The 142,330-nt window shown below is 41.1% G+C and overlaps 4 protein-coding genes across 7 annotated transcripts in view; 1 reads left to right on the top strand and 3 right to left on the bottom strand.

Moving 5' to 3' along the window:
• Positions 1-37,806: 37,806 nt before the first annotated feature.
• MGP (matrix Gla protein) lies at positions 37,807-41,368 on the bottom strand. Its single transcript, XM_004006833.4, has 4 exons — positions 41,246-41,368; positions 39,715-39,747; positions 38,793-38,868; positions 37,807-38,189 (listed from the first exon to the last, which is right to left on the bottom strand). The coding sequence occupies exons 1-4, from the start codon at positions 41,304-41,306 to the stop codon at positions 38,048-38,050; spliced, it is 312 nt and encodes a 103-aa protein (XP_004006882.1). The 5' UTR covers positions 41,307-41,368; the 3' UTR covers positions 37,807-38,047.
• Positions 41,369-79,233: 37,865 nt separating this feature from the next.
• ERP27 (endoplasmic reticulum protein 27) lies at positions 79,234-101,401 on the bottom strand. Of its 3 annotated transcripts, none has more exons than XM_042247494.1 (7): positions 101,216-101,401; positions 100,545-100,642; positions 98,219-98,365; positions 86,070-86,186; positions 81,828-81,953; positions 80,239-80,436; positions 79,234-79,353 (listed from the first exon to the last, which is right to left on the bottom strand). In XM_042247494.1, exons 1-7 carry the CDS (start codon positions 101,307-101,309, stop codon positions 79,306-79,308), a joined length of 828 nt encoding a protein of 275 aa, XP_042103428.1. In that variant the 5' UTR covers positions 101,310-101,401; the 3' UTR covers positions 79,234-79,305. The 3 variants fall into 3 exon arrangements, with proteins under 3 accessions (XP_042103428.1, XP_004006880.1, XP_042103429.1); XM_004006831.4 differs by having other exon boundaries at positions 98,228-98,365; XM_042247495.1 differs by lacking the exon at positions 81,828-81,953.
• Positions 101,402-103,199: 1,798 nt separating this feature from the next.
• On the bottom strand, positions 103,200-122,944 carry ARHGDIB (Rho GDP dissociation inhibitor beta). Of its 2 annotated transcripts, none has more exons than XM_004006830.5 (6): positions 122,486-122,944; positions 111,633-111,816; positions 110,844-110,927; positions 108,152-108,228; positions 106,513-106,576; positions 103,200-103,874 (listed from the first exon to the last, which is right to left on the bottom strand). In XM_004006830.5, exons 1-6 carry the CDS (start codon positions 122,486-122,488, stop codon positions 103,675-103,677), a joined length of 612 nt encoding a protein of 203 aa, XP_004006879.1. In that variant the 5' UTR covers positions 122,489-122,944; the 3' UTR covers positions 103,200-103,674. The 2 variants fall into 2 exon arrangements, with proteins under 2 accessions (XP_004006879.1, XP_004006878.1); XM_004006829.5 differs by having other exon boundaries at positions 122,880-122,944.
• A 17,859-nt stretch (positions 122,945-140,803) lies between these two features.
• PDE6H (phosphodiesterase 6H) overlaps positions 140,804-142,330 on the top strand; it is a 4,474-nt gene continuing 2,947 nt past the window's right edge. The window contains exons 1-2 of the mRNA XM_015094086.4: positions 140,804-140,973; positions 141,983-142,023. Of these exons, the coding sequence (XP_014949572.1) occupies positions 140,840-140,973; positions 141,983-142,023 (175 nt within the window). The 5' untranslated portion in view covers positions 140,804-140,839. The remainder of the gene's footprint in view (positions 140,974-141,982; positions 142,024-142,330) is intronic.

Raw genomic sequence — 142,330 nt, 5'->3', positions numbered from 1 at the left:
AAGTATAAAGGAGGAAACAAAAGTACCCGTAAGCCATTATCTGAAAAAAGGTATTATTTAGATTTAGATTTTAGTTTTACACACACACACATTCTAGGACTGAAATAATGTGTGCAACTTTGCATGCTGATTTTTTCCCTTAATTTTTTTCTTCTACATCATAGGTTATTTTTTTTAATTGAAGTATAATTAATTTCCCTTAATGTTTTAATGTCAGCATGCCTTCATATAACTTAATACTTATTGAAAACATGATTTTTTTTCACGGCTATACAATATTCTACTATCTGTGCTACCATGCGATGAAATATGGAATGGATCCATGGACCATACTGTCACAAGAGCAGATTGGTGAATAGGACATGGACTCTTGAGAAAGACATGTCAGTTCAATTCCTGGCTCTCCTATTCAACCTTTGACATTGTGCGATGTACTTCTTTGTTCCTGAGAGACCTCACTTTCACTTTCACTTTCCTCAGTTGTTAAGTGGAGAAAGGCATAGAACTTACAGGGACTTCCTTGGGTGTCCGGTAGTTCTGATTCTCGCTTGCCTTGTAGGAGGTGTAGGTTCAATCCTTGGCCAGGGAAGTAAGATCCCTCATGTTATGCAGTGCAGCCAAAAAACAAACAAAAACAAGTAATAATAGTACTTACGTCTCTGAATGCTTTCATACATTTGTAACCCTTTAACAGCAGTTGACACTGGGAAATTGTTTAATAACATTATCATTTGTACCCAACACATCTTTATTTGTACCAAAATTTATTGGATAAATGTATTAAACTTAGCCTGTTTTCAACTTTGAATTATTATAAACAATGACTTGTGAAAATGTTTTGGACACAAATCTTTGTGCGCTTTTTGTCTTGCAATTTTTGAGACACAATTGAGAGATGCGCATAGTTTTGGACTTCATTGGAAACATGAGTAGTGCATGAAAATATCCCTTTAAGATTTTAATTTTAATTCTTAAGATTCTTATTATTAACTGTTAACTTGAGATACTGAAGTTTCATGAAGAGAACTAAAATTAGAGTCTTAAAACTTGGGTTATAGGTCTGGTTCTATAGCTTGGTAGCTGAGTTAACTTTAAAAAACCCTGTAAACTGTGCTGAGCTTCAGTTTCCTTAACCTTACAGTTGTTCAGTAGCTCAGTCATGTCTGACTCTTTAAGACCCCATGGACTGCTGCATGCCAGGCTTCCCTGTCCATCACCAACTCCCAGAGTTTGCTCAAACTCATGTCCACTGAGTCGATGATGCCATCCAACCATCTCATCCTCTGTCTCCCCCTTCTCCTCCTGCCTTCAATCTTTCCCAGCATCAGGGTCTTTTCCAATGAGTCAGCTCTTCTCTTCAGGTGGCCAAAGTATTGGAACTTCAGCATCAGTCCTTCCAATGAATAATCAAGGTTAATTTCCTTTAAGATTGACTGGTTTGATCTCTTTGCTGTCTAAGGGACTCTCAAGAGTCTTCCCCAGCACCACAGTTTGAAAGCATCAGTTATCTGGTATTCAGCCTTCTTTATGGTCCAGCTCTCACATCCGTACATGACTATTAAAAAACCATAACTTTGACTAGGTGGACCTTTGTTAGTAAAGTGACGTGTTTGCTTTTTAATATGTTGTCTAGGTTTGTCATACCTTTTCTTCTAAGGAGAAAGTGTGTCTTAATTTCAAGCTGCAGTCACCAAGCTTGATGATTACCAAGTGGACGAAACCAAATAATATGATAATAATTACCATTCTGGAGAGTGTACCGTGCTTCAGTAACTTTTACTTTGTAATCTAAACCCACAATAAGACTATTAGGGAGAGATATTTTAGCCTCCACTTTCTGGGTGCATTTGATGAAACTCAGGGTAAATAACTTGTCAGTGATCCCATGGCCCACTGCCTCCAAAAATTCTAACAGACTGTGTCATTTTTTTGGTCATGCCGTGCAGCTAGTAGGATTTTAGTTCCCTGACCAGGGATTGAACCCAGACCACCGCAGTCAAAGCGCGGCGTCCTAACCACAGGACGGCCTGGGAGCTCCCCTGTGTCAATTTATTATTATTGCCTATAAAGGTCTTGCCGATTTTCCTAATGGGACTGTCACTTCCCAAATAAGACCACTAGGCGGCAGCAGAAACCTTTGCAACCTATTCAGTTCAGTCGCTCAGTCATCTCTGACTGCAACCCCATGGACTACAGTCCGCCAGGCATTCCTGTCTGTCACCAACTCCCAGAGCTTGCTCAAACTTAATGTCCATCTAGTCGGTGGTGCCATCCCACCAACGCATCCTCTGTTGTCCCCTTCTCTTCCAGTCTTCAATCTTTCCCAGCATCAGGGTCTAAAGTGAGTCAGTTCCTCACATCAGGTGGCCAAAGTATTGGAGCTTCACCTTCAGTCCTTCCAACAAATATTCAGGACTGATTTCCTTTAGGACTGACTAGTTTTGATCTCCTTGCAGTCCAAGGATTAAAAGTGTAACCTTTTAATACAACTGAAATTTAAAGGTGGGGGAGAGGAAGAAGGGGACTGGGGAGGAAGGAGAAACAGGGAGACAGAAACAGAAAAGAGACTGAGACAGGCAAAAGAAAGAGAGAAGGAAGCAAGAGAACACCAACAACCATACCTGGGGTAAGACGGCAGATCTGGAGTGTGTGTGTGCGTGTGTGTGTGTGTGCGTGCGTGTGTGCGTTAAAAGGAACTATTTGTTTGCCTGCACAGAGTCATAGTTGTGGCCTACAGGATCTAGTTCCTTGACCAGGAATTGAACCCAGGCCCCCCTGCATTGGGAGTTTGGAGTCTTAACCACTAAACCGTAAGGGATGCATGTTCCGAGTGTGTGTACATTTTATTAAAATGAAAAGTTTTCTGCTGCTATTTAGAATCATTGACAAAAATAATCTTTTGCTCAAGGGTTATTTTATTAAATTTCCCATGAGATCATTTAATTTGAGTTAATTAGAGCTTGAGTTTCACTAGTTACCTTTCTTTCTTTTTTTAATAACACTCAATTCTTCAAAATACAGTCTGCTGTCTTGCTGGCTAAAGGGATATGGGTTTTGAAGTTGCACAGAACTATGTTGCTGTTTTGTCTTCATGATTTCCTACCTTTTGTGAATTGGGATAACTAATGTTAGTTCTCCATTTCAGTTTCTTTATATATCAAAGCAGAGATGATGGCTCCATTCCTACAGGGTCATGTTGGCAATGAAACTGATACACTCTTGTAAAATATCATGACATGAATCCATGAACTACACTGTCTCAGGAGCAGATTGACTGACAAGTAGAACACGGGCTCTTGAGAAAGACAGTGCTTGTGCTTAGTTGCTAAGCCGTAGTCGCGTCTGACTCTTTTGAGACCCCGTGGACTGTATCCCGCCAGGCTCCTCTGTCTATCGGATTTTTCAGGCAAAAATACTGGAGTGGGTGGCCGTGCTCTGCTCTAGGGAATTGTCCCGACCCAGGGATTGAACCCACATCTCCACATTGCAGGCAGATTCTTTACCACTGAGACACTGGGGGAAGCCCTCCAAATTTTTTATTTTTTAATAAATTAGTTATTTTTGGCTGCACTGGATTTTTGATGCTTACCTCGGGCTTTGTCTAGTTGCAGCAAGTGGGGGCTCCTCCTTGATGAGGTGTGAGGGCTTCTCATTACGGTGGCTTCTCTTGCTGTGGCTCCCGTGCCCTAGAGTGAAGGTTTCAGTAGTTGTGACGCACAGGCTTAGTTGCTCCTCAGCATGTGGAATCTTCCCAGACCAGGATTAAACCTGTGTCCCCTGCCTTGGCAGATGGATTCTTATCCGCTATACCACCAGGGAAGTCCTAGATACAATTTTAAACTTATAGAAACATTGTAAGTTTCTGCTGTTGTTTAGTTGCTAGGTCATATCCAACTCTTTTGAGACCCCATGGACCATGGCCCAGGAGGCTCCTCTGTCCGTGAGTTTCCCCAGGCAAGAATACTGAACTGGGTTGCCATGCTCACCTCCAGGGGATCTTCTCAACCCAGGGATCGAACCCTCGTCTTCTGCACTGGATTCTTTACCACTAAGGATTCTTTACCACTAAACCACCAGGGAAGCCCTAAGTTTCTGTATAAGGAACATATGCATGTTCAAGGAACTCGCAGGCCCTATTGTAACTGAGCAGGACACTGTGGGGGAGGGGACTTCCTGGGACAGACCCCTCCCTCATATTTTCTGCTATAGCTCCTCTCTGAAGTCCCCAGGTAACAGTAACTCACGCATGCTGCTGCTAAGTTGCTTCAGTCGTGTCCGACTCTGTGCGACCCCATAAATGGCAGTCCACCAGGCTCCCCTGCCCCTGGGATTCTCCAGGCAAGAACACTGGAGTGGGTTGCCATTTCCTTCTCCAATGCATGAAAGTGAAAAGTGAAAGGGAAGTCACTCAGTCATGTCTGACTCTTAGCAACCCCGTGGACTGCAGCCTACCAGGCTCCTCCGTCCATGGGATTTTCCAGGCAAGAGTACTGGAGTGGGGTTGCCATTGCCTTCTCCAACTCATGCATATTTTCTGAGTTTTTTTCAGATGTTAAAATGAAGTGAAAGTCACTCAGTCGTATCCATGGGACCCCATGGACTATGCATTTGTGATTCCATGGACTATACAGCCAGAATTCTCCAAGCCAGAATACTGGATTGGGTAGACTTTCCCTTCTCCAGGGATTCTTCCCAACCCAGGGATCAAACCCAGGTCTTCCACATTGCAGGCAGATTATTTACCAGCTGAGACACAAGGGAAGCCCAAGAATACTGAAGGGGGTAGCCTATCCCTTCTCCAGTGGATCTTCCTTACCTAGGAATCGAACTGGGGTCTCCAGCATTGCAGGCGGATTCTTTACCAACTGAGCTATCAGTGAAGCCCTCAGATGCTAAAAACCACCATCACATAGAAGAAATTAAGAACATGACCCCAAACCTACAGGCGGCTAAGGATTGATAATGTTAACTGCCCTGTTACCTCACCATCAACCAATCAGAAAACTGTACATGAACCCGTCACATACCCTGGGGTGCCTTCCTTATCTGGACTTCAAAAAGGCTTTGCTGGAGCCCTTTAGGGAGTTCGGAGTTTGTGGGGCATAAACCATTCTTTCTCCTCGCATGGCCCACAATAACCCTTTCTCTGCTCCAAACTCCAACGTTTTGGTTTGTCTGGTCTCACTGTGCGTCTGTCACTTGAACTGTGTTCACACAATCCGCATTCATCCACTGCTTATATTTTGCCTCATGTGCTCTCTCTCTCTTTTTCCTAAACCATTTGAGAGTAAATCGCAGACATCATGCCCTTTGAGGCATATTAAAATTTTTTAAGGGTTTGAGCAAAAATCAGTTCATATTGAGCAGTTGCCATACTGAAATGGTTAGGAATTCTCTACTAATAGGAGCTGGGGCGAGACTTACACAGAGCAAAGGAGGAAGAACAGCAAGGAAATTGATTGGCTGTAGTTTAAGCATTTGTCTTACTTGGAAAAGCTTCATTGGCTGTTTGTGATGGCTGTCCTTGGATTTCAAAGTCTCCACCTTGAGGCCAGAGCACACTTAGGTTTTGGTTTGCTTGTGTAGGCTGCAAAAGTATTACCATCACCTCAGTCTCATGGCCTCCTTGTTTAGTTAATCTAACACCTGTCGGGACAGAAATATTTTCCCTTCTACCCTTCTAGGGTCTTTGGCTGGTGTGAAAATTAGATTGATGTAAGAAAAAGTAACAGGAGAAAAACAAATATTGTATGTATGGGATTTCCATAAAAAATACGAACACTCCCCCCTGCCCCAATATGAAACCCAAAGGCAGTCAGGTAATTGAGACTTGTATGGCATTCCGATAAAGAAATGTATGGCCCTGAGGCTTCAAAGAGGAGGAGGGCAGATCGCAAGAAGATGAGAAGAGCAGATATGTGCCCTGCCATGCAAGTGAGTCTTTCAGCTAAAAAGTTATCTCTGCTGATAGCTCTCTTTCTAGCAGCCCCTGATTTAAATTCTTTCAGGCAGTGAAGAGAGGTAAAAAGTTTCCTTGAGTCTGTTGGGTCTTGATTGCCTTCAGTTCAAAATAATCCACATGGGTAAAACTGGTGAAACTGTGGGTAAGAATCTGCCTGTCTCTACAGGGGACACGGGTTTGATCCCTGGTCCAGGAAGATTCCACATGCCGCAGAACAACTAAGCCCAGGAGCTGCAACTACTGAGCCCACGTGCTTCAGCTACTGAAGCCCTCAAACCTAGAACCTGTGCTCTGCAACAAGAGAAGCCACCGCAATGAAAAGCCCGCATGTTGCAACAAAAATTGGCACCTGCTTATGACAACTAGAGAAAACCCATGCAAAGCAAGAAAGACCCACTGCAGCCAAAAAGAAAGAAATAAATTTATGAGAAAAAATCCCACATGACAAAGTGGGAGACCTATTTTGCTCCCCTTCACACCCTTTACCCTTAAATACCTCACAACGTACTTCCTAAAGATAAAGACAGTCTCATACACAACCATAGTATATTTACCAATATCAAGAAGTTTAGCATTTGTACAAGACTACTCTCTAATCCATATGCAAGTTTCATCAACTGTTGCTGTAATGTTCTTTGTAGGTATTTTTCAGGATCACAGTGTGCATTGGCTTGTCAAGTCTTTTTGGTTTCTATAAACTGGAATGCTTCCTCAGTATTTATTTTGCTTTTTGATGTTGACTTTTTTAAAATGGTCAGTTATTTTGTAGAACGTCTCTCAATTGAGGCTTGTCTGTTATTCCCTGATGATTAGATTCAGGTTCTGTGGTTTTGGCAGGGAAATCACAGAAGTGATGTACTGTTCTCAGGAGGCACTAGCATCCATTGTTTCAATAGATTTTATTATAACAATTGTTGTTAGATCCATTGTTTCGTTATGAAGGAAGTTATCTAACCTTTCTCATTTCCACTGCCCCTTTTTCATACTGAAACCATTTAGGTGTCATTTCTGGGACTCTGAAGAGCTCCATTACCACAGTCCTTTATATCTCAATGCAGAAAGGAGTTCAGTGAGATGCCGAGTGATAGATAAGAAGTGATTTATTAGAATAGGATGCTTATAAGGCTCACAAGTGGGCAAGCAGGCAAGCATCATGTTGCTCTGAGTACTAAAGAGGTCACAGTTTTATAATCAAAGGAAGAGAGGCTAGGGGGAGAAGATCCTCTTTGTCTTTCTTTTCTTTGTCTTTCTTGAGTAGACATCATACTTTCATCACCAGCTCCTCCCCCAGGTAGGGCAGGGAAGTTTTCTTGTCCCTATATAGTCAGGCCAGGACTGTCATAGCACTTTGGAAAAATTATTCCAGGTCTCAGTACAATGAAGGTCTTTTATTTTGAGAAGTCACATTTCCCCAAATGGCAGTGTGTGTGTGTGTGTGTGTGTGTGTGTGTGTGTGTGTGTGTGTGTGTGCGCGCGCGCGCATGCGCACAGAGCATACTCTGGGAATCATAAACTTGATGACATTGCTGGGCAGATTTTAGGCCTTATTTGCTACCATCATTTTATTGTTTTGGGGGCATTGTGCAAAGAACATGTCTTAAAGGCCAAAGAGCATGTTTTGGGGGTCATTAACTCACTGAGCTCATTGGGCAGAATATAGTTCTCAATCACCATTGTTTTATTGTTTGTGGGCATGTCTTGCTTCTGTTGCATAGTTTTGTTGTGAAGCAAGTTAGCTTGATTGTATTGTTAAACAAGCCAATCTAGCTTTCATGCTAAGTGACTTGCTCTGCTTTATGAGTCAAGCAAGCTCACACTGTTTCAGAATTTTCCCATTACTTTCTTGGGTGATCATTAACCTTACTGTGGTCTTCTGAAGCCCCCTAAAGTTCCCTCTCTATTTATAATTTCCTAATCAGGTTTCCTATTTGATTATCCTGCTGCTGCTGCTGCTGCTAAGTCACTTCAGTCGTGTCCGACTCAGTGTGACCCCATAGATGGCAGCCCACCAGGCTCCCCCATCCCTGGGATTCTCCAGGCAAGAACACTGGAGTGGGTTGCCATTTCCTTCTCCAATGCATGAAAGTGAAAAGTGAAAGGGAAGTGTCTCAGTCGTGTCCAAATCCTTGCAACCCCATGGACTGCAGGTCACCAGGCTCCTCCGTCCATGGGATTTTCCAGGCGAGAGTACTGGAGTGGGGTGCCATCGCCTTTTCTGATTTGATTATCCTACTTTGTCCCTATTAATAAGATCTTAGTGTTGGGAAAGAACGTTATAATCCTCTTCCATCCAGTGTGAATCTCCTTCTCAACATTTTGACAGAGGAACTTCTGCCATGCGTGTTACTGTGATGTTGTGATTTTCAGTATATATTCAGTCTTCTCCATGGTTCCTCGCACACTGCTCCTAAAACCTTTGTAATTTCCTAAGTGATAAAAGCTATGGAGCATCTTTTGCTTCAGGTTCTTGAAATACCTCCAGAGGCATAAAAGTGAAATCGATATCTTATTTTTTTCTAATTGAGGTATAGTTGATGTACAATATTTTATGCATTTCAGGTGTACAACATAGTGATTCATAATTTTGAAGGTTATAGTCCATTTGTATTATAAAATATTGGCTATATTCCCCATGTTTTACAATAGTCAATATATACTTGTAGTATATTTATTTTACCAAAGTAGTTTGTATCTCTTAATCCCTTACCTCTATCTCACCCCTTTCCTCTCCCCACTGGTAATCACTAGTTTGCTCTTTTCGTCTGTTTCTTTTTTGCTATGTTCACTAGTTTTTTTTTTTAAATTGATTAATTAATAATTAAACTTAAAGCAGGAGAAGAAGGCACAGGGACCTGAGGCTGGACAGTTGGAGCAGAATTCCCTGTGGCCCAGAAGAGGGTCTTAGGCAAGGCTTACAGGCAAGGCAGAGGTCCAAGGACTATAGCTGGGTCTGTCCACAACTCTGGGCACACAACAGGCAGCAGATGATCCAACATAACTCTAGGAGCATCTCAACACTTGGGTGGAACAGACTCATTGAAAATGCCAGGAATGGAGTAAACATCTACACAGGTAGTTGTTTGTGGCACATTTAACTGAGCTTTCTGTGAGGTTCTGGGGACTCAGTAGTGACCAACCAGATATGGTCCTGGCTCCCAAGGAACCTAGATTTATGCAGTTTTGAAGGTCGGCTCATAGGTAACAGGGGTTTAGCACTTAATGGGGGACCCATGAGGTTGCAAAGAGTCAGACTAACTGAATCATAATCATAATATTAATTTTTCTATAAAATTCATATCTCTGTCCTTCAACTAACAGAACTTTTGCTCTGCCTCAGCTCTGGGACATATTACAAACCTTACATTAACTAACAATGAAATGCACAAACATGCATCACATTTATTTAATTATTAGTTTTTTGTTTGATCAGAGGCGAAATGTTTGTCTACCTTACCCCAAGGATAATAACATATCAAATAATGCTTAAAAAGTTTTATTTACTCCCAATTTACTACTCCTAATATTGTTTTAAATAATATCTGATCTCTGGGGCCAAATCCTGCCGCCAATCCCCCAACTCCACCTCTTTTCTTTTTCAATATTTGAAGATGATGTTCTGTTCTTCCAGGTTTCTCTTTGCAGACTTAATATTCTGACTCAACTCTTCCTCAGACTATCATCCTGGCCATCTTCCTCTTTTTAAATTCCAGTAAGTCAGTGACTCTTGTGAAATATGGCAACAGGACACCGCACGTGTCTCATCAATGGGACTAAAGGCTTCTTTTGTTCTGGATGCTTTCTTTCACCAGTGTAACCTAAGGTGAAGCAGGTTTTCTGGGTATCTATGTCATTCTTTTGACTTGCTGAATTTTCGTCTATTAAAAGTCATGAAGTCATTTGGGCATAAGCTTCTATTATTAAGTCAGATATCACCAATCCTAAGCACCTGTAAATTTTCTAAAAAGATTTTTTGATGTAGATCATTTTTTAAAGTCTTTATTAAATCTGCTACAATATTGCTTCTGTGTTATGTTTTGGTTTTTTGACCCTGAGGCATGTGGGATCTTAGCTCCCCGACTAGGGATTGAACCTACACCCCCTGCATTGGAAGGCAAGGTCTTCACCATTGGACCATCAGGGAAATCCTAGTGAAGTGAGTGAAAGTCATTCAGCTGTGTCTGACTCTTTGTGACCCCACGGACTATACAGTCCATGGAATTATGTAGGCCAGAAAAATGGAGTGGGTAGCCTTTCCCTTCTCCAGGGGATCTCCCCAGTGCAGGGATTGAATCCAGGTTTCCCTCACTGCAGGTGGATTCTTTACCAGCTGAGCCACAAAGGAAGCCCAGGGAAGTCCTAATGCACCTGTAAATTTGAAGTAGATTTAGCAGGTTCACTTTTAGGACCTTACATATATACATCCTTAACTCCTTTATTTTAACCTTAGCTCCTTTATTTTAACCTGACTTCACAAATCCTGATTCTGATACAAAGTGTTACAGCAATAACTCCTGGTTAGTTTTATACAAAAATTAGAATACCATTCTTTTTATACCTTCACCAAAACAATAATTAAAATATGAAAAATAGCACAGAGTTAAGTAGACATTCCTGGGCATGACAATAGGAATTTCCTTTTAGGTTGAAAATGATACACGCTGAAGTTCTCTTTAATGATGCATCAACTAGTTTCTCAACCAGACATGAACGCACCTAATTCTGCCCTTGTCTTAACCAGGGACTGCAACTCGTCAGTTGAATTAAAAAGATATATTTCATTTAAATAATTTAAAAATATTTAAATACCCTTAGGTGGGTCATACATTCTTCATTTAGCCATAATTCATACCCATCGCTCTTAGACTAGTTTAATCATAGATGTTATCTATCTACCTAGATCTTCAGACATTTGCAGTCCTATCTGAGTTATTCTACTTGCGGTAAAGAAACCTTAGGCTTCCCGACTGGTGCTAGTGGTAAAGAACCCATCTGCCAGTGCAGGAGACATAAGAGATATGGGTTTGATCCCTGGGTTGGGAAGATCCCCTGGAGAAGGGAATGGCCACCCACCCCGGTATTCTTGCCTGGAAAATCCCATGGACAGAAGAACCTTTCAGGCTACATTTCATAGGGTCGCAAAGAGTTGGACACCACTGAGTGACCGAGCATGCTCTCAAAAAAACCTTAAGAGATATCAACACACGCTAAATATGAGAAAAACTCCGAAAATCTTCAAAATCCTAAATTTTCTGGAATCCATGAAATACCCAAGGTCACAAGACAGCCAGGTCAACTGAGTTTCAAACTGTGAGAGCTCCTCTGAGGAGACAGGGGGCCCACGAGTTGCTTCATCTTTGTTAAAGTAGAGCAGAAAGAAGCAGCTGCCATGAGAGTGTGTAAAAAATAAACAGCCAACATTTAAACAAATCTTTAAAGGTTAAGAGTGGGCTGGCAAGACAGTTGAAGAATTTTCTGGGGCTCCAGATTCAAGGGGAAGAGGCACTGACTCAAGCTCTTTTCTAAGCCTCTACTGGGTGTTCATGAAAAACACTGGGGACAGGACAAGAAAAATTGCCCCCTTTGGCAATGAAAACAGGTACAAAGTTTCCCTCTCTTTTTAAAAATTTTGCCTTGTTTTTAATTGGAGGATAATTTCTTTACAATATTGCGTTGATTTCTGCCAGCCATCAACATGAATGAGCCATAGGTATGCGTATGTCCCCTCCCTCTTGAACCTTTCCCACCTCCTTCTCCATCCCCCTCCTCTAAGTTGTCACCAGGCACCAGGTTCGGGCTCCATGTGTCATAGAGCTAACTCCCACTGGCTATGTATTTTACATACGATAATATATATGTTTCAGGCTTCCCTGGTGATGGCTCAGTGGTCAAGGATCCGCCTGCGATGCCGCAGCCACAAGAGATGCAGTTTCGATCCCTGGGTCAGGAAGAGCCCCTGGAGAAAGGCATAGCAACCCACTCCAGTAATCTTGCCTGGAGAATCCCATGGACAGAGGAGCCTGGTGGGCTACAGTCCATAGGGCTGCAGAATTGGACACAACTGAAACGACTTAGTACATACGCATAAGTTTATTTAAATGTATATGCTTTGGAGGAAAGGGACAGTGTTTTAAGGGTTTGCTGTCTTTGTCTTCTTTTCTCAATAATTGATTTTTATGCAGTATGTTGTTATTATTGCTCTTAAGGGCTTTTTTTTTCTACTTGGAAATGTGATTCTGCTGATTTGCCACCTACTGATAAGTTGTGTGCTTTGTGTTTTTAATACTTGGATGACTCTGTGCTGATTCTTCTTTGTTCTGAACAATTTTGTTTTCTCCTCTTTAGTGCTATTTTTAGTTTGGTCCACCCACTAGTTTTTATTAATACTAATCAGTCGTCTGTAGGTCTATCATTCTTAGAAAATCATATTACTACCCTGATTTACTATGCAGTTCAGATCAAATACTTCAGGAGCATTTTCAGAGTGTAAGCTTCATGAGGGCAGAAATCATATCTTTTTTTCACTGCTCTATCATTTATGCTTGTGATAGTGCCTGTCACTGGATAGGCCCTCAATGAATTATGATTATTTTTTTAAATTTTAAACATATTTTTAATTCTGAAAATGAATTTTTCACAGTAATGCAATTAGTTCCTCAAAATGAACTCATTTATCTGGCTTTTCTACAAAGGACAATTAAAACATTTAAGGCAAGATTCACTTATTCATCTCTATTTTAAGATGAAAAGAAAATAGCAGACCTCAGATACTGGTTAAAGTTAATAAAATACAAGAAAGCTCCTTTTTCTTTTCTTTCTTTTTTGGTGGTTTCCTGTATAAGAGCTTTGCATTACTATGGATATTTTATAGTAAGATACTTTTGTTTCTAACTTTATATATTGAATACAATGTTTTGTATGTGTAAATGAATCAACCTATTCTTGCCAAATAGGCTAAGCATTTTCTAATATATTTTCACTTAATCCTCCTGATGATTTGGTGAGTAGGTATTATAGTCCCTTTGTTTTTTTACAGATGAACACATGGAGACTCAGATAGGTAGTATAACTTGCCCAGCATAGCTTAGCTAGAGCAAAGCAAACAAGATTCAAACCAGGTCTTCTGACTCTCAGCCAATGAATGCACTAAACTACACTGTATAAGAAGGCTGAAGATGGCCTTTTAAAATGATAAAATCACCACCAATGTTTATTGAATACTTTCTATAAACCAAATATTATGCCAAGTACTCTAAATTCTTAATCTCATCCCCCCAGTTGCCTTTTTGGTAATAACATCATTAGTCCAAGTTGACTGAGGATCTGAGGTTTGAAATAACTAAAGGGACTTTCAGCCTTCTTCCTAATTTCTGTTATATCTTGTTCTCCAGATCCTTTGTTGGGGTGAAGGCAATGGAGAGATGTTTTGTCTTTACTCCCCTGACTTGTATTTATGATCTCTTGCACTCTAAATCTTATTTTCCTGAAGTGGTGATACAAGCCTGTTTTTTTCTCTAACTAGCAAATTTTTCTGTTTGATTCGTGTCCATATGAAAAATGGTGCCTGGTGGCACTTCTCTGAACTTCATAGGGTTTGTCAAGTTCCCAAACCCTGTTGGGCAGAATTTGGAATTCTCTAACCTAGTCTTGATGAATTCTGGACATGGTTTTAACACCTCTTGGCCAGCCCTGTAATTTTGATGTTTAAGTTCATTTTCTCCTTCAAGTCCTACATGATCAAAGGACACAGTATTTAAGAGACAGGCAGATGTGGGCTTCAACCCTGATTCTACTTTTATTTTTATGTGGGCAATTTTTTTTAAAGAATTTATTGAATTTATTACAAAACATAAGCAGTTTCTGTTTTGGGTTTTTGGCCACAGAGCATATGTGATATTAGCTCCCTGACCAGGGATTGAATCAGCAACCTTTGCATTGGAAGGCTAAGTCTTAACTACTGGACTGCCAGAGAAGTCCCCCTGATTCTACTTTTTCTGATCTGATGACACTGAGCAAATTACTTTCCCTCTCTGAGTCTTAGCTTACACTTTTGTAAAATTAAGTTAATACTCTCTACCTGAATGGTCACTCTTAGGACTAAATGAACAAAGTTTGTAAAGTGTTTAGGACAGTGTCTATTATATAGGGGGTGCACAGTGAATGGCAATTATTATTCTAGCTTATATTATTATGGTAACTATTGTTTAGAGGGAGGTTGTCTAAACCCAAACTGATATCTGTGTTGTTCTTAGCACTACAGGTTAATTGTTGGATCAAACTGAAATACAACTGAAAACATGGATATATGAAAAGCAAGGTCCATTCTTCAGAAAATCGTCTATCTACACAGTAATTCTCTGAAGAATGGACCTTGCTTTTCCTATATCCATGTGTTTGGTTGTATTTAATCAATTGACTGCTTAGCAAAGACCTGGGGAGATAGCCTGTGGGTTCTTTTAAATTAAAAAAAAATTATTTATTTGACTGCTCTAGGTCTTAGTTGTGGCATGTGGGATCTTTGATCTTTCTTGTGGTATATGGAATTAAACCCAGGCCCCCTGCACTGGGAGTATGGAATCTTACTTAGCCCCTGGACCACCAGGGAAGCCCCTTAAAATTTAAATTACATAATTTCTTTAAATTGCAACTGTTCATTATATTATTGTTCACCTTTCCTTTTTATTTTTTTAGCAGCCATGAATGTTTTCAGTATTATTATTGTTTTCTTACAGAGAAAAGTATATGTGCAATTTGCAAATAGATGCTTCATCATTTCAATAAATATTTACTATATTTAATTGTAAAACTGCCAATTGATAGACATCATATCATTGTCCCCACATAGGGAATAATAAGAACACTTTTTCTGAGATATAACATAGGTTTTCTGTACCTGGTGTACAGATTCATTGCCTAATTAATAGTTTTTTTCTTTCCCTTAATTTTAAAAATATGCTTTTAGATGTTGTTTTGGGAGGGAAGATCTTTGGGTAAAACCTTAATTGCTGTCAAGGAAAACATAATTTTCCGGCCAACTTAATATAACCACACAGTTCAACATTCATGTAAGGTGTATACAAAAGCAGAATTGTACTGTAATGTTGAGAAGGAGCGTTTTGGTTAAGCTGGTGCCTCTGGATTTTGACTGTAGTTACATAAACATTGACATTTTGTGACTAATGGCTGGGAAAACAGCTACTCACACCAAAAGTTCAGGGTTGGAGTATTCACTCACTGGCCTAGCAGGATAGCTTACTATAATTCTTCTCAGTGATTTGAATTGTGGGGCAGAAGATTTGGGCAACTAAGCACATGATCTCCATCAGCTCACTTGTACCTGATCCTCCCTAAATTAGAGCCAGGATTTCAGGTTATAACTAGGGATACATTTCAGAAAGCAACTGTGGATGGAACAAATGATACATGGACTTTCATGTGTCAAGGTACACAAGACCGCAGATTATTTCCCAATGGGAGATTTTTCCCTAGGGTGTGGTTAAAGGGGTTGACACAGGGTCACACTTTACCAAGATGTAAGGGGTGGTGGAGTAATGAAGTGCAAACAAAAGGGAAATGAGAGGCACTAAAGAAAGCAAAACTATTTTAGGATTTTACTTCTCTCTTTTTTAAAAAAATTCTTGGCTGTGTAACACGTGGGATCTTGGTTCCCGTACCAGGGATCAAACCCATGCCCTTTGCTTTGGAAGTGGAGTCTCAACCCCTGGACCACCAGGAAAGTCCCTAGGAGTTTACCTTGAGTGGCCCTTTGTGTGCTGAAGAGTCTTTTGCTCTCAGATTTAGAAGTATGGAAATTATTAGAATCAGTATATTTTTATAATTTTGGTATGGCATAAAGAAAACTCCCATTTTAAAGAGTGGAGCTAGAATTTTTTTTAAAAAGGAAGTAATTTAAATCTCCTAAAAAGTAGCTGACTAAAGTATATTTTTACAAGTTCTATATAGAGAAGTATGCAACAGTGTACATAAAAATATCTAACCTGGGTCAAGAATTCTTTTTATGCATGCTTTCCCACTCATATACTAAATTTTCAGTCAGCGGTTTAAAATTTTCATTATCCAATGTGATCCTAATAATAGGACATAAAGTAGGTAGAATAGAGATTGTTTTTTCTGGGTGTGGGTCAAATAAACTAAGCTACCTAGTTAAGTTACACATGACCAGTAGAGGTGAGGACTAGGCCTAAGCCCCACATCTACTATGTACAAGCCCAGATTCATTTCTACTAAATGGCATGAACCATAGCAAAATAAAATGTGCAATACATGCTTTTATTAGTTTAATTACCTTTAAGATTATGAGACATGAGATGCTTAGAGAATGATAGAAATTCTTTCCTTCCTTATCAAACTCTCAAACTGTCATCTGTATTTGATCACATTTAATTCACAGCTCAGGGTAAGGTTATAATGAGACTTAAAGAGTTAAATCAGTCATCTGAAAAATAAAATGCAAGCTCCTCACAGTTATGTTTATCTGTGCATATTAATAAAGTCAAGAGGTCAATGCTGAATTAAGATACAGTGCCAGTTACTTAATTTTATTTTGCTGATTATTTACCAATCTAACAGCTCAATTAGCTCAATAATCATCTCCTTATCTGCCTAATTTCACCTGCTCATTCTATCTGTCCTGGAGTTTCTTACTTAAAAATCATGAAATATTAAGTTTTGAAACATCCTCTGGCCTAGGTAACAATCCACCTCCCAAATCTCCTTTTGTTTGTCCCTGACAAGCAATGTTAATGAGGAATGAAGAGTCTATGTGCTCAGTTATGTCCAACTCTCTGCTGCCCCATGGGCTGTAGCCCACCAGGCTCCCCTGTCCATGAGATTTCTCAGGCAAGAATACTGGAGTGGGTTGCCATTTCCTCCTCCAGGGGATCGTCCCAGCCCAGGAATCGAACCTGTGCCTCTTGTATCTCCTGCACTGACAGGTGGATTCTTTACCACTGAGTCACCTGGGAAGCCCCCTGTTTAAATATCTCCCATGATGAGCTCTCACTTACAGCCCTTTCTAAATTTGAACTTGCTCCTTAGATTTGCATTTTTTGAAAAAAAATTTTCTCCAAACACTGGTCACATAGCTTAAAGTTTCTTTTCCTTCATGTTTATTCTGCTCTAGACATAGTGTTCCTAATTTCCAGAGCTCATGTCTGGGCTGCAAAATAGAACCATATAAAAGCCAGGATAAAGACAGTCATTGGGAATGTCTTTTTTTTGTTTTGTTTTGATAGCTCAACTTGGTCTCAGTTTTGTGACTATTCTTTTTTTTTTTTTAAATTTTTATTGGAGTATAGTTGCCTTACAATGTTGTATTAGTTTCTCCTGCACAGCAAAATGAATCAGCTATATGTATACGCATATCCCCTCGTTTTTGGATTTCCTTCCCATTTAGGTTACCACAGACCCTTGAGTAGAGTTCCCTGTACTTTACAGGAAGTTCTTATTAGTTATCTATTTTATACCAGTATCAATAGTGTATATATATCAATCCCAAGTTCCTAATTCATCCCACCCACCCCTCTTTCCTCTTAGTATTTATACGTTTATTCTCTCTGTGTCTCTATTTCTGCTTTGTAAATAAGATCATAAGATCGTCTGTACCAATTTAAGGGAAATATGTATCTGAGTTTTCTAAAGAGATGTGATGGGCTACTTGAGATTATGATGTGAGGAGAGGTCAAACAAAGGAGGGGATCTTCTAATTTAGGCAGTCTTTGGTTCTAGTGACTAGGATAGAAGAAGGCACAAAGAGGGATACTGAAAATAAATCCCAGCTAAGCTTAAAGAGGTACAGAGAGGTACAAAATTTCTTGGAAACCTAGAGGCTTATAAATATGGACACTGGAAAAACTGTAGTATATGTAAGGGCTAATCCTAGAGCTTGAGTATTTAAATACCTAGTTTTCCATTAAGTTCTTATTTAGCCTCAGCAAGTAATACCTGCTTGTCTGTAATATGAAAGTGATAAATCATGTGATTGTTTAAAATTCTAAGGTATGTGTACACCACTTGGGCACAAACCTGAATGGTGACTTTGAAGGTTTCTAATGGCAACATTTAGAACCCCATTTCAGCTTGTGGAAAACCATGGATATATTTTGGTTTGGCTCCAAGCCTTCTTTTCATCCTCTAGGTTACTGAGTGCAAAGGAAAAAAATAATGAACACTGTATATATTTTTGAGGCACAGGTTTATTTTCCCCTCTTGCAAAACTGACATTTAATTATTTGATTTTTGTCCAAGGGATTTAGCTTGTTCTATGACAGGAGACTGATTATCCTCAAAAATGCTTTTTACACTGACTTTAAACATGTGACTCTGTGATTCTCAAGGAAGTCTTATCAGAAACCGAGAGATGACTTCAAAGGAGATTTTTGTTCTCGACACTTTTTCTAGTGTTAGGGCTGGGCCTTCTCTCTCTTTTAAAAATTATATTAATTTATTTATTAGGCTGTGCTGGGTCTTAGTTGAGGCGTATAGGGTCTAGTTCCTAGATCTTAGACCAGGGATTGAACCTGGGCTTTGTACATTGAGAGCTTGGAGTCTTAGCCATTGGATCACCAGCTATTGGATCCCTGGGCCTTCTTTTCTCTATGCTGTTACAAGTTTGGTCAGTTTACACATATTGCCTAACCCTAGTTTTGCTTTTCCAAAGACCCCCAAAGCTTCTCACTGGTAGTAGATAAGGGGATATCTAGGTACTGAAAATTGAGGTTCAGTGCTGGTTTAGCTTTATGCTACAGGTGACTTTGTAAGTAAGTGTATGTGTTAGTTGCTCAGTCATGTCTGACTCTTTGCGACCCGATGGACTATAGCCCACTAGACTCTTCTGTCCGTGGAATTCTCCAGGCAAGAATACTGGAATGGGTAGCCATTCCCTTCTCCAAGGGATCTTTCTGACTCAAGGATTGAACCCGGGTCTCCTGCATTGCAGGCAGACTCTTTACTGTCTGAGCCATCAACTTTAACCTACCAGATTTTTAGTTTTCATATCTCTTGATTATGGATTATAATTCCTGCTTTGCCTGCAACTCATAGACACTGTTAGTAGCAGTGGAAATAATGTATGTATGTGAAAGCATTTAAAATAAATACATTCATAAAAATGGAAAATTAGTATCATACAGCCAGGACTCCTAGGGCAGAAGTAAAGGCAAAGCTTGTTTGGAGAAGATCTTGAATTGGGCTTGCACTGACATTGCTTCTCCTTTTTCTTTCATTACATGCACACTCACACTCACACTCACACACAGATGCACATGTGTGCAAATACAATCTTGATTCTAGGTCTGCATTCATAGCTGACATTCTAGATGTGAACCCTAGTATGCTTCTCCTTCAAATCAATCCTGACTTCTTTATAGATACTGGGGAAATGCAGGGGATCCAGAAACTAGTAGTTCCCAGGAGTCCAAAGAATTTTCAGCTTCCCCCTTATCTAGAGAATCCCTTAGAGACCCAGTTGGGCTGGGCCGCGTTTTCCTTTACTCTTAGTTTACAGCGTGAGAAATTGCCTCGCTGTTCAGCTGGCAAAGCAGAGCTTTTACTTGTCAATACACTAGGTTGTTACTCAATCATATGATTTAAGAGGTGCTCTGGGAGTCATACCCCAAAGCACCTTGTTCAGGAGCTTGTCTTTCTGCCTTTAAGAACACTGTTTGAGACTAATTTTTGTCTTTGTGTCAACAAAGTCCTCTCCAAATCCTATTTTTAAAATGCAGACATCTCTTTGGAGGGACAAAGGTTAACTTGTTTTGGCCAGTAGTGGGGAGGGAGTAGATAGAAAAAGAAAAGCTGGAAAGGAAAAGTGTGGATGCCTGAGACAATATTTTCCTTCTCTGTCACAATTCTGTCTCAGGTGACCTGATCTCAGGTCATCCTATGCAAAACACATGTTAGTAAACACTAAACACTGACTTAAAGCTCTGGGAGTGAGTGGGGCCTAGCCTGGAAAATCTAAATTACCCTTCATTTAGAAGACTTCATTGGCTCATTGTAAACTGTTAACAGACTTTGTTTTCTGTTCTCTTGGCCCAGGTAACTGGGTTTACACTGGATTGTATATCAGCTAATTAAGTAGCACCTGATGACTCAGATAAGCATTTTGAATGACAAGGGAACAAAACAGACAGGGTCAAATGACCGAACACAGAGAGCCTGTGTAATTAGCTTATTGGCTCCTTAAATCTTCGTTGGGCTCTCTAAACTCACAAGCTAGCTTAATGGGAATACATATGCTACAATGAGGGGTCCCCAGATAGCACAGTTGTAAGGAATCTGTCTGCCAATGCAGGAGACACGAGTTTGATCCCTGGGTCAGGAAGATCCCTTGGAGGAGGAAATGTCAACCCACTCCAGTATTCTCGCCTGGGAAATCCCATGGACAGAGGAACGCGATGGGCTACAAGTCCATGGGGGTCACAGAGTCACACACAACTGAGTGACTGAGCACACACCCACACACATGCCACAGTGAGGGATACAATTAACTTTGAAGCGAATCTTAATGCCCAGCACTGTTTCCTCATGTTACCTTCCCAGACCTTTCCTCACCCTACCTCCTTTGGTTCTTTCCTCCTAATGAATCTGTTGCTAATCCCCATTGATCAACACATTTTATTCAAAAGCAGGGAGGAAAACATACTCATCAAATGTTCAGATGTGTCAAATCTCCAAGAAAGAGCTAACAAAAAAATTAAGAGAAGTATCTCCATTATTAAGTGAACAAGATGACATTTTATTTTTATTTTTTAAATATTATTTCTATGTTTATTTGGCTGTGCTGGGTCTTAGTTGTAGCACTCAGGATCTTCTTTGAGATATGCAGGATCTTTAGTTGCAGTGTGTGGGGTCTGGTTCCCTAACCAAGCATTGAACCCAGGCTCTCTGCATTGAGAGCATGGAGTTTTAGCCACTGGACCACCGGGGAAGCCCCAAGATGACATTTTAAAAGGGATAAAATATACTTTGCATTTAGATTATAAAATGTGCTGGGAAAGACAGGATGAGAGAAGGTGTGACTTGCTAGGAATTTATGTTAAAAAAATCCAAAATACCTGAAGCGCTTCTCTAGTGACTCAGTGGTAAAGAATACACCTGCCAATGCAGGAGACACAGGTTTGATCCCTGATCCAGGAAGATCCCACATACTTTGAAGCAACTAAGCCTGTGTGCCACAACTATTGAGCCTGTGCTCTAGAGCCCATGTGCCGCAACAAGAGAAGCCACCGCAGTGAGAAGGCTGCACACCACGACTAGAGAGTTGCCCCTGCTGACAGCAACTAGAGAAAAGCCCAAGCTGCAGTGAAAAGCCAGCACAGCCTAAAATAAATAAATAAAGATGAAAAATAATACCTGAAGGTTTTAACAGGCCATGAGAAGCAGCCTTGAGAGAAGCAATGGCAGGCTTAGACACCCCAGAGACCAACAAGGTCTGGGTTATGAGCAGTCACAGTTAGTTGCACCCTGTAGACCATCAGACAACTTGTTGTGCTTCACATTGGGTCTTATAGAACTGATACCTGTAAACTAGAATCTATTCAGGAAAAGAGGCATTGATGGAGGAGGCGGTGACATAGCAAGATGGTGAAGTAGAAGGTCCTAGACCGTACTTCTTCCTACAAAAACACCAATTCAGCAACAATTTACAGACAGATTATCTTTTTGAGAAACTCAGAATTTCTGAATTCTTCTACTCAGTGGGCAAGCACAAAACCAGGCTCACTGAAATTTATATGAAGGCTTGGGACACTCTCATACCAGGGTCCCTGTCCCCAGCCCAGCCACAAAATTTAGAAGAAACCTTTGAGCTCCAAGCTCCTCCCAGGAGAGGGAAGTCATTGTCCTGTACATTCAGCATCCCAGCTTTTCTAAGAGCAGTTACCCAGAAGACTGGCTTCTTCTGCCTGGATAGACTTGGAACTCTGACAGGTCTCTCACAGTCTAGCCACATAAGGGAGATAAAAATGGCAGCCTGAGGTGGTAGAGCTGATGGAGCTGGTAAAGATGGTAGAGCACTAGAATCTCTTCTCTGCTCAACATGGAGTGAATAGGATGAAAAAAATCTGAGCTCTCAGCTATACCCTGAGGAGGGAAAAAGTTGATCCACGTGTCCAGTATTCCAACTTTTCCAGCACTTCCCAAGGAACTAGCTTGTATCAGTCTTGTCAGTCTTGGAGTACTGATGGGTTTGGCACAATCTAGTTGTCTGGGGGAGAATGGAGACGGTAGTTTGGGCACAGAGATGCCATAGATTCTCCTTGGCTTAGCACAGAATAAACAGATGAAAAATTTCTCAGCTCTCAGCTTCCCCGAGGGAAGGACAAGAATGCATGCTTGCACCCAGCAGCCCGACTTCTCTGAGACTCCCCAGGGAACTGGCATGTATCAGCTCTCCCACCCAAGGCGCATGCTGTCTGTACAGGAACACTTCCGCATAAGAAGCCCCCTTCAAGATCTCAATAGGTAACTGTTTCACCTAAATTCACAGAAGCGGAGAAAGTTCAGTACAATGCAAAGGCAGAATTTCTCTCAATTGAGAGCGCAAGAGAAAACACCTGAAATGGAAATAACCGATTTACCAGATAAAGCATTTAAAGCACTGGTAATAGGAATGTTAATTAAATTAAAAAAGAATTGATGAAAACAGTGAACATCTTAACAAGGAACTATAAAATATTAAAAAGATCCAATCAGAAACAAAGAGTTCAATAAGCGAAATAAAAAAACACTAGGAAAAAAATGAATAGCAGTGCTACAGAAGAATTCGTAAGTGATCTGGAAGACAGAATAATAGAAATCACCCAATCAAAACAGCAAAAAGAAAAATCAGTTTAAAAAGTGGAAACATTTTAAGATAACATTAAACATTCACAATGTAGGGACACCAGAAGGAAGAGAGCAAGAGAGAGGATCAAAAATCTATTTGAGGGCGTTGTGGCTGAAAACTTTCCAAACCTGAGAAAGGAAACAGAAATTCAAATATAGGAAGCACAAAGGGGCCCAAACATGATGAACCCAAACAGACCCACACTAACACATATCATAATTAAAATGTCAAAACTTAAGTATAAAGAGAGAATTATAAAGGCAAAGAGAGGAAAAGAAAGAGTTATATAAAAGAGAATCCTCATAAGGCTTTCAGCTGATTTTTCTGCAGAAACTTTGAGACCAAAAAAGAGCAGCATGATCTATTCAAAATGCTGAAGGGAAAAAACAACACCTAGGATAATCTATGCAGCAAGGGAATGCTTATGCTCTGTTGCATGTGTGCAGTCACTTCAGTTGTGTCTGAATCTTTGTGACACTATGGACAGTAGCCCACCAGCAGGCTCCTCTGTCCTTGGGATTCTCCAGGCAAGAATACTGGAGTGGGTTACCATTTCCTACTCCAGGGGATACTTCCCAGCCCAGGGATCAAACCCCAGTCTCTTACATCTCCTGTATTGATGGACAGGTTCTTTACCACTGCTGCTGCTAAGTCTCTTCAGTCGTGTCCGACTTTGTGCGACCCCATAGACGACAGCCCACCAGGCTCCCCCATCCCTGGGATTCTCCAGGCAAGAACACTGGAGTGGGTTGCCATTTCCTTCTCCAATGCATGAAAGTGAAAAATGAAAGTGAAATCGCTCAGTTGCGTCTGACTCTTAGCGACCCCATGGACTGCAGGCCACCAGGCTCCTCCGTCCATGGGATTTTCCAGGCAAGAGTACTAGAGTGGGGTGCCATTGCTTCTTTACCACTATTGCCACCTTGATGGAAATGTAAATTGGTGAAGCCACTATGGAAAATAGTAAGGAGATTCCTTAAAAAACTAATAATAGAAATACCATATGATCCAACAGTTCCACTCCTGGGTATATATCCAAAGAAAGCAAAAATATTAACTCAAAAAGGTACATGCACCCCAATGCTCATAGCAACATTATTTACAATAGCCAAGACACTGAAGCAAACCAAGTGTCCATCAACAGATGAGTGGAAAGAAGATACACACACACACACACACACACACACACACACGCGCGCGCGCGCACTGAAATACTAGTCAACCATAAAAAGAATGAAATTCTGCCATTTGCAAAAACATGGATGCATGTAGAGAAAACTATGGTTAGTGAAATAAGTCAGACAGAGAATTACAGTATATGATGTCACTTGTATGTGGAGTCTAAAACAAATGTATGTAGCCAAACAGAAACAGACTCGCAGGTATAGAAAACAAGATGGTGGTTACCAATGGGAAGAGGGAAAAGGGGGGCAAGACAGGGATATGGGATTAAGAGATATGAACTACTATGCATAAAATAGGTAGACAACAAAGATATATTGTATAACAGCTAGAAATATAGCCATTATTTTGTAATCATTTTAAAAGAGTACACTTTGCAAAAACATTGAATCACTATGTTATATACCTGGATGAGTGAGCACTTAGTCACTCAGTTGTGTCTGACTCTTTGCGACCCCTACTGTACTGCATGAGGCTCCTCTGTCCTTGAGATTTCCTGGCAAGAATACTGTAAGTGGATTGCCATTTCCTCCTCCAGGGGAACTTTCTGACCCAGGGATCGACCCCACATCTTCAGTGTCTACTACATTGCAGGAGATTTTTTACCACCGAGCCATGAGGTAAGCCCTTTTACACCTGAAACTAATATAATATTGTAAGTCAACTATGCTTCAAAAATCACATAATCATCTCAATAGATGTAGAAAAGTATTTTGCAAAATCCAACACCTTTCCATGATAAAAACTTTAAACAAATAAGGAATAGAAGGAATATACCTTAACATAATAAAGGCCATATATGACAATCCCAAAACTAATTTTAAGTTCAATGGTGAAAAGCTGAAATCTTTCCCTCTGACATCAGAAACAAGACAAGAAGGCCCACTCCCACCACTTCTATTCAATATATTACTGGACATCCTAAGCAGAGCAATTAGGTTGAACAAAGAAATAAAAGGAAGGTAATTCCACTTGTAATTGCACTAAAAAGAATGAAATATTTAAGAATAAATGTTAAGTAAAAGACTTGTACACTGAAAACTACAAAATACTGATGAAAGAAATTGAGAAGACACAAATGGAAAGTCATCCTATGTTCGTGGTGAAAAATTAGTATTATTCAAAAGTCCATATTAGCCAAAGCAATCTATAGGTTCAAAGCAATCCTTATCAAATCATAAGTGGCATTTTGTACAGAAACAGAAAAGACTACTCTAAAATTCATGAGGAACCACAAATGACCATGAATAGCTAAATTAACCCCATGAAGAAGAATAAAATTGGAATCATCACATGTTTTGATTTCAAAATATACTGCATAGTTATAGAAAACAAAATAGTATGGTAATGGTAAAAAGACAGATATGTAGATCAGTGGAACAGACTAGAGAGCCCAGAAATAAATCTGTAAATATGTGGTCAAGCAATATTTAATAAGGGTGCCAAAGATGCACAACAGAAAAAAGAATTGTCTCTGCAACAAATGGTGTTTGGGGAACTAGATATCCATATAGAGAAGAATGAAATTGGATCCATATGTTATACTGTACACAAAAATCAATTCAAATGGGTTAAAGACTTAAAATCATAAAACTCTCAGGAGAAAACTCTTTATGATATTGGTCTTGGCAATGATTTCATGGATAAGACATTGAAACATAGGTGTCTGAAACAAAAATAGACAATTATGAACACACCAAGCTAAAAAGTTTCTGTACAATAAAAGAAAAATCAACAGAGTGAAAGGTTACCCAGCAAATGGGAGAAAATATTCATAAATAATGTGTCTGATAAGAGATCAGTTTTCACAGTATACAAGGAATATGTAGAACTCAGTAGCAAATAAATAAATAACCTGATATTAAAAAAAAACATGGGCAAAGGTCTTAAATAGGTATTTCTTCAAAGAAGACATACATATGACCAACAGATAATCATCCAGTAAATGCAAATTAAAAGCACACAGAACTATCACCTCACATCTGCCAGGATGGTAATGATCAGAAAGGTAAGAGATAAGCATTGGTGAGGTTGAGGAGAAACTGAAATTCTTGCACACTGCTGGTAGAATGCAAAATAATGCAGCCTTTATAAAAAACCAGCATGCCAGCTCCTTAAAAAATTAAGTATAGAACTATCATCGGATCTAGCAATCCCACCTCTAGATCCAAAAGAATGAAATCAGAATATTGAAGAGATAACTGTATTCCCATGTTCATCGAGGTGCTATTCGCAATAGCCAAGATGAAGAAATAAGCAAGATGTCCACTGACAGGTGAATGGATAAAGAATATGTACACAATGGAATATTATTTAACCTTAAAAAAGGAAATTCTACAGTGCTCAGCAGCAGAGATGAATCTTTCAACATTATGCTTAGTGAAATAAGCCAGTCCCAGAAAGAAAAATACTGCATTATTCCACTTATAGGTGGTATCTGAGAGAATCAAATTTGTAGAGTTGAAGAGCTGTTGGTGATTGTCAGAGGCCTGGTGGTGAGATGAAGAGTTACAATCAAGGGGCATAAAGTTGCAGTTATATAAGATGAACAAGCTCTAGAGGTCTGCTGTACAACACTGTACATATAGTCAACAGTGCTATTGTACTGAACACTTAAAACAGTTAAGATGGTAGATACCATATTAAATTGCTTCCCATGATAAAATAACATAATATAGAAGAAATTCTATAGCTTTGCTGTCTTAGAATCATGGCAAATGGAACATGTAATATTGGGTCATTTTTTGCGTTGAAGTGAAAAGAAAACTTTGCTTGGTAAATGAGATAAACCCCTATTCCTAAGCTCCTGGTTGCGATGCCCTTCTCAGGCCATGGCTGACATACAAGGTTAGCATGCTTGTGAAAAAAAATGCATTTGTTTTACCCATAAGTGAAGCATTGTTTCTGTTTGCTAAAAGTTTTTAAAAAGAAGAAAGGAAAAAAAAAAAAGATTCAGGAGAGCGAAGGTGTCTGAGCAAGGTATCAAATGTAGAAGTTTCAGAAAAAGAGAGAAATGAAGCAGTGGACTATATTCCCTCTGTTTTATTCTAGAAAGAAGCATTAATGCCAAAATGTTTAAAGTGATTCAGATAAATTTCTATCCAAAAGTGAGCTAATGCGTCACATGACCTAGAGAATTTCATAACACTGGAGTTTTAAGTGCAAACTGTACTTACTGTTACTGTATGGCATATTGAATGGCATAGAGCAGGTACACAGTAACTATTTAAATGTTAAATTCATACTAGCCACACTATTGAAGGAAAGAGTGAGAGGTTGGGCCGAGCTAATTCTAAAATAGGTTGTGCAGGATGTTGATCAATGCCCTTTGAAAAGCACTGGTCTATTGTCAAATTATCTTGTGAACCCCTGTATTAAATGGACTCAGGTTCCTTTACTGATGGACCACAGAGAAGGCTTCATACATTAAATGCTCTCCGTCTCCATATATGTACACATATGTTTCAGAAATGGGATATATAAAAACAGTAGAACTTATTTGAACATAAAACAACTTTTGGCAGGATTTTGATGGCAACATTGTTCCTTAGAACAGATACTTGGGAAACTGGTCTAAATTTGCTCTGTTTTTAATTTGAATTCCCAATTCTATTTTTGTTTTCAAAGAGATGGGTCCTATTTGTTAATATGCTTCAACTAAACTTCTAGTTTTAGCCACCTTTTCCTGTGGCTATAAAATACGGTGGCTATTTATAGAATTGTGCTTGTCAGTTTAGTGAAAAATTTATGTCCCCTTTCTCAGTTCTAAATATCTTCTTTGGTGTTTTCTCAAGTTTGAGGACTAACTCACTGATATGATTGAGCACTTTTGATTTTCTTTGCGTACTTTTATAATACAGAATTATTATCCTTTAGAAACATTTTCAAGACTCTTTGTAAGAAGGAAAGTTCTCTCAGGATGTTTAAACACATGCATCCAAATGTATGCAGTTAATTTTCCTACTTTATTACAAGTTTGTTGTCAAAAGGAGTGGTCATTATCCTTAGACGAAATGGGTAGGGACAAATTTTGTATATTGCTTTATCCAAAGGAAAGGAATCAGAGTGTTTCTAGGCAAACACCATAAAAATCTCCTGTGTTAAACAGAGAAAAGGGCGCATTTCTTGAACAGTATTTTCAAAGCTTAACCTCATGTTTTAACAACCCCAGATGACTTATGTTTCTGGCTTTCATGTTTGCTGGTTAGCTTTCAATGCCTGAATTCACAGAAATGAGAGATGGAAAAAACCCCAACAGGTCACCCAGTTTATTTCTTTAAAGAAATTAACAGATGAATCTCAATGTAGTCTCACAATGTAGTCTGATGGGTGGTAGGGAGCTACATTTTAAATTCAGAAAAATTGGGGTCAATTTCAATCCTAGGATGAATTTAGATCCCACCAAAAGCTTTCCATATCTTACCTCTGCTTTATATATATGCGTGTGTGTGTACATATATTCATAAATTGACCAACTGAGCTGTGACACATTCTGACTCTTTAACACTGAAGCATCAGGAGAAGGGAAGATAAGAAAGAAGTGGGACTACCCTGGTGGTGCAATGGATAAGAATCCACCTGCCAATGCAGGACACACAGGTTCTTTTTTCTTTTTTATGGTGATGGTTATTTAGTTGCTAAGTCATGTCTGACTCTTTGAGACCCCCTGGACTATAGCCTACCAGGATCCTCTGTCCGTTGGATTTCCCAGGCAAGAATACTGAAGTGGGTTGCCATTTCCTTCTCCAAGGGATTTTCCTGACTTTATGTATTTTTTATTTTTGGCTGTGCTGGGCCTTTTTGCTGCACAGGCTTTTCTCTAGTTGCAGACAGTGGGGGCTACTATCAGGTTGTGATGCTCAGGCTTCTCATCGTGGTGGCTCCTCTTGCTGTGGAGCAGGGGCTCTCGTAGTTGTGACTCCCGGCTCTAGAGCACAGGCTGTGGCGCAGGTGCTTAATTGCTCCATGGCCTAGAGGCTCTTCCTGAATCATGGATGGAACCCATGTCTCCTGCATTGGCAGGTGGATTCTTTGCCACTGAGCCACCAGGGAAACCCCAGGGACACAAGTTTGATCCCTGCTCCGGGAAGATTCCACATGCTACAAAGCAACTAAGCCAGTGCATCACAACTACTGAGCCCACAGGCTGCAGCTACTGAAGCTCGCCCACTGTAAGGCCTGCTCTAGGAGTAGCTGGAGCTTAAGTAGGACTCTTTCAACGTCAGTGGTGAAATTGTTCCCTCTCTATGAACCAGGATTTCCAGGCTCACAGATATTAGAATTTCAAGGATAGAAAACAAATTCCTCATGTGGGCTAAAAAATATAATGGAGCCACTTTTGCTTTTATACCTTAGTTCTCAGATCCATGTATTCTTCCTATTGGAGACCCACCAGTATAAAATGCATGATGGTTTAAGAGAAGACTCTACACATGGACATCACCAGATAGTCAACACCAAAATCAGACTGATTATATTCTTTGCAGCCAAAGATGGAGAAGCTCAATACAGTCAGCAAAAACAAGACTGGGAGCAGACTGTGGCTTGGATCATGAACTCCTTATTGCCAAATTTAGACTGAAATTGAAGAAAGTGGGGGAAACCACTAGACCATTCAGGTATGACCTAAATCAAATCCCTTATGACTGTATAGTGGAAGTGAGAAATAGATTTAAGGGACTAGATTTGATAGAGTGCCTATTGAACTATGGATGGAGGTTCATGACACTGTATAGGAGACAGGAATCAAGACCATCTCCAAGAAAAAGAAATGCAAAAAAGCAAAATGGCTGTCTGGGGAGGCCTTACAAATATCTGTGAAAAGAAGGGGTATGAAAAGCAAAGGAGAAAAGGAAAGATATAAGCATCTGAATGCAGAGTTCCAAAGAATAGCAAGGAGAGATAAGAAAGCCTTCCTTGGTGATCAATGCAAAGAAATAGAAGAAAACAACAGAATGAGAAAGACTAGAGATCTCTCCAAGAAAATTCGAGACACCAAGGGAACATTTCATGCAAAGATGGGCTCGATAAAGGACAGAAATTGTGTGGGCTTAACAGAAGCAGAAGATATTAAGAAGACGTGGCAAGAATACACAGAAGAACTGTACAAAAAAGATCTTCATGACCCAGGTAATCACCATGGTGTGATCACTCACCTAGAGCCAGACATCCTGGAATGTGAAGTCAAGTGGGCTTTAGGAAGCATCACCACAAACAAAGCTAGTGGAGGTGATGGAATTCCAGTTGAGCTATTTCAAATCCTAAAAGATGATGCTGTGAAAGTGCTACACTCAATATGCCAGCAAATTTGGAAAACTCAGCAGTGGCCACAGGCCTGGAAAGGTCAATTTTCATTCCAATCCCAAAGAAAGGCAATGCCAAAGAATGCTCAAACTACCGCACAATTGCACTCATCTCACACACTAGTAAAGTAATGCTCAAAATTCTCCAAGCCAGGCTTCAGCAATACGTGAACCATGAACTTCCAGATGTGCAAGCTGGTTTTAGAAAAGGCAGAGGAACTAGAGGTCAAATTGGCAACATCCACTGGATCATGGAAAAAGCAAGAGAGTTCCAGAAAAACATCTATTTCTGCTTTATTGACTATGCCAAAGTCTTTGTGTGGATCACAACAAACTGTTGAAAGTTCTTAAAGAGATGGGAATACTAGACCACCTGACCTGCCTCTTGATAAACGTGTATGCAGGTCAGGAAGCAACAGTTAGAACTGGACATGGAACAACAGAGTGGCTCCAAATAGGAAAAGGAGTACATCAAAGCTGTATATTGTCACCCTGCTTATTTAACTTGTATGCAGAGTACATCATGAGAAATGCTAGGTTGCATGAAGCACAAGCTGGAATTAAGACTGCCGGGAGAAATATCAATAACCTCAGATATGCAGATGACACTACCCTTATGGCAGAAAGTGAAGAAGAACTAAAGAGCCTCTTGACGTAAGTGAAAGAGGAGAGTGTAAAAGTTTGCTTAAAGCTCAGCATTCAGAAAACAAAGATCATGGCATCCAGTCCCATCACTTCATGGCGAATAGATGTAGAAACAGTAGAAACAGTGGCTGACTTTATTTTTTGGGCTCCAAAATCACTGCAGATGATGACTGCTGCCATGAAATTAAAAGATGCTTGCTCCTTGGAAAAAAAGCTATGACCAATCTAGACAGCATATTAAAAAGCAGAGACATTACTTTGCCAACAAAGGTCCATCTAGTCAAGGCTATGGTTTTCCCAGTGATCATGTATGGATGTGAGAGTTGGACTGTGAAGAAAGCTAAGCACCGAAGAATTGATGCTTTTGAACTGTGGTGTTGGAGAAGACTCTTGAGAGTCTCTTGGAATGCAAGAAGATCCAACAAGTCCATCTTAAAGGAGATCAGTCCTGGGCGTTCATTGGAAGGACTGATGCTGAAGCTGAAACTCCAATACTTTGGCCACCTGAAGCAAAGAGTTGACTCATTGGAAAAGACCCTGATGCTGGAAGGGATTGGGGGCAGGAGGAGAAGGGGATGACAGAGGATGAGATGGCTGGATGGCATCACTGACTCGATGGACCTGAGTTTGGATAAACTCTGGGAGTGGATGATGGACAGGGAGGCCTGGCGTGCTGTGATTCATGGGGTCGCAAAGAGTTGGACGCAACTGAGTGACTGAATTGAACTGAATTGAGCTGAACTCCTTGGAAGGAAAGTTATGACCAACCTAGACAGCATATTAAAAAGCAGAGACATTACTTTGCCAACAAAGGCCCACCTCATCAATGCTGTGGTTTTTCCAGTGGTCACGTATGGATGTCAGATTAGGACTATAAAGAAAGCTGAGCACTGAAGAATAGATGCTTTTGAACTGTGATGTTGGGGAAGACTCTTGAGAGTTCCTTGGACTGCAAGGAGATCCAACCAGTCTATCCTAAAGGAGATCAGTCCTGGGTGTTCATTGGAAGGACTGATGTTGAAACTGAAACTCCAGTACTTTGGCCACCTGATGGGAAGAGCTGACTCATTGGAAAAGACCCTGATTCTGGGAAAGATTGAGGGCAGGAGGAGAAGAGGATGACAGAGGATGAGCTGGTTGGATGACATCATTGACTCGATGGACATGGGTTTGGGTGGACTCCGGGAGTTGGTGATGGACAGGGAGGCCTGGCGTGCTGCAGTTCATGGTGTCACAGAGTCGTACATGACTGAGTGAATGAATTGAATTGAACTGAACTTAGGGTGTATAACATATTCCAGATACAAGTGCCCCATTCTTTTAGGAAAAGCAGAGTAGATTAATATATTCATTCTGAATTAGCTTCAATTGCCAAGGTTTTTTACTGGGGGAGAAGAGGCATGGAAGGAGGTATATCTGGTGATAGAGAGATAACAATGTCTGGGTCCCAGAGAAGGGCCATATGGGATGAAATTGGACCCTAATTCACAAGTGTAAACTCAGAGAAAATCTAGGCAATGTTTTAGAATTTCAAATCCAAATGAGCTTGAGGTAGAATCTACTGTCATTCGATAAAGAATCCACCTGCCAATGCAGGGACATGATTTCACCCCTGGTCTAGGGAGATCCCACATGCTACAGAGTAACTAAATCTGTGGGCCACAACTACTGAGCCTGAGCAAGCCTGTGAACCACAGCAAAGATTAGCCCCCACTCTCCACAAGTAGAGAAAGACCATGTGGTGCAATCTAATGACAACCCAGCACTGCCAAAAATAAGTAATAAATAAATTAAAAACAAACAAACAAACAAAAAGGCATTTATTCTTGTTAGAGTTCTATAAGGGCTTCCCTGGTGGCTCAGACAGTAAAGAATCTGTAATATTGTTACAGAAATCACAAGCCCATGTGTCAGACACACAGTGAGGCCCACCAATACTAAACATTAGAGTCTGGAACAGAAAGGTTTATTTCAGATTCATGCAAGGAGATGGGTGGCTCATGCCCTGAGAACCCCAAAGTTACTGAAAGCTTTCATCAAGTCCCTTTAAAGGCAAAGGTCAGGGAGGGGCGTGGTTAGTTGCTGCAGACTTCTCGGTGTCAGGCCCTTTTTTCTTGAGGTCTGGTCACGGTCAAAAGATGATGTTCCTGTAAATCTCTACCAGAGGAATATTATTCTCTGTCCTGACCAGAAAGGGCAAAGCCCCAAGGCACAACTCTCATACTCTGAGGTCCCAGTCCTGGTTAAGAGGAGGCAGATCTTAGTTGGCAGCTCCTTCAGGGCCAGGTTCCCACATCCTGCCCAGCTGTCATCTTTGAGGGAGCCAGGCATCCAACCCAACTGTCCCTCAGTCTCATCAACCTGCCCAAATGGGGAGACCAGGTCTTACAAACTGCGACCCAGACAGACGGCCACTGCTAGAAGGTCACAGAGACAGGGATGGGGGAGAGGTTCACCACTCCTCAAGGCTAGTGCAGGGCCTTAGTCAGGGCTCTGGAGGGCCTTAGTCAGGGCTCTGGAGCCCCCAGGATGTCATCCCCAGTCTGATCCCCAGCCCCACTGGCTCACCCACTGGCCCAAGGCTGGGTGAGCTGGAGGGCCTCCAGGAGAAGACCCAAATCTGCCTCTTAACTTACTTTCCACCTGATGACCACCACGCCACTGACCCTTGACTGAGTCATTTCCCCAGTTGTTCCTCATTGACCGTTACCAGTGGGCAGGCCCCACTGCAATACTGACCAAAAGCTGAGCACGACAGCTAACGGCCACTCATTGACAGTTGGTTGCCTGTGGGAGGGTCCCACTGAGGCACCTGAACAATGGCTGAGCAAGACCTGTTGCCTAGTGACAGGGAGCAGAGTAATGAGACACAGCAATGGCTACCTCCTAAGGGCTGAGCTCATCCTGATTTGTTACAATGTGGCAAAGAACTAAGCCAGAAGTAGTAAGATGGAGAAGTTGAAGGAAAGTCTACTAATGATGGATAATCATGGTGCTCAAAAATTCAGAGTAGAACAACAGTATTACTTGCAGATTTCTGTTATTGAAAAGGTAGATGTATGAATGAAAATTAAAAGACGCTTACTCCTTGGAAGAAAAGTTATGACCAACCTAGACAGCATATTAAAAAGCAGAGACATTACTTTGCCAACAAAGTTCTGTCTATTCAAGGCTATGGTTTATCCAGTGGTCATGTCTGGATGTGGGAGTTGGACTCTAAAGAAAGCTGAGTGCCGAAGAATTGATGCTTTTGAACTGTGGTGTTGGAGAAGACTCTTGAGAGTCCCTTGGACTGCAAAGAGATCCAACCAGTCCATCCTAAAGGAAATCAGTCCTGAATATTCATTGGAAGGACTGATGTTGAAGCTGAAACTCCAACACTTTGGCTACCTGATGCGAAGAGCTGACTCATTTGATGCTGGGAAAGATTGAAGGCGGGAGGAGAAGGGGACGACAGAGGCATCACCAACTCAATGGACATGAGTTTAAGTAAACTTTGGGAGTTGGTGATGGACAGGGAGGCCTGGTGTGCTGCAGTCTGTGGGGTCACAAAGAGCTGGACACAGCTGAGTGACTGAACTGAACTGAACTGATGAATGAAAATAGTGCTTGAACATAGTACTACTATGCAAGTATTTATGTTTAATTCCATTCTATTATGGATATTTTATTATGATACAAAAGTGTGGCTATAAGAATCCCAAGCCTAGTTGAGCATGAAAGCTAAGATCATACGTTTTCCTAAAATGCTGTCTTGATCTTCTGAAACTGCATATTTTGTCAGCATAGGTAGAAGAGAGGAAGAGTGGTGTGGGTACAAGCTGGCGAGTGCTACCAATAGTCTTTTGTTATAAGACTGCCTTCAAGATATAAATGAGACTCTCCAAAGAGGAATTGTCTTGTCATTTCTTAAGATCCTGAGTATGGTGCTTTATAGTAATAGTAACAGTAATAGTAATAGTAATAGTACAATAAAAAATAACAGAAGAAATACTTCACACTTATTAGCACTTACTCTATAAGGCAGTATTTCAGGCATTTTACATATATTCATTTATCTAATATTTACAACTGTAAGGTGGGAACTAAAATAATCTTATTTGACATAAGGAAACTGAGGTACAGCAAGATGAATTAATGGAGAATTTCACAGTTCCAAGTGGTGGAACTGGGAGACCCAATTCTGTAGTTTTTTATAATTCTCAAATGCTATGCTAAAATGCTAAATTGCTTTTATGGGATGGGAGCAGAATATCTTGTCTGTGTTTAAACACTCTTTGGTTCCCAGGATTTACTACTCCCATGAAAGGACTTACCAAGATCATGAAAGGGAAATAGTAAGACCTGTGAGCTATTGCTTTATCTGTCTTAGCTCTGGAAAAACCAGAATATACCAAAAAAGAAATGGAACTGAGAACGTAGATAGATGGAATTCTGACTGAGGTGGAAATTACATAAAAAATAGCTTTATCAGATGGGGAAGTGTGACTATACCCAATTGAGATTGATACAAATATATGGACCATTTGTTTATAACACTTTAAAAATTGACTTAAGGGCTTATATTTTTATGAGGTCAATACAAGTGAATTTCTTGAGAGGATAGAATTACCTGTCCTTGGAATAGTCATTTAGTCTCTTAGCTCTCAAATTACTCAGTTAAAAGGAAGGAGTTGAATTAGGTTATTGCTGAGCTCCTTGGCAGCTCAAAAAGTATGAAGTTAGTGTTGTATAATATATTAAGAGGTCTGGCACTTAAGGCCCCCACTTTATTATCTAAATGATGGTCATAGATCTGGTTCCTGGAACTTTAAGACTTGCAAGTTAGAGTGTGCATGCTAAGTTGCTTCAGTTGTGTCTGCCTCTTTGTGACCCGATGGACTGTAGCCCACCAGGCTCCTCTGTCCATGGGATTCTCCAGGCAAGAACACTGGAGTGGGCTTCCATTTCCTTCTCCAGATCTTCCCAACCCAGGGATTGAACTCTCATCTCCTGCGTTGGCTGATGGATTCTTTACCACTGAGCCATCATGGAAGCAAATAGTCACCATAACTGTATCCAATTTGTTAAAAAAAGTTGAGACATGGAGAATATTAAAACACCTATACCAAACTTCTAGAGATGAAAACTATAATGACTGAGATGAAAAATACATTCAATAGGATTAACAGTAAATTATACATTGCTGGAGAAGGAAATGGCAACCCACTCCAGTGTTCTTGCCTGGAGAATCCCAGGGATGGGGGAGCCTGGTGGACTGCCATCTATGGGGTCACACAGAGTCGGACACGACTGAAGTGACCTAGCAGTAGCAGCAGCAGCATACATTGCTGAAGATAAAGTTGGTAAACTTAGAGATACATTAAGAGAAACCATAAAAATGAAACAATAAAGAAAAAACAACTTATAAAAATGAAAATAATTTGATGGAGCTATGGAAAAACTGCCAGTGATTAATGTGCATGTCACTGCAATCTCCAAAGGAGGAATGAAGGAGTAAAAATTTTTGAAGAAATAATGACTGAAAATTTTCTAAATCCAATGCACTTCAAAAATTCAATAAACCCCAGAATAAGAAAAACAGACAAGACCACACCAACATGCATTTTCTACACTATCTTCAGAAAGTTACCTCTTTGAGTTTCAATTTTACCATCTAAGAATACTTATTTTCTGCATTGTTCTAAGATCTAATGAATTAGAGCTTGCAAAAGAAGTTAGAAAATTGTAAAACACCCATCACTATATTAATATGATGATAGTTGAAATTATACAACACATTATTGTGATGAATCAGTTTCAGAATTGGCTGATTACTCCCCATGACTGTCAGTCTGTATTTTTCTGCTTTCATTGAATTACCCTTTACAGCCAGAACATAGCAACAAGGTTATAGAGAGAAAAGAAATTGTAGTTACAGTGCCTGCCGTCCAAGAATTTACCATAATGTTAGGCAAATATACATAAAGAAAAATTTAATCAAAACATGAATTGAACAATATCATTGTATTTGAATCTTTATATACATGCATTCTCAACATGAAATATAGTTGATTTACAATGTTATGCCAATCACTGCTCTACAGCAAAGTGAGTTTACATGAATCTTGAGGGGCTGGATGCTGGCTTGAATAGCATGATGGGAGCTGGGTGGATTTAACCATTATAGATTTCATAAAGTGCTTGAATCTTAAGCTGGGTTTTGAAGGCTTAGAAAGATACTGCACTAAAGCAATGAAGGCAGTGGGCCTATTGGAAGGAATGGATGTAGGGATGGACACGAACCGGTTCTCAGGGCAGAGAAGAACAAGGCCTGAATGGGGATTGATAAATCCTGGATTTTGTCCCTAATTACCAAGCAGGAGACTCTGCAGCCTCCTCATTGGGAAATCAGATTGAAAGGAGCTCTAGTATTTTGTATGGCTCCAAAATCCGGGTTCAAATCCTCTAAAAATGTTGAGTGGTTTTGGAAGCACACATATTTTCTTGGTTCCAGTAAGAGTCAAAACTGTAGCCTCTTAGGATATGATAATATTGAGATGAGGGTGATGAGACAGGGTACAGAATCTAGAATCCACACAGAAAGAATTTAGGAGCCATTTAAATTTTGGGAGCAGGAACATCATATGGTCAATCATCTATAATGTTCGAAAATCCTGGAAAACATATTAAGAAGCAGCCATTCACTGATCCCGAGGTAGAGAGAGTCTAGACAAACTACAGCTGGGCAGGTGTCTTCTAAGGTTAGTTTTCCCTGTGCACTGAATCAGCATTAGAACACGATTAACAGAATCTCCTGTTCTGGGCTAGGTGGGCCTTGATTGAAATATCTCAGTATTTTCCCAGGAGAAATCAGACTCAAAATGTAAGTATCCAATCAGAAGTTTATTATGGAAGAATCACACATCTTAACTCCCCCTTGACCTTCACTCCGCTTCATTTTCATTACTTTTCAACCTGTGGGCAGGAAAGAGGGATGCAGCCAGACAAGAACATTTAAGGAAGAATTAAGCGATTCGTATGTTTCTATATAGTTCAGTAACGCTACTGCAAGGGAATACAAAACCAGGCACCAGGCTCTGGAAAGAAAGAGACTTTTGTCCAGTCTCATTTGGCCCCTCGGCGCTGCCGGAAATAACGGTCGTAGGCAGCATTGTATCCATACACCATGGCATAGCGTTCGCAAAGTTTGAAGTCATCACAAGCTTCCCGGTTGAGCTCATATTGAGGCTTGTTGAGTTCTCGGATTCTAGAAAGTGAGAAACAAAAAAAAGAAGCCAAAATTGAGAGGCATAAAGGAAGTGGAGAAGTAAGAAAAAAAGAATGCGAAAATATCGTGGGGAGATCCCATAGTGTTAGTGTTAGTGGCTCAGGTGTGTCTCTGTGACCCCATGCACTGTAGCCAGCCAGGTTCCTCTGTCCATGGAATTTCCCAGCAAGAATACTGGAGTGGGTAGCCATTCCCTTCTCCAGGGGATCTTCCTGACCCAGGAATCAAACCAAGGTCTCCTTCACTGCAGGTGGATTCTTTACAATCTGAGCCACCAGGGATTTCCCCCAAGATGAAGAGATATTTACAGAACAAGAAGGAGAGGTGAAAGAGGGGGAATTTTCTTTTTCAATACAAATAGGAATTTTCTGTCTTTCCTCCTTTGCTTCCTCCCTCCCTCTCCTTTCTGGGCCTTTCACAAAATAGTCTTCTAGAAATTCAGTTGCTTTTGCACATTGTTTTTAAATTCTTTGATTTTAGAATATGCTTAGAAATAATATATATGATTGAAAAAAAAAATCCATTTCTCCCTCCATTCAGATCTGGGAATAATGATCTCCCCCATCACACGTCATCGCCTACCTCTCTTGGGCTTTCGCTCTCCATCTCTGTTGTGGTGATATAAAGGTGTTAGCGTTTCTCCTGTTAATGAAGGGATCTTAAAACAGAAAATAGGTGGAGTTTTAGGCCATCGGTCATTGATAATATTTCCATGAGTATTCTCTGACACAAATATATTTGAAAGCTTACTCATTCATTTATGCATTTCATGTAACTATGAAAATTAGTTTCATAGTTTCATAACTATGAAGAGTAAAGGGGGAGACAAAGCAAATTTCATAAACTGCCCGATCCAAAGAAATTAATAACCTACATGTGAGTTACTAGAGACTTGGCACACAGGCTACAATAGACCTTGCTTGTTTATTTTGCTTTGGGTCATCATTTTGCCTTTTTCGATTTTGGTATATCTGCTCGAGTGTATTTTTCATTCCTGTGAGGAGAAATCCTCTTTGTCCTGAGGTCTTAAAACATAATTTTAGATTTTCAGTAAATGAACAGTTTAAACATCATGAAATAATAAACAAATTAAAGATGAGCATGATATTTATTTCTCTACCCAGTCTTTATAAGTTGATATTTAATAGTGTCCAACAGAATGCTGGTGTCTGTGGTCTCCCAGCTGACTTGGCCTCCAAGCCTGTACTTTCTCATTTGTCACTACTCCTCATTTTCCATCTGTGTGGTTGTTGTGGTGCCAACTTAAGATTTCCAAATATTTATGGTTCCTAAGTATGTCGAAAGCATACTTGCCATCTTACAAATTTAAAAATTGCTCATCTGGTGATTTTTTTATAGTCATTGACTTTAAAATTTTACTTTCCTTTTCCAAAAGATACCTTCTTTTTCCTCTCTGTTATAGGTATTATCATTTTGTCTATTTAAGAATCAGGAGATTCTTCAATACCTGAGATTCCAATAGGGAATTCAAATATTTACTTACTGATTTCATAGGATTCCAGGCTTTCATGAGATTCTGGAATTAAAAAAAAAAGATTCATTTTATTGTTCCTTTTCACAGACCACAGGAGTTTAAATATAGAGAAGGAAGGGAAGGGAAGAGTCAAAAAGATGGGAGGAGTATATTTGGCAGTGTGGTTATTACAAATTTCAGGCATTTAGGATTTATGAGCTGTTTCTCTAGCTCTGTTCTTGATGGGATATATCTGCTCTTTAGTTTTCTGGTGTTAAAGGAGCCAGTGGCCCTGGTTTAAGCTAAAATTTTCTAAGAGCTATGAAGTCTTTAGGCTAGTAAAATAAGACAATTTAAGTGCTGCATGTAAGTCTCCAGGGAGCCTTCATTGATTTAATTTGGGACCTGAAATCAAGGAAGGGACATAGCATTGAGGAAACAGGCAAGACTTTCCAGGCAGGCTGGGCAGATGGCTTGGCCGGGCTTCTCCACAACAGGTTCCTAAGAGGTTCTGAAAGCCTCTTAAGAACCTGTGTTAAACTGACAGCCACAGAAACCACTGGCTTCAGCTGACATCTCACACTGGGCATGATGCCAGGTCAGAGAAAGAACTGAGACGATGCCGAAGGAAAAGATTTCTTCTTTCTCCCATTCTCCTAGGCAAAGCAGGTAAATTTGGCAATAAGAAACTCATAGTTGTAAGCATATGAGTGTGCTTAAAAAGTTAGAAAGAAGGTGAAAAACCAAATACTCTGATACAGAAAACTGGCGAATAATTTCAAGACTAAGGAGCAAACTACAGATAGCTGTTAATATAATTGAGGCTCAAGGAAACCTAGAATATTCTCATAATTGAACCATAAGACTGAATGACCTAAATCACGTTGCCTGAGATTTCTTTTCATTAGTTTCGAACAAACACACATATATTTAACAACAAAGAGAACTAGGCAAAATCGATCTTTTAACAATAGAAACTAAGAAAGCGATTTTTCTCTGAGATTCTTTAAATGTAAAACATTATTTTTAAATTCATTCACTAAAAAAAAATGTTAACTTCATGAGATTGTCCTGCTCCTAGAGAAAGCTATACGTATCACTTCGAGTGAAAACTGGTTTTCTTACAGGTGAGTGATTCAACCAATACCCTTAACCAATTGTAACCAAAGTCAAAATAAACATCCTTATTCTTTTAAATGAGAGCTTAGGGCCTGGAGAGTTGATATCTTCCCCCGCCCCAGCCCCCCCCCCCCACCACCACCCTGGAAATAGCTAAGTTTCCAGGTATAGAGCAACTTACCATAGAAAAAACTTGTTTGTTAAGTTACATACAAGAGTCTGGATATTGAAGAGGTAAAAAATAAGATATAAAAAAAAAAAGACTTGATGGAGCAGATCAGTGCTCAAAGGTCTTGGGAAATGTCAAATTCATGGTCCTCTAAGATTATAAGAGCAAAAGGGAAAGAAGAGAAGGAGGGAGAGGAAAAAATCCATGAAAACTTAAGTCAGAGGCAGAAAAGAAAAAAACAAAAACAGAGAGAGAGCTGGAGAAAGTTCTCACCATAACACAGAGCTGCCACGGCCAAGGCAGCCAGGATGGAGAGGAGGAGCAGGCTCTTCATGGTGTCTCTGGGTCACTTGCACCGTCTCCTGGAGGAGCAGTGGGGAGAGACAACTGCAGGCTGTTGGTGAAAGGCTGTGGGGTTTTTATAAGAATCAGAGCAGCTGAAAGGGGTGGAACCAGTGGGAGGGAGTGGGCCGGAGAAGGTGGAGACTGGTTGGCATTGAATGAGCACTGGGACTTTTCCCAAATACTCATTCCTTCCAGATATTATCTACTCTGGGTGGGCAGTTTTCCCTCACTCCTGGACCTAACTTGTATGGCAGGATACTGCCCTGGTACACAAGTTGTGGCTGCCCTATGTTTGGGTCAGACCTGGGCACAGGTCCACAGAGAAGGGAGTCGCCACAAACACGTGTTTGCCTTTCTAATTCCTTCTCTGGTCTGCCCTCTCTGGCCTTGACTTCGGGTCTTTCAGGTTTGGTCCATACACAGAGCCATAGTGTTCTCTTCACTCCCCTGATGGATAGATGAGAGGTTCTGGGGGAGAAAGGACTTCACTTTCTGTGCTGGTTCTAATTTAGAATTGTTTTCCTAGTAGGGCTGAACTGTTAATCCTAACCACTTGGGTGTTCGCCTGGTGATATATCGCTTTTGCAGTTTTTCCAAGTGCTCAACAGGATGGGGATGGCCAAGGACCCCCTGGCTTCTGTTTCCTCCATTGGCTCAGCAGCAACTTGCCCATCCAGTTTTGTGACTTGAGTCCAGACCTGCACACTGATGCCCTCTTAGGCTGGCTATCACTCATCTAAAGTGCAGCAAGGATATTCACCTCGCATTGTCTGAAGGCATTGTCTTGATAATGAACTAATTCAATACGCTTTTAGTGAGTGGCAGATGAGATGCAAGGTACCCTGCTAGGTGATGTAGGGACCTAGAGACAAACAAGACAGTACCTAAGGAGGTAAGAACCTCCTTATTATTCACTTTGCTCTTGAGCTGTCCTGTGTCCTCCAAGACAGATTTTCACAAACACACACCTTCACAAACACACACCTCCATCAGAATCAGAAGCTCTATTTCTTTATTTCTTATTGCAATCCTTCGATTGCAATTTGGTGTCTCTGGTTGTCTTGTAGACAAAGCTCTTTTATTTTTTTATCCTCTTGGACAATCAGAAAACGTTTTCTGTCAGATGTGTCCCTGTTGCCTGGGTACCCAAGAGTCTTTTCAACAGAAAAATAGACTTGTGTCACAGAACAGCAGATTGTGGAAGAGCAAGTTGCAGAACCTCTAACTTGGGCTGGAAGAGAAAAAGGGGCTACAATGGGGTGGATGGGTATACTTTTCAATGAAGATTAATTTCTAGGAGCAATGATGAACAGCTAGACAGAGCCTCTTGCCTCATTGTTTTTGTCTTATTGGGATGGACTTCCCTGGTAGCTCAGATGGTAAAGAATCTGCCTACAATGCAGGAATCCTGGGTTTGATCCCTGGGTCAGGAAGATCCCCTGGAGAAGGAATGGCTACCTACTTCAGTGCCTGGAGAATCCCAAGGAAAGAGGAGCCTGGTGGGCTACTGTTCATGGGGTCACAAAAAGTCAGACATGACTGAGGGACAAACACTTTCACTTTCACTTACAGATTCTCTCTTCTCCAGCTACAAACATGTGCTTTGTGATGTACACTAGCTCCATCTTTTTCTGGTCTATTCTAGCAATCCCCTCTACTCCCAAATGCAGAAGGCAGCCATACTCTATCAGTTTTCTGACCTCATAATTATTTATTTTTCCAATCTCTAAATCCAAAAATCTTACACTTCTCTTTCCAATTTAAAATGAAGTGAAGTCGCTCAGTCGTGTCTGACTCTTTGCAACCCTGTGGGCTATAGCCCACCAGGCTTCTCCATCCATGGGATTCTCCAGGCAAGAATACTGGAGTGGGTTGTTATTTCCTTCTCCAAGGGGATCTTCCTCACCCAGAGATCGAACCCAGGTCTCCTGCATTGCAGGCAGACGCTTTAACCTCTGAGCCACCAGGGAAGCCCAATTTAAGCTTTACCTTTTTTCACAAGTCATTTTAAACACAGCCTCCACTGGGTTTCCTAAACATTTACGCATTTCTCTTTATTGTCCTTTTTTTTTTTTAAATAAAAGATTTATTATTTTCTTCTCAGGAAAACAGGAAGTTAGGGAAACACATTACATTTTACAGCACATATTAGTTTGCTGTTGATCCTAACTCTTCCTGGCACAACTGTCAATAGCATTAGCTGTTTTAACCAGAACCAAGGTGTTCATTCTCAATAGAACGTACACAGATGATGCTGAAAGACTGCAGGCTTTCCTCTGAGAGTAGCATGAGACTTGTTATGGTTTTTGTAAGGCTAACACTTCCTTTTGGAAACTGTCTCTCACAAGTCTCTCATCTTTCCTTTCACTGTTTCCATCTATGCCTGAGTTCTCCTATGCTCAATTCCATTTATGTAGGATTCGTAAATGATTAGCATTCATGCATGTGTGAGAATTCAGAGCCCTTCTATTTCTTTCCTCCTGTATCTCTTGGTCTTCTCTAGTGCCAATTGGCTATCTAAATTGTCTCAAAGACAATTCTGTATATGTCAACTCCACTCATGTATCCTTATAAGGAGGATTTGGACTAACTCGATGGAGCTTTTGTATTGGAAAAGGCCAAGATTGACTTATGAGAGACAGAAAAAAATGGAGGTAGAAAAAAAGAGGAAGAGCTTTGTAGGCTTGGTTTGTTGCATGGAGGAGTTTAAGGAAGAGATTGAATTATAGAGAGAAAAGCTTTGAGACAGCTGTAGGATGTGAGACTTGTTGAAAATAAAACATGAAAACAGACAAATCAGAATGGCTTTGGTTATGAATAGTATAGTTTAAGATTGTAAAGGATTGAGAACTGGCAAAAAAATATTAAAATTGTCTTTAATGTTGGCTGCTAGTTGCATTTTTTTATACAAATATTTATTGCATATATGATTTGCAAACATTTTCTTACTGTCTCTTCATTTTCCTGTCTTTTTTTTTTAATTTTTATTTTTACTTTATTTTACCTCACAATACTGTATTGGTTTTGCCATACATTGACGTGAATCCACCACGGGTATACATGCGGTCCCAAACAGGAACCCCCCTCCCACCTCCCTCCCCACAACATCCCTCTAAACTTGGATGTCTTGTAAAGACTAGACCACGTGAAGTTTTAACTTACATTTGGAATCCAATGAAAAACATTTGTCTAGTTATTTCCCGCTAACTACTCAAGAGAAATATTTTTCAGGGAAGAGAATATTTGAGGACACTCCCAGAAGTAACAACTAAGCTCTGAGAGAGGCAGTGATAGGATTTCCAGTTTTTATTTAGATTATATGGGAATTTTCTCATGTGAGATTGGCAGTGTGGTATAATCCAGGCAACAGAAATATAAGATCTCCTATTCTACCTGTCTCAAGAGGAGAAGACAAGGATGGCCACACCTTTTAGAACCGGAAGTAGCCTCAAGATTTTAGTCACCCATCCATCAATCCATCTCACAAATTTATCGAGCATTTATTTACTATGTGCCAACTTTAAGCTGGAAATATAGGGACAAAAAATGCAGATATGAACTCTGCTATCATGAATAAAGTGTGTTTTTAGATCACAAATTTAATCAGTGGCTCTTCTCATATGGACATTTGTTTAGATAGCCAATTGGCACTAGAGAAGACCAAGTGATATGCTTTCTCATTGGACTGACTTTTTAATGGACACTCAGGAGTGCCTTTGTTTGCAGAGCCTCGTAAAAAACACTGAGGACAAGCTCAGAATTCAAGGAGAGAATTTGACTCGGGGGAAGGTTGGCAAAGCGGCCAGGAATTACTAGGGGAGAAGTTTCTCAGAAAAATTTATGCTGGGACATACGCCAAAAGAGTTATCGCTTTTCTGTAGTATTTCTGTTACTAAAATAATGGTACAGTGTTAAGGACTGATGCTAAAGCTTCAATACTTTGGTTACCTAGTGCAAAGAGCTGATTCATTGGAAAAGACCCTGATGTTGGGAAAGATTGAAGGCGAAAGGAGAAGGGGGTGGCAGAGAATGAGTTGGTTAGACAGCATCACATACTCAATGGACATGAATTTGAGCAAACTCTGGGAGACAGTGAAGGACAGGGAACAATACACAGGGTCACAGAGAGTCGGACATGACTTAGCAACTGAACAACAACAAATAAAGTGAATGTATTTCTCTACCAATTCTACATCTTCCTCTTTCTCTTCTTTCTTACCCTTTCTCTAGGGCAGAGACTGCTACCTTTATTTCAGACTGGTAGGCATTTTGTCTTTTTTAGGAATTTTCCTGGCTCCCATCAAGTCTTTTTTTTTTTTTTTTATTTTTCTGTCCCATGAAATTCAGCTTTATTTACACAATGTTGGTTTTATGAGTTCATATTATTATTTTACTGGCAGCACTAAAACCTCACTCTTGCCAGTAAAGGGGAAAAGGCAAAGAAGAGAAGAGGAGGAAGCAACAGCCCTGAAAATAAAAACAGGAATCACTTTCTAGGATGCCAAAAGGCAATGAATTGAAAAACATCTAACTAATTTTATGAGACAGTGCCGACCTCTTTGTTCTATTCCTTTAAGGGAAGCTCTTTGAATGGATTCTTCATTTCATATTTATGAATCCACATAGCTTTCTGTGAATCAGATTCCTCAGTATTTTTCTTAATTTGTCTTGTAGCTGAACTAAGTGAAAATCAATCTGTGTCAAACTCAAGTATGAGAGGAGCATCTTGGAAACTTGGGCACAAAATTCTGGGGAAAGGTGAAGAAAGCTGGATAAACTGAACTCCTGGCTAGGAATGGCTGTAATTTTTCTCTCCTTACTATATAGATGATTTCCTCTACCCTTTTCTTTTCTATTAAAAGCTTCATTTAAAAAAGTGTAATAGCAGATATAAAAAATACAACTATCAAAGTAATATATCATATATCAAGTCTGCGCTATATACTAAGCACTGTGATAATCACTTTTTAGTCATTGTGTTTTTCGCTTCTCATACTAATCCTACATACCAAACATAATTATTCACATATTAGATATGAGAAAATTAAACTCAGTTGCATAGTTAAACCAAGGCCATATAGCAATTAGGTGGCAAAGACGAGATTCAAACACAGGGTTGTTTGACTTAAAAGAATATGATTTTAACCACTGATACAATCACACATTATTCCCTAATGTTCTGATTCCTACTTAAATAATTCTATGATTGTGTCTGCAGGGAACATTGAATTCCCAGTTTCAGAGCTAAAGATAAAATTAAACAAAGATATACGTATTTAATATAATAATTTATTCAATGTCCTTTAAATTTTGACAATAGAAATCATGGATTTTCATAATGCCATTTCATCTCAAATAGTTTAATGACATAAAATCAGAGAAAAGGGTTGCATTTGGCACTGGAACCCAAGTCCCTCATTTCTCTGTCCAGCACTCTGCATGCTAAAATTGCCTGTCCAAACAAGCTCCAACTCAAAAAGTTGCTTCCCCAAACCTTTCAGCTTGCTTCAGGAATCACCAAGTCATCTGGTTTGGTATAAGAATATAGGCTCCACGGTGTCTACAAAGCCAATTTCTACACTTACTTATACCAAACCAGATGACAGTCAGCAAACATGAGTGTTCATAGGCTGGGATGAGACTTGGTGATTCCTGAAGCAAGCTGAAAGGTTTGGGGAAGCAACCTATTTAGTATAAGAATACAGGCTCCACAGTGTCTACAAAGCCAAGTTCTAAAGTTACTTGGACCCCAAGCAAAGTTGGAAATCTGGACTCAATTTACAAGATGCTCCTTCAACTCAAAGCAAAACAGAGAACAGGTTCTGTGTCTTGAATCTTGGCTAGAGATGAAACTAGGGAAGGCTGGCTGCTTCCTCATCAGACTCGGGCTGTTTCCTGTGGGAAAGGTATGAAGTTAAAGTCTGGAGAACTTTTCTCATGGCACCATGACCTTAGCTGGAAGGGAAGGGGCCCCATTAATCCATTCTCCTCCCATCCCACCCTTTGCCACATCCTGTGTTCTCCTTTCATTATTCCAACTCACCAACATAAAAATAGTTCTTCCTATATTCAGGAAACTTACAACGGCAAGAAATAGAGCCAAGTAACTTGCAGGAACTGAAGAAGGTATTGGTGACTGGCAGAAACAGGAGGTTTGGAGATGGGGCTGGTAAAATGTGATATGAGAAGGATGAAATGGTGTCTCTACAGGTCAGATGAAAGCAGTGCTCAGTTGTGTTCAACTCTTGGAGACACCATGGACTGCCGCCCACAAAGCTCCTCCACCCGTGGAGTATTCCAGGCAAGAATACTGGAGTGGGTTGCCATTTTCTTCTCCGGGCATCTTCCCGAACTAGGGATTGAACCTGCATCTCTGATGTTAGCAGGTGGATTTCTTTATCACTGTGCCACCTGGGAAGCCCAAGGTGAAAGCAGAGCAGGACTGTTTTAAACATTTGTAAAAATGTGAAGGGAAGGGAAAGGATGATACCTTTGTTCACCAAATCACAACACACAAGAACTTATGAGTACAGTTTTAAATTACAAAAAGTAATTTTAGGGAAGATAAAACAATAACTTTAAACAATAGTGAATGATTCAAGAGAAATTTAAGTAAGCATAATAATGGTATCATTATTAATAAGAGAGGTTAAAAATAGCCACTTTTAAAGTTGACCTGAAGAAATGAAAATATGTTCTTTGAACTCCCTCCATCAGAGGTAGATATCTGGGCGGACCTTGAGTATAATCCAAAAGTACTTCATTTAAGTGGAATTTAACTAATTCTTAAGGTGATTTTAGCTTTAGGTAGTAAATCGAGTAGGCTTCCCTGGTGGTTCAGTAGTAGAGAATCCATCTGCCAATGCAGGAGACTGCGAGTTCAATCCCTGGAAGGAATGAAGATCCCTTGGCTTTACTCCACCTTGGTATTCCTTCTGAATCTTTGCTACTTCCTCAGAGAAACAATCTTCATATAAGCTAAACTGGGTTCTGAAGAAAGGTCCTGTAATAGGTAAATAAACCTACTGGTTGAGGGATGTTATTTTTGGAAACGACCTAAGTGTCCATCAACAGATGACTGGATAAAGAGAAAGTGGTACTTAGACAATGGAAAGTTATTGTGTGACATCTGACAAGTCATTTAAGTTCCTGAGCCTCATATTTCTCAGTGACACAGTTAGGGGATATAAAACTTGACTAACGGGACTGTTGATTGGATTAAATAAGATAACACATGCAGAGTTTTCTCTACTAGTGATTGGATGTAATGCCGTCGAGTACACACAAACACACACACAATGTCATTTCAAAAAAGATTGGCTTAACTCCGTTGGTTTAGTGTTAAACAATATTTTTGGTTTGGTTTGGACATACATTTTGGTTTTCCCCCAATAGTCAAGGAATAGATCAAAACAGGAGAGAAGGTGAAAAGTGGGAGCAATTGAATCAGCAAGGTTTCATCCAGTGGGAACCAAATTGGAAGGTGGAAGGGCTCAGTTTAGTTCCAACACTGTTGCAAAATGCCTGTGTGACTTTTGAACAAAACATTTAATTCTCTTTCTAAACATAAGTTGGAATAGACTGCTATAATTGTGTGCCTCTAAATTATTTAATCCTTGGAATAGGTAAACAAGATAGAGAAATAATTATATAATCCAGGGTTTGAAGGGACGCTGTGTTCTTAGTGCTGTTTTGCAAGTGTTTCTTCCAGGGCTGATGGGTATTTGGGTGTCCACTCTGGGCCTGAAAACCACTAGCAAGATGCTTTGCAAAAACTTCATCCAAATCACTGCTTCTCAGTCAGCCCTCTCATTTCCCAGTGTTGTCAGATAATTTCATTCATTCAAGCTGCACTTTGATGTGCTTTGAAATCCTTGGGCCAAAAAAAAAAAAAAAAAAAAGAGGGAGGGCAATCTTTTTAGCCAGGGTTTGGTCAGTAGAGAAAAATCTCATGGCAGAGATCTAAAACTCTGCAATTCCTCTCCTTCGTCTCATCATCTAGTCACTGCAAACCCTGGAAATAGGATGAGATTCAGAAAAAGCTGAAAGTGGACAGGAAGGAAAAATTTCCAGGTTAATAGTAGAGAGAGCATAATGCAGAGCATGTATTTGCTAATCAAGCTAAAAAGTGAACAGGCTGTGAAATAAGAGACTGTTTTCACATCTGACTGCTCCCTGATAGTCCTGTGATGGAAAACACTGTTGTGAAGTGTGGGTTGGTATGACCTGTGGAAATTTAATTTGGCCTGCTTGTTGCTTTCCTCTTAAACAGTCCTATAGCCAGTGTTTGTCTGAATCTTGGAGTCATCATCCTCGACTGTGATTCTTCCAATTTATCATTCTCCCTGCTTCCTGTCTTTCTTGTAATCCTAGATTATTTCATTTCTTTCCACTCTGAAATTTTAAAAGACATTTTTATTCTGTTGAGGAGAATGAAAGGATTTTTGCTTTTGGTAGGAGTTAAATGAGTTGGAGTAAGGATGGGATCAAAAGGGAGAGGAGAACAAGATATAATGTAAATTTTGGTTTTATTTTGCTTTGAGAGAGCAACAGAAGGGCAGGTGAAATAGATATGGGCTGTGGTATAGGATGTGTAAGGAGGAGAGTACAGCATGAACTGTTGTTTGTCTTGCTCTCCCATCAGATTGTGAGGTTTTTGAGGTTGGCCACTGGAAATATATGTGTGTGTGTGTGTGTGTGTATATATATATATATATATTTCTTTGTTTTTATTTGGTTGTGCTTTGCAGCATGCGGGATCTTAGTTCCCATACCAGGGTTTGAACCTGTGCCCTCTGCAATGGAAGCATGCTGTCTTAACCACTGGACCACCAGGAAAGTTCCTAGCCAGTGGATATTATTCATCTTTCAAACCTCCAACAACTGTCTGGTGTTTGAATTGAGCCAATATCCTTTTTATCTAGGTCTGGTGACCTAGTAGATAGTGGAAAAGAGCATGTGTTTGGAGTTAGCAAGACTGAATTTGAATTCTGTTCTCTCACTGAGTGATCTGCTGTTTGTTTAATTCTCATTTTCTTTATCTAAAGAATGGGGATGCTGATGAAGAATAGCTTATAGAGTTGGGTGTGCAGGTGTGTCCTCAGTTGCTCAGTCATGTCTGATTCTTCTGTGATCCCATGGATTGTAGCCCACCAGGCTCCTCTGTCTATGGAATTCTCCAGGCAAAAATACTGGAGTGGGTTGCCATTTCCTTCTCCATGGGATCTTCCCAACCTGGGGCTCAAACTTGTATCTCCTGCCTCTCCTGCATTTGCAGGCAGATTTTTTTTTTTACCACTGAGCTACCTGGGAAGCCCCTTATAGAGTTGTAATGATGACTAAGGCACAGTGCTGGCATACAGTAAATGTTCCATGAAAGTAGTTCTTATTTTTACTCTTGCTGTGTGACCCTGGAAAAGTTATTTCCTCACTGTAGCATTTGAGGGATGATAATCGTTACATAAATTACAATGATTTAATCAGATAATCCTTGTAGAATACCCAATGTCTGCAATACAGTAGCTGCTCATTAAATACTAGTTTCCTCCCTTATATTCCCAGTTGTATGTTCTACTCTTTTCCTTCACTTTTTCACCTGTATGTGACCAATCCTTCAGCCAAACTGAGTAACTTGTTCGAAGATGGTCCACAGTGTTTGCTATCACATCTTTTGCCCATTGAATCATCTTTTTTTCTGCATTCCTGTCTCTGTCTATAGCAACCCTGGGCACATTTTAAGGCCTAATCTCAAATACCACTTGCTTCATGATGTATTACATAAGTAAGCTTCCCAACTGGGTTATTTCTCCTTCCTTCAAACACTCCCTTAGCATTCTGTTTTCTTTCTTTTTGGAAGAGAGAAAGGCCATGCAAGGAGACGTGTGGTTCTTGCCTTACAAAACCCTGAACTCTTGTTTTATTTCTTTTTTCTTTTTTATTTTATTTTTATTTTTTTGAACTCTTGTTTTATTTCTTTATCAGTGCATAACCTTCTTCCTTTTTCAAATTGTAGGTCTTCAGTTCTCTGTATGTGTCATAAACCCACTCCCCAAATATTGATAGTGTAGTCATCAATCTCCTACTCATCCACCAATCCACCAGACTCTAACTGATTATCTAGGAAACCTTCATCTCTAGAAAAACTGGATTCTTTCTTGCGAAAAGAAGAAAAAAAATTATTTTGTTGAATTTACATATTGAGTTAACTGCCTTTGGTGTGTCCTCATAGTAACCCTAGGACACCCTTTCATAAATCACACCCGATTTCATTGCAAAATATTGGAACTGTTTACATGAGTGAGTCCTACCCTGAATTTTAAGCTCCTCAAAGGGAAATCAGGACTTGTATTCTATTCGTCTTTGTAGCCCTAGTCCCATATTCATTGTCTTACCTGCTAACCATGTGCAGTGTTTGAAAATCATAAGAACTAGGTGAAGTTACCCTTAACAGTTCACTCCAGCAGTCTCATAACACACACAGAATATTCCTGTGCCTTGGTTGAAGCACAAATTTAATTCCTTGTGAAAACAGAAAACTGCTATACTTTGAAAAACTAAATATGCATGCTCAAAAAAGAGAAAAATACTATTTCTCCCATATTTTTTCTACATTTGGCTCATATGGCAACCCAACTATTAAATTAGCTAATTATCTTCTTTATGAAATAGAAATATTCCTGAAAAACTTCCAGATGATAACATTGTAAAATTAAGTCATGGTGTAAATACATGAAAAAAGTATCCTCTCTCTTCAAAGAAAATCACTTGAATAGCAAGAATGCTCTGGAAGAGCAAAACAAGAAATTCTCCCTTCATCATGTGTGGGATGTAAATTTTTCCCTTATGTACTTTTCTTTACATCTAAATTTTTACATATTGATTAAACCTGTACATATCAGTTGAGGTCATGTAAAGAAACTGAATCATACATAGCAGCCAACATTGCAGATAATAGATAAAAGAATTTCAATGGACCAAAAACAAGAACATGTGAAAGATGGCCATATCATGTTTTTCATTAAGTTGATTAATTTTTATTTATTAAATAATCTTTCACTTCTTTCTTTTCTCTTCATTTTTCTGGTTCACCCAAGCAAGCCTTTCATCTACACCAACTATCTTTAAAAAAGCAGTTTTTTTTTTCAAAAGGAAAAATATGAATATCTTATCTGTAATATAAACAAAGTTAATTCTTGAAAAAGAGCCTGCAAGTCTATTCAAAAGCTTCTTGCAGTTTGCTCTCTTCATGGCAATTTTTTTTTTTTTTTTTGCATTCACTGAACATTTGCTGAATAGCTGGAGGGAAGAAAATTTTGTTCTATTTTTGTTTTCCCAGAAGTTGTGCTGTATTTCTTGGAATGAACTTCAGTCCTTTCTTTCCATCTTCAGATAACGATGACATATGAACTTTCTCACAAGGTCATCGGCCAGAGCTAGAGGATTTGTGGGGATACACATTTTGAAGCCCAAAAGTCTTGGGAATGAGAAAGAACTTGAATACAGATATTGGCTGTTCTCAATACTGTGGACTCTCCAGAAAAGATGGGCTTAAATATTTAGTATTTTGGTGCTGGAAATTAATCAAATGAACAATGGTGCAAAAGTAAAAATGTGGAGGTCAATTTTGGCCTTGGCTAGTGTGGCAACTTGAACTTGGATTTCTCAGCTGAACATTTGGTCTTCATATTATGCTTAGTACCTAAACTCACCCCTTCAAGAGCCAGGCACAGTTCCTTGGTTGGCTGAGGTTTTTCCTGTGTGTGCTCAAAGATAAATAAAACAACCGACTCACTGCTCCTCCTGCCAATGTGTCTTTCTGTTGCACAAAAAGAAAACAACCATATGGGCTGCCATGAATAGATTTGGCAAGGCTGGCTTGTAGGGATAACTTCCATATGGTGTAAGATTAGAATTAATTATTCAAACAAAGACAGTTAAAGACCCCTCAGGTATTTTAAGTGTTTTGAAAGAAAAAAAAAGATCAAGAAAGGAAAAGATACTGAAACATTTCAGTGTCTATCTAAATAAATTTAGACAGGCCCTGGCATATAGCATATTATTTAAACTATCTAGGACTTAAATAATACTTTAAGGAAAAAATGTTCAGTACTGGCATACACCAAAATTGATTTAAAAAATAGAATATATACATACAAAAGAGGCAATTCTTAGTACTCTTCAAAGAGGATCAGTAAATAAAAGGTATGCAAACAACCAAGCAAATCTACAATAAAAATTCACACATGCATATAAATACAAGAGTCTAAAATATTATCTTGATAAAGAGAATATAGTTTATCTTTATAAAGTTTTACGACACTTGGAGTTGTCAATTGACTTGTTCAAAAAGATATCATAGGCTTAGATGCCTTGGATTTCACCTGACTTCAAACAGTTCTCTGTGTGCATGTTTATATGTGAGTGTATATATCATTTATATTGGATTGTATATCATTTTTATATTAGATTACAGGTATCTAATGAGTAAAGATTATGTATTCTAATATTCATAATATCTGTGTTCTAATGTAGTACATAAATCATTGCCTGGCAAATGATAAACAGTTAAAAATTATTTGCTGAATAAAATTTATAAAAACAAGTCAACATATTACTGACAAGGCAATTTCTAAGCACAATAATGATAATCCATTCATTTGCTAATTTTTCTACAATCACTTTTAAACTACTTACTTTATTCTAGATGCTGTATTAATTGGAATTTGTATCAGTCTCAAGAAAATTATAGTCTATAGATGGCTAGGATGATATATAAATAAATAATTGTAAGTACCATGATAAATCTTTCATCAGTTATATAAAAAGCATAGTACTGTAGTCTAGTCTTAATAAGTGGTAATTCTAATTAATGTAAATGGGCCAAACTCACCAGCTAACATACAGCCTATGGCTTCCCTGGTGGCTCAGATAGTAAAGAACCTGCCTGCAGGTGCAGGAGATGTGGGTTCAATTCCTGGGCTAGGAAGATCCCCTGGAGAAGGGAAGGGCAACCCACTCTGGTATTCTTGCCTGGAGAATCCCATGGACAGAGGAGCCTGGCGGGCTATGGTCCATAGGGTCACAAAGAGTTGGACTTGACTGAAGCAACTTAGCGTGCATGCATGAGTGAAATGTATAAAAGAGGTAATAAGAACAGGAAGAGAAAAAGTCTTACAGGCTCAAGGAATGATAACTATATAAGTTGTAAAGTGGTGCAAAAATCCTTAACAAAATTCTAGCAACCAGAATCCAACAACACATTAAAAAGATCATACATCATGACCAAGTGGGCTTTATCCCAGGGATGCAAGGATTCTTCAATATCCACAAATCAATCAATGTAATACACCACATTAACAAATTGAAAAATAAAAGCCATATGATTATCTCAATAGATGCAGAGAAAGCCTTTGACAAAATTCAACATCCATAGGAACATGCCTCAACATAATAAAAGTATATATGACAAACCCACAGCAAACATTATCCTCAATGGTGAAAAATTGAAAGCATTTCCCCTAAAGTCAGGAACAAGACAAGGGTGCCCACTTTCACCATTACTATTCAACATAGTTTTGGAAGTTTTGGCCACAGCAATCAGAGCAGAAAAAGAAATAAAAGGAATCCAAATTGCAAAAGAAGAAGTAAAACTCTCACTGTTTGCAGATGACATGATCCTCTACATAGAAAACCCTAAAGACTCCACCAGAAAATTACTAGAGCTAATCAATGAATATAGTAAAGTTGCAGGATATAAAATCAACACACAGAAATCCCTTGCATTCCTATACACTAATAATGAGAAAATAGAAAGAGAAATTAAGAAAACAATCCCATTCACCATTGAAGTGAAAAGAATAAAATACTTATGAATATATCTACCTAAAGAAACTGAGATGGCTGGATGGCATCACTTACTCGATGGATGTGAGTCTGAGTGAACTCCAGGAGTTGGTGATGGACAGGGAGGCCTGGTGTGCTGTGATTCATGGGGTCGCAAAGAGTCAGACACGACTGAATGACTGAACTGAACTGAAAGAAACTAAAGACCTATGTATAGAAAACTATAAAACACTGGTGAAAGAAATCAAAGAGGACACTAATAGATGAAGAAATATACCATGTTCATGAATCGGAAGAATCAATCTAGTGAAAAAGAGTATACTACCCAAAGCAATCTATAGATTCAATGCAATCCCTATCAAGCTACCAACGGTATTTTCACAGAGCTAGAACAAATAATTTCACAATTTGTATGGAAATACAAAAAACCTCAAATAGCCAAAGCAATCTTGAGAAAGAAGAATGGAACTGGAGGAATCAACTTGCCTGACTTCAGGCTCTACAACAAAGCCACAGTCATCAAGACAGTATGGTACTGGCACAAAGACAGAAATATAGATCAATGGAACAAAATAGAAAGCCCAGAGATAAATCCATGCACCTATGGACACATTATCATTGACAAAGGAGGCAAGAATATACAATGGAGAAAAGACAATCTCTTTAACAAGTGGTGCTGGGAAAACTGGTCAACCACTTGTAAAAGAATGAAACTAGAACATTTTCTAACACCATACATACACAAAAATAAACTCAAAATGGATTAAATATCTAAACGTAACCAGAAACTATACAGCTCCTAGAGAACATAGGCAAAACACTCTCCGACATAAATCACAGCAGGATCCTCTATGACCCACCTCCCAGAATATTGGAAATAAAAGCAAAAATAAACAAATGGGACCTAATTAAAATTAAGAGCTTCTGCACAACAAAGGAAACTATAAGCCTTCAGAATGGGAGAAAATAATAGCAAATGAAGCAACTGACAACTAATCTCAAAAATATACAAGCAATTCCTGCAGCTCAATTCCAGAAAAATAAATGACCCAATCAATAAATGGGCCAAAGAACTAAACAGACATTTCTCCAAAGAAGACATACAGATGGCTAACAAACACATGAAAAGATGTTCAACATCACTCATTATCAGAGAAATGCAAATCAAAACCACAATGAGGTACCATTTCATGCCAATCAGAATGGCTGCTATCCAAAAGTCTACAAGCAATAAATGCTGGAGAGGGTGTGGAGAAAAGGAAACCCTTTTACACTATTGGTGGGAATGCAAACTAATTCAGCCACTATGGAGAACAGTGTGGAGATTCCTTAAAAAACTGGAAATAGAACTGCCTTATGACCCAGGCTTCCCTGGTGGCTCAGATGGTAAAGTGTCTGCCTGTAGACAGGGAGAACTGGGTTCGATCCCTGGGTTGAGAAGATCCCCTGGAGAAGGAAATGGCAACCCACTCCAGTACTCTTGCCTGGAAAATTCCATGGACTGAGGAGCCTGGTAGACTACAGTCCATGGGGTCACAAAAAGTCAGACACAACTGAGCGACTTCACTTCACTTATGACCCAGCAATCCCACTTCTGGGCATACACACCAAGGAAACCAGAATTGAAAGAGACACGTGTACCCCAATGTTCATTGCAGCACTGTTTATAATAGCCAGGACATGGAAGCAACCTAGATGTCCATAAGCAGATGAATGGATAAGAAAGCTGTGGTACATATACACAATGGAGTATTACTCAGCCATTAAAAAGAATACATTTGAATCAGTTCTAATGAGGTGGATGAAACTGGAGCCTATTATACAGAGTGAATTATGCCAGAAAGTAAAACACCAATACAGTATTCAGTTCAGTTCAGTTCAGTTCAGTTCAGTCGCTCAGTTATGTCCAACTCTTTGCGACCCCATGAATCGCAGCACGCCAGGCCTCCCTGTCCATCACCAACTCCCAGAGTTCACTCAGACTCACGTCCATTGAGTCAGTGATGCCATCCAGCCATCTCATCCTCTGTCATCCCCTTCTCCTCCTGCCCCCAATCCCTCCCAGCATCAGAGTCTTTTCCAATGAGTCAACTCTTCGCATGAGGTGGCCAAAGTACTGGACTTTCAGCTTCAGCATCATTCCTTCCAAAGAACACCCAAGGCTGATCTCCTTCAGAATGGACTGGTTGGATGTCCTTGCAGTCCAAGGGACTCTCAAGAGTCTTCTCCAACACTACAGTTCAAAGCATCAATTCTTCAGTGCTCAGCTTTCTTTATAGTCCAACTCACACATCCATACATGACTACTGGAAAAACCATAGCCTTGACTAGATGGATATTTGTTGGTAAAGTAATGTCTCTGCTTTTGAATATGCTGTCTAGGTTTGTCATAAGTTTCCTTCCAAGGAGTAAGCATCTCTTAATTTCATGGCTGCAATCACCAACTGCAGTGATTTTGGAGCCCCAAAATATAAAGTCTGACACTGTTTCCACTGTTTCCCCATCTATTTGCCATTAAATGATGGGACCAGATGCCATGATCTTAGTTTTCTGAAAGTTGAGCTTTAAGCCGACTTTTTCACTCTCCTCTTTTCACTCTCATCAAGAGGCCTTTTATTTCCTCTTCACTTTCTGCCATAAGGGTGGTGTTATCTGCATATCTGAGGTTATTGATATTCCTTCTGGCGATCTTGATTCCAACTTGTGCTTCTTCCAGCCCAGCATTTCTCATGATGTACTCTGCATAGAAGTTAAATAAGCAGGGTGACAATATACAGCCTTGATGTACTCCTTTTCCTATTTGGAACTAGCCTGTTGTTCCATGTCCAGTTCTAACTGTTGCTTCCTGACCTGCATACAGGTTTCTGAAGAGGCAGGTCAGGTGGTCTGGTATTCCCATCTCTTTCAGAATTTTCTACAGTTTATTGTGATCCACACAGTCAAAGGCTTTGGCATAGTCAATAAAGCAGAAATAGATGTTTTTCTGGAACTCTCTTGCTTTTTCCATGATCCAGCAGATGTTGGCAATTTGACCTCTGGTTCCTCTGCCTTTTCTAAAACCAGCTTGAACATCTGGAAGTTCACGGTTCCTGTATTGCTGATGCATATATATGGAATTTAGAAAGATGGTAATGATAACCCTGTATGTGAGACAGCAAAAGAGACACAGATGTGTACAACAGACTTATGGACTCTGTGGGAGAGGGCGAGGGTGGGATGATTTGGGAGAATGGGATTGAAACATGTATAGTATCATATGTGAAATGAATTGCCAGTTCAGGTTCCATGCATGATACAGAATGCTTGGGGCTGGTGCACTGGGATGACCCAGAGGGATGATATGGGGAGGGAGGTGGGATGGGGGTTCAGGATGGGGAACACGTGTACACCCATGGTGGATTCATGTTGATGTATGGCAAAACCAATACAATATTGTAAAGTGATAAGCCTCCAATTAAAATAAATAAATTTATATTTAAAAAGTTATAAAGTGGAATTAGGCATTGTGTTTTTTACAAGCACAAGATCTTAAGTGTACTAACCATACACATACGCACATACTATACACACACACATGTACAAGGAAGCTATGTGAGGTGATAAATGAGTTAATTTACTTGACTATAGCAATAGTTTCACACACTGCTATACCTTAAACAATCACACTGTACAACCTAAATAGATATAATTTTTGTCAATTATACCTCAATAAAACCAAAACACACAAGACAAAGCTGGAGAATTAGGCAGGACCATGTGAAAATGCCAAAGGTCAAATTTTAAAAATCTTTTATTAAAAAACTTTAAAAAATTATTTATTTATTTGGCTGCACTGGGTCTTGGTTGCAACACGCATGTTTTTAGTTGTGGCATGTGGGATCTAGTTCTCTGACCAGGGATTGAACCCAGGTTCCCTTCATTGCGAGCATAGAGTCTTCACCACTGGACCACCAGGGAAGTTCCATAACTTCTTTGAAACTTAAAGGCATTTTAAAGCCATTGAAAAACTTTAAGAAAGAAAAGAGTGACATAATTAAATTGTGTTTTAAAAAATGAGTCTGGGTGAAGTGAAGAGAATAGATTAAAAAGAGGTAAGAGTTTATGCATGGAGCTCAGTTTACGGGGTCAATGTAGTAGCTCATGTACAGAGTGATGGGAGCTTAAACCAAGAAAATGTTGAAATGGAATAAAGGAAGAGGGATATGAAAGTTATTTAGAAGGTAACATTGAACCAAAGAATGTAGAGATAAAGGTGTGTTGTCAAAGATGGCGGCCCTTGTTTCTGGTTTGCACAAGTTGGTGCTAATTGAGATTAGTTCATAGCTTGTGGGAGAAATTAAAATGGATATATATAGTGAGTTGAAGTGCTTTCATGATATCTAGTTAGAAATATAGAGTAGGTGGTTGGGGTCTCATCTGAAGTGGAAATACAAATTTGATAGTCATCAGCTCATGCAAATAAAGTGGCTACATTTATTTTTTAAAATAAATGAAAATACACCTTTTCCTAGATGGTTTCTCACCTGTCTTCCTCCACAGAATAGATGGTTTTGTACTCAGAGATGAGGAAGGGGATGAATGAGTCCTCAGGAGTAAGTGACTATCATTTCCTTTTGCTTACTATTTTTCAACTCTTTCACCAGTAACTATAATAAACCAAATTATAATAGTAGTAATAATAAAATCAAACAATATATTGCACAATCTCAACAAAATTAAGTTATATATAGTGAATTTAAACCACTTAAGTCCACTGGAATGATTTGTTCAGAGTAGGCGATCAATACATATTTGCTGCTTGACCAAGTCATACAAAAAGTATTACTAAATCACTTTATAATGATGGCTTATAATTGAGTTTGTTATAAGAACCATAATTATGGCCATAAATACTTTTATGTATTTGAGAAGACAAGAGAAAGCCCTTCCAAATCTGAAGAGGCTGACATTGGCTACCATAGTTCAATGACCTAGCTTGACCTCAGACCCAAAGTTTCAGGCTGTCACTCAGCCCTTGGTGGGCTGTGGGCCTTCACACCTAATATAATTTGGCAAACACAAAGTGTTTTATAAGACAGGGGATGTGGAAAGAACTCGGTAATTTTGCCAGTGTTTTTAACCACTCACCGTCCCAAATACTGCCTCAGTCAAATTAATTTACAAAGGTCTTGCATTTTCCATGTCCTTTTCCATTCCCTCTCTAGGGACCGAGGACTTGGCATGAACCCTAGCTCTAGTAGCCCCAAGGGATCAGGCTGAATAGTTAGCTATCTGGAAGGACCAGAAAAAGACACTATTTAAGAAGCAAGTTCAAGTTCAAGGAAAGCAAGTCAAGGGTAAAGCCAGAGGAATAATATATTATACACTGGGGCCTAGGGTAGAGTCTGGGGCTACAGACAGGAAATGTGGCAAGAAATCAACAGATCAGTGATAGTTCTCCTACTCAAATGCTAGGATACAAGAATATGGAAAAAATCCAAATGCAGTTGTGAAGACCTTTGCAAATTAATAAATAATTAATAAAATAAAAAATAAAACAAGATTGTCAGGAGTTTCTTTTATTGGGGTTGGCAATGGGGCATTTAAAAGTTCAGGATCATCTCAGACACCTGAGTCCTTTTGCAGTACACTCCTCCTTTCTTTCGGAATGTTTCCCTTTCCCTTTGCTAACTTAAATCCTTTCTATTTTCTGCACACCAATTCAAGTCCTATATCTTGTTTAAATGTTGATATAATATTTAATGGGCCTGAGAACTAGTGTGGGAAAATCTGTTTCCTAATGAAAATGCCAAGTCACTGCAGCGTGTTTGTTTTGGGAAGTAAATTTTGCCATCTTTGGTGTGTCTTAAAGTATTGTGTCCTCTTTTCTCTAGAACTTTCAGCGAATTTTTTTCTTTTCTTTCTTTACCATTAAAATTTTATTTATTTATATATTTATTTCTCTATTTTTGGCTGTGCTGGGTCTTTGTTGCTGTGTGCAGGCTTTCTCTCATTGAGGTGAATGGGGGCTACTCTCTAGGTGTGGTATGTGGGCTTTTCCTTGCTGTGGCTTCTCTTGTTGCAAAGCAGAGAACTCAAGTGGTGTGGACTCAATAGTTGTGGCACACTGGCTTAGTTGCCCTGTGGCATGGGGGATCTTCCCTGGGAGAACAATCAAATTTGTGTTCCCTGCATTGGCAGGTGAATTCTTACCACTGGATCACCAGGGAAACCCCTCTCTTCTTTTGCTTTGGAAAAGTTTTCTAATTTCAGGGAATAATTACTGAGGATGTCTTAGCACTTTAAATTTAATGTGTCATATTATTCTTGAGGGTTTCCTAGGTGGCGCTCAGTTCAGTTCAGTCGCTCAGTCATGTCTCACTCTTTGCAACCCCATGAACCACAGCATGCCAGGCCTCCCTATCCATCACCCACTCTTGGAGTCTACCCAAACTCATGCCCATTGAGTCTGTGATGCCATCCAACCAGCTCATCCTCTGTTGTCCCCTTCTCCTCCTGCCTTCAATCTTTCCCAGCATCAGGGTCTTTTCCAATGAGTCAGCTCTTCGTATTAGGTGGCCAAAGTATTGGACTTTCAGCTTCAACTCAGTCCTTCCAATGAACATTCAAGACTGATCTCCTTTAGGATGGACTGGTTGGATCTCCTTGCAGTCCAAGGGACTCTCAAGAGTCTTCTCCAACAAAAGCATCAATTCTTTGGTGCTCAGCTTTCTTTATAGTCCAAATCTCACATCCATACATGACTACTGGAAAAACCATAGCCTTGACTAGACGGGCCTTTGTTGGCAAAGTAATGTTTCTGCTTTTTAATATGCTGTCTAGGGTGGTCGTAACTTTCCTTCTAAGGAGTAAATGTCTTTTAATTTCATAGCTGCAATCACCATCTGCAGTGATTTTGAAGCCCCCCAAAATAAAGTCAGCCACTGTTTCCACTGTTTCTACATCTATTTGCCATGAAGTGATGGGACAGGATGCCATGATCTTTGTTTTCTGAATGTTGAGCTTTAAGCCAACTTTTTCACTCTCCTCTTTCACTCTTATCAAGAGGCTTTTTAGCTCCTCTTCACTTTCTGCCATAAGGGTGGTGTTATCTGCATATCTGAGGTTATTGATATTTCTCCCAGCAATCTTGATTGCAGTCTGTGCTTCCTCCAGCCCAGTGTTCCATATGATGTACTCTGCATATAAGTTAAATTAGCAGGGTGACAATATACAGCCTTGATGTACTCCTTTTCCTATTTGGAACTAGTCTGTTGTTCCATGTCCAGTTCTAACTGTTGCTTCCTGACCTGCATACAGGTTTCTCAAGAGGCAGGTCAGGTGGTCTGGTATTCCCATCTCTTTCAGAATTATCCAGTTTATTGTGATCCACACAGTCAAAGGCTTTGGCATAGTCAATCAAGCAGAAATAGATGTTTTTCTGGAACTCTCTTGCTTTTTCCGTGATCCAGCAGATGTTGGCAATTTGACCTTTGGCTCCTTTGCCTTTTCTAAAACCAGCTTGAACATCAGGAAGTTCATGGTTCACGTATTGCTGAAGCCTGGCTTGGAGAATGTTGAGCATTACTTTACTAGCGTGTGACACTAGTGGTAAAGAAATTGCTGCCAATGTAGGAAAGATGGTTTTGCCGGGGTCCAGCCCCGGTGGATCCAGGGTGATTCGAAGGTGGGGGGACGGAGTCGGCGTCTTTGGAAAAATACATATTTAATCACAGATAGAGAGAGATTAGAAATGGATAGTGTAGTAGGAAGATTAGTGGAATAGCATCCATGCTCCAGATGGGAATTCAGCCAGAAAAACGGGAGCAAGAAAGAAGCGACATGGGGGAATCAGTCTTTCTGGAAACTGATCCGATCCTTTATTTTGGGGTTTGCTTATATACCTTTTGTTACACATAGGGATGAATACAGAGTCACGTGGGGGTCAGCAGTCCTGACCTTTATCAAAATCAGGTGCTTCACATAAATGTATAAAAAAAAAGGTCTTAGGAATATTACATCATCTTCTGGCCATGAGTGAGACCTGCTTACATTTTATGATCCTTTCTTTCTGATAACCAAAAAAAAACTTATTTCTTCCAAGGGTGTTTTTTCTTAAACCAGGCACCACCCTCCAAATAAAGTTACATTCCTATAGGGTGAGGGTGTAGTGAGTTACAATCAAGAAAGGAATTTATTCAACCCAAGGTTAACATGATTAGTCTTAAAGGTTAATTCTTATTTCTCCTATATGCTTAAAGGTTAATACTTATTTCTTCCCATATGCTAGTTATATTCATTATAAGGGTAGGGAACATGGAGATTTAGCAGCAAACATCAACCCAACAAATGAAAATCCTTTCACCAATGCTCCCCTTAAGATCTATTTAGTCTTAAGATATGATAAAGTTACATTCTTACACAGCAAGGACACAGTGATATATAACAAAGTACAGTGATCTATTCAAAAGAGAAAATCCATTAACTCAAAAAAGTCTAGTATTGCTAACATCAAAAACTACCATATTTCCTTTGCTATATTCCAAATACATTGATTAATATATTCCCAGGTACCTAAGGATATAGAGGCCTGGCGGCGATCATTGACTCAACAAGAAGAGAAAGTCCTACGCTAATTAAGACTCTCAAAATACTCCAAAACTCTCTGTGCTGTTTATGGTTGAGAGGTAGTAAACAGTCATGTGCCTAGTGGCGGCAGTAAGGATAATCCTGTCACACAAGCTAGTCTGTCAGCAGAGAGGTTTGACCTGAGACATCCTTGTCCCACCCAGAGCAGGGAATTAGCAGCAATTATTGACACAACAAATGAAGAGACCCTTCACCAATATAATTCCTAACCAACTATACTAATAATTTTAACTCCCCAAAATAATTTGCCTTTAGTAAGTCTAAAACATCTCGTGCCTCTCAGGTTGGGAGGCTGTAAACAATCACATGTGGCCGGACAAACCTATACAGGTGGGCTAGATAACCTTCAGAGGAGTCCGTAAGCTGAAACACTCTTGTCACGCCCAGGAATTTTTATTGCCTTGGAGCTGCACGTTTACTCCTTCTCAGAGAGAAACGGTTATGGGGGAGAGCCCCCTGTATAGTCAGAGGTGTAGGTGAGAGCATAAAACAGACTCTGGTTTTGGGGTTAGATGCTCGGGAACAGGGGGTTTCCTGAGGCTTGATCACGCCTTTGCGTATGCCAAGCCTCCTTCCTCATGACCTTTGCCATGGGCGGAATTCCTCACGCTGGCCCCCGGCAGTTTTGATTCCTGGGTTGGGAAGATCCCCTGGAGGAGGGTGTGGCAACCCACCTTAATATACTTGCCTGGAGAATTCCATGAACAGAGGAGCTGGTGAGCTACAGTTTATGGGGTCACATGGAATCGGACATGACTGAAGCAACTTAGCCCACAGCACATAATACTTCTTGCAGGTTAGGAATCATGTTTTACTTATATTGCTTTATATACTTTTGAATAATAATGATATCTATCATTCATGAAGTGCCAAATATATTCCAGATATTTCACATTTATTATTTTTAATTTTCATAAAAACTGTTCCAGATATGGATATTATTCCCATTTTTGGTTTAGAAAGGTTATGCTTAGTCACTCAGTCATGTCCAACTGTTTGCTACCCCATGGACTGTAGCCTGTCAGACTACTCTGTCCTTGGAATTCTCCAGGAAAGAATACTGGAGTGGGTTGCCATACCCTCCTACAGGAGATCGTCCCGACCCAGGGATCGAATCCAGGTCTCCTGCATTGCAGGCAGATTCTTTACCACCTGAGCCACCAGTGAAGCCCTTAGAAAGTTTAACTTGCTCAAAGATTGAACCAGTAGATGCTGGGGTTGAGATCAGAACTCAGGTTTGATCTTTCTTCTTTACGCTAGGCTGTCCTGGAACACTTGTTGACTTGATTGATTTGAATTGTTGATTACATAATTTATGTTCCCCATCTCCTAGAGTTTCTGCGACCATCTCCAGAGCCAGTCTAAACAGGAGCCAATGGGAGAGAGAGAAGGAGAGAAACAGATCCGCATTTTGCGCCTTCTCATTTCAAATGAGAAAAGCTTCCATTTCTTCTCTTTCGGTTTTTGTCTTTCTTCTTTTATGTCTTTGCTACTTTTTGTACTTTTGCAGCGGCTGCTGCGTCGCTTCAGTCGTGTCCGACTCTGTGCGACCCCATAGACGGCAGCCCACCAGGCTCCCTCGTCCCTGGGATTCTCCAGGCAAGAACACTGGAGTGGGTTGCCATTTCCTTCTCCAATGCATGAAAGTGAAAAGTGAAAGTGAAGTCGCTCAGTCATGTTCGACTCTTAACTGACCCTATGGACTGCAGCCTACCAGGCTCCTCTGTCCAAGGGATTTTCCAGGCAAGAGTACTGGAGTGGGTTGCCATTGCCTTCTCTTGCTCAAAACACACTCATTTATTTTAAGAAAATTAATTTTCTTGCATATCAATCCTTCTTACCACCTCCCTGATACAGTTTTCCATCAATAAATGGCTGGTCTAATCTAAAAATTTTGCAAAAGCTCTTTAGATAACAAGCTAAATTTTTAAAAGTTAATTTGTTTAGCAGGGGTTGCTAATTTCTATGGCCTTCCAAGGGGGAGGGAAATAAACATACAGTTTCTTAAAGGAGAAAACCAATAGATTCCAGCAAAGGTATTCTTGGAGGCAGTGAAGCTAATTTTCTAAACCAAATAGATAAACTGTGGAGTCTCTTGATTTGTTCAGATCTGGTCCTGAGGTTTATGGCTGTACTTACTGTGCCCCAGCCCTGTGTTCAAGAGCCTTCTATATGCCCAGATAGCTCTGAGTCTTTTGATGGTCATGGCCATGTGCTCATACATTATCAGAGCATCATAGATGTGATGGAAAGAAACTAGTGAAAACAGGTTTGGAGGTGTTTCCCAGAGATCAAAGCTATGTATTGTGCTCTCAGTGTGTGCTATATGCTTTGTGTGTGTGTATATATATATATATATATATATATATATATATATATAATTTAAACATAATAAATTAATAATAATAAGAGGAATAAGACCCAAGGAAAGCTCCAGAGAGACCCATTTGAGTGGGGCCTTTGATGGCTGATGAGGGGCTGCCAACAAGGAAAGTTGGGGGTGGGCATTTCTAGGTAAAATGAACAGTTAATACCTTAGTACAAACCAGGCAAAGGAAAAACAAAGAAAGCTTGTGAAGTGTGTGACATCTGCCCATTTTTTAATATTTCTCAAGTAGGATAGCAGATAAGTGCTCTGTGCTAAGTCATTTACTTGTGCTATTTCATTTAATCTTCACCTTGATGCATTTGGACTGTGGTGTTGGAGAAGCCTTTTGAGAGTCCCTTGGACTGCAAGGAGATCCAGCCAGTCCATTCTGAAGGAGATCAGCCATGGGATTTCTTTGGAAGGAATGATGCTAAAGTTGAAACTCCAGTACTTTGGCCATCTCATGTGAAGAGTTGACTCATTGGAAAAGACTCTGATGCTGGGAGGGATTGGGGGCAGGAGGAGAAGGGGACGACAGAGGATGAGATGGCTGGATGGAATCACTGACTCGGTGGACGTGAGTCTGAGTGAGCTCCGGGAGTTGGTGATGGACAGGGAGGCCTGGCGTGCTGCGATTCATGGGGTGGCAAAGAGTCAGACACGACTGAGTGACTGAACTGAACTGAACTGAGGAAGTTAACATTGAAGAACTGATGCTTTTGAACTGTGATGTTGGAGAAGACTCTTGAGAGTCCCTTGGACTGCAAGGAGATCCAACCAGTCCATCCTAAAGGAAGTCAGTCCTGAATATTAATTAAAAGGACTGATGCTGAAGCTGATGCTCCAATGCTTTGGCCACCTGATGCGAAGAACTAACTCATTAGAAAAGACCCTGATGCTGGGAATGATTGAAGATGGGAGGAAAAGGGGACGACAGAGGATGAGATGGTTGGATGGCATCACTGACTCAATGGACATGAGTTTGAGTAATCTCCAGGAGTTGGTGATTGACAGGGAAGCCTGACATGCTGCGGTTCATGGGGCTGCAGAGTCGGACATGACTGAACGACTGAACTTAATTGAGCCGAACTGAGGAAATTAGTTCTGTTATGATTCCCCTTTTACATGGTAGAAGCAGAAAGGTGAGGCACAGAGAAACCAGTAATGTTTTGAGAGTCATTACTTTTATTACACTATTGATAAGTAGTAGAATCAGACTGTCTGCCCCCAGAGTCTGTGTGCTAAATGCTATGTTATACTTCCTTCCACATGTTTTTTGAACTAGAAATAAATAGTAGTGTTAGTTCCTTCTGTGGGTCACTTGTGTCTTTCACTGATTGTAAACCCCTATGTATTTTTAATTAATTTTTATTGTAGTATAGTTGCTTCCATGGTGACTCAGTGGTTAAGAATCCTCCGGCAATGTGGGAAGATCTTCCCTAGGCTGGGAGGATCCCTTGGAGAAGGACATGGCAGCCCACTCCAATATTCTTGTCTGGAGAATCCCCATGGACAGAGGAACCTGGTGGGCTACAGTCCACAGGGTCACAAAGAGTTGGACATGACTGAGTGACTAGGTACATAGTTGTTTTATAATGTTGTATTAGTTTCTGCTGCACAGCAAAGCAAATCAGTTATATGCATATTTCCTCTTTTTTAGACTTCCTTCCCATTTAGGTCACCATACAGCACTGAGTAGAAGTCCCAGTGCTAAATAGTAGGTTCTCACTAGTTGTCTATTTTATACATAGTGTCAATAGTGTATATATATATCAATACCAATCTCCTAATTTATCTTACTCCTGCTTCCCTTGGTAACCTTAAATTTGTTTTCTACATCTGTGACTCTATTTCTGCTTTGCAAATAAGTTCATCTGTATCATTTTCCTAGATTTCAAATATAAGTGATATTATAAGATATTTGTCTTTCTCTTTCTGACTTACTTCATTCTGTATGACAATCTCTAGACTCACCTATGTCACTGTGAATGGCACTATTCTGTTCCTTTTTGTCACTGTGTAATATTCCATTATATAATGTACCATATCTTTTTTATCCATTCCTCTGCTGATGGACATCCATGTCCTGGCTGTTGTAAATAGAGCTGCAATATCCTATAAATCCTTAAATTTTAATAGCCCTTCATAAAATCTCCTTAGGAGAAAAAAAGAAAAGCAGACCTAAAAGGAAAAGAAAACCCTTGAAAGTGGAAGGAGAGGGCCAAAAATAAACTCAATCCTGGGTTTAGTTATAGGTCGGAATATCATGTTGGGACAGGAAGTGATAAAGGCCACCATCCCTGCTTAACACTAGAAGGGCAGTGAGAGCCCAAAAAACATGCAAGGCAAGATTCAGACAAAAATGTGTCTCATTCACTGGGATAATGTGCCAACTTTCATAAAAGGAAGATAGAGGTTCCTGCTAGGGTTTAAGTAATTCATGTTCCTGCCAGTTGCCTTCGGGAATTTCTTGTATTCTGGGCTCTATTTTCCACTGAGGTGCTCTACACAGATCTGAGGGAATAAGCACATGGTGAAGCCCTGGATTCTGAGGGCTTTGGGGGAGCAGATTTGTGAGAAAAGAGTGGAAAGGAAGCAAGGAGGAGGATGTTTATTTTTAATAAAGAGACCCTGCCCTCCCTTCCTGAACTCAAATCCGTCTAGACTTGTTTTTTCCATTTTGCACAATGTTCACAACAACAGAATAAATGTATTAAAGTCAAACAAACTGGGGGCTGAGTTTTGGCATGGAGAGTCAGACAGGAATAGAATCAACTGCTTTTGAGTTGAGTCAAATAATTGATTTACAAACCAGTGGTAGATTAAGGCTGTGCTGGCCTGAACTGAACCAAAGTTATTTTCATTCTGAGGAGACAATAAGGAAGCGATATGTCTGGCCTGGTGCCCAGGACAGGAACTATCAGTCCGTTGTGTGCTCTTTGTCCTTCAGTTTTCCAAAATTGACAATGTTAGTTCAAGGAATCTTTCCAGTCACATTTCCCATCACTTATATTGTGTGGTGGGAACTAGGTTTCAGAGAAGATGTCTTCCCTTGTTAGTGCTGGATCAAACCATGTCTCAAACAGTACCTACAAAGGGGCAGGGGGTGGGGGGATGGCTTCTCTGGTGGCTCAGACAGTAAAGAATCCACCTGCAATGCAAGAGACCTGGGTTTGGTCCCTGGGTTGGGATGATTCCCTGGAGGTGAGCATGGCAACCCACTCCAGTATTCTTTCTGGGAGAATCTCCATGGACAGAGGAGCCTTGTGGGGTCTCAAAAGAGTCGGACATGACTAAGCACAGCATAGCACCTACAAAGGAGGAGTTTCAGTTTTGGCTCTTCTGGGTTGAGAAATTAATGTAGAAACAATTTGGCTTGAACACAGCTGATCATATATTCTGAGTTAACGCTTTATGAATTGATAGACTCCATGTTTGAGGATTCTCCTGTTTTGTCCCTTCTCCTTCTTAGCCATTCAAGACTGCCTTTTATAGTACATCTGGACAGGGTGTGTGTGTGTGTGTGTGTGTGTGTGTGTGTGTGTGTGTGTGTGTGTGTACAGGGCTGGTTACAGGAGTTTCTGAGTCCAGGCCAAAGTCAATGTGTATTTTTACATCTCAGAATGTTTTACATTCCTCAACTCATTTAATCTTGACTATATAAATGTGAGGAGTTAGAAAGTTTATGACAACCCTATTTTATATGCTGGGAAAATGAGATCTACGGTATTCCCAAGATGACATGCTGAATTTAATGGGCAAATCCAGATTCAAACCCAAATGTGCCCTCTCTTCAAGATGAAGAGGGACTTCATCATGTCCCTCTTCTACTGTTCCTTCCTATTAATATGAATTAGAGAAGTTGTTTAATTAAGGAAGACTGGAAGGTATGTGTGCTTCTAGGTTTATTTTCACAAGAGATGCTTCTGTTTCTTCAATATGTTGGGTGAATTTTGAAAAGTGTTTGGATTCTTAAGAGTCACTTCTTTTTTGGACTCTATTATTTTAAATTTTAATTCTCCATGTCTAGTCTAAAGAGACAGATCCTTGCATATACCTCTTTGTGGACTATCCACAGCCAACACTTCTAGTGGACAATCATTATGAAAAATTATTAGAGGTAAGATGTCTTAATCAAACAAAATCTGTGACAGTCTCTTAAAAAATGTTTTGTTTGTTTATTTGTTCGTTTGGCTGCATTGGGTCTTAGTTGCAGCATGCGAAATCTTCATTGCGTTACGCAGGATCTTTCATTGTGTTTCACAGACTCTCTGGTTGTGGCACATGGGCTTAGTTGCCCCCCCCCCCCCCGGGCCTGTGCGTTCTTAGATCCCTGATGAAGGATTGAGCCCATGTACTCTGCATTGCAAGGTGGAGTTTTAACCACTGGGCCACTGGGGAAGTCCCCCATGACCATCTTTTAAGTGCTGAACAGAGGAGTAACTTGATGGAAGGGACAGTTGCCTGGAGAGGTGATTTTTTTCCTTTAGAGATTTCCTATTCCCTTGACTTTTCTTCCTTTTCATACAACTGTGAGCACTTTGCTCAGATTCTAAGGGGTCAATCCCTCATAGGAAAAAAATAAAATCTTTTATCTCGATGGATTATTGAATATCTGTTATTTTAAGGATAAACTGAAACATAGTCAAGAATTTGTAGAGGTGCATGAGAAATCACCGTTGGCTTCCCAAATGAAAAAGCCTTTGCTGTGGTTTGGATTTTATTCTGTTTTTGGTGACTAAGAGTTGTATCTATTATATGGTTTTTTCCAAATACATCCCTTTTAAGATCCTGCTTGATGGTTATCACAGCCTTCCTCATTCATTCCTTACTTATATAGCAACAAAGTCCTTTTAAAGTTTATTCTTAAAATTTCTATCTCTTCTCAGAAGTTGAGAACATTGTGGTTAAAACCAGATATTTTGAAAACTATGTGAAAATTGTGTTTTGTGACTTTTCAGACCTGGCTTGTGCTAATAAGATGCTAAAATGTAATTAAAATCATGCAATTAGAAAATGGTGACTTTCTCCCTGAAGAAGTCCTGATGAACTTGAATATGCTGTAATTTAGCAAATTGGAAAATGAGATGGTGGAAGGAGAAAGAGAGGGTCATAAGTTGACGGCAATTCTAAAACTGTCACCTTTGGTAAATTGCCATTTTAACACTTGGTCTAGCTTCCATAATTATATCCAGGCTTGACCTCACTGACTACCATTCTTTTCCAAACACTGGTTGGCCCCAGCCCTGCAATAGTTCTCTGACCCGTTAGCCTGTTGCCTTACAAATCAACATCCCATCATTGGCTGCTACCATTCTTGCATTGCACCATCGTGTAAATATCTTACCACAAAACCACCTGCCTGCCCACAAACACCTCACATTTCCACTTGTTGACTGACTTAGCCTCTTCCCCTCTCCAGCCCTGGCATATTATTAGTGGTGTGAAGGGAAACGAGCAGGTGGAGTGAGCAGAATGAGTCAATGCAAGTAATTATTTCCCATTTTCATTCAGTGGCACGTCTGCCCAAGTGCAGTGGAGTGCCCACTGAGACCAGTGAGAGTCCCATGGTCACAGAGATACAAGTGGATGGTGTGGGACAGGGCCAGGACTTGCAATATAATGTTCAACATGTACCTGCTTCCTTCCAGATACTTCTTTCCCTGGACCCTTTGTGCTCAGCGCTCATATTATAACCCAACCTGTCTCAGCCTCTCCCCCACGTAGTCACCTGGAGCAATATCCTAGGATAGGTAAAGATTGAGGAAGAAGTGGAGACAGAGACCATGCATTGGCAGGAAAGTAATAAAAGATGGAACTCAGGGTTGGCAATTATTAGCAAGAAAGGGAACGTACAAGAAGGAATGAGGAACAGGAAGTGGAGACAGGAAGGTAAGACACTGTTGATATTGTTAAATATCTTTTCCCAACAAGCAATGTGCATGCGTGCATGCTCAGTCATATCCAACTCTTTGAGACTCCATGGATTATAGCCCACCAGGCTCCCATGTTCACGGAATTTTCCAGGCAAGAATACTGGAGTGGGTTGCCATTTTCTCCTCCAGGGGATCTCCCTGACCCAGGGATCTCACTCTTGTCTCTAGGGGCTCCTGCTTTGGCAGACAGATTCTTTACCACTGAGCCACCTGGGAAACATGATTTGCATCAAATGATCAGCGTCAGGGTATAAAGGTGGCTTCTCCATTCTCCAATTTGGTATGACCCTGCAAAGACATTTCAGCACTTAATAGCCCCATGGGATAATTTGAGATGTTATGTGACAATATGACATACCAGCTTTTCCTTCTGCCCAATCCGATTTTCTTCATTTCCTCATAGGTCCTAAGAACACTGCCCACCACCCCCTGCTCCCCCTGCAATAAACTTCCTGAAGAAAATTCAGTCTCAGAGTCTCCTTTCTGGGAAATAGGACCTGAAACACTACACATTTGTTTAATTTTTAAATTCTTACTTCACTACAACTGGAATTACATCAAATCTCATCTATTTTTTTCTTCCTCGAGCCTAGGCTAAAACCATGTTACCATATTAAGAATAGTGGGTCTAATGTAGACATCAAATCCTGCTATTAAGACTGAGCGCAACTGTTTGGACAATGACACATTAAAGTCTGGATTCCACACAACTTTTCAAAACCCATACATGCAACTTTTAACCTCCTCATCCTTCACTCTCCCTAACCTTCTGCTCTAGTGTCACTCAGAGATTTTGCTGTGAAACTCACAGAAACAATGACCTCTGGTTGCAGAACAGAAAAACAAGAATGACACCTTGACCTACCTTAGATATGATCTGAATGCAGGTGAATCTCACGCCTGTTTACAGATGTATGATTTTAAAATTCATTTGTTTCTTTGATTTCTCAAGTATATTTTCTCCAAAGGTTCAGAATGTAAAAGAAGTTTTAAATGTTTCTTTTTCTATTCTTGTGTCTCTGGATGTAAAAGTGCTGTAATTAGGGGCATGCATCAGATACCATCCCACTTCCTGTTTATTTCCCTTGCTTAGGAAACCAGATCCTTTCAGGAAGGTGAAATACATGGCGAATGTTGTTAGTCGCTTAGTTGTGTCTAGTGTCTGACTCTTTGTGACCCCGTGGGCTGTAGCCCTCCATGCTCCTCTGTCCATGGGATTTTCCAGGCACGAATACTAGAATGGGTTGCCATTTCCTTCTTCAAGGGATCTTCCTGACCCAGGGATGGAACCCAGGTCTCTTGCATTGCAGGCAGATTCCTTACTGTCTGAATCACATAGGGCTGGTTCCAAACTCAATTGTGAAATAAAGTTGTCTGTGGTGAGCCTCTTCCCTTTTGTGGGATACTCCTGTCACTTTTTTCTTCCCTTGACTTCTCTTCCCCAGCCCACCACCAGCCTCTCATCCATCTCTTCACATAGCTCTCCATTCAATTTTATCCAGCTTTCCCTGCTCCACTTTTCTCTATCCATGACCCAGAATCAGTCTATGGATTCTGTGCTGCCCGTTGTCACTACAGTTGAAACTCCCCTGTTCTGTTCTTCATCAGTCAAGGCCAACTTTCTCTCTTAGAAGGCATTTCTGCCTGACTTCAGTTCAGTTCAGTTCAGTCGCTCAGTCGTGTCTGACTCTTTGCGACCCCATGAATCACAGCATGCCAGGCCTCCCTGTCCATCACCAATTCCCGGAGTTCACTCAGACTCACGTCCATCGAGTCCGTGATGCCATCCAGCCATCTCATCCTCAGTCGTCCCCTTCTCCTCCTGCCCCCAATCTCTCCCAGCATCAGAGTCTTTTCCAATGAGTCAACTCTTCGCATGAGGTGGCCAAAGTACTGGAGTTTCAGCTTCAGCATCATTCCTTCCAAAGAAATCCCAAGGCTGATCTCCTTCAGAATGGACTGGTTGGATCTCCTTGCAATCCAAGGGACTCTCAAGAGTCTTCTCTAACACCACAGTTCAAAAGCATCCATTCTTCGGCGCTCAGCCTTCTTCACAGTCCAACTTTCATATCTATACGTGACCACTGGAAAAACCATAGCCTTGACTAGATGGACATTAGTCGGCAAAGTAATGTCTCTGCTTTTGAATATGCTATCTAGGTTGGTCATACCTTTTCTTCCAAGGAGTAAGTGTCTTTTAATTTCATGGCTGCAGTCACCATCTGTAGTGATTTTGGAGCCCCCAAAAATAAAGTCTGACACTGTTTCCACTGTTTCCCCATCTATTTGGCATGAAGTGATGGGACCAGATGCCATGATCTTCGTTTACTGAATGTTGAGCTTTAAGCCAACTTTTTCACTCTCCTCTTTCAGTTTCATCAAGAGGCTCTTTAGCTCCTCTTCACTTTCTGCCATAAGGATGGTGTCATCTGCATATCTGAGGTTATTGATATTTCTCCCGGCAATCTTGATTCCAGCTTGTGTTTCTTCCAGTCCAGCATTTCTCATGATGTATTCTGCACAGAAGTTAAATAAGCAGGGTGACAATATACCGCCTTGATGTACTCCTTTTCCTATTTGGAACCAGTCTGTTGTTCCATGTCCAGTTCTAACTGTTGCTTCCTGACCTGCATACACGTTTATCAAGAGGCAGGTCATGTGGTCTGATATTCCCATCTCTTTCAGAATTTTCCACAGTTTATTGTGATCCACACAGTCAAAGGCTTTGGCATAGTCAATAAAGCAGAAAGAGATGTTTTTCTGGAACTCTCTTGCTTTTTCGATGATCCAGCGGATGTTGGCAATTTGATCTCTGGTTCCTCTGCCTTTTCTAAAACCAGCTTGAACATCAGGGAGTTCACAGTTCATGTATTGCTGAAGCCTGGCTTGGAGAATTTTGAGCATTACTTTACTAGCATGTGAGATGAGTGCAATTGTGCGGTAGTTTGAGCATTCTTTGGCATTGCCTTTCTTTGGGATTGGAATGAAAACTGACCTTTCCCAGTCCTGCCTGACTTACTTGTAGTTGATTAGTATTTAAATAAATGAGTGGACATATGAATAAGTCAAGTGCCCTCTCATAATGGGCCACTTAGCACCCATCTTATCCCCACACACCCAAGATATATGTGTATTCATAAGGGCCTGATAAAGACAGTATGCCTTCCTTTGTAGCATGACCAAACCAGGTGAGTTGACAGAGAAATCTCATAACAGGTGAGTGGTAGAAGATTGCAGATAAACAATGAATGTTTCTGATGACTTGACATCTGGGAATTTGCTGCCCCTGGAGAGACTGCTCCTCCCAGAGCTAGCCAATCCTAGTGATAATAAACAATTCACCTGATAGAGTTTCTTTCATATGCAAACCAACAAGTCCATACTTTATACCCCAACTACTTCTTTTACTGAGCTCTCACAAGACTCTCATCGCATTCTGGGACACAGTCCATTTGCTCTAATAACACCAGGGCCAGGTTAAGGCAACTAAGGACAGTTTCTATAGCCCAGAGTCTGCTGAAATTATTTATATCAGTCCATCCTGCTTACCCTGCCTTGACTGTTCCTTCCCACAAAAGCCACAATGAAGGCCCTTTGCCCATATTTCCCCCTTGGTCCTTCTGTCTCTTGACCAACCCTGGTGCTTCCCCAAGTGGTTCTTTGTGACAGAGCTGTTCCTTCCTCTTGGGAACTGTGAGAAACAAGCTCTCTTTTCAGTGGCGATCATCTCCTGATCTGTCAGCTTCACCATATCTGGGTGATAATAAAGCTTACATTTGACAAGTTACAGTTATTTCAAGGGAGGTCGGGGTGGAGCTCAGTGGTAGAGCAAATGCATAGTAGGAATGAGGCCCTGGATTCAACTCCCAGTACCTCCATATTTGATAAAACCAAAACTTTTAAAGTTTCAACTATTTCTCCAATCTCAGGTGTGAGGCCCCACCCCCCATCCTAATTCTTTTAAGACCCTGAAGGAAGCCTCTCCTTTGCTATAAGTTCAGACGATTAGATAAATGATTATTACCCAGAAAAGGGAGGGCAGCATTAAATTAAAAAAATAAAAGTAATGATTGAGATTTTCCTGGCAGTCCAGTGCCTAAGACTTCACCTTCTAGTGCAGGGAGTACAGGTTTGATCCCTGGTTGGGGGGATCCTACATGCACTGGGGCCAAAACACCAGAATAGAAAACAAAAACATTATTGTACCAAATTCAATAAAAACTTTACACAAATGGTTCATATCAGAAAAAGTCTTCAAAAAAAGTAATGACAAACCTTATTTAATATATATTGTCACTTCGAGATCTCAAAAAAAAAAATCCTATGAATTATTATTGTATTATCCTTGATGAGTGGAAGTTCTAAGATAGTGGTTTTTCCAGGGTCACAGTGCCACAGACACAGAGAGGTCTCAAATATAAAGTTTCCTGGCATTCCTCTGACTCATGCTGCTCCCACTCCTTCCTTCTGTCATAGTCTTCCAAACCATCTAATAGTTTTTACAAAGTATTGTATAACATCACCACTTCCTTCATAATTTAAGGGAAAAATATGGCCGTCTTGCCAACTAGGACTAATGAATGGTTGTTTCCACAGTGAAAAATAGCTGTGACATATTAATATTTAGATATTTCAACAATAATACAGCCTTGGGGAAAGGAATATAGAGTCTTAGGAAGATAATTAACCCACTCCAGTGTTCTTGCCTGGAGAATCCCAGGGACGGTGGAGCCTGGTGGGCTGCCGTCCATGGGGTCGCACAGAGTCGGACATGACTGAAGCGCCTTAGCAGCAGCAGCAGCAGGAAGATAATTACACAAAGAGAGGATCTAGACATGACAGAAGTTTCTAGTACTAAGTCTGATCTTTAGTGAATGAATGAGAAAGATTTCTTCTTTCTAGAGAAGTTCCATTCTTTGCTCATAAGTCCCTGGTGGCTCAGACGGTAAAGAATCCACCTGCAAAGCAGGAGACCCATATTCAGTCCCTGGGTTGGGAAGATTCCCTGGAGAAGGGAAAGGCTACTCATTCCAGTATTCTTGCCCAGAGAGTTCCATAAACAGAGGAGTCTGGCAGGCTACAGTCTATGTGGGTGCAAAGAGTCAGATGCAACTGAGCAACTAACACTTTCCCATAGAAAGAACAAGATTGGCTGTGAAGGAGACAGACAAGAATATCTTTCAGTTTTGGAGAAACATAAGCCTAAAAGGAATAATTAAATACCATAAGATAAAAAGAAACATACAAAGTACAAAGTGTAATGAAATTGCTATTGAAGGTCATCAAGAGAAAAATACCCTGTAAAGATGTTAAGATCTGTGTAGCCAATGCTGACCATAGTTATTGGCAGGAAGACTTCAGGTGAAATAATTGAAAAATGAACCCAATATTGAACAGAATATAGCTTATGGGGAATTTATGTGTTAGCATTTACCAAATACCTACAAGGGTTTGGAATCCCATTCTTTTAAGCAAAAAAGAGGGAATGTTGACAAAAGAGGAAAAGAGAAAATAATAAAGTCAATTAAATGACTTGGAAATTTTTTTAAAAGGTGAAAAATTTGGATTACGACAAATATAGAGGAAAGAAGACAGGTTAGGAAGGTTTTAGAGCAATCAGCAAGGAGTTAAAGGTACTATTTAAAGATGGTGATTGGCAGCCGTTAGGAATTTCCATGCAGTATAAGTTAGAAGAAACGAGCTTGTGTGGTTAGTAGACCTCAGCAGGATATCAGGAAGAATTTCCTGATGGTAAATGTCAAGAGTTCTGGTTTGCAGGATCAAAGGGCAGCTTCTGGGATGTGCCTATCCCAGGAATATTTTTCAGCCTCAAGCAGGAGACTGTTTGGGTGGTTTTCAGCAGCGCTGTGGATGGATGGGTCTGCCTCCTTGGAATCCGCTGGTCTCATGTTGCCGAGGGGCGTGCCCTCCACAGCTGCTTTCATGGACTCCCAGCCAGCAGCCAACTCCCAGCTCACAGGCAACGGAGTTTTCCCCCCAGAAAGGAACAACTAAGTCTTTCAGTGTCTGTTCCCCACTTGGACCAGCCCTTAGGTATACACTGTGGTTTTTCAGCTCTTCAGCACTTAGGCACTTTCCTTCGGAGCCAAAGGCCTCCTGGGAACAATGTAGCATTTGTGTGTTGACAGTAACAGCCTGTGGGCCAGAGACACTCAGCCAGACTCTCCCTCTGTCCCACATGGGCTGGATCGCACACCTCATCTGCAATAACCCACACTCGGTCAGCCCCAGCTCGGCCCCAGGGGCCAGGCGCCCTACTTCTCTTCCCCCCTCGCCCCCAACTTCTCATCTAGTTCAATCCCCAGCTCCACTACCATGTTTATCCCAATGGTCATGCAGGATGGTCTCCACCAGCTCCCACCCCACCACGGGGAACAAGGACACAGAGGTGGCTCATGGCCTGACTCTAAACAGTAGGCACTGAAGAGGGAGCTCCACTCTGCTGAGCTGGGCAGGGGGGTATTTACAAGCGGTTAGGTCTGTAAAGAGATGCCAGCCTTTTCCTATACGATAGGGCTTTTAATTTATTATGCGGTTGTTGATGCATATGGGGAGTTAGGAATGCGAAACAAGCATAGAGTTGTACACGGTCTGTTTCTGCCGAGTTCAGAGACTTGGAAATATTGTTAGACTTCTGGCATGAAGACAATTCCAGAAAGGTGTTTAAAACCATGTTTGTGTCCTTGGCTCTGAGTCAGAGAGGGACAAGGGCTTATGAAGAGTAGGGTTTCAACCCTTAGGCAACTCTACAAGAGGTTGTATGTAAGACTCGTGCAATATGAATTCAATATTAAATGATCCATCAGAACAGTCTCCCTCTAGGAATGCTCCCCACCCCCCAACCTCTCCCTGTCCCCGACTTTACAGCAAGAGCACAGTGTTTCTCTTAAAACCTCCATCCAGTGTATGGGTCCACTCAATATGAATGTAGAAGAGAAAAATCAGATGGGTAGTAGAGAGTATAGAAAATTTAAAAGAAAGGGCAAGTAGAGTAATTGAGATTTTAAGGAACAAACTGGAGTTTTGTGTGTGTGTGTGTGTGTGTGTGTGTGTGTGTGTGTATGTGTGTGTGTGTGTGTGAAGCTTGGTGAGTCTGTTATATAGTTTCTCTGAGATTTGAGTCTTTTTATTGACCCCTTTTTATTCGGCATAAAGTAGTTACTTGATTGTATGCAGAAGAAACAGGGAAGCAATCAGAGTTCCACCTTTGACGTCTTCTCCTCTGATTCATGATTTTCTCTCTGAAAAACATCATGACATGGATATTCAGCTCTGGAGCCCAATCTTGTTTTTGAACTCTGAGATTAACAAATTAAGCTATTTAATCCCTCCTGAAAGCTCTAAATTCATCTTCCACTGTTATCTCATGAATTCCTCATATGAATTTGGCTTGTTTCCCATCGATATTGTACACAGAATGGTAAAATCCAAAATTCAGCTCCTTTGAATATGCAAGACCTTCCCCAAAGTGCTTTTGGAGTTCTGTTTTGGTTTGGTTCCCATGACTATGGGCTTCCCTGATAGCTCAGTTGGTAAAGAATCCACCTGCAATGCAGGAGACCCCAGTTAAATTCCTGGGTCAGGAAGATCCCTGGGAGAAGGAATAGGCTACCCACTCCAGTACTCTTGGGCTTCCCTTGAGGCTCAGCTGGTAAAGAATCCACCTGCAATACGGGAGACCTGGGTTCGATCCCTGGGTTGGGAAGATCCCCTGGAGAAGGGATAGGCTACCCACTCCAATATTGTGGCCTGGAGAATCCCATGGACTGTAGTGCATAGGGTCACAAAGAGTCTGACACAACTGAGCGACGTTCACTCACTCCCATGATTACATCCTAAAAAGAGTCTCGACCCTGACCACCACATCTTCCTGCTCCTTTATGTTTAATCAAATCCAGTGGAGGTCAAAGAATTTTTATTCAACAGGAAATTAAAGGGACTGAGAGGTAACATGGATCTGATTCGATGGACATGAGTTTGAGCATGCTCCGGGAGTTGGTGATGGACAGGGAAGCCTGGCATTCTGCAGTCCATGGGGTTGCACAGAGTCGGACATGACTGAGCGACAGAACTGAACTAAGAGGGATAAAAACCTCAACTTGCTTTACCTGCAGTTTCATACTTACCAATCCCTTCCCTTTCAGGAATCCATCACAAAAATTTTGCACTTGCTCTATTAAGACTTCTGTTATAGGTAATGTATCCCACTTATCATCCAGAGTCTGGTAAATTGCTAAAGCAGGCAGTTCAGACATCTTTAGTTTGAAAAATGATATCGCCTTTTCATTTTGCTTCACTCCACTGTCCACCAGAATAAAAAGAATCTGCAGTTGGGGAAATTTGAAAGAGAAAGATCTGTCTGAGGTCCTTGGAAGAAAGAGACACTTGGTGATTGTTGCAGTTTACACTGATTGAACTTAGGGTCTGTGCCACACAGTTTAAATCTTCATTGAATTAAAATGAATTTCTTCTTTTACTTTGCATTGTTTTAGTTTTTTTCCTTTCGAGCAGGTCTATTTAATTTTAAGAACATAGAATTGGAAGACAGTTTAATGATTAGCTAAGGGAGAAAGTATGGTCTAAATGGCTAAACATGGAGAATTCTTTTTAAATGTTGCCTCTAGTACTTTCTAGCTGTCTGAATTTGGGTACATTACTCAGCCTCTCTGAGATTGAATGTTCTCATTGGATTTTGTTGGGGGGAGACCGAATGAGAGAATAGATAATATTTTTAAGTACAGTTTTTAACACATATAGTAAGTGCTTGATAGGGCTTCCCTGGTGGCTCAGACTGTAAATAATTGTTAACTATTTTATATTATTAAACCAAACCTTCTGCCCAATGAGGAAATCTCCTTGATAACAGTTTAGTTAGAGAGTTATCTATATTTAGCAGCACTGAAAACTTCCAATGTTAGGGAAACAACCACCAGAAAGATTTTTTTCTTTTTTTTTTTCACTAAATGGCTCTCATCACTGGGGTCTCTAGTTCAATGCAGTAGACTTGAAGTAGTTGAAGTTTTACTATTTCACTGACATAAGCAGAACTGCACAAAGTGGGGAAGGGAAAAAAAAATTTATTGCTTATCCAGTAGGCAGTAGGTACAAGATATGTGTTTTATGTGAGAAATAAGCCCCGAGGTCTAAAACTTCAGAGTTTATAGTAAGGAGTAAATAAATCACGGGGCTTCCCCGGTGGCTCAGTGGTAAAGAATCTGCCAGCAATTCAGGAGGCATGGGTTTGATCACTGGGTCAGGAAGATCCCTGGAGGAGGGCATGGCAACCCACTCCAGGATTCTTGGCTGGAAAATCCCACGGATGAGGAGCCTGGCAGGCTACCAGGCCATAGAGTCACCAGGAGTCAGACACAAATGAAGTTACTTGGCACAACACGGATACATGAAGCTCTCATGACTAACAGGTGATTTTTATGTTCAGTCTCTTTGGATCTCTATTTTTTGTCTACCCATCAATGAATAAAAAAGAAATAGACTTACTGCTAATGGAAGATATGATTAAATACACCTTTAACAGTTTAAAATACACCTTAAGTTTTAAGGCAGAGTAATGGGATTGATTATACTCCAGTTCTTACTTCGTTATCTCTTAACCATAATTATGTTCCTCATTTCTCTCGCTTCCCTAGCCCCACCTCTCTTTTTCTGGTGTCCTACAGTTGAGTATTCAAAAGGGAATCTCCCGGTCCAGACTTACCCTCCCCTGGAAGAGCTTAGCTGCCTCCTGAAATCTGTGCAAGTTTTCTTCAAACTCTGAGGAGGCCTTGTTCATAATCAGTAGAAGATGAATTGGAATCATACTATTGAATAGCCCAATTGCAGTCTGGCAAATTGAGATGTATTAAAGCAGAATGAAAGAGAAAAGGAGGGGAAAAAATATTAGTGGCAACTCAACGACTAGGTACACTGGACCATAAATGATAGCTGTCCACCCATCACACCAATGGCAATTCCTACAAGATGGCTTTGGATCAGTTTCACTCTCCTAGTTTTTTATGCAACTTAGTAGATCCCTCATCCCCACACTGAACAGGGTGGAGCTGAGTAACCAAAGGGATACTGCCGTAGTGATGGCGTGTGACCTCCAAGGGTTAGGTCATAGAAGACATAGTAGCATCTGCTTTGTTCTCTCCTGTATCACTTACTCTCTTATACTGTCCACTCAACCAGCCCTGGGAAGAGATTCACATAGTTCCTATGAAGGAACTAAGTTCTCCTGCTAACAACCAGCACTGACTTGCCAATCAGGTGACTGAATCATCTTGGAAGAAATCTTCCAGCCCCCATCAAACCTTCAGATGTTGCCTCCCTGACCAATGGCTGCAACCTCACATGAGCCTTTGGGATAGAGGCCCCCATCCCTAGCCACTCCCAAGCTTGACCCACAGAAACTGTATGAGAGAATCAATTATTTTTCTGTTCTAAGTTGTTACATTTTGGAATAAACTGTTGTGCATCATTAGACAACAAATACACCATGGAATATTTTAGTCACTTTTTTCAACCTCTTTTGAAATGTGGCAAGGGCAGTCAGATTTTGGGAATTCCCTGGTGGTCCAGTGGTTAGGACTCTAAGCTTTCACTGTCGGAAGTGTGGGTTCCTTCCCTGATTAGGGAACAAAGATCCTGCTGGCCACACAGCACAGCAAAAACAAAGCAAAACAAACATAAAACCAAGAGAAGCCAGATACACTTAAAATGGGATTTGGAATCCTTGTTAGTAGTGTACACTTTTGAGTGCTTATGATGTGCTGGGCAGTGTTTTCAGGTCTTTATGTATAATAACTAATTTAATCCGCAAAGTCCCAGTTTTATAAATAAAGACATTGAGGTGCAAGATCTCCTAAAGTCACAAAAGTGATGAGCTGGAATTCTCAGCAGCCAGAGTGACTTGAGAGTCTGTACTCTTTAAGTCCAGACTCTATACATGAGACTATCCATGAGACTCCTTTATAGCTGATGGCAAAACCTCAACAAAATCAACTCAGCCCTAAGCACGGTTGAGTTAGTCCATTTCAGGTCAGCCGTAAGATAACTGCTTCAGGAGACGGGAAGTTTGGCCCTTCTTTGCTGATTAGAGCTGCTGATTGCCCCTGGGGCTGCGGATGGTCGAGTGGAGGAGACAGCTGTGAGGCAGACGGAGGACAGAAGGGAGACTGTAAAACTATGACTCTAGCCCCCATCATTTCCCTTTTCAGAAACAGTGCTGCAACTGTCTCTATTTTAAACAAAAATCCCATTTCTTCTTACCTCTCCCTTCTGAATACAGAGAGTATTGCTATAAAACTAGCATGTGCACAGAGAGAGCTGTAGGTTAATGAACCTTTGGGCCAAGTCCCAGGATGATGGGAACGGGAGTCACTAAATAGGATTCTCCCAGAAGCTACATACTACCCTGTAGAGAATTTTCAGCTGTACTGGCCGACATGTAGGCAAGGAGGATCCCATAAGTTCTTTCCAAAAACTTTCTCCCTGGAGTTTAAAACCGGGCTTCAATTTTAAATTGGGAAGGTTAGAAATTTAAATAATTGTCTCTTGCTTTGTTACTTAAATTTATAGAGTGCAATCTACCCTCCTAGAACAGAGATAGAGGATAAATCTTGGGAAGAGTCAAAAAACCAAAGCTAAAGACTCAAATGATATAGTGAGAGGATAGAGGAAGAGATTGAACATTGCGGAAATGATGAGTTTAATCCTAATAGACACAGTCCGATTTTCATCTTGAAGCCAAATGTTGAGTGTATGCATTAACAGTGCACAGGAGGTCAACTACAGGACTGGGAATTTCTGCCCAGTTGCTACTGGTACAAACCTCTGCACCAGAAACAGATGAGAAATAACCATAGTAGTGTGGGCAGGTCTCAAAAAGAGAAAAACACTACTTTTGGGAAATGAAAAAGTCATGATAAAACTTACTTCTCTGGAGAAATTCTTTCCTAATTTCTTTTTGATATGAGTTGGTGTTGCCTCTAAAGTAGAACTCAACAAAATGTGTTATTGTTCTATAAGATGAGAGATGGCCCAATCAACAGAACTTAGGAAGGCTAGTCTTTGCCTCTGCCCTCATTTACCTGTGGAATTCCAGGACCCTAGGTCATAAACCAGGGACTGGAAGATCATCTTTTCTGGTCCCCAATGCACTCCTGGCAGCCTTATAGACAATGACCAGAATGATAATGGTCTAGGCACTTTTCAATGCTTTTAAATTATTGCTACCAGTGCCCCTGGGATGCATGTGTTTGCAATCCTAGTATAAGTGGAAATGGGATCACCATTCTATGGAGACAAACATGGTGTGAGAGGTGGACAAGAATTTAGTCAACAGGAAGAGAGGTGTTTTCTGTTGTAGGCTATGTGGGGGCATGGAAAAACCACAGGACTCAGTTAGACAGATCAGTCATGAAAAAAGCTGGGACAAGTGGACAGGGCTGTCACTGAACTTCAAATGACAAGTTGTTGGGCTTGAGGAAGTCACTTCACTTTTCTGAACTCCCATTTCCTCTCCTATAAAATGGAAATAGACAATATGACTTCATCCATCATCAAATTTTCTCCCTTCAGTGATGTCTTTTCTACTTACTGTGTAATATTGAATGTTGCTTGGAACTTGAGAGTCCTCCTCTATAAAATGGACATAATAATCTCCTCTCTTCTACCTCAAAAAAAATCTGTGAGTATTATATGAAAAAGTGACATAAAAGGGTTTTGTTAGTTCTGAAAAGCATGACATGCATATAAAGTACTGTTATGAGAGAATGTGCAGCATTTCGGAGCCGAGGTAGATCCCTGGAAATCAACACTCCATCACTTAATGATGTAAGTTCAGGAAAGTAAAAGCTAGGATATATAAGGTAATTCTATAAGCTGTAGATGTTAGAAGGCCAGAAGATTATCAGGACAGGTGGACCAACACCTTCACCCAGGTTGTAGACAGCATGCAACAACCAAGGAAGACACCCAGAAAGAAACCTGAGACTCCAGGAGGGTCTAGGCAAGTGCTGATTGTACCTGACAGAACTGCTGGTCATGAGTCTGCAAGGAGGTAGACACAGAAAATGGGAATAGGTGTGTAAAAACTTTTTAGAAATTTTACATTGTTGCAACATCCAAGTATGTGATCAGTGTTTTTAAACAGCTCATTTGTATTTTACAAAAGTATTGGTCTCTAATGCTTTAGGGAAAAAATTGACCTTCAGCATTTTTGCAATTGTGGCAAGCTTGCCATATTGTTTGAGAAGCATGGTCTAGAATGCTGGTCACATCAGAGTTGCTTCACTGAACTCTCTTGCAATCAAACTCAGAAGTTTTTGATTAGTCACCTTAACTTTGCATTCTGACTCTCTAACTAGTCATGTAACGTGTCATCTCACTTTTCCATTTCTTTCTTTGTTGGGTAAGAACAAGTGTATCAATCTTAAGGGTTGTAGTAGGGATGGCAATATAAACAATTTCGAGTTGATTTAATGATGGTTACTATTATTATGGGCTGCCCTGGTAGCTCTGTTGGTAAAGAATCCACCTGCAGTGCAGGAGACCCTGGTTCGATTCCTGGGTCAGGAAGATCCACTGGAGAAGGGATAGGCTACCCACTCCAGTACTCTTGGGCTTCCCTTGTGGTTCAGCTGGTAAAGAATCCACCTACAGTGCAGGAGACCTGGGTTTGATTCTTGGGTTGGGAAAATCCCCTGGAAAAGGAAATGGCAACCCAGTCCCATACCCTTGCTTGGGAAATCCCATGGACAGAGGTGCCTAGTGGGCTACAGTCCATGGGGTCCCAAAAGAGTCTGACATGACTTAGTGACTAAACAACAATAACAGCAATAACAACTGTTATTATTCATTAAAAGATCAGAATGCTTGGAGGAAAGGATTTCTCCTATGAAGGCAATTACCCTCCCTGACAAAGGGACTTGAGGGTCTAGAGAAAGGGGCTACTTACTATAGCGTTGTACTCTGTAACCAAGTGGAGGTTGTTACTCTCAATGAAACGGCTTAACTTGGTGGCATCCATGCTTTCAATGTCTTCACCCTTTAAATCCAGTTGTTTCTTATCCACCTGGGTCACACAGAAAAGATAAAATTGTCACTGTTTTGTCATCAATAAATGTTTCTGAACTATTAACTTCAAGTCAGGCACTAACTCAGTCTCCAAAGACAGAAAGGTAAATGTGCCTGGCCCCTGAGGAATGCACTGTCCTGTGGGTCACAGAAAAGTAAACAGGAATATCCCACAGAATGTGACAAGTATCATCACAGACCCGTATGTCACCTAAGGAAGAGGAGAAATGCTTCCAGGAAGAGACAGCTCCTAATGAATGGCTAAGACTTGGTCAGATGAATGAAGATGGGGTGGGAGTTTTAAATAAAGAACAGGGTTTGCAAAAGGCAAAAAGATGACAGACGTTCCGTTCTAGAAGCTGCAGTTAGGTTAGCTCGACTATAGCAGTGGATGTTAAGTGCAGTAGGAGAGAGACATGGACAGTGGGGTGGAAAGTGACTGCAGCTGGCCAGACTCCTCTATTCTTGTGATTTCCCAGGCAAGGATACTGGATTGGATTGTCATTTCCTTCTCCAGGGGATCTTCCTGACTCAGGGATCAAACCCAGGTCTTCTGCACTGCAGGCAGATTCTTTAGGATCTGAGCCATCAGGGCAATGGGGTAGGCAGGGCAAATTCCCAAAGAACCTTGAGGTCAAGATAAGTAAGTAAATTCTAACCTGAGGGCAAGGGGAGCCACTTACAGGACCAGATTTATGTTTTATTTAGGTACATTTCTAATGTGAAATAAAACACACATGCAGAGAAAAGCACAAAATGGAAAATATAAAGCTCAGAAAATTGTCGCAGAGAATTCAGGGAAAGACATAGAATATTGCCAGAATGTCTGAAGCCCTCTGTGATCTTTCTATTGTTGTTGTTTAGTAGCTAAGTTGTATATGACTCTTTGCGACCCCATGGACTGCAGCACACCAGGCTTCCCTGTCCTTCATGATCTCCCAGAGTTTGCTCAAGTTCATGTCCATTTTATAATCCATTATTTTTCTGCCAATGTTCACTATTATCCTGACTTTAACATGACAATTTTCATTCTTTATAGCTTTACTGCTTAAAAATGCATCTCATTGTCACAGTTTAGTTTAATCGTGTTAAAAATATTATGTAGGGACTTCCTGGTGGTCCAGTGGTTAAGATTCCATGCTTCTAATGCAGGTGGTGGGGGTTTGGTTCCTGGCTGGGGAACTAAGATCCCACATGCAGTAAGGATGCATAAAAAAAATGATGTACGTGGAAACAGACTATGGTTTTTTGTTTGTGTATCTCAATTATTTTGTTTGTAAGAGTCATCCATATTATTGCATATAGCTGTAATATGTTCATTTTCCTTGCTGTAATAGTATCCCATTGTATAAATATGCAAAATCTTATTTTACTACTGATTTTTCGGTTGTTTCTAGGATCTGGTTATTAAAATAATGCTGCAATGAACTTTCTTGTTCATTTCTCTTGGAACTCATGCCTCTATATCTATTGAGCATGTATTTAGGGTTGACATTTTTGATGATAAGATATGTATATTTTTGATGTGCATGTTGATTTTTTTGGGGAGATAAGGCCAAGCTATTTTCTAAAATGAATGATAATGTACACTTGCATCTGTACTGTTTGAAAGATCCCAATTTTTCACATCCTGGCCAGTACTTGGTATTATCTGCCTTTCTAATTTTATTCATTTTGATGAATATGTGGTAGTGTTTCATTGTGGTTTAATCTCCAATTCCCCAATTAACTAGTTATGTATCATCTTTTTTTGAAGTGTCTGTTCAAGTCACTTGCTTATTTTTCTATTGAGTTGATCCTTTCCTTGTTGATTTGAAGATGTTTTATATATTCGGGATATGAGCCCTTTATGGCTATATATTACATATCTTTTCTCACTGGGGACTTCTATTGTAATGGTAACTGCATATGAATAGAAGTTAATTTCAATGTAGTCATCAACCTTTTCGTTTATAACTAGTGTGTGTTTTTGTTTTGTTTTGTTTAAAATGCTTTGACTACACCAAAGTACTGAGATCCAGAAGTGCTGACATTCACTCAACTGGCGACTTAATCACCTTATGATTGTTTTTTTTTTTTTTTCACAACTCAAACTTATGAAATACATAAATGCCGAAGTACAGAAAATGTTTGCCTTTAAAAAAAGAATCTTGAAAAAAATTAATCAAAACCACAGGATATTTTAAAATGTGAGTTCCCTTTGCATATTTAAAATTGTTTTAAAATTCACACTATTTGAGAGAAATCCTGGGAGAGAACTATGAAAGCAGGAGAAAAAGTCATCCTAGGCGGGGCCTCGCCCACCCTTCTCCCATCCCTCTCCTCTAGGAGAAAGAAAATGAGCACAAAGGATTTTTAAAGCTGCATAATGCCCAGGTTGTGCTAGTGGTAAAGAATCTGCCTGCAAGTGCAGGATAGGCAGGAGATACGAGTTCAGTCCCCAGGTCGGGAAGATCCCATGGAGGAGGAAATGGCAACCCACTCCAGTATTCGTGCCTGGAGAACTCCATGGACAAAGGAGCCTGGCGGGCTACAGTCCATGGGGTTGCAGAGGAGACACGACTAAAGCGACCTAGCAATGCCTTGTACCTTTCCTTCCTAAGGTTTTGCTAATTGCACAACCATCAGAATCATTATTGTAATCACAACCAGGATCCTTTTTATGTTTAATATGTCTAAACACTTTCTGATTATTTTTCTAGAAACTTGGAGGCCTGGTGTCTACACCACAGTGGATAGAACTGTGCTCAGAGCCAGGAGCTCCTCCCTTGCTGCTCTCTTTTCCCGCAAACCCTCGCATTTCTCAGAACAGGATGAACAGGAAATGCCAGCTACTCCAGGTGGCTCTGGACTTGAGGAATGCAGTATAGGGGAGGCAGAGTATCTTTCATAAAAGCCATCCTCCCGAAGCCTCTCCTGTTGGTCATGGCTCTTTAAATGAAGCATACCTGAGTATTTCTCTATTTCTTAAACCAACAATCTCTGGAGTGCTCATGTGTAGGGTTCCTGGAAACATTTAAACAGGAAACCTCCCTTCTGTAAAGGGAATTTATTTGCATAATGCCCTGGAAAGAAAATCAGACCCTGGATCCCAGAGTGGGAGAAAATATTTTTTAATATATTTTGCCAGTTTTCGAAAAGAATTTTCCTTGAAAAATCACATTATTTTTCTCCTCAAGAAAAGAGACCAAAAGAAAAGCAGAAACAGTAAACCAGAAGGGTTATCACCCTACAATATAATTTTGAGGTTCCCCGAGAGTATCAGATGTAGATTATTGTATGATTCAGACACTGTATCATACCAATGGATTTTATCACTCTTTTTCTGTTTGTTAGTATTTTGGCAATACTCCTTTGAATTAATTCCGGTAGATTCCTGTAATTAACAACCCAGCTTTTTGTAAAACATTAAAGTTATTTTACTTTGCACCAGTTACAATATTAAATATCTTGGCTACCATGGAAAAATCATTTGTTCAGTACATGCCCTCTCGTCTCTGAGGTTTGTTTTTATAAGCTGCTTGGTTACCATATACTTGGTAAATATATACTTTAGGATTTCTCTGGTGGTCTAATGCTTGGGAATCTGCCTGCCAATGCAGGAGACATGGGTTCTAATCCTGGTCCAGGAAGATCCCACATGCTGCAGAGCAACAGAGCCCATGCACCACAACTACTGAGCCTGAACTCCAGGACCTGTGAGCTGAACCTGCTGAGCCCACGTGCCCTAGAGCCCACGCTCTGCAACAAGAGAAGCCACAACAATGACAAGCCCACACCCCACAACTAAAGAACAGTCCCTGCTCACCACAACTAGAGAAAGACCGTGCACAGCAGTGAAGACCCAGTGCAGCCAAAAATAAATAAATTTATATATATATATATACTTTAGAAAAATATTTTAAAATTTGGCATATCTTACTATTGCCTTTCTTAGTTTATTTTTATGCACTCTGCTCTGATTCTCTGCTTGGCTAGGGGCATTCTCCAGTATTCTGGCCTGGAGAATGCTGGGTATGAGTCAGATGTTTGTGACTCTATAGTTCTGAGAGTCTAGACATCAGAATCAAGCTCATTGAACTTTAGTTTCTTTATTGATAATGCAGGGTCGATAATGGGCTTCCCTGGTGGCTCAGACAGTAAAGAATTCCCCTGCAATGATGGAGACCTGGGTTCGATCCCTGGGTCAGGAAGATCCCCTGGGTGAGGGCATGGCAACCCACTCCAATATTCTTGCCTGAAAAATCCTGTGGATAGAAGAGCCTGGCGGGCTTCAGTCTATGGGGTCACAAAGAGTCAGACACAACTGAGTGACTAAGTGCACACAGGGATGATATAATAATTTCATCAGATTCTAGTGCCTATCCTAAATTAGGCACTAAAACAAACAGATGAAATTCTAGATCTTAAATAAAAGAAAGTATCAGAAGATCTGCAACTGGTTCACATTTCCCAGTGTCAAGAAGGAGTCTTAACTGCAGATGTAAAAGGGCCTCCTAATGGGTCTATAAGGAGAAGGCAATGGCAACCCACTCCAGTACTCTTGCCTGGAAAATCCCATGGATGGAGGAACCTGGGTGGCTGCAGTTCATGGGGTCGCACAGAGTCGGACACAACTGAAGTGACTTAGCAGCAGCAGCAATGGGTCTACATAGAGTCACAGAGACCAATGGGCAGGAATCAGTGAAGACCATGTCCGTTGTGTAAATATGTCTGTTCACTCCCAGAACACCCCTACAGGACACAGGAATTGATTATCATTTCTAAACATTGGGATCCTCTTCTGAAGGGCATGATCACATTTTTTGGTATTTTTTGAGTATATTAAAAGCCTCAGTTTGTTCAATGCCAAACTTTTAAATATACCTCAATTTAAGAAAACACTAAAAAAAGAGAACAGTCGTGGTTGATGTTCTTTTTCTTTTTTAAAAAAATTATCCCCAAAACCTGAATAATAATCCTAGTAAAATTTGGACTGAATTTTCCAAAGTGTAGGGCTCCAAAATCACTGCAGATGGTGACTGCAGCCATGAAATTAAAAGACGCTTACTCCTTGGAAGGAAAGTTATGACCAACCTAGACAGCATATTAAAAAGCAGAGACGTTACTTTGCCAACAAAGGTCCGTCTAGTCAAGGCCATGGTTTTTCCAGTAGTCATGTATGGATGTGAGAGTTGGACTATAAAGAAAGCTGAGTGCCGAAGAATTGATGCTTTTGAACTGTGGTGTTGGAGAAGACTCTTGAGAGTCCCTTGGACTGCAAGGAGATCCAGCCAGTCCATCCTAAAGGAGATCAGTCCTGGGTGTTCATTGGAAGGACTGAGTTGAAGCTGAAAGTCCAAGACTTTGGTGACCTGATGCGAAGAGCTGATTCATTGGAAAAGACCCTGATGCTGGGAAAGCTTGAGGGCAGGAGGAGAAGGGGATGACAGAGAATGAGATGGTTGGATGGCATCACCGACTCAATGGACATGGGTTTGGGTGGACTCCGGGAGTTGGTGAGGGAGGCCTGGTGTGCTGCATGCAGTTCATGGGGTCGCAGAGTCAGACACAACTGAGCGACTGAAGTGAACTGAACTGAAACTGAGAAAAAAATGTTTATCTAAAAGCTGTCACCACAGACCTGCCAATGGAGCAGGGTACTTGTTTTCAGTATGGCACATAAATAATCTTGTCTACAGAGGTTCCAAGAGTTTATTCGGTGTAGGTCTGTCACTGGTGGGAAACAACCAGCAGATTCTAAAGAACAGCAAGCAGCTCTGGGAAGTCATCAACAGGGCTTTGTAGAGAATAAATCGTAAACAAAGTTAAAGCGTTCGTTAGAGGTCGTAAAACCTGCAGAGACACTGGAAGCAACAAGCACTTGTTTTTCTTCCCAAATGTGTATCTTGGTGGAACTAGGACTTTTAAATCAGGCTTTCATAAGACTATAAACAACAAACTGGGAAAGAAGTACTTGTGGATCTGAGGCTAATGGGAATTTCTTGTATTGACAGGTTGCTACAAATAGTTCAGCGGTACCAGGAAATGCATTAGTGTAAACTTCTATACCGTTCTTAAAAAAACATCTTTTTTTTTTTTTAATTGAAGTATAGTTAACTTACAATGTTATGTTAGTCTCTGGTACACAGCAAAGTTATTCAATTATATATTTTTTATATATAATGTATGTATATTTTCATATTCTCTTCCATTATGGTTTATTATACTATATTGAATATAGCCCCCTGTGAAATACACTAAGACCTTATTATGATCTATTTTATACATAGTCCATATCTTTCTCACCAAAACTCTTCACAGGAGGATTTGATTTAATCCTATTTTACAGTGCAAACCAGCAGCTTCTGTCCAGGTGGGGGAAGAACTGCTGAAGGGACTCAGGCATCTTCAGACAGAATTTTGGGAGTGAGTAAATTCCTCAAACACTTTCCGAGTGTCTTCGAGGTACCAGAGACCTACTGTAGACCTTTGGGACACAGAGATGAATAAGTCATGGTTCCTGCCTTGAATAAGCTCATGGTCTAGTAGGGTAAAAGGTGAAACACACAGAAATACATGACATGCACTCTAAAGTGGTCAGTTACATGGGATTTTAGTGGAAACTCTGTCTGGGCTCAGTCGTGTCCGACTCTTTGAGACCCCATGGATTGTAGCCTGCCAGGCTCCTCTGTCCATGGGATTTTCCAGGCAAGACTACTGGACTGGGTTGCCACTTCCTACTCCAGGGGATCTTCCTAACCCAGGGATCAAACTTGGGTCTCCTGCATCTCCTGCATTGGCAGGCAGGTTCTTTACCACTGTGTGACCTAGGAAGCTTTAGAGGAGAAGTTACGACAATTTGGAGATTCCAGGGAGCCTTTCTGAAGGATAAGCTGCTGGAACTGATTCACTGGAATATGAGGAGGAGTTGGTTGGGTGAGCCTACAAGAAAGGGGCCCTGAGGGAGGCTGGCATTCTAGGCAGAGAAATAGCCCACATGACATGATAGAATCATGTCCTCATACTGCGTATAGTTGGGTATTGAAACGGTAGAGACCAAGAATGTGCTAGAAAAGGGAATGGAAAAGCAGGTAGTGGCCTGGTCATAAAAACTACACATTTAAATGTCTTGATTTTGTTCTTGTAATATGGGGGAGTATTGAAGAGGTTTTTAAGAAGGAGGTGTCATGGTCAAATGTCCATTTTAAATCCATCATTGTCATACCAATCTAGAAACTGAGTAAGAAATAGTGAAGGGAAACCTATTAAGAAGGTATTGAAAATGTTTATGCCAAAGATGCTAAGAGTCTAAGTGAGGAACAAAATAGCAAGAGCAGAGGAAAAGTCAATTTTGTGCATAACACCATCAGTACATTAATTGAATCAATAATGATAACACAGGAGCAACAAAAGATACGGGCAGCTATAGACACAGAAAATGCTTTAATCTGTTTAATAAAGATGGAAGTATTAACTGGATAATAAAACAACGTGTCATGGCCATGGCTGTGGGACTGGCTAAATCAGACTCTATCACGGAGCCTCACCAGTGGCAACCCTGAGTTTTCATTGCTGTTAAGGGACCTCCCTCATAGCTTTGATAGTAAAGAATCTGCCTGCAGTGAAGGAGACCTAGGTTCAATCCCTGGATCAGGAAGATCCCCTGGAGAAGAGAATGGCTATTCACTCCAGTATTTTTGCCTGGAGAATTCCACAGACAGAGGAGCCTGGTGGGCTACAGTTCATGTGATCCCAAAGAGTTGGACATAATTGAGCCACTAACCCTTTCCCTTACGTATATGAACACATTATTGTTGATTACGGTCTTCCTTCAGAAGTATCACTTGTGTTTTATGTGTCTCTACAAATATTTTGCTGGTGCCTGAATAAACTGATGTAATAGAATGTAAAAAGAAGAGTGAAGGAGAACATAGGCTCCAAATACAGGGTGGGAGGTATGATCGGCAAAGATTAGAGACTGAATGAACAAAGCTATTCAGTAAAATAGTGTTTTCATGGGAAGAACGTGACACAGCAAGGGAAGATGACAAGTTCAGTTTTGACTAAGTGAAGACTGCAGTCAGTCAGTTCAGCCCAGTTGCTCAGTCATCGCTCACTCTTTGCAGCCCCATGGACTGCAGCACGCCAGGCTTCCCTGTCTATCACCAACTCCTGGAGCTTGCTCAAACTCCAGAACTGCAGTATTTATGAGGCAATTCAAATAGTTATATCCAGCAGGCATCTGAAACATGGAGAGGTCCAGGCTAGAGATAAAACACGCCGAATCCTCAACAAGCACATAACCGTCAAACATAAGAAAAGATCCTACTACTGAAGACTTACTCATTCTTCCATTAGTTGATTCATTCACAGGCAGAGCACAGAGGAATTTAAGGGCAGTGAAAATCCTGGAATACCATAACAATAGATTTATGCCATTACTCATTGTCCAAAACCATACATTGTAGAACACCAGGAGTGAACTATGATGTAAATATAGAGTTTGAGTGGTTATGACATTTCAATGTAGCTTAATCGGCTGTGATAAATCTACCACTCCGGTGGAGATGTTGCTGATGGGGGAGGCTATTGATGTGTGCAGCAGGAGACATAAGGGGAATCTTTGCATTTTACTCTCAATATTCTGCTCTGAATTTGAAACTGCTCTAAGTAAATAAAGCCTTTTCCAAAAATTTAAAAAAAATGATTCATTCACATATTCATTTATTCAACAAATACTTATGAGTACCTGCTACATGGCAGGCACTTTTATTTTTTATTTATTATTTTTTTTTAAGGTGCTTACTTAAATTTATTTTTAGTTTATTTTTGGCCACAGATCACCCCATGCAGAACCTTAGTTCTCTGATCAGGGATCGAACCCATGCCCCTGCAGTGGAATTGCAGATTATTAACCACTGGACCACCGAGGAAGTCCTGACAGATGCTGTTAAATGCTCAGTGGCTGAAGTAGTGAATAAGACAGTCTCTGCCTCCATGGATTCTGTAACTTAGATTGGGAAGAGCACTGGGTCAGGCAGTAGTGTGGATAGAGAAAGAGAAGAACTCAAGGAGGCTAAAGGCAGAGGTGGACCGAGAGAAGCAGGTTTCTAGATCAAGGAAAGAGAGAATATTAAAGAGAAAAGAGTGGCTAACAATGTCAAATACGGCATAAATTGTCAGTAAAAGACCTAAACAGTGTTGGTTGGGTTTGGAGATATGGAAGCCATGGTGACCTGGATGAAAACAATTTTAATGGAGTGAAATGCAAATTAGATAACAATGTATTAAGAGCTTAAAGAAAGCTGAAGACACTGAATATTTAAAGAGATTTGGATGAAGAACATAAGAAAGAGAGAAGATAAAGAGTAGTGGTAAGGACATTCAGACCAGAAATTTTGAAACTTTAATGTTTGCTCACTTTCTTATTTCCACTGGACTCTGGTCATCTTCACTTTGACATTCCACCAACAACATAAATTCAACAACCAAAGAAAACATCACAAATACCTACTTCTGTTATAACCTCACTATTCCTTAGATACTGTGACTTCCAACCTCTCCTCCTTTCCATAATTTGATATCTGATCCTTGCAGTAGTGTGGACAGAGAAAGAGAACTCAAGGAGACTAAAAGAAGAGATGGACCCAGAGAAGCAGGCTCCCAGGTCAAGAAAAGAGAGAATATGATGCCTTTTCTTCACTTTCTGCTGCTACCTCTTTGCTACAGATCCTTAGTACACGATCTATCTCCTCAGCCTAATAAAAGTTCTCTTTATTCTTGTCTTTTTTGCCTAATCATCCATCTGACTCATTGCTGCCAAAATAATCTTGCGCAAACACATTTCTGTTCATGTTACTCCCCTGATCTAAAGGCTTGAGGGGCTGCCCAGCGCCAGTCAACTTAAGTGCAAACTCATTAAGCTGGTATTCAAATTTCTCGACAATATGGTTCCAATCAAATTGCTCTCTTATTCATCTGCCCAAAACATGTTCCCTGAGATCCAGTCAAGTTGGCTTGATCACTCTTTCCCAAGTTTAATTTTTTTCCCCCATTTTGGCCATGAATTCTCCCCCATGTTGTCCAAATTTTATCTGTTCTTTAAATCCCAGTTCAGTTGTCTCCTTCATAACTTATTTTGGTCAGAATTCCTACTCTGCTTTTTTTAAAATTCATTTTTTATTCTTTTTATTAGAATATATTACCCTTAACACTGTGTTGATAATAGCATTAACATTAGAAACTGTGTTGATGTCAGTACTGAGAACATCCTTAAGAAGGGAACAAGGGAACTATGTTCCAATACTCACTGAAATCTTCTTAACCTACTGTTGATTTTCTTCATTGTAAAAGGGACAGGGAAAGGGTAGGGGTTTGGGAGATGGTTCAAAGGAGGAAAATAACATGTTATATTTTGCACATTTCTGGATTTAATGTGCGCAGGCAATACAGAAGGTCCAGAATGTGGAATAAATCTTAAGGCCATTCAGCCAGAGCTTTATCATGGGTTACAAAGCTGATGTTTTGGGCCAAGTCATTTAGTGCCTATCTTGCTTTGACCATTTAAACTCTTGTAATGCTTCACCTGGAGAAAGAAATGGCTACCCACTCCAGTATTCTTGCCTGAAGAATTCCATGGGCAGAGGAGCCTGGAGGGCTCAAATAGGGGCCTGGAGGTCTATGGGATCTCAAATAATCAAACACGACTGAGCAACTAACACACACACACACAATATTTTACCCATGGTGATGCTGTTTCTATTATAGATACTTGTATATATTACATTTAAATCTCTATCATATTTTAAGAGCTATGAGAGGGGAGAATATACTCAATGTGTTTTAAGGATCATTACCTTGCACAGAGAACCCAGTAGCTGTTAACAAATGTTTGATAAAGGTAAGTAAACTCTCAAAGATATGAAGATACTAAAAAGTATATATATGGAAATATAAAAATATAAAAATCTCTGAAGCTCCAGTACTTTGGCCACCTCATGTGAAGAGCTGACTCATTGGAAAAGACTCTGATGCTGGGAGGGATTGGGGGCAGGAGGAGAAGGGGACTACAGAGGATGAGATGGCTGGATGGCATCACGGACTCGATGGACGTGAGTCTGAGTGAACTCCGGGAGTTGGTGGTGGACAGGGAGGCCTGGCGTGCTGCGATTCATGGGGTCGCAAAGAGTTGGACACGACTGAGTGACTGAACTGAACTGAACTGACCCAGGGATCAAACCCAGGTCTCCCACATTGCAGGCAGATTCTTTACCGTCTGAGCCACCAGGGAAGCCCCATAAACACATTTATTATAGAACTGCTGTAATATAAAATACTTGGGATTATCTAATTATCTGTAGAGAGCTAACCAGGAGACCTGAGTTCAGTCCCTAGATTGGGAAGATCCCTTGGAGAAGGGAATGGCAACCCGCTCCACTGTTCTTGCCTAGAGAATTCCATGGACAGAGGAACCTGGTGGGCTACAGTCCATGGGGTCGCAAAGAGTCAGACACGACTGAGGGACTAATACACACACCAAATTATCTATAAATAGGAAAATGGCTAATTAAGCTATGCCATGTCCAAATTATGGAGCTGTATGCAGTAGTTTTTTCTTGTTATTTTTTTCTTTTTAAAGTTTATTTATTTTAATTAGAGTATAATTGCTTTACAATGTTGTGTTAATTTCTGCTGTACACGTGAATCAGCTATATGTATACATATATCCCCTCCCTCCTGAGCCTCCCTCCCACTCCCCTTATTTTATAGATGAAAGAATTGAAACCAAGAAAGTGTTTTGTGACCTGCCCAAGTCACATGGCTGCTCAGTGACAAAGCAGTGCTGTAAATCTTATGTCCTGACTCTCAGTCCAGGCCTCTTCCCATTTCATGACAGCATCTGTTTAGGAAGCTTGAAATGAGCCATCCTCCTCATATGGTCCCTGATGCTGGCATCACCATTGCGATTCAAGATCTAGACTCCTTTCTGGTCTCCAAAGTCTGTGTATTCACAACGCAAGGGAAAACTAGAAGGCTGGAGCTGCCCACCTGACTTACCAGACGGAAGAGGGAAATGGTATTCCCAGTGATGTTGTAGTGAGCCAGAACCTCGGAGGCAGTGCTGATCCCAAAAGACACGTCTTGGAAATTTTGCACCACACTGTGGATTAGGGACACTGCCGGTACTTCTAAATCCTAAAAACAAGAAGGAAAAAATAAAATAAAAAAACCCACAGGTTGTTTCTGGAGGAAAGAGACTAGGGAGTCGAAATATGCTCACACTTATCAAATCGAAGTGTCCAGTGAGACAACATTGACCTCTAAAAATGTAGGCTGGCTTCTCAGGGACATGGGTGAATTTTCCAGGCTGGGTGGGTTAATAGGTAACTATGACATAGTGGCTAAGTCTAGAACACCTATCTGGTTTTACCATAGAACTTGTAGCTTGTTGGGCTTCACTAGTGGCTCAGCCAGTAAAGAATCTGCCTGTAATGCAGGAGACACAGGGTCAGGAAGATTCCCCTGGAGAAGGGCATGGCTATCCACTCTAGTTTTCTTGTCTGGAGAATTCCATGGACACAGGAGCCTGGCGGGCTGCCATCCATGGGTTGCAAAGAGTCAGACATGACTGAATGACTAACTTGTAGTTTGTTAATAGCTGAGAGGGGGCTCAAAATCACAAAGACCTGAAGAGTTGGCCTCCGCAGTCATTGATAAACCAAAGGAGGCAAATATTTGGGGAATAATTTGTAGAGAAAAGAAGAAACGTAAAAATCAGAAACAGGTGCTGTCAAAAGGACAAAAAAAGAGAAAATTAAAATAAGAGAAATTAAAGTGGAAGCTTAGAAGTTTTATTAACAAGGCTGTGTAGGACGTTGGGGTGCTCTTTCCCCTGTTGCTCCAAGTCTAGAACCAAGGCCTGCAAGACAGAGCAGGGAAACCTGTTCTGAATGATGATTCCAGGCCTTTTACAGCAAGCTGGCCTTATTTCCCTGTGGTCATGGGACCCTCCTCCCCAGAAGCTCTGAGCAATAAACAGCTGTGAACATGTTTGTCCTTGACATTTCTCTGGCAAGAAAAGGAGATGTGCTCAGAGAAAAGATCATGGTTAGCCTTGCAGCTGGGGTCAAGTAGAGGGAGCTGGCACTTTGCTCATCCGAAAGGGCGTGTGGAGTTCATTTTAGGTTATGAACAATTGTTCTTCAAGGCTTCGTCTTTTTTTAAAAATCTGCTCCTTAGAGTGAATTTGCTCTCGGAGCAAACAGCGACACCTGGTGGCAATTTGAGTTACCGCACTCTCCAGTTTCACTTCCTTGCCACTCTCGCCTGAGTGTAGGCTGCTGTTTTTGTCTACAGGTCGGATCTCTCATCACTGAAAAATTTGCCCCCAGGCCTCACCCCCTCTTCTCCACTCCACTCCCGTCTTCCTCCCCTACTTATATCTCATCGATTTTATTTCCAGCTGTGTACACAAAAAAGACAAGATGATGGTGATTTGGAATTAATGAATAGAAACAGACAAGAAGGTCTGAGAGGAGAGAGTAGGGGATTGATTAGCTGTGAAATCACCAGATGTTACCTCCAGAGAAAAAGAAAAATGCTGGAATAATGCCTTCTCCTTTATGGTTGATTTTTTTAGCCAGGCAGCCAATCTGGAAGATTGGCTAAGACCTTCAATATGCAAAATGTCATCCTTGTTCAACATTTCAGAGCAAACAAATGAAAACAACAGCAAAAAAAAGAAGAGTGTGTATACATGCTCAGTTGTACAGCTGTGTCAGACTCTTTGCGACCCCATGGACTGCAACTCACCAGGTTCCTCTGTCCGTGGGATTTCCCAGGCAAGAATACTGGGGTGGGTTGCCATTTCCTACTCCAGGGGATCTTCCCGACCCAGGGATTGAACCTGTGTTTCCTGCATTGGCAGGCGGATTCTTTACCATGCAGCCACCTGGGAAGCAAAAGATCAGTGGGAGACTCCTTACTTGGTAAGAGGTTCTAGACTGGAGGCAGCTATTCACAAGTGTGTTGCCTGCTTGATACAAGTTGGTTTACTCTGGGCCCTGCCTTGGAAGTTAAAATACTGACTGAAGCTTCAAAGCAGGTACAGACGGGGAGACCCAGACAGCAGCCTCAGAACTCTCAAAACAAATATGAGAAAGATGTGATTCAGAGACTGGGAACATCTAGAGATTGTGAGATCCTGATTGATAAGCTAAAATTAGACCCTGCCCTTTGACTTTTAAGGCAGTATCATCCAGCCAGCAAGTGACTAGTGTGGCTGCCTTAAGGTAGCATATTTCTGGTCACAGAGGGTCAGACACGACTGAGTGACTGAACTGGGAGAAGGGCAGGTGGCAATATCTGAACAAACCTGGAAGAAGCCTATGACAGCCACCTCAGCAGCAGCGATGAATTCCATGGCAGTTTGGACATCTGCGAGCCGCACAGGTTCCTGGGTGCCAGGACCATCTAGCCAGAGATGAGGGTAGGGGTGGGAGGAAGAAAGAGAGAGAGAGAGACAGAGAGTTTGCAGGAACTGAGTGGAGAAAAGGCAACTCTAAATCACAAGGGCATCTCTATTTTTCCTCTTCATACTATGGCCAAAGAGATTTAGGAGTACAGTTGTCATTCCAAGGCTTTATTTCTTTACTAACTTGTGGAAGGAGGACTCCTCTCATAATAGCCCATTTTAAAATAATATTTATTTATTTATTTGGCCACGCCAAATCTTAGTTGTGGCATGCAGAATCTTTAGTTGCGGTATGTGGGATCTAGCTCCCTGACCAGGGATCGAACCTGGGGCCTCTAGCACTGGGAGCATGGACCCTTAAGTCATGGGACCACCAGGGAAGTCCATGATAGCCTATTTCTGAAGGATGTCAGACTCCCCTCTTCTCTACTAGGCAAGGCAGATCTTTATCCAGCCTTTCCTGAAAAGTTCCTAGGTTTGGGAAACAAATACCCAGAGTTCTGCCAATATCCCCTTCCTTTCTCCCAGTAACACTTTCACCCCCTGGTCACCCAAGTGTTCTTTTCTTTTACCTGATGGTGCCTGAACTTCTGCAGCAGCTCCCGGAGACAGTTTGCATGTGGAGAGAAATAACAGAAACAGGCATCTGGATGGCACGGCTTCCATTTTCCTGCTCCCGCTCCACGCCCTGGTCTTGGTGTTTGGAGCTGCTGACTCTGGGCAGCCCACTCTGCAGTTAAGGGATTGTGGAGTAATTTGTGCTCTGGGAACATTGCAGCTGGCTCCGGGGCAGGGGGACCTTCAACTTTTGAGATAAGACACAGGATTCGGTAACAGGGCCTCAGAACAAAACCAATCAGAAGAAAGTCAGGCTAGTTCCTTTAAATAAAACAAAACATTCTATGCCAGGTGTTGACTTAGGCACTACGGACATAGCAATAATGGTGATCTAATCACCTCTCTCAACTTAGATTGTTAATATGAAAAATGGGCAATGAAATAGATCGTTTAAATGTAAAATGGAAAGTGATTAAAAAGTTGGGAAACTCAAGGGTGCTAGGAGAAGATGAACTAAAGGCATTTTGGACAATGATGGTGTCTGGTGAGAGCTTTCTTCCTGCGGGGGTTGCCCAAGCAGTGCATGTGTGCAGAGTCAGTCATGTCTGACTCCAGGGAGGAATATTGGACTCAGCTGCCATGTCCTTCTCCTTGGATCTTCCCCACACACGGATCGAACCTGCGTCTCCAGGCCGTTTTACCACTGCACCACCTGGGAAGCATGCCTAAGCAGAGTCCTGGGTAAACAAAACTTTTTCAGGCAATGAAGGTGGAAAGGGAGTTTCATGTAAAGAGCCAAAGCACTGAGATGCAAATGTGATGTGCAAATGACTAATTATTAGCAATTGAGCATTACCAGAAAATGGAATAATAAATCTGGGCAGAAAGGCATTCTGAGGCCAGATCCCAGGGGACCTTGTATACTAAGCGTAGGAGCTTCAGCTATATTTTGCAGTCGATGGGAAGCCACTGAAGATCTTAAGCAGGAGAGAAAAAATGCCTGATGTGGCCCAAGTGCCTGTATAAATCCAAGGGATTCCTGTAGGGAAAGGATATGCAAGTCTCAAGCTTAGCAGAAACTTCTATCCATGGGTTAGCAAAGAGTTGGACAAGGCTGAAGCATGCACTATATGATAATAAAATACACTGAGGAACTTCCCTGGTGGTGCAGTGGATGGGAATCTGCCTGAAGATGAAGGGAACACAGATTCCATCTCTGCTCCAGAAAGATCCCATATGCCTTGGAGCAACTGAGCTCATGAGCCACAGCTACTGACTCTGTGCTCTAGAGCCCAGGAGCTGCAACACTGAGTCTGTACTTTATAGCCTGTGCTCTGAAACAAGAGAAGCAACTCCAATGAAGAGCCCGAGCACCACAATGAAGAGTAGCCCCTGTTCACCACAACTGGAGACAGCCTGTGTGCAGTAAGACCCAGCAGGGCCAAAGAGAAAATAAATTAATTTTAAAAAAGCCTCCTTGCTTCTATTTGACCCTTGTTCGATCTCTGGTTGGGGAACTAGATCCTGCATGCTGCAACTAATATCCACCACAGCAAGTGAGTCGTGTCCGACTCTTCGAGATCCCCTGGGCTGTAGTCTGCCAGGCTCCTCTGTCCATGGAATTCTCCAGGGAAGAATACTGGAGTGGGTTGCCATCCCCTTCTCCAGGGGATCTTCCTGACCCAGGGATCAAACCCGGGTCTCCTGCATTGCAGGCAGTTTCTGTAAAGATGGTAACATCTGAGCCACCAGGGAAGCCACAGCAAAGCAAATTAAAAAAAAAAAAAAAAGAAGAAGAAGACCATGCTTATTAAAAAATAAATAAATAAATTGAGATTTTTCTAGCATATGTACTGAAACAGGGGGTGAAACTGCTCCCAATAATGTAAAACCTCCTGTACTGAGCTCTGCCCACCTCTTTTGAGGAAACACTTGAATGGGAACCATCCAGTTACCATATTTGCTTAAAGGGAGAATGCAGAGAAAGGAGAGTCTCAGTCAGCTCTTATAACTGCTTTATTCCTGTTCTCTTGTGCTGTTTACAGTGTCTCCCAGAAAAGAAAAGTGTCTCCCCACAGTTGGCAGGGAACATGATGAGGGACCTTCACTGAACCAGCAGTCACCACAGGAGAATCCAGGGGTGGAGGGAGGGACAAGGACCTGAGGCAGAAGGACTGAGCTAGTTTGCCCATTTTCTGATCTCCAGTTGCTCAAATGGGAATAAAAGAGGGACTATTAAATGATCATCTATTGGACAGAGAACTTGGGAGATCTGGCCACGTTCAGGAGGAGGGCAGGATGAAAGCCCAATTTCAAGCATCTTGTTCAGCTATCACTGGGAGACACCTTGTGGCAGAGGGTGCAGTGCTAAGAGGGTGGAGGGTGCTGGGGAAGGGGCCCAGCTGTGATCAGGGAGGAGGGACCAAGGGCTCTTCTGGGTGGCAGAGAGAGGCAGAGCGAAGGGCCGAGGTGCTCATTCCGTCCAGTCCTTCTTAATGGACAGGTTCCACTCCCAGGTGAGGTGGTCATGCTTGTCGTCGTCGGTGAAGAAAGACTTGTTATGGTAAGTGCCTCGGGCCAGCATGCCCTTGGGGGCCTCCTCAATTGGAGTCAGAAACTCATATTCCTCTGGGCGAGGCCCATAGCTGCCCACCATGAATGTTGCTTTATCCACTGGGAAGAAAGAAAAGTTCATTAGGGTGAGAGCCTGTTAGATGGAAACACTGCATGTGACAATTTGGAGCAGAGCTCACTGTGATCAAAGCCAAGAGCAATACTTTGCAAGCCTGGCTAAATATCAGATTTACCGGGAGCAACTTTTTTTTTTTTTTCCTTAAAAAACATTTTTTAAAATTGGAATCTCTTCATAATGTAGTATACTTTGACCCACTCTCAATCTATGGTTAGTGCTATTGTGAGTCCCAAGAATCAGTGTCCTTAAAACACAGCACAGCTGACTCTGAGATTCAGGAAAGCTGAGGAATTAGTGCCCTAAATCAATGGGGATCCAGACTCTATGAAGATGTAGCAGATTATGTCATAAAAACAAAGCAAACAAACAAACAAAAAACAATTCCAGGTACTCCAAAGGTACGCACTTCCAGTTACAAGAGAAGTTAAGTCCAGGGGATCTTTTCAACCCAGGAATCGAACTGGGGTGTCCTGTATTGCAGGCAGATTCCCCACTGAGCCAGGGAGGCCCTAAAGTACAGTGTGGTGACCATAGTTCACAATACTATATTGTGTATTTGAAAGTTGCCGAGAGAGTTGATCTTAAAAGTTCTCGTCACAAGAAAAAAAATTGAAACTGTGTGTGGTGATGGGGGTTAATTAGACTAATTACGGTAATTATTTTACAGTGTGTACAGGTACAGGTCATTATGTTGTATACCTAAAACTAACACTATGTTATATGCCAATTATATCTCAATTTAAAAAAAAAAACAACCTGAAGCTAATTGAGACCAGAGTTCTGATCTCAGCTCTGCTGCTATCTATGTTTGGGGGATTCTGTTTCTTTTCTATATAATACACCTTGAGGATCTTCCATCTACAAACTATCATTCTGTGGATAGTTGCAAGAGATAAGGTAACAGCTGGTTAGAATGAATCATTCTGATAGTAGATGTTCATTCTGATCAGAATAAACAGAAATCATGGATGGAATAATTAGATGAAATGGGAAAACCAATAATTTGGTTTTTAAAAAAAGTAGTGGTGAACTGAAACAGATGGTAAAAATAGCCAACCAGAGTTATTAAAAGGTGAGCAACTGGGATATATATTAAGAATAATGAGGACTAGAAAGTTTAAGTAAAGGTAGGTGGGCAGGCAGGCAGCTGATGTTTAAATTGGCTGTTATTTTGAATAAGTTTGGAGGAATAGCTGCAGACATTCTTGACCAGCTTTTGCCCAAGTGACACATCAGAGTCTTCACACCCAAAGGAAAATGGGAAACAACTATTTTTTCGTGAGACTAGGTATTGGAAGAGCCAGGACGATCTTTCAGGTTAACAATCTTCTGTGGGATTTGAGTCACTAAGCGGGTCTTCAGTTCAGTTCAGTTCAGTCGCTCAGTCTTGTCTGACTCTTTTTGACCCCATGAATCGCAGCACGCCAGGCCTCCCTGTCCATCACCAGCTCCCAGAGTTCACTCAGACTCACGTCCATCGAGTCAGTGATGTCATCCAGCCATCTCATCCTCTGTCGTTCCTTTCTCCTCCTGCCCTCAATCCCTCCCAGCATCAGAGTTTTTTTCCAGTGAGTCAACTCTTCCCATAAGGTGGCCAAAATACTGGAGTTTCAGCTTTAACGTCATTCCTTCCAAAGAACACCCAGGACCGATCTCCTTCAGAATGGACTGGTTGGATCTCCTTGCAGTCCAAGGGACTCTCAAGAGTCTTCCCCAACACCACGTTCAAAAGCATCAATTCTTCGGCGCTCAACTTTCTTCACAGTCCAACTCTCACATCCATACATGACCATTGGAAAAACCATAGCCTTGACTAGACGGACCTTTGTTGGCAAAGTAATGTCTCTGCTTTTGAATATGCTATCTAGGTTGGTCATAACTTTCCTTCCAAGGAGTAAGCGTCTTTTAATTTCATGGCTGCAGTCTGGATCTTTACTCCATGCTAACTGATCATTGTCTTCCTTAGCCCTCATTGATGGATTTGGTTGAACTGACCTATGCATTACTGCTTCACACCTCTAGGCGACGCTGTTTCACACCGTTAGGTTAACGAAACGTTGGAAGTGCTTTCATCAGCCTTCCATCTTTCATTTTCCTCTGCTCTTATTAACAGAACACAACTGAACATGTACTGTTTAGGTGCAGCTTGTCAAGGAAACTGTAGATTAAGTAATGTGATATTATTTGTTTTAGTTGCAAAGTGAAAATGAGTCGCTCAGTCCTGTCTGACTCTTTGCAACCCCATGGATTGTAGCCTACCAGGCTCCTCCGTCCATGGGATTTTCCAGGCAAGAGTACTGGAGTGGGTTGCCATGGCCTTCTCCAGAGGATCTCCCCTACACAGGGATCGAACCCTGGTCTCCTGCGTTGTAGGCAGACACTTTACTATCTGAGCCGCTTTTCTCAATTCTAGAACACTCTTTCAATATGCTATCTAGGTTGGTCTATTTTTTTTCCCCCCTATTCTTTGGCTAGGAAATTGAGCACGCAGCCCACCCCTACCCCCTGCCACCTGCCTATCACACGCTACTAGCACCTCCCATTTGGGTAGGTCTTTCCCGAAGTTTATGTGTCCCTGAGAAGCAGAGTTTGGGACAGTGGCAAGTGGGCATACTTTACCTTTCACCCCCGTCCGGTAGGTGTGTTGAACATACTTCAGTCCTGACACAATATCCTTGTTCACCTGTAGGTGGGAAGGAGCCAAGTGATTCAGATTAAAGAGGGTCTTCAATTTTTCCTCGTATTTCATGCAGATCTGACCTAGCTGAGGCTTCTCTAAGGATGAAAGGACTGAAGATTTAGTTCAGAATAAGTTACTACTATCATTTAGCCTAGCGATGAGGCAGAGATTAAAGAGAGGAAGTCACAAGACTCAGTGTTATCGAAGCTGGTTCCAATTGTTGAATACTATGATTTTTGGTGTGGGGGAGGGGATGGTTAATTAGAACACTATCTCAGTATTCTACATTACATTTCTCCTTCCTCCGTGGCCCAGAGAAGGGTCTTGAGCTCCTTCCCCCTGAAGACTGGCCATAAGGCCTTTCTTGTTTTTAGGTTACAAAGGCATTAATGGAAACTAATTATTATGTAAATATCTGAAAATCCTACTCTCAGAAATGATCCACCGAACATATGAAAAACAAACAGGGGGAAAAGTCGTAATGGAAAGTTGGATCTAGAAGATGATTTTGCTTGTAACATAACTGTGATTGGAGTCTAGAGATGAGATGAGTCACAGGAAAACAGCCTCCTTGGATGAAAATAATGGGTGAAATCCATTTGCCTCTGGCATATAGTTTGGATGGCTGTCATTCTCAAATGTTGTCTGGAATCTTGCCACTTTCCCAAGCCTTTCAGAGAAAATTTACTAAAGCGGAATGAAAATATAGACAGCTTGAGTGCTTTATTTTTCCATGATTCATTCTACCTAGGGCTGAACCAATCTGTTAATTTTATACCATGGTTATACTTATACAAGCAAATTAAAGTGGGCATGGCACCAGTAGCTGGATGGCTTCATTAACTGTTTACCCATGTAAGAATGAAAGAGTATTGTTTCTCCTCGACAATAACCAGGGCTCCGTTTTTATTTTGGACAGAACAACCAGAGCGATCTCTCAGCGATACATTTTGTTTTGTTGGCAATGAGGTAGTATAGCCATGAATACTTCTTGCTTAGGTTTGGAACAGGCACTCAGCAAAACATGTAGCATAAAGCTATCAAAAGCAGACAGAAGGAAAACAGCTTCATTGGAGAGAGTGTGATAAAATGAAGCCCGAACTTTCTAATTCTTCTAACTTCTGCATGTGACTCATAGATATAGGGAAAAAACCCACATCCTTCTAGAAGACTTTAAGCTGGTCTCCTGGGCATAATAGAAGATGTGGTGGGGTGGGTAAAAGATCAAAAAAAGACAGAAATGGTGGTGGAGTAGTAATAAGGACTTCAAGAAAGAAAGACTCCTGTTTTTCTACTGCTCCACAGATCGTCCATTTAATATAAATATGGTTGAGATGGACAAAAGAAAGGTGTGAATATTCCTTGTTATTCCCTGCCTCTGCCTGTCCACCCTTCCTGATTGTCTTCCATCCCATGAGGAAGAAGCTTTGGGAACTAAAACCGAGAGCCAGATTTAGGGAGAAATAGAAATTAACAAAAAGTATGCCAATGTGATAATGCAAGAAATTTGATTTTTTTTCTTCTGATTACAGAAAGAATTTTACAACTTTACACAAACATACAGGGCCAGATACTTACTTTGAAGTTAATTTTGACTCTATATTCAACACCTTCCTTTAGGACAAAGGTTTCTTTTTTAAGGGCTTCCAGATCCCCTGTAGAAGTGAATTTTAAAAGAGTTAATTTTCACTGGAAGGACATTCACAGGAGATGAATGAAGTCGAAGCTCCTGAGCCATTTCTGGACTCCTCAGAGCAACATGGTCCCTGTGGTCCTCAGGTCAAAGAATGTTGAGATTAGTCGCTGCACAAACACACATTTGAAACGCCTAAAATCTTACAGTCAATGTGAAAGAAACATGATAGAGCTTTCCCTCCGAGTTTGTCTACAGCCTTAAGAATACGCAAGATTTTATCCTTAAAGACTCTGCCCCCAGTCTTCAAATATATAGGAGAAAAATATTATGTAAGAATGCCAACTATTTGTTTTTGTAGATTTGTTAATGTGTGTGGTGTTTTCTTTTCTTTTTAAATTTTACTTTATTTTACTTTACAATACTGTATTGGTTTTGCCACACATCAACATGAATCCGCCACGGGTGTACATGTATAATATCATGTAGGAAAGGAATCGCCAGTCTGGATGTTTTCTAAGCTTTAGAAAATGTGCTTGTTTAGTTCCTTTTTATCATTCTAAAAAAATATAAAATTAAAACATAGATTTATGCACTTAATTTTGCTTTTGCATTTTCAATTTCATACTTTTTTTTTCTTAAGGAAAAGATAACATATCACTGAAGTTCTAAAGGCTTCAGGCTCCATAAAGCTGGGATCTGCCCCCTAATTCCTGTAACTTGGTTAGGGGTGGTCTTTGTTCCTTTCCCATTATGATCCTGTATAATTTGACATTTGAGGTGACTGTGTGTGTGTGTGTGTGTGTGTGTGTGTGTGTTTTGCACAGTTTTATGCAGATGCTTCATGCATATAGCTGGCACCAGCCTCCTCTGTATACATCTAGGATTCACTTCAGTAGCTTTTTTTTTTTGGTGATAGAAAACCAAGCTTTTGTTGTTGCTGGGAAAAAGGGACAGGGACCAAGTCTTCCCTGCAGGATCGATCATCGAGCCTTTCTGAACAGAGCAGGTTTCCTTAGTACAACTTCAGACCTTATCTTGCAAAATGACGGTTATACCTGTTAACTTTACACAATTTCTCACAGGAAGAGGTCTGAGGCCTGGTGAGAGAGAGAGAGAATTTCTTTCTGAGAGATGCTAGAACGTGGGGGTAGTTGAATGTGAGACTCTACTCTAATGATTTCGGTTGAACAGGAAGTGTGTCTTTTCAGCCTCCAATTTCCTCCCTATGACAAAAAGCCCATATAAGGTAAAGAGTGGTTGTCTTATGAGAGAGGAACTACCTTGCTCCTAAGCTTACTGTTCTATAGGCATGCTCTGTTCTGTCTCATGAGTCTATTATATGAATCTGGTAATAATATATATATATATATATATATTTTTTTTTTTTTCACGAAAGACCTGCCTTTGATGTCTCCAACCCCTGGCTTCGTGGCCCTTTCCTTATTTCTCCCAGTGGCTTACTTTCCCCCAAATCAGCTACCTTTCCTGTCGCTCATCATCTCCTCCAGACCTAAGTCTCAGGAAAGGACTTGACCTTGGCAGCAATAAAGTGAAAGAAAATAACATGTTAAGTTGTACATCTTTAGTGAGGGAAGTTGCTTCTTTCAAAGAATCAGTTTTAAGCTAAAAAAAATCCTGCATATTTCACAATGGAATTCCTAGCATTAAACAGGAGGTCTTGGATTTCTTCTTGCCTTCAGGTAAGTTCTGTAGCTGATGCAGGATCAATATTTTCTCTGATCTTTATCGTGTGTGTGTGTGTGTGTGTGTTTGTGTGTGTGCGTATGTGTGTTTGTGTGTTTGTGTGTGTGCGTGTGTGTGTGTGTTTGTGTGTGTGCGTGTGTGTGTTTGTGTGTGCGTGTGTGTGTGTTTGTGTGTGTGCGTGTGTGTGTGTGTGTGCGTGTGTGCACTCAGGCATGTCTGACTCTGTGATTCTGTGGACTGTAGCCTGCCAGGCTCCTCTGTCCATGAGATTTCCCAGGCAAGAATACTAGAGTGGGTTACCGTTTCCTTTTCTAGGGGATCTTCCCAACCCTGAAATGGTAAAATATTACCATTTCAGAAGCCTACAACTTGCTTCTTAATATTTTCATTAGCAGTCTTTTTCCACGAATAATAATTCTCCTATGCCATGGAGAGATAAAAATCTAAAATAAATATAATACAGGTAGACATATCTAGTACTTATGCTTGACCCCTTTCAATTAAATAGAAATGGAGGTTGGGGCTTCTTATTAAGCATGGTAACTACTGTGAAAACAGTGATTTGTGATCTGGTCCCAGCATACCTTACTAGAAATCACCTTACTGCATGCCTGCATGTTCAGTTGTGTCTGACTCTTTGTGATCCCATAAACTGTAGCTCACCAAGCTCCCCTGTCCATGGGATTTCCCAGGCAAGAATGCTGGAGTGGGTTGCCATTTCCTTCTCCAGAGGATCTTCCCAACCCAAAGATCAAACCCAAGTCTCCCGTGTCTCCTGCATTGGCAGGTGGATTCTTGACCGTGGTGTCACTTGGGAAGCTGTTTACCTTACTAGGTTTTTTTTTTTGGCTGGGACAAGGGACAGAAACCATGCTCTTGTCCTCATGATGACATGAGGCCCCACCAAACAGAAGAGCTGTGACCACTTACCAGTGAGGTCCATGGTGATTGGTCCTGGGGCACTTTCACAAACGAGGGTCAGGCGGGTGACAGTGACATTGGGGGCTGTTGGGTCTGCAGAAATTAAAAGGCACTGTGAGCACAGAGAAGAGGCATATGCATACAGTGTGTGTGTGTGTGTGTGTGTGTGTGTGTGTGTGTGTGTGTGTGTACATTTCAAGTAGGAAAGAGAGAAGATGAAAAAGAAAAATGGACCTCTGTCTCTAGAGGAGACATAAGGATGGAAGTGGCAGATTCACCAGGCTTGGTCTTAGTGGCCTTGGACCTTCCTGTGATGTTATTTCTGCTTCAGGTACTTGTGGGCCCACCTTATTCATCAATAGCAAACATTTCCTGAGTGGCTATGGGTAAGGTACTCTGCGGTTGGTCAGGGTGCATCCATATCTTTGGGCCATGTCTGACTCTTCCGTTGTGTATTGGAAATGATGGATGTTAGGTAAGGAGAAGGAGAGAAGGAGAAAGAGAAGAGAGAATATGAAAGACCATGGAGAGAATCCAATTCTGAGTAATAGTCTGAAACTCCTTCTAAATCCTTCCTATGTGTTATTTTTGTCTATTTCAAGGCAACGTATGCCTTATCTCCAAAGAAAACTTAATTATCCATCTATAACTTGGTTTGGCACATGGAGACTGCAGCTCACTCCCTTAAGCTTAGAGCACTTGGTACCCTCTCCTTTGTACCTGCTCCTGAGTAGCTCAAATGTTTGCCTTTTCTGTGCCCCTTGACCTGCCCCACTCTGTCTCCTAACATACACATACCTGCTACCACAGGACCGTCCCCCAGGAGCGTTTTCTTGTACTTAATTAGACTTTCATCATCTTTGTCCATCTCCTGAAGCTCCTTCAGGGACTTTTGTGGGGGGGGTTTGTAGTTGAGCTTGCCATCCAGCTCATCATCATCCTCTTCCACGTGTGGTTCTGGGGCCTTTTCAGTCATTTTGATCTAGAGGGAGACAGAAAGAGAGACAGTGATGATCTATTGGCCAAAAGTCCATGGATATGAGCTATGCTTGAGGGGCTGCTCTTAGTCTTGTCGTTGTTTAGTCACTAAGTCCTGTCCAACTCTTTGTGATGCCATGGACTATAGCCTGCCAGGCTCCTCTGTCCATGGGATTTCTCAGACAAGAATACTGGAGTGGGTTGCCATTTCCTTCTCCAGGGGATCTTCCCGGCCCAGGGATGGAGCCCACATCTCCTGCACTGGTAGATGGATTCTTTACCACTGAATCACCAAGGAAGCCCACTCTCAGTGCTATTTTTCCCCTAATAAACTTCTGTAATTGTCAATGATTTTCCAGGAGACTTCCCTCTGATTCAGCCTCATTCTATTTCACAAAATAAGAATATAACACATTCCAGGTTTTCCTTTGACATGTTTGAATGTTTTCATACTGTGATGAATCCCTCCTATTCACTCAATGAAACTGACAGTAAGTAACTCACTTGTGAATTGTTTAAAACAAGTGAAGCAGGATAGCACCGGCTGTCCTGAACAATGAACGAACAGCCCCAGTTCAGAGAGTTATAGAAATGATCATAGTCCTACAAACCCAGCCAGTCTTGCAGGTGTCAAAATGCTCAGCATGTATCAATACAATCCCAGTTATAATGGTGTCAAGTACTTGGTAAAGCAAGTTAGTTTTTCCCCATTCATTGCATCTTTCCCTGAACTCCTGTAAGAGCTCAAAGGCAACTCATGAGAAGTTTTAGGCCCCTGTGATATCTGCCTGAGTGTCCTCCCCTGCTCCCAACATTGCTAATAATTCCCTGAGGCCAGCTAGTGGGTTTGGTTTCTCTCTCACTTTAAAAATTTATTTGGCTGCCCTGGGTCTTCATCGCATCATATGGGATCTAGTTCCCCGACCATGGATCAAACCCAGGGCCCCTGCATTGGGAGCACAGAGTCTTAGACGCTGGACCACCAAAAAGTCTCTTGAATCTCCTGAAACACTTGAATGCTTGTCATTTTATAAGCGCTCATTGATTGGGTTAATAGGTTCTATATCTAACGAGCTTCTGTTCTTTTGAAATAACACAAAATAATAAAGGACTCCAACTTCTTCTAGACAAATTGCAACTGTCTCTTTAGTGCCCTTCTATCCATCTCCACTCCTCCTTTAGCACCTCCTTCTCTTCTCCAGATCTCCTGTGACCTTATGCTCTAAGACCTCCCCTGGGCATACCCTGTTTTCTTCCTTCATCGTCTACATTTACTCGTTTTGTGTTAAAACATCAAGGGAAGATCTAATACAATTATTTATGCTTAAGTGTTAATGACTGATTGTAAATTTAAAAATTATTTTTCTTAAAGCATGTATAGTCCGAGCTTTTCAGAGTTGAAATGAACCGTGGAGGTGATATAGTCCAAAAACTTGCTAGTCACTCAGTCGTGTCCAACTCTTTGTGACCCCATGGACTGTAGCCCACCAGGCTCCTCTGTCCATGGAATTCTTCAGGCCATAATACTGGAGTGGGTAGCCATACCCTCCCCTCGTTTTATTACTGAGAAACTCGAAACCCAGAGCTTAAGAGAACTGCCCAAGTTCATGTATCTCAATGAGATGCCCTGTCCTAATAAAGAGGAAGGAATCTCTAGGAAGAATTTCAGGCCTGGGATTCGCAGAAATGGAGCTATTCGGGGAAAAAAAGGGAGATATTTAGACAAGGAGATAATTTCCTGGTTTCCTTTCATTCTGCTCCCAGGGTAACTCTCTTCCCTACCTTGGGTAAAGTCTTTACTATTCTGAAGCGGTAGAACTCTAAGACAATACCTATCACATCTCATCTTATGTAACCCTGCCAAGTCCTATAAGGTTCCTCTCAGAGTGAAGCTATCTGTGGCCAAAATCAGTTGTGGTTTCAACTTTTAATGTTGCTATTATTGGCAATGGGAAGAAAAATAATTTGGAAGTCAAACAAATGCAATTTTAACAGAGAAAAAAAAAACGGAAAGGAAAAGAAATGATATCTCTTGGCTCATTTATCCTCTTCCAGAAAAATAACGAGCTGAACACTAGGAGCCTTGATCAACTCTGCAAACAGTATTGCATCGGCTGGGCCCACTTCCTGTGCAGGAAGGAAGCCTGTAGGCCTGTTGCTATGGCAACTCTTGCTTCTGCTGAAGAACCAGCACCACTCAGAGCTGAGCCTCTAGAGAACAGTACAATAAACAGAGTGACTAATTCAAGTCCTACTCCAAACAACACTCAGGGAAAGTGAATGAACTGGCTGGAAAGACGATGAAGGATGCAGTGGGTGGAGGTTGTCGGCTGTGGGTAGTTTAAGGACAACCATTAAGCCACAGATAAAGAACAATGCAGATGAGACTAATTAGATGAGACAGGTTCTCCTCTGGTGACACCCAGGAGCCTGACCAAATACCCAGGGTAGAGGTCACATAAAAAAACTGCCGACAGAGCATCAGCAAAGCTATCACCATGTGAGGACATCTCAGCACTGCAGAGAGGCCTTTCTGGAATGTATTACTTGGTTCTCACAAGTCGTGTGCTTGGAGTTTGACTATGAGAGGATGACATCACATCCAGCCACTAATTAGCTCAAGGTGATTTTAATAATCTGTAGGGAAATGACAACCCACTCTAGTATTCTTGCCTAGGAAAATTCCATGGACAGAGGAGCCGGGCAGGATATAGTCCATGGGGTCGTAAAGAGTCGGACATGACTGAGTGACTGAAGACACACACAGAAAATTGTAATTCTGCACCCTCAAACCTCAGTTTTGAAAGGAGAAGGAAACAGAGACACACAGAGAGAAAGATCTGGTCTAGGACAGTACTTTCTAACTTTTAATAGTGTCATACTTGGCAACATAATTTATCTGTCATCTAGATCCTGATTTTTTAATTGGTGAGACATGTCACTTCTAAATTTTTATTATATCTAAACAGATATAATAATTGCTCAGTGAAAATGAGCCACACATTTATTTAACGTGGAGCAGAGAAATGGCAACCCACTCCAGTATTCTTGCCTGGAGAATCCCATGGATGGAGGAGCCTGGTGGGCTACAGTCCATGGGGTTGCAGAGTCAAACATGACTGACCAAGCAACTTAACTAACTAACTAACTAACTAGAGAATTGAAGAGCAGAGAATAATGTGGGATTACGATATGAAATTGTGGCAGTCAAGAGGAGGAAATTTGGGACCACATGAAAATAATTTGGTCTAATTATATAGCATAAGAAAAAGAGATATGAAGTCAGATGACTCCAAATCAGTTCACTCTGAAAAGCTGATTAGAAAAAAGGAAAAAAGGTGAAAATGTCATAAAATGATAAGGAAAGGACTGGAAAGCACTTCTCAGGGAAAGCCCTTCTGAAAGCAAAATGAAGGTCACAAATATTTGATGAGCATCTAGCATTTACAAGACACTGTTCTTTAGCACATACTGATGTTTAAGTTATTCTCCAAAGTGGAAAAAGTTGGGGGATGAGCAATCTAGCCGTACCAAAAATGCCCAGCTGGTTTGATTGGTGGTTCTTAATCTTTCTGGAGATTGCAAGTCTCTTTAAAAATCTAGTAAGAATCGTGGTCTGCAGCACAGGGATTCACGGAGCCCTGAAGTCCTTCGTAGACTCTACTGGAGTTCATGACTAAGAAGATGACTTGAAACTATAACTTGGAAGCAGTGAAGCAAAGCATTGAGTGTTAAACATGGACTTCCCTGGTGGCTCAGATGGTAAAGCATCTGCCTACAGTATGGGAGACCCGGGTTTGATCCCTGGATTGGGAAAACCCTCTGGAGAAGGAAATGGCACCCCACTCCAGTACTCTTGCCTGGAAAATCCCACGGACGGAGGAGCATGGTAGGCTATAGTCTACTGGGTTGCAAAGAGTTGGATACGACTAAGTGACTTCACTTTCTTTTTCACTTTTTGCTTCTCTCTGAAGCCTGGCCAGACCAACGACACAACTCAGCCTCAAGCCAAGGATCATGGCTGTGAACCTGAAACCCTGGACCTGCAGAGGCAGGAAGAGATACCAAGTAATGTCTGGATCTCAGGGAACATAACAATAGTCCAGTAGAAGAGCTGCGGTTTGGGAAGAGTTCTGGGTCAATCTACTTGATTTTGGATAATTATCCCCTCAATGAACTAGGCCTCATCACGCATGAGTTTTTATTCTGGCTTTGTCACTAACTAGCTATGACCCTGTGAGCAAATGTTCCAACTGCTGTGATCTTCCTTTCCTCATCTTGGGAGGTGACGGGTTAGGGGAGACCATCTCTAGGTGCTTCCTTTTCTAAGCTTGCAACCTGTAGTCAGGTGTCAGCTCAGTTGTCCTTCAGTTACCTTACTTCACCTGTATAAAAGGCTATCTGCCTCTGTTTCATTATTTCATATTGTTTATTTATGTGAATTCCCCAAAGAGTCTGCATTTGCAATTTTACAATTCATTTCCTGGAAATTTCAGATTCTCCCGAAGCCCCAACTGGTTAATGTATCTTGACACCAGTTTCCCAAGCTAACTGTGTATGTATAGTTAACTACAAGTATCATTTTTCTCCTTTTAAAAATAGTTTAAAACTTTTTTGTTTGTGTTGTGTGTGTGTGTGTTTTGTTTGTTTTTCTTGTTGTTTGTTTGTTTGTTTTTTGGTTGCACGATGTGCCTTGAGGATCTTGGTTTCCTGACCAGGAATTGAACCCTGGCCATGGCAGTGAAACCACAGAGTCCTAGCCACTGGACCACTGGGGAACTCCCTCATTTTTCTCTTTTTACCCTTCCATTTTGAGGAATTTTAGGGAAATGCCAGGTTGCTCTCCAATTGCATCATCTAAAGAACAGCTTTTTTGTGTGTGTTGGAGTATAGCCAATTAACAATGTTATGATAGTTTCAGGTGAACAGTGAAGGGACTCAGTCATACATATACATGTATCCATTCCACCCCAAACTCCTCTCCCATCTAGGCTGCCACACAACATTGAGAAGAGTTCCCTGTGCTGTACAGCAGGTGTTTGTTGGTTATCCATTTTAGGAATAGCAGTGTGTACATGCCCATCCCAAACTCCCTAACTATTCCTTCCCCCCACTACCCCCCACCCCCCAAACCATAATTTCATTCTGTAAGTCTGTGAAGAACATCTGGTTTTGTTATTGATAACAATAATTCTACCAGCTATCACACATAGTGCTAAACCCTGCCCCGAGGATTATCTCACTTAGTCCTCACCACAGCCTTAAGGAGGCTGTCATCATTGCCTTCCACAGACTAGGAAACTAAACTTGAAGTAAATAACTTGCCCGAGAAAGCATGCTGTGTAAGTGACAGCATGAATATGAGCCCAGGGGGGTTTCTGACAGGAGGCTCCAAGCTCTGTCACTCCAGCTGTCTTTATTAAGAAGTAATAATGAAATTAGAGAGCTCATTGGTTATCTTGAGAATCTCCATGGGGGATGCTGCACAGGCAGAGGTAAGTGCTGCTTTGCAAAACTCTGCAGGGCGGCTTTAGCAAGTCAGGGAAGTGTCATCTAAAGAGAATTTCGGTGCAACTCTACCCCATGTCCCCTTGCACAAGCTGCTAAACCTCTGGTCCAGTTTTGGCCTCTGCAAAGTGAGACGGTTGCATTGAAAGATCTCTGAGGCTCCTTCATAATTCAATGACTCTAATGCTCTCCTTAGGACTTCCCTGGTGGCTCAGACGGTAAAGCGTCTGTCTACAATGTGGGAGACCTGGATTCGATCCCTGGGTCGGGAAGATCCGCTGGAGAAGGAAATGGCAATCCACTCCAGTACCATTGCCTGGAAAATCCCATGGACAGAGGAGCCTGAAAAGTTACAGTCCATGGGGTTGCAAAGAGTTGGACACGACTGCACGACTTAATTTAAACAAGGCTGTAAACCAAGAAAGGGAAAGAGGAAGTGGATGTGAGGCTGGGGAGAACCCAGATCATCAGCAATGAACAGTCTAAATTGGGCTGTGCTCACCTCCCTCTGGGGCTTGCACCCTGTTCCACAAACAGCAGGGCTGTGTCACTTGCTTTCATGCTGTGTTTGACTACAGGTTTTTACACAGTAAAAGTGAAATGAAAGTGAAAGCGCTCAGTCACGTCCAACTCTTTGCGGCCCCGTGGACTGTAGCCCACCATGCTCCTCCATCCATGGGATTCTCCAGGCAAGAATACTGGAGTGGGTTGCCATTTCCTTTTCCAGGGGATCTTCCCAACCCAGGGATCGAACCCAGGTCTCCCGCATTGCAGGCAGATGCTTTAACCTCCAAGCTACCAGGGAAGCCCTAAAGTGAAATGGGGAATTATCAATTACATATTTAATAACGCCCCAAAGCACATATGCGTTTCTTTTATGTTTTCATGTGCTCACCTCTCTAGTTATCATTATTTCCTGCTTCACAGATGCCTATACAGGTGAATTTTCACAGCAAACCCTCACACACCCATGTTTACTGCTCAGTGAAACAGGGTCAAGCGTTAGATGGGCTGAGGCAGGAACTTAATCCTCTCAGGCTCAATTAAAATGCCAAATTAAATTAGGGTGGGTATTCATGGCATGGGTAAAACAGCACAAATCAGAGTTTTTGCTTAAAAATTCAGGGAAATTTCCAAGACACCGGAAGTAACATACAGCTAAGAATTTACCAGCCTCAGGAGGCAGCACACTCTTCTGGTTCGTAATGCAGTTCCGAATAAGTGGAAGGCAAAGACGAGGTAAAACTCTTGGATTTAGATGAAACAAACCACCTGGTTAATTCACAAAACAATGACCCTTTGTTGTGTTTCTTGGGACTTGAGCACTGAGTCAGATAGACTAGAGATTCAAAATGTGCGTCCATGATTGACGTTCCAGGATGTAAGGGTGTTATTAGCCTCACTGAGCCTGAGTTTTCCTACCAGTAAAGTGGGAATCATAAACTTTTCTGATGGAGTTGAAGAGTTAGAGAAGACATGAAAAGTTCTAGGACTATTCTGGCCAAGAGTAGATGTTCAATGACCATCTGTTCCCTTCTTCTCCTCCCTTCTTCATGATAATCCATGTTTGCTGGTTTCAGCTTCAGCGAGGTACCTAACTGCCAGACACCAAGGCTTTCTTTGGGCTCTGCCATGTTGACAAAGTCCTCTCCTTCCTTCTTAAAAATAGATTTGGTTTCTTTGAGGAGCACGGAAGAGACAAGACGTTCTGGGAACTGCCAGGATTGTTTAGGAACTGAATCAGCCTATAAAATGCAGTCGCCACTATTCTAGTTCTTTAAAGAGCAATTTAATTTTAGATTCTATTTATTGCTCCGTTTCCTAAGTGAAGCCAGAGGTCATTCTGGGACTGATGGGAAATGATAGGAGACACAGGCACAGCAAATAGAGAGATTTTCCTTTGGCTCTGGAGGAAAGCACAGTGGAGACTTAACTCAAGCCCCGAAGTTGCATAATCACATAACCTGATGCACCGGCCAGGAGGATTAGACAGAAGAGGTAGAGTTGAGGGAGGGGTAGAAAGAAATGGGGAAGTCTCAGAAGTAGGGGGTTTCCAGCAGAGAAGTACCTATGTGAGCATCAGCATTCCATGTCACCCGGTCATCTTCACTTCCTGATGTCTAGGATATGCCCACTTTCCCCAAACTGGAGGTCGTCGGTCTACAGCAGGTCATGGTGAGCTGGACCATCTCTGAAGGACCACAGACAATTTGGAGCCAATCAAGGAGGATTTGGGTCTGCTCTGATGCCTGGTGATTTGGCTTCATTGGGGAATCTAACTTTATCCCTCAGGACACAGCACACTGTCTTGGTTCTAAATTCCTTTCTGGTGTGTCACTATTCCCTAATGACTCAGAGGAATTGATGCGTCCAATTAGGAGCTGCTCTATACTACCTCCACCCCACCACGAGCTTCTGCAACTGCAGAGCCGGAAGACAGCAACCAAGCCAGTGCCTGAGAGGACAGTGTCCTCTTACATGCATTAAACGTTAAGATCAAGCCAGAGGCGGGGTACAGATTCTTAGGAGCAGAATTCTTTAGTGTTTCCCTTGAAGTAATTATTTCCCAAGATATAATACGTTATTCCTTCCTGGGCATTCATAGTACGGTTGGTCCTCTCTTGATACCAAGAGCACGGGACTTGCAGCATCCATGGATTTTGGTATCAAGGAGGATGGGGGTGGTCCTAGAACAAATGCCCCACGGACACCTAGATTCACATGCAAAAGGAGAGAGAACTCAGTGGATGCATTCAGCTTTTCTGAGTGTCTACTATGTACAGTCACAGTGCTAGGTGCTTTCATGAATACTCATTTTAAATAATCTGCAAAGAAAATTGCATAAAGGGAGCCATTATTGGGCAAAAGACTACACTGCAATTACTCAGTCCACTCACCGAGTTTTTAAATTAAACATGAAAAATTATGGCTCAGACGGTAAAGAATCCACCTGCAATACAGGAGACCAGGATTCCATCCCTGGGTTAGGAAGATCGCCTGGAGAAGGTAAGGGCAACCCACTCCAGTAGTCTTGCCTGGAGAACCCCACGGACAGAGGAGCCTAGCAGGCTACAGTCCATGGGGTCACAAGGAGTCAGACACAACTGAGCAACTGACAATTTTCCAAAGACAATTTTTATAAGCACACATGGTGAATATTAGCTCATCTAAGAAAACCCAAGTGAATTTTTACCAGATCTGGTTGTGGGAACCAGAATGTGGAAACCAGTAGGGAGGGATTCAGTAATTTTTTATTAAGTGGATAAATATTGAAGTTTCAAAAAGAACACAAAACCCATCTGTCGGGGGGGTGCCAGTATGGACTCTAACACAAGATCTGGGGTGACAATAATACTGACCCAGAACAAGGATGCTCAGAATGGGGGCTTAAAGAACATTTCTGCCATGAGGCATTTCCTAAAATGTCCTTCTGAGGCAGCATAGCTACTGATTGTTTTTTACATCAGTGTGTGACTTCAGTCATTGCATACTTCTGAGCCTTCTTGTCCTCTCAGTGTCCTCACAGGATTCAGTTTTATACGTTTCTCACCCCAGATCTGACACACAGAATGCCCTCCACATAAGCTGGTTCTCTTTATCTTCTTAATTTTTACTGCCCCCCACCCCCACTTCTCAGGGTGTCTCTCTATCGGCCGGCTGAAGTTGAAATCTATGGTGCTCCCATGAGTTGGCCAAGGCCCTCATGTTCCCATCAGACTGACTTAGCTATTCTGAGCTTCCACTGAAAACAGAACCTGCTCATTGCTCAGAGCATACTGCCTGAGGGACAAGCTCATGCTCTCCCAAATGAGAGAGAACCATAGTCCAGTGCCTGGAGGTTGTCGGCTTTTGTTCAGCTATAACCTGGTCATCCTTCGTGGGCTGTATCTGTGTAGTATGGGTGGTGAATGAACTTTTCTTTCAGAATTGCACACATATCAGGAAAGAATAAAATGATCTTACTGTGCTTGTCTCATATCTAGATCTGGGAGGGGCCTTTTCTTGTAAATGTAATGAAATCAAGCAATGGCGAAGATAAATGGCAACTACCTATGACAACTTCCTGGGGGCCAGCACAGACCTCTTGACTTCCCTTGCTTGAGCATCCAATATGCTAACTCTGAATCCAGTGTTTCTTGGTCTCTCCATGAAGATACAACCATAGGACCTCCAAGTAAGGGCATCTGCCTTCCCCTTGAACAGAACAGCTTGAACAGAACAGCTCAGAGTTTATCAGACTTATACCACAAATTACCCTAGGTCCAGAGTTTAACCCACTCCATTATGCTTGCCTGAGAAATGCCAGGGACAGAGGAGCCCGGTGTGCTCTGGGGTCACAAAAAGAGCCTGATATGACTTAGCAACTAAACAAAAAACCAGAGTTGAAGTACAGACCATGTTTGTAACATGTGCTACCTGGAACATCCTTTAAAAGAGAAGAAAGTATTCCAAGTCACACCTAAAGCACTTCTCATGACTGCCAAAACCATACCCCAACATTTGGAAGGCCCACTGACTGGGTGTCCTAGCTGAGCCTATTTGAATTTTTCTAGAATGCATCTCTGAATTAGGGGCTTCCCTGATGGCTCAGCAGGTAAAGAATCCACATGCAATGAAGGAGACAGGAGATACAGGGTTCAATCTGGGTAGGGAAGATCCCCTGGAGGAAGAAATGGCAACCCATTCCAGTATCCTTGCCTGAAAAACCCCTGGACAGAGAAGCCTGTCAGGCTACAGTCCATGGGATCTCAAAGAGTCAGATATGACTGAGCAACCAAGCATGCATTTCTCAATAAATTGTTGGGTGTCTTCTGGGTTTCCTTTTAGCCCTCTCAGATGTAAAGAGCTGGTCTTGGCAACAGCAGCAGTTATCTTTCTGCCCATCTCACTGGCTTTTGCTAGTGGTAGAAATGCCATCTCAGTAGACTGATGAATCAATAGCCATGCGTTCTGCTATGTTCCCCCCTGGATTGTTAAATCTCATTGGACCCCAGGGGAGGCTTTCATTATATATTTCCTTTATGTGCCCAGAAAATTCCTCCCGTGGAGAACAGTTTCATGTTTGACAATTTCAAATTGATTTTTTTTTTCTTTTCAACCCATCTCTTTAAGTCTGCTTAAAAACAGGAAACCACACATCTCCACCCCAGCACCAACCAACTCACCATGTACCAGCTTGGTTCGTATCAGCTTGGTTCTACAGTCTTTTTGCTTCTGAGCTTGGCCAGATGCCGGCTTCGAACTTGTAGGAACCCAGCCAGGCACTGCCGGCGGGTGCCCTTGGAATCCTTCTCCAGGACATGAAGGATGGGTCTCCTGGGCGGGCGTGCACGCCCTCCCTCATAGACCAGCCTCCCCTGAGTCACTGTTGCCATTCCCTGCCTGGATTTCCCCTTCTCTGCAGCCTCCTTAATAACTTTCTTATCACGGTTTGTTAAAAGAGGAACAACCCCTCTTAAAGTAAATAAACTGTACAGGGCAGTAGCCAGGTTTAGAAACTTCTTGCATTTGTCTGTGCTCACCTGCAGCCTTCCCCACCCCGAAGGGATCTCAACTTACTGTCAGTGGTCCACGACTCCGTCCTGGGTGCCTCTGCCTCTCAAGCCTGACTTCTGAGCACTGGCAGTTAGAACAGGAAGGAAGTTGTGAGAAAAAAAAAATATCTTAAACCTACTCAAAGAGGAAACCCTGGGCTGTCTCAAATCCTGTTCCTTTGCAATGCGTATCTCTTGATCAGCCAACTCTGAGCAGCACTCTTGACGACTCATGGTACGTGCTAGAGCATGACCACCCAGGTGAACACGCAGCTGCCTGAGGGTTCAGACAAGGGTCTGCAGCCTATCATTGTGAGTGCTGTGAATAATTTTGTGGCTGCGTCTAAAAATCAAGCCATTTCAGTGCATACACTTCTGAGGCAAGTTGTCTAAAACCAGTAGCAGAAAATTCGCATAGGCCTTACTTTGTATGACTAACTTCTGTTCCTTTGGGGTCTCTGCCAGCTCTCTTATCAGCCAGATATGTCGAAAGTTTGCTGGCAGTGAATACTGCTAAGGGGTGCTAAGAAATTATGAATTTTAACTACACGTATTTAGCCCTAAATCTTAACATTGGTCCTCAAATTGATTTTTAGAGTTTTGTTGGTCAGAATTTCATTATGTGGCTTGTATGCCAGCACGAATCACCACATGTTATGTATTGTAGTTTTCACTAAATTTTCTTTTAAATGAAAAAAGTCAAAGCCCTGTTTTGATTAAACCTAAGCATTGCAGATAAAAAATAAAACTTCGTTAATTCATAGTCTTCTAAGTCAGAACTTGTTATGATTTAACAAGTGCTAAAACTGACTTTGTACCTTATTTGAGGAAATGGCTCATGAAGTGATTTGAATGGGAACAAGTTACAGAGGCCATATTTAAATCATTTGAGGAAAAAAAAAAAGAAATCATTTGAGGGAAGTTTTTAAAGCACCCAAAGCACATTTTCATTAGACATCTCCACAACTGCTGCCAATAATAAATGCTTATTATTAATATTTAAATATTCAGTATTCCGGGGCTTCCCAGGTGGTGCTAGTGGTAAAGAACCCACCTAGCAATACAGGAGATGTAAGAGATGTGGGTTTGATCCCTGGGTGGGGAATATCCCTTGGAGGAGGGCATGGCAACCCACTCCGGTATACATGCCTGGAGAATCCTTTGGATAGAGGAGTCTGATGGGCTATGATCCATAGCATCACAAAGAGTCAGACAAGAGTGAAGTGACTTAGCACATATGCATTCAGTATTTACATCGTTCCAATATGTTTAGAGCTGATTAATTATGCAAATATATTTGGAGAAACTGACATTTATTTTGTTGTCTTTGAAATGTAATGCATTTTGTTTACTTCATTTTGTATATTGATGGCACCAGCTAAATCTTATCTTTAGTCAATGGAACTAAATTAATCAAGGAAGTGGTGATCATTTGATGGAAGAAAAGAGGTTAATCTAGAAAAATATGAAAAGAAAAACAGTAAAAGTGCTGAAAACAAAAAACAGATTTAGTCTATAAATTTCAGGATGATGTAGATACAAAAGAGCTTTTGAAACAAAGAGGATGACCATATTATAAATAGAAGCAAATATTAATTTACTCAGTAGACAGTAAATTTTGTAGCACAGAACTCTCAAGAGAGGACATATTTCTTCTTTCAAGAATATTTTTTGAGCACACATAGTTCCTCCAGGTCCTGTTCCAGACATTGCATCTAGATACACGGTCGGTAAATACAAAGTATCAAGATACAGCTGCAGGCAACAGTCATAACCTCAAAATCTCTGCTCTCTTGTGGAATTTATGTTCTGGGAGAAGACAGTTTAAAAATAGGTCTAGTTTTAAAACAGGAAGAGTTACCATATGATCCAGCTATCCCGCTGCTGAGCATACTTCCAGAAAAGAAAAAAGCCCTAATTTGAAAAGATACACACATCCCAATATTCACAGCAACACTGTTTACAATAGCCAAGACATGGAGGCAACCTAAATGTTCACTGACAGATGAATGGATAAAGAAGGTGTGATGTATATATACACACACACATATATACGTAGATGTTATATTTATATATATCAGTTCAGTTCACTTGCTCAGTCATGTCCGACACCTTGTGACCCCATGAATCGCAGCACGCCAGGCTTCCCTGTCCATCACCAATTCCCAGAGTTCACTCAGACTCACGTCCTTCGAGTCGGTGATGCCAACCAGCCATCTCATCCTCTGTCGTCCCCTTCTCCTCCTGCCTCCAATCCCTCCCAGCATCAGAGTCTTTTCCAATGAGTCAACTCTTCACATGAGGTGGCCAAAGTACTGGAGTTTCAGCTTCAGCATCATTCCTTCCAAAGAACACCCAGGGCTGATCTCCTTCAGAATGGACTGGTTGGATCTCCTTGTAGTCCAAGGGACTCTCAAGAGTCTTGTCCAACACCACAGTTCAAAAGCATCAATTCTTTGGTGCTCAGCTTTCTTTATGGTCCAGATCTCACATCCATACATGACTACTGGAAAAACCATAGCTTTGACTAGACAGACCTTTGTTGGCAAAGTAATGTCTCTGCTTTTTCATGTGCTATCTAGGTTGGTCATAACTTTCCTTCCAAGGAGTAAGTGTCTTTTAATTTCATGGCTGCAATCACCATCTGCAGTGATTTTGGAGCCCCCCCAAATAAAGTCTGACGCTGTTTCCACAGTTTCCCCATCTATTTCCCATGAAGTGATGGGACCAGATGCCATGATCTTCATTTTCTGAATGCTGAGCTTTATATATATGTATATACACACACACGCAATAGAACATTACTCAGATATAAGAAAAGAATGAAATAATGTCATTTGCAGCAATGTGTATGGACCTAGAGATCATCATACTGAAGTGAAGTAAGTCAGACAAAGAGAAACATTATATGATACCACTTATGTGTGAAATCCAAAAAAAATGATACAAATGAACTTATTTACAAAACACAAATGGACTCCCAGACATGGGAAACAAACTTATAGTTACCAAAGGGGAAATCCCAAGGAGTTTGGGATTAACAGATAACACTACTAATCAACAAGATCCTACTGGGTGGTATGGGGAACTATTTCAATATCTTGTGCTGTGCTCACTGTGTGTGCCACTCAGTCATGTCTGACTCTTTGCGACACGATGAACTGTAAGCCCCCAGGCTCCTCTGTCCATGGAGATTCTCCAGGCAAGAATACTGGAATGGGTTGCCATGCCCTCCTCCAGGGGATCTTCTCAACCCAGGGACTGAATCCAGGTCTTCTGCATTGCAAGTGGATTCTTTACCATCTGAGTCACCAGGGAAGCATTATCTTGTAATACCTGTAATGGAAAAGAATCTGAAGAAGAATCCATACAACTAAAACTAACACAACACTGTAAATCAACTATACCTCAATAAAAAACAAAAAGAACAACATAGGTAGAATACATTATTTAGAACAAGAAGGACTTGAAGAATCCAGAATGGTAGATTCAGTGAGTGCCACTACCCATTTCTTATGCTATTAGGGAAGACATCATTAGTCAAACAGGGCATTTTTTTCTAGTAAGCCCAATGTGTCGTCAAAATTATTCCTAATGCGCTGCTTTAGGCACAGACATTGGAAGATATGGAAACCCCTAAAAGTGTCTGTGACATCAATATGTGTATATGCAGTGTTTCTGTGCATTTACTGGAGGTGGGGGGAGTGGAGAGCATTCCTAACTTTCATCAAATTTTCAAGGAAGTCCATGACCTCAAATGGATTGAGATGCTAATGAAGAACCTCTTTTCTTTCTTTTTTAAAAAAAGTTTTATTTATTTATTTATTTATTTATTTTGGCCACACTGCACAGCATGCAGGATCTGAGTTCCCAGACCAGGGATATAACCTGTGCCCCCTGCAATGAAAGTGAGGAATCCCAACCACTGGACCACCAGGTAAGCCCCCAGAGTCTCTTCTTGATGACACAATGGTGGACTTTCAGTAAGTTGGAGGACAATTTCATATTCTTCTAAAACGACTTTCAGCATCACTGTCAGGGCTGGGGGCTACCTGAAATTACCATTTCTCACTTTCTTCTGTTGTAGTTCATTTTTAGAACCCACCTGCCTATCCAGGAGACATAAGAGATGGCAGTTCCATCCCTGGGTCTGGAAGACCCCCTGGAGGAGGGTATGACTACCCACTCCAGTATTTTTGCCTTTGAAATCCCATGGACAGAGGAGCCTGGTGGGCTACAGTCCATGGGGTTCCAAGAGTCAGATACGACTTAGTGACTAAACCACTACCATTAGAAGTATATCTAAATTAGACAGAATTGGGACCTCCCAGGTGGCCCATTGGCTAAGATTTCACTCTCTCAATGCAGGGGCCTCATTTGATCCCTGATCCGGGATCTAGATCTTCCATGCTGTAACAAAGAGTTTGCATGCCTCAGCTGAGACCCGACACAGCCAAATAAATAAATAAGTTTAGAAATTAAATAAAATAAATTAGAGTTATCTACATGCTACCACCAATTCCATCTCTTTTCTGGGGTAAGAATATTGCCTTGGGGAAGGATTAGCATGAGAGTGGTCACTGACACCAACCTTCCTTTTTTTTTCGTGTCTTTTATATATATGACATTTTAAACTATACTATTCAGGGTTTCATAGCCTTGGCATAAAAACTCATTTCTTAAGTCAACAAACCCTTGATCATTCCCAGTCTGCACCAGGCCAGGACTTGTGCACCGGTACCGAGATAAACAAGACACAATCCTACATCTGTGCAACTAGCTCTAGTTGCCAAAGATGTAATGGGGGAAAACAGAAATAAACAAATGGAAAACTCTTTTGTTAGTTTAGGAAAAGTAATATACTTGGGGTATTATGAGAGCACTAAGTAATCATATCAGAGAAGGCTTCTTGGAGGAAGTGACTAGAGCTCTCAGTCTCAAAGGATAGTAGGTAGTTGACACGGGGAGGATTGGAATGGGAAGAGAAGGCATTTGCGGAAAGCGTCACATATACGTGCAAAGTCGCTTTAGTCGAGTCCGACTCTTTGAGAGCCTATGGACTGTAGCCTGCCAGGCTGCTTTGTCCATGGGATTCTCCAGGCAAGAATACTGAAGTGGGTTGCCATGCCCTCCTCCAGGGGATCTCCCCTCCTCTGAGATTGAACCTGTGTCTTTTGCATTGGCAGGCAGGTTCCTTACCACTGGTGCCACCTGGGAAGCCTTAGGAGGAAAGAGGAAGCATGAGCAAAGATGCAGCGTCCTTAAATAAGATGATATGTTCAGGGGATTACAAGAAAGCAGCTCAGGGTGGCTGGACCTCAAAATGTGCATCACACAAGGAGAAGAAGCATGCCTGGAGGTGGGCAGGTGCAGGTACAGATCATAGTAGATGACTTATGCTGTGTAAACAAGGAGCTGGGTTTTGATCCTGTCCATGGTTCAGAGCCATTGAAAGTGAAGAAAGAATATGTTTTCCTCTGTAGTTTACTCTGATAGCTCTGTGGATGAATTCGACGGGAACAAAAACCATTTGGTGACAGTTTAGGCCTGAACTAGAGTGCTCATAGTAGAGACAGAGGCAGATTTGAGAAATATATAAGTGAAATTGGCCTGGCTTGTTGGTTAACGAGACGTGAAGGATGAGGGTGAAGAGGAGTGAGGAATCAAGATGACTTATGGATTTCTTGCTAGAATGATGGGTCCTTGGGAGGTGTAGGGTAAGGGAGTTAGAGAAGGCGAGGTACGGAAAAAGAATGAGATCGGCACTTTACAGGAACAGATCAGCTTTAATGAGGCGAGAAGGGACAGCAGTCAGATTAGTGAGCTGCTGCCCCAACCCAAGAAAAGAGTAAGTATGTATAGGCATATATGTGGAAATCTACTGTCTTAAGGGGCCTGTTCTTCTCCAAGGTTGTTCGGAGTAGTTATCTCTTAAACGGCTGGGGCAAGGAATTCTGAAGATAGGCCAGAGGCTGAACTGGCTGGGAGCAGGGCGTAATTGGGGAGAGAGTTTTTTGTTTTGCATAGAATGGTGGTGGTGGTGGTGGGGGACCCAGAGGGGAGTTTTAACTCCAGGCTATTTGAGCCAAGTAACTTTCCTTCAGTAGGAAAACAAGTTGAGATAAAGAACACAGAGGAAGGATCAGAGGGGTTGGGGGAGAAAAAGACTTGAGTTTGAAGATGTTGAACATCAAGTCTGAAAGACGCTGGGTCATTTCTAGGAAGTGATTTCAGACTGTAAGTGAGATATAGAAAACTGAATTTCAACCCTAAATTGATGATTTACATTTCATCAAGTTATAGGCAGTAACTTAAACCAGGTTATCCAAAGTATGGTTTGAGGATCAGCGGATCAGTATACCCACGAATTTCTTAGAAATGGAAACCCATAGGCCTGATTTCAGGCCTACTGTATCAGAATCTCTAGGGTTGGTGACAGGAAGCTGTTAAAAAAGAAAAACAACTCTGAGGTAAATTGTAAAGTGTGAAAAACACTGGTTTAAACCATGAAAATGGATGAGATAGTCCATTGCTGAACTCACTTATAAGCTTTAGGAGATTTAAGAATATAGATTCCTTAGGATTGTCTAATCATGTCATCTGTGACTAGAAACAGGCTCCCCACCCCCGCCCTTTGTCTCCAGCCTTTGTGGTTTCTGTTATTTTATGCCTGATTGCACTGGCCAGAGCTTTCAGTTCCATGTTGGTAAGAGTGATGAGAGCAGATATTCTTGACTTGTTCCTTATCTTAGAGAGAAAGCATTCGGGCTTTCACAACTAAATGTGATGTTTCTGTAGATGCTTTTTATTAGTTTCTCTCGATTTCTAGTTTGTTGAGAGTTTTTATCATTAATAGATGCTGGATTTTGTGAAATGCTTTCTGCATCAGTTAATATGATCATACAATTTTTCTTCTTTAGTTTGTTGATATAGAGCCTTATGTTGATTGAGTTTTGGATATTGAACAAATCTTGCATATATAGAATAAACTCCACTAGGTCTTGATGTATTAGCATTTTTATATATTACTGTATTAGATAAGGTAATTTTAAGGGTTTTTGCATCCAAATTCACAGGAGACACTGGTCTGTATTTTTCCTTTTTTACTGTTTTTGTTTGATTTTGGTGTCAAAATGTTTCATGAAGGTATGGGTAAAGGGGTCAACTATATGGTGATATATGGTAACTGGACCAGTGGTGGTGATCACTTTGTAGTGTATACAGATGTTAAACTATAATTATTCCACCTGAGTCTTACCTAAAGATAATTTTTAAAATCCTTAAGGGTAAAACTGGTCTCATAAAATGAGTTGAGAAGTGTACTCTTCTATTTCCTGAAAGAGAATATTATATTTTTAATGAGGTTATTTTTTCAAGATTAAGAGTGTTATTTTGCATGGATGGACTTAGAGAGTGTCATACTGAGTGAGGTAAGTCAGTCAGAGAAGGAGAAATATTGTATGATATCCCTTACATGTGGAATATAAAAAGAAATGACGTAAATGAACTTAAGAGACTCATAGACTTAGAGGACGAACTTAGGGTTGCCAGGGGGAAGGATGCAGGGAAGGGATTGTTAGGGAGTTTGGGAGGGACATGTACACACTGCTGAATTTGAAATGGATAACCAACAAGGACCTACTGTGTAGCACAGGGCACTCTGCTCAATGATATGTGGCAGCCTGGAATGGAGAGGAGTTTGGGGGAGAATGGATACATGTATATGTATGACTGAATCCCTTCACTGTTCACCTGAAACTGTCACAACATTGTTTGTTAATTGGCTATTCCCCAATACAAAATGAAAAGTAAAAAAAAAAAAAAAAAAGAATGCCGTTCTGGAGAATTTCTAAGCATGGAAAGTGTTAAGGGAAGGAGGGAGCAGCCTTGTACATTCTTCCTTCACATTTAGAATGTTCCTCTCTAGAGTCCACTGTGCATTGATAGAAGGGGAAGTTCAGTCTAGGGGGTTCAAAATGTGGAAGAGATGTGACTTTGATGTGTGTCTTCTGACTCACTGGTATTTTAAGAAACGCTAAAGAAAGATTAGCGATTAGCATTGGTGTAAGCAGCTTACAGGATAGCTAAAATTTTAATCACATTCTAATGACTTAGTACCTGCCCTTTAGCTTTTTTCCTGTATATAATTAATAACACTTCTCCATCCACTGGAAAAGATCAAGAACCAAGGATTATAGAACTATGAAGCACAGATTTTTTTTAAAAATAGGTATTTTATGATATTTAGGTTTATACTGGCTTTAGGAAAACTCACTCTATGTGGTATACAATTCTATAGGTTTTGACAAGTGCACAGAGTTGTATACCTACCTCTAATATCATTTCATTACCTTTCAAAAGTTCCTTTCAGTTCCCTTTATAGTCAGCTCCTCCTCTCAACTCCTGGGAATCACTGATTTGTTGGCCCATGCTATAGCTTTACCTTTCCAAGAATATCATAAATAAAGTCAGACAGCATAGAGCCTTTGACTTTGATTCTTTCCCTTGGCAAAATGTGCTTAATATTTATCTATGAAATAATGTCATTACATCTATGTCACTTCATCTATCCATAAGTTCTCTCTTTTTCTTCTCATTCAACAAGTTTCCTGCTGGCTTTGCTTCTTTTCTCTCTCTCTTTTAAAAATTTTTAGTGTTTTTGCACTGGCTTTCTTCCTTTATTTCTTGGCTACAACGTGTTGCATGCAGAATCTTAGTTCCCCGACCAGGGATCAAACCAACGCCTCCTCCACTTGCAGCAGGTTGTCTTAATCGCTGGAGCACCGGGGAAGTCGCCGGCTTTGTTTCTTTTGCCTATGAAATCAAGGCACACTCCAGCTTCTTCCAGGAAATTACTTGGCCGTTGATCATCTTAAATAAGACGAAACAGCTTTAAACAAGGCTGTGTGACCCTATTACCTGATTGGTAAGATCAGAGACAGGTAACTGACCAAAAGTATGCCACACTAGGCAAGGCAATGACCAGTGAAGTGACATGGTAGGGGAACTCTGTCCCACAAAGGCAGAGCATGTTGACTGACGGGCCAGTCTATTCCCATCCTCTAAGCCTCAGTGGTAGCAGGGGTGGTGGAGAGAGTGGCAGGAAGGGCATCCACTTGCAGCAGGAAAACATGGGTACACCTCCTGAAAGTACACGGTGGCCAGATCTTTAGAATGTCAGTGTTTTTCTTTTAATTAAAAACATTCTGTTGTTGTTTTGGTTTGGTTGCATCATGCAGCTCAGGGAGCTTCCCTGACCAAGGATGGAACCTATGCCCTCTGCAGGAGAAGTGCAGAGATTTAACCAGGGAAATCTAGAATGTCAGTGTCTTAAACAATGTTTCATTCTCCATACAGCCTTCTTGAGGGTGACTGATTTCCCTGTCTTTCACCCTCCACCTCAAATCCCGTAATTTTTTCATTGCTGTTTCTTTTTAGATGCTTAACATTTCCTTCTGTCATTTTTTTTTTTCTGTTTCAAGAACTTCCTTTATTATTCTTATCAGGTATTTAGGTGATCGATTCTTCTAATCTTCCTTTTTCTGAGGATGTCTTTATTTCTCCTTCATTCCTGAAGGATCAGTTCACTTGATAATGGAATTCAAAAACTGACATTATTTTTTCTCTCAGGATGTGAAAAATGTGCCACTTCCTCCCAGCCCCCACTGTTTCTGATGAGAAATCCTCTGTCCTTCACCAAAAAAACATGGAGATGGTGGGAGGGTTCAGCAGAGAAGTATCAAAACATCCATGGGTCTAATGGACAGAAAGATGGGAGTAATAATGGAGACAGGGAAGGACGGGGAAGCCTGGTGTGCTGCAGTCCATGGGGTCCCAAAGAGTCGGACACAACTGAGCGACTGAACAACAAAATGATGGAGACAAAGAAGGGAGTGGAAGGACCCATCCAGAGACAAAACACCCTGCCGCCTTTGTGAGGTGCTTGCTGTCATCAAAACTCCTCTAATTTTGGTAGCTACCAAGGGGAAGCTTATTGAAAAGAACCCTTAAGCTTGTTAGCTGCCCATGTAATCTGCTTGGGTGGGCAGGTTAAGAATCTTTTCTTGCCTAGAAAGGATAAATTGACCTTCTTTCTGTATAATCTTACAGAGTAATCTTTTCTTATAAGTGACAATTTAGAGAAGCACATTACAATTTTCCAGCAACGTGTGAGAGTGACCAGAACAAGGAATCTTGGTCCAGGTTCACTTTGTACTCATATAGTAGAAAGGTAGCTGGAATATGCAAGATACTTGCAGGGTTGGGTCTTACTCCTGGCTCCCCTTCTAACTTTATATGCAGCCTTTAAAAAATACTTGATTTTTTATTGACGTATAATTGATCTAAAATACCATATTAGTTTCAAGTATAGGTCATCGTTGTTGTTCAGGTGCTCAGTCATGTCTGACTCTCTGAGACCCCATGGTCTTCACTGATGGCTCAGTAGGTAAAGAATCTGCCTGCAATGCTGGAGACCTGGGTTCAATCCCTGGTCTGGAAGATCTCCTGGAGAAGGAAATGGCAACCCACTGCAGTATTTTTCCCTGGAGAATCCATGGACAGAGGAGCCTGGTGGGCTACAGTCTGTGGGTCACAGAGAGTCGGACTGAAGCACGACAGGCTTCCTTGTCCTTCACTATCTCCCAGAGTTTGCACAAACTCATGTCTACTGAGTCGGTGATGCCATCCAATCATCTTGTCCTATGTTGTCCCCTTCTCCACCTGCCTTCAATCTTTACCATCAGGGTCACTGGCCAAAGTATTTGAGCTTCAGCTTCGACAGCAGTCCTTCCAACACATATTCAGAATTGATTTCCTTTAGGATTGATTGGTTTGATCTTCTTGCAGTCCAAGAGAGTCTCAGGAGTGTTCTTCAGCACCATAGTTTGAAAGCATCAATTCTTTGGTGCTCAGCCTTCTTTATGGTCCAGTTCTCAATATTTTTATTTCTTATATGTGCGGTCTTGAATAAATCACTTGATTTCTCTATGACAAATTTGTCAAAAGATCTTCATGGTACTGAGATATGAGGTACTGTGTGTGTTAGTCACTCAATTGTGTCCAACTCTTTGTGACCCCATGGACTGGGACCTGCTGGTTTTCTCCATCCATGGGATTTTCCAGGCAAGAAGCCTGGAGTGGGTTGCCATTTCCTTCTCCAGACATCAGCGTTAAGGTCATTTCAAAACTGTACAAAGTGATGTATAAATTCATACCAGTGGCTCGATGCAATTGGAAGACTGAAGTCAAGTGTTACACTGAGTGGGATTATAGCCTAGACCCTTTGGGTGTAAAAGATCCAGTAATCCTCAAATACAGAGTTATAAGTTAAGAGTTCCCAGCTATAGCTTGGGCTCCTTCTCAGTTACATATCACTGGACCTTAGGTTATTCCTGATATGTGGTTTCATCTTTCAGAGAAAAATTAATATAACATCATTTAGGGAGAGATGCTGGTATTTTTCATTGTCATGGTTCACATAGTCAGTTCTCAGTGAAGCAGTTTGCAGCGTAAGAATTATGTGATGATGGTGTGTGTGTGAGAGAGAGAAGAAAGAGAGAAACAGTATGTGTGAGTGTGTGTGTTTGTCAAAGAAAGGGAAGGATGGGGGTGAAAACTAAAGGTAGCAATGGAGAAGGAAAGAAAGTGTTGAATTATAATCTGCAAATCTCCCCCTTGGAAATCAACACTTTGTGTGTGTTTATGAATTCAATACCTGTTTGTGGATAGGAGAGAGCCCAAGTCAGTTTGTAAGAGCATCTGATTATCAGCAAAGCCTGCCCCAGTCTCACCCCACATTCTTCCAACTTCTTTGCACCTAGGCTGATGCTCTTAGGCCTATGACGATGTGATTAGGTAGCATGAGGGTATTACAGAGAGATAAATCAGGATGCAAAGATCCTTTATTCATCTACTGTGAAGAAGGCAGCTGGACAGCTTATAAGAGAAACATTTAACTCTGTGAGTATTTCTTAACTTCTGGAGAGTTTAAGCAGGATGTAATCAAAGGGCTTTTGTGGGAGTTTGGGGGTTCAATCTGGCTCTAAAACCAAGAAATAGAAGAAAAGAACACACTGAACCTGTGGGTCTGGACCAGGATTGGGGATGGAAATGGGCAAAAACATGAAGGAGACACATCAAAACTTCCTTATGTGACAAGCTAGTAAGTGAAACTTCATTTTTACAAGGTCACTGCAAACCTTGATTACTAACCCCAAACTGACCCTCCCTTTTTGGCGGCTCTGTAGCAAACAGCTTTCTGGAAAAGGAGGGATCTGGGACACTCGATAACCACAAGAGCAAACAGTCCTTTTCTCCCAGGATGTGCCTGGAAACTTGGTCCAGCCATCAAGAGGCTGACAGGGGAGTGGGAGGATGAAGGTAAGGAGCCCAGAGTCAGCCGGGAACGACCACAGTGCAAGGAGGGTGCGTCCAACCCTCTCCCTCCAAGGTGAAAGTGTCTGTTTGTTCCTAGCTGAAGCAACGTACTTGCTGGATTTTTGTTTTTGTTTTTTCATGGCTTTGGTTTGGGTCTTCTTTGACTCTCTGAATTATTTGATTTTCTTTGCCTCAGCAGGACCCTGGGTGACATCTCTGGGTCCAGTGGCATCAGTGGAGGAGATGGGTCCTCTGCCTGTCTTCTCCCCATCCTTGGCCATCAACAACAGAATCGGTTATCTGATCATATCTTTGTTAAGAAAGAGGGAGAAGAAGTCTAGGATGATAATCAAAGCATCCGAGAGCCTGACTCAAGAATCTTCAGAAACTGCCCTTATTTAGCTGGAGTTTATGGAGCATCATCCTCTTGCTTCCTACAACTGAGCTCTGCTGCCTTGGGTCTAAGGCAATGCCAAGCTCAGTGCCCTGCAAAACTATGCCTTGAAATCTTACATTGCTGCATATACTTCTCTCTCCAAGAGAACACTTTGTAATCTTCAAAAGGGGAAGGGCTAACATTGTTTTAAAAACAGGAAAACATTCTGCCTCCCAAAGGAATGAATTACTTGACCCTTTGGAGGCAAAAATGTGAAACGTTTGTAGCTAAAATCATGTCTGATACTGGATTCAGGTTTATTCAGCTCCATGGAGGTCCTTGGAGTTCCTAGGAAAACATGGTCAGGATAAGTTCAGCCATAGGTTATACCTGTGGCTGACAAGACTGACTTCCAAGGCAGGACAGGGTCATATTTGTTCTGCTCCTCCCAAGGGTTTTACAGGGAAAATTGGAGGGTGAGTCTATGACAGAAACACCCTAGCAATTGGTGGACAGTCCTACACACTCAGAAATGAAATACTGTATTTGAAATGCGCAATGAATGTAAAAAGAGTTATTCATAGGGCAAATCTTGAGTGCCACGAGGATCCAGAGATTAGCCAGGCAACTGTTACATAACTTTCCGAGGAGAATTCTTTCACAGAACGCATCGCACTTAGAATTAGACATGAACTTGGTCCCGGCCTAGAGTTGTAACTTAAGAATTAGATAAATATGCAAAAGAAACTCACCAGAGAAAGGGGAAAGTATAATCAGGGGGACATAGAAATTAATTTCAAATTCTTTGGGATTACTGTTAGAGGTATCAGAGAAATCCAAGGATAGCTTAAGAGGGAATTTTGAGACCAGAAGTGGGAAATAGTTTTAGTATTTGAATGATGCAGAGGATTACCCAAGAAGTGGAGATAGCAATTACTTCTCTGGTGTTTGTCAAGGACTCCTCATGGTCCCAGGGGAATGGGTGTGGATCCAGATGAAGCTATGCTGCAACCATAAATTTGTTTTCAGGGTTCCCTTGACAGAAGGTCTACTACATAGTTACTCCATTTTGAGTACTTTTCACCAAAAGCTGTACATAGTTTCCTCTTATTTTCCCCATTACCCTAAAAAGAAAAAAGTATTTGATTCATTTTTAGATAGAATGAGATCCAGAGAGGCTATGCAACCTATCCAAGTTCATATTAAACAGCTTGGTGGAACAGGAATTTGAAATTATTTCTGTTTGATCCAAAGGCATCTACTGTTTACACTGTTTTGCCCTTAAAGGGTGATTTGGCTGATGAAGGTTACCTTTGCTATTGTCCTTTAGTTGATAAATCCTGTCCAACTCTTATGCAACCTCATGGATGCAGCCCACCAGGCTTCTCTGTCCATGAGATTTCTCAGGAAGGAATACTGGAGTGGATTGCCATTTCCTTCTCCAGGAGATCTTCTTGACCCAGGGATTGAACCTGTGTCCTCTTTATTGGCAGGTGGGTTCTTTACCACTGAGCCACATTATAGATTTGGGGTCTTACATGGTTGGGCCCCAGTTACAGTTGCCAGATATTATAGAAGATGCCCAGTTACATGTGAATTTCAGATAAACAGCAACAACAGTTTCTAAGTTGCTGCTGCTGCTGCTAAGTTGCTTCAGCTGTGTCCGACTCTGTGCGACCCCATAGACGGCAGCCCACCAGGCTCCTCCATCCCTGGAATTCTCCAGGCAAGAATACTGGAGTGGGTTGCCATTTCCTTCTCCAATGCATGCATGCATGCATGCTAAGTTGCCTCAGTCATGCCAGACTCTGTGCATCCCCACGGACAGCAGCCCACCAGGCTCCTCTGTCCACTGGATTCTCCAGGCAAGAAAACTGGAGTGGGTTGCCATTTTCTTCTCCTAGTTTCTAAGTATGTATCATGAAATCCATGAAATATATGGGATATACTTATACCAAAAAAAAAAATCATTTGTTGTTTATCTGAAATTCAAACTTAACTGGATGTCTTGTATCTTGATTTGCGAAATCTGGCAATCTTAAGCTTAGTAGGCTCTCTAGATTGGAGAAAAGTTTGTAGTCTTTCATTGCTTTGAAAGAATCGGGAAGTACAGAAAGGTTGATCTGAGATTAACTCTCCAGTTTTCCTTTGTGGCTTTGGCAGAGTTGGGATGTGTCAGTCACTGGTGGCACAGAGTGAGAGTAATGCTGCCCTTGGCTGCCCTCCAGCCATTCCCATGGTCCCAACCACACTTGGGAGAGGCACAGACTTGGCCTGTTTACCAGGGCAGGAGAGGACCCGTGGCACAGAACTGGATTCAGTGGGCAGAGGAGCTGGCAGAACATTTCCCCAAACCATGGAGGGCTTTATGAGGTGAGGATCAGCTGATGCCTTCCCTATGGCTGGATGGAGAAGATCACAGGGTTGGGATCTCAAGACCCAAGGTTCAAGGCATTAGTTTGGTCTCTTCATTTACGTATTCACTCATTGAACAAATATATATGGCACACCTACTATGTACCGGGTACTCTTGTAGGTTCTGAGGGTACAGGAATAAATAAAGACTGAAAAAACAGCTTCATGGGGCATATTCCAGTGAAGGATTAAGACAAGATCCACTGGTGACTTCCCTTGCACTCCAGTCCCCAAGATATCACCCTCCAATGCAGAGGTGTGGGTTTAATCAGTGGTCAGGGAACTAAGAATCCCTCATGCCTCATGGCCAAAAAGCCAAAACTTAAAAAAAAAATATTGTAACAAACTCCATAAAGACTTTAAAAATGGTCCACATTAAAAAATATATATTAAAGAAAAAAGACAAGATCCACTGCATGCACAGGTGATCCAGGGCCTTGGGCAGCTTCACCGTCCTTCTTGGTTCTAGCTCACAGCATCATCAGTGTGTTTCTATCAGACAAGCTGAGGACTGGCAGGAGAGAACGAAAATAGTAATTGAGGAAAAGAAAATAGGAAAAACATCTTAGAGGCAAGGATTTATTAATAATTTAACCTGATTTTGAGTCATAAGAAAAAGTTGATAAATTTTACAATGTAAGATTTGAGGGGTGTGACCTCAAACCCCAAAATGTGCAAGATGAGACAGAGAAGAAACTGGCGTAAGAAAGCCGGCGGGTGTGCACTGACCCACAGCAGGTGCCAGACACCGCCTAGGGCAGGTAAGAGAGTCTCCAACCTGCAGAACAGGAGGAGGGTCTCCCCAGGGCAGCCTCAGTGCCCACACTTGAAGGGATGAGCACAGAGGTGACGGGGAGCATGGAGAGCAGCTAGCCAGAAAGGCCGAGGCTCGGAGGCCATGGCCCACCTGCTGGAACTGCCACCAAATAAAAGTGCTAAGAGGTCAGCACAGTGTCCATCTGTTCAGACACAGAGAGGGCAGTCAGGCCCTCTCTGCTGAGGCCCCCACCCTGCTGGAGGGACAAGGCTGAGGGCTCCCACTCCCTCTCCTGGAGCAAGATTTGAGGGATGTATACTAGGTTCCCCTTGTGGCGCAGCTGGTAAAGAATCTGCCTGCAATGCAGGAGACCTGGGTTCAGTCCCTGGGTTGGGAAGATCCCCTGGAGAAGGGAAAGGCTACCCACTCCAGTATTCTGGCCTGGAAAGTTCCATGGACTATGTAGTCTATGGGGTCGCAAAGAGTTGGACACAACTGAGCGACTTTTGCTTGTCTTGAATATTAAATGAGTTGGCATGTTTATATTTAGAATATTACTTGAAATCTAGTAGCTATGTAAATGTTAGCATGTGTAAGGTGACACTGATAGCTACCATCCCAATAGACCATGTGATCGCAGAGTCGGACATGACTGAGTGACTTTCACTTTCATTATTGTAGCAGAAAGAAAGAGAGAGAGAGAACATGGTTACATGAGCCTAGCATTGTCAGGGAGAAGGAAGTTAAGGATACTAGCATAAATTTATAATGGATGAAATATAGAATTCTATGAAAACAGGCAGCAGGTTTATGGAAGAGGTTGGTTCAAGGGAGGAGTTTAAGGTTTTGGAGCTTTTTCAGAATTTCCCTTCCCAGATTAAGCGCTATCAACTTTTTCAATAGAAAAGGAAAAAGAAAAAAACCTTTTAGTTTAGCCTGTCATATTAATTTGTTATCACATGTTATTGTAACATGTAATAACAGTAATTTGTTATGTTCTTTTCTTTGTACTCAAAGAATGACAATGTATCTTTTTGTAGCTAAAATGTAAGTCTGGGAAAACCATATTGTATAAGTTCTTGATTTGGATAGGAGAAAAAGTTGAAGATTCCTGAGAAATAAGTGGCTAAAGAATTTCTTATCTGGTAGGGGATTTAAAGTACAAGCTTATGACTTAATCACCTCCTGCTGTCTTCTGTGTGTGTATGTGTGTGTGTGTGTGTGTGTGTGTGTGTATTGGGAATGTACTGAATACTTTCGTAGTGTCAAAATACCTGTTTCAGAGCTACCTCTATCCAGACAACTACACTGTCACCTCCCATAACTAGAAAAGAAGTCTTTGGATCACATGAGGATTAAATTAAATACAGACCAGAAAGAACACAGGCCATAAGAATGGGTCAATAAACATTTAGAAGCAGACTATGTTACAGTTAGATGGAGCAATATGTAAAGCTTAGAGAACACTTCAGTGCTGCCAAGCCTAAATAGTCTTTAGCACGTTTCTCTCCCTTGACAGATGGCGGAACTGGTGGTCAATGAAAAGGACATAATTACTACACATTCACACAGAAAGCTGGTGACAGGCTTACTGCAACAACAAAGCTACCTAGATTTATCAGGTTTTGGCTTATAGCCCACTCTGCTGGCTGCCTCCATTAACGTATACCTGATTTTCTTAGATGGTAACTTCTTTAAAAGATGGTAACGTCTCCCTTTTGCTGTCAGTAAAAAATGCCAAGCTTCTTTGTCAAGATGCTTTTCTCCCTGTCCCCCTGCCCCTGAAGATTATTGTAAAGGTCTAATAAGCAATGGTCATCATACTCTTCTTGACCACTCTCCTTTGCAGATGCTTAATATGCACTCTTGGATAAACTAAACAAATAGATAAATTAATCATTTTAATGACTTTTCATATTGCTTTCTCATTCCAATTTTTAGTTTAAAAAGTAGAGCTTGACCACGATGCCCCACTGATCATTGAATAATCTTTCTTTCTCTCTCTCTCACTGTCCAAAGAGCCTGAAAGAAAACCATCAGCCACCCAAACACTAGCAGAATGAGCGACAATACTGTGTTGGCTCCTCCAACTTCAAACCAGGGTCCCACCACCCCACGCAAAGGGCCCCCCAAGTTCAAGCAGAGGCAGACTCGTCAGTTCAAGAGCAAGCCTCCTAAGAAAGGTGTGAAAGGGTAAGACCAAAATGAAAAAGGTTTCCTATTTTTTTTTTGAGAGATTAATGCTCACTATATTAAATAGACATAAAAATTTCCACCTCACCCTCTGTTTCCTAGTACAATCTTTGCTGAATCATATTTTTTCAGTCCTGGAGTCCTTTCTCTCTCAGCTCCCACATATACAGCCAAATTTAATGTGGAAAATGGACCCTTTCACAGTGACCTTTGGCTTGACCTTCCAGACTCTTCTTGCCCACTCTCCTTTGCTGATGTAAACTGTGCTTTAATTTGGAACACAGAATCGCTGGCTGCTTCTAGAACACACAGTTTATTTTTCTGGCTTCAGATTTTCTCTCTTCAGTTTTTTGTTTTTCTCTTTTTCTCCCTGGCAAAATCTGATTTATTTTTCAACACACACTCATGTTAATTTCTTTTGGAAACCATTACGGACTCTCTTAGACAAACATTGTCATTCCTTCCGTGTTTGCATTTTGTACATTCAGCTATTGTAACTTGTACTTTTTTATAGTGCATCTATTTCTTTCATCTGTTGCCTGAGTCTGAGATCCCTGAGAGAAAATTTGTGTGTTTGTTTTTTCCTTAACTCTCAGTACCTAATACAGTTTCAGGAACAAAGCAGATGCTTAATATGCACTCTTGGATAAACTAAACAGATAAATTAATCATTTTAATGACTTTTCATATTGTTTTCTCATTCCAATTTTTAGTTTAAAAAGTAGAGCTTGACCACGTTGCCCCACTGATCTTTTTTTTTTTTTTTTCTGGCTCTCAGTTGTCTTAGTTTACATTTTTACAGAGGGAAACTCTTTCTTCTGGGACACACTATTTAAAACCTGCTTGAGTGACACTTCCTTTGCCCTAGTTCAGTGCAAACAAAAGGGTTTTCTCAAATACAAAAACTGAAGCCTCTTCTTTCCCCTTGAATCAGGAAACTCTTCACATGACTCATTCCAGGATCTTTTGGCCCCGGTATCAGCTAACTTCTCTTGTGTTTTTTCCATAGGTTTGGAGATGACATTCCAGGCATGGAGGGACTAGGAACAGGTGAGCAATCTGAATATTTAACTGAGAATATTACCCCTGGACTTTGACCATTTTTCTGCTTCAGGCCTCAAGGAGCAGTTCAATGTTATTGGAAATACATAACGCAACAGATTTTTTTGAAAACCTAGGAATGTAGGCTTTTAAATTAACTTCCTAAATAAGTATGTGTGTGCCCAGAGGCAAAAACTCAGAGAAATCAGACTAGTCACAAAGTTCAATGAATCCTTGTGTTTTGTTACGTACTCTAGAAGGTATAGGCTTCCTTGGTGGCGCAGTGGTAAAGAATCCACCTGCTAATGCAGGAGAT

The sequence above is a fragment of the Ovis aries genome, chromosome 3, assembly GCF_016772045.2.
Source record: "Ovis aries strain OAR_USU_Benz2616 breed Rambouillet chromosome 3, ARS-UI_Ramb_v3.0, whole genome shotgun sequence".
NCBI classification, from domain to species: domain Eukaryota; kingdom Metazoa; phylum Chordata; class Mammalia; order Artiodactyla; family Bovidae; genus Ovis; species Ovis aries.
Note: the sequence above shows the minus strand (reverse complement) of the source record. Positions and strands in the feature narration are given on the sequence as shown.

What these genes read in the sequence shown, in the direction of transcription:
- ARHGDIB (XM_004006830.5), bottom strand. An exon ending in GGACGGTCCTGTGGTAGCAG is followed by an intron (nt 110,928 to 111,632) that starts GTATGTGTATGT and finishes TAATTTCTGCAG; the next exon opens with ACCCAACAGCCCCCAATGTC. An exon ending in GAGTCAAAATTAACTTCAAA is followed by an intron (nt 106,577 to 108,151) that starts GTAAGTATCTGG and finishes TCCCACCTACAG; the next exon opens with GTGAACAAGGATATTGTGTC.
- ERP27 (XM_042247494.1), bottom strand. Translation starts at nt 101,309, where the DNA reads ATGGAAGCCGTGCCATCCAGATGCCTGTTTCTGTTATTTCTCTCCACA. An exon ending in AGAAGTTCAGGCACCATCAG is followed by an intron (nt 100,643 to 101,215) that starts GTAAAAGAAAAG and finishes ATCTCTGGCTAG; the next exon opens with ATGGTCCTGGCACCCAGGAA. An exon ending in CTAAGCTCTTCCAGGGGAGG is followed by an intron (nt 80,437 to 81,827) that starts GTAAGTCTGGAC and finishes CCCCAACTGCAG; the next exon opens with ATTCTTTTTATTCTGGTGGA.
- MGP (XM_004006833.4), bottom strand. Translation starts at nt 41,306, where the DNA reads ATGAAGAGCCTGCTCCTCCTCTCCATCCTGGCTGCCTTGGCCGTGGCA. An exon ending in CGTGGCAGCTCTGTGTTATG is followed by an intron (nt 39,748 to 41,245) that starts GTGAGAACTTTC and finishes TTTTAATTCCAG; the next exon opens with AATCTCATGAAAGCCTGGAA. An exon ending in CCTGGAATCCTATGAAATCA is followed by an intron (nt 38,869 to 39,714) that starts GTAAGTAAATAT and finishes TTCTGTTTTAAG; the next exon opens with ATCCCTTCATTAACAGGAGA.